The sequence below is a fragment of the Ips typographus genome, linkage group LG16 (genome assembly GCF_016097725.1).
Source record: "Ips typographus isolate SLU linkage group LG16, UJ_Ityp_2.0, whole genome shotgun sequence".
Taxonomy (NCBI): Eukaryota; Metazoa; Arthropoda; class Insecta; order Coleoptera; family Curculionidae; genus Ips; species Ips typographus.
In genome coordinates this window covers 3,874,433-4,018,611 of record NC_138437.1, presented here as the reverse complement: position 1 = coordinate 4,018,611, position 144,179 = coordinate 3,874,433, and the positions used below count along the sequence as shown (strand labels likewise).

The following is a 144,179-nucleotide window of genomic DNA, read 5'->3' as shown; positions in this document are numbered from 1 at the left end:
TTAACGACATTATTTGGAGGTTCCGAAAACAATGGTTTTGTGATGATAGGAGTAAATCGAACCTATAAATTTAATGAAGGTATATTTGATTTTTTGTATTTTTTATTGGCTTAATTGTCAGTCAAGTAAACTGACTGAATTTTGAATATTGTTAATTTTGGCAACAAATTTAAATATTTTCATTATGGCTAAATTAAATATGAAAAAAAATTGTAAACAAATAATATAAGTTGTATAAAGTAATATCACACTGATCCCGTAGGCCAACTACCAAGTAATCACACTATTAATAAAAATTAACGACCCTGTTTGGAGTGGTAAGTTGTTTGGTAAATTCGAGCCCATATATCAGGTGATGACTGCAAGACAATTCAATTCTTTATTCACTAATATTTTTTATTGCCTAAGTGGTTCCAACAAGTGATTAGATTGTCACGTACGCTTATGAAACCTTATTACAGCAGAACCAATATTCTATTTTTTTTTCTTAATAAAATTTAAGTTATTTAGTTGGTCTACTTTTCTGAGAAATTTTAAAAGGTAACTTTTTGCCAAATTGTTAAACAAAAATTTAAATAAAAGCTACACAGAATAGAGTTACTTATGCATTATGTTCACTTTTGGATTTTAATTGTTTTATTTAACAAAAATTCATTATGTGATATCCACAGGAAATTTTTTATGGGTTCACTCATTCCACTAAATCACAGAAACTTTATTTTTCTTCTTATTAAGATTCTCGTGATTTAAATTATTTTTATTATATTTGTAAGTGTCAATTATAGTTAACAAGACCTGTGGTTCTTTGAGAAAAGTTCAATCATCTGTATTTGCTTTTTCTTGATATTCTCTACCAAAACCTTAGAGAGATATTTTGTCCTTAAGGGTCTCAGAATAAAGAATATTGTTTAGGAATGTTTAGTGGACACAAAGTGTCTGAAGGTATGTCTACGTAAGGAATTTTTTGGGAATTTAATTTTACACAAAAACCTATAAAGGACATTTTGCCCTCATGGGCGTCAGAAGAAAGTTATTTTCCGAAAACTAAAACAAAATCTGTGAGTCTCTAAAAAACAATTTCAATCTTCTGTATTTTTTTTCTTGACACAATTCAGCAAAACTTTAAAGGAAAAAATTGTAGCTAGTTTAATTATCTACCAAAACATTAGAAAGGCATTATGTGCTTAAGGGCGTCAGAAGGGAGAATATTGCTTAGAAATGTTTAGGGAGCGCAAAATGTCTGCTTACGGAACTTTAATTTCCCGTAACTCGACCGGACATGATCAAATTCAGGGAAATGTTAAAAAACAAAAATTGTAGAAAACTTAATTTTCTACGAAAACCTTGGAAGAACAGTTTGCTTTCATAAGCGTTAGAAGGGCGTTATTTTACGAAAACTAAAACAAAATCTTCTGTATTTTCTTTTTTATGACAGAATTCAGCAAAACTCTAAAGGAAAAAAATTGTAGCTATTTTAATTATCTACCAAAACCTTAGAAAGACATTATGTGCTTAAGGGCGTCAGAAGGGAGAATATTGCTTAGAAATGTTTAGGGAGCGCAAAATGGTTGCTTACGGAACTTTAATTTCCCGTAACTCGACCGGACATGATCAAATTCAGGGAAATGTTAAAAAACAAAAATTGTAGAAAACTTAATTTTCTACGAAAACCTTGGAAGAACAGTTTGCTTTCATAAGCGTTAGAAGGGCGTTATTTTACGAAAACTAAAAAAAATCTTCTGTATTTTCTTTTTTATGACAAAATTCAGCAAAACTCTAAAGGGCAAAAATGTAGCTAGTCTAATTTTTCTACCAAAACCTCAGAAAGAAATTTAAAAATCTTAAAAGGCCTCAAAAAAGATAATTGCTAATTAATGTTTAGTGAGCGCAAAGTCTCTAAATGTCTACTTACAGAAATTCAAGCCCTCGTAACTCGGCCACTAGGCCAAATTCAGGAAAATGTTAAGGAACCAAAATTGTAGGAAATTTAATTTTCTACAAAAACTCTGAGAGTCATTTTGTCCTTAAGGGCCTCAGAAGGGAGTTATTTGCTACGGAACTCAAATCTCTCTATATTTTTTACTAAATATCTACCAGTATAAACAATAAAGTACTCGTATATGTATAACACAGTTTATCTTAAAATATGTTTGGTTCTGTCAATTTATCGATATCAAGAGAATATGTTTTATTTTTAACTATGCACATAAGTTTTTCTGCACAAACTGAAACTCTATTTATTATCATCATTTGCCAATAATTAATTATGTACATTATTTAATTTATTTTCCTGCACCTAGTTCATCGATTCGTGAGTAGTTGAATGAATTCGACTAGTGCTCTGACTGAAACACAAGAATACAGTCTTGTAATGTAGAAATAATTATCTGGTTTTTAAGGAAATATTCTATAAATAAAAAGAACAGCTGCTTAGTATTCTAAGGCCCTTCCGCTTCATGATTCAACTGAAAGCAAAAAAACATGTACGGCCCATCAGCATATTCGTCATGAATCACGTGTCACAAACAGTACGTGCATTCGATTTGACGTATTACAAGGGTAGGAGACAAAAATTGCGACCCCAAAATGAATCGCCCCGATGATTCATTCCAATTTTTGGGCTTTCGCAATTAGGGCGAATTCTATGAGAGGTATCGCGTCATTGAAACACTATCCACTTGAAAACAATGCAACGCTCGGTAGAAAGGAAGGAAAATTATAGTATTTTCCATTTATGAAATTTGTTTTCCTTGTGTCCAATGAATTGTAAACTGTATTGATTGATTCAAATCAATGAGACTTAATTTGTGGTGCCGCAGTACAAATACCAAACTGTCCTGCATTTAAAGCCAATTGTTTATTAAATTATTTTGTTTCTATACATATTTGGAAATTACTCCGTCATTCTTCCCTACTACAAAGCTACACTAAATATCAAATATTTGTGATATTAGGTACGGTAAAATTATTTGCAACATTGCATATGTTCACATAACTAATTATTAGCAACAATATTGGACAACAAACATTTATATTGGATTTGTTATTCAAAGATTAACAGAAGCAGGATGAGGACATTTTTGAAATATTAAGTTATTTAAAAATCATACAAATGTTGAGGAAGTTAAGAAATTTTATTGTTTCATTATTTACTGGTAAATACAGGGTGTTTCGCATATATTTAGCTAATAAAACAACTTTCGTGCTAATACTCGCATGACGATAACACCCTTCCAATATTTTTAACAGGGTTTATCAGAATTTGGGTCCCAGCGTTAATGTGCCGCGCTAATTATCAATTAAATTAAATAAGGGCTAAATTTATATCACGATTAAACCGAATTTGTCCACAATTCAACAATTAATTACTGACAACGAGTTTCATAAATTTCCTGTTATAATAATTAATTTTATAATATTATATACAATTTTCTAGTCCTAACCTATCTATAGACTATTACTTACAGTGAACCTTATAGAGTTTACACCAGTTGAAGTTTTCTTTGATGTCCTCCGCTTCCAACTTCCGATAAATTGCCTGGAGATTATTTTCGGCCGTTGGGTGTCAATTCAACCAGAAATGGCCTTGTTTGATTGATGTATACAGGATGTGTGCTCAGCACTGAAAAGACTGGCGATATTTACCGAAAGGCGAGACAACTGGGGATTACCTTTAGGGGTTTCAACAGTAGCTAAATTAAAAGGGAATTCCTTTTGTTTGCCCTTCAATTTAATAAAAAAGTTTTAGTGGCACTATGTAGGGAAATCCGCTTTATTTTTACCACCCTAATTAGTTTTGTATTTTAATATCTACCCTCGCATTATTTATTCCCCCAGTACATTATTCATTTCGCATGTGATTTAGTTCCCATAAGAGGTAGTACAAAATATACTAACTTTCTTAATTCTGACGAATTAAAATGCTACTAAAGGAGCTAACGCCAAAATTCTTACTAAAATCCAACAAACTTTTCTTAAAGGAGTTCAAGTACAAACTCCACCCTTTGCCTTAAATCGAAAGGGTCACATGCTTCACATATTCTGCTAGTAAATATGACGTTCTGTAACAAGCAAATAGTCTAATTGCAATTTGCTTGAAAGATATCATTTGACCGTCATGGCTGTCATTAATATGAAAAGTCATAAATCTGAATCACTACACTTTTTATGCACCCCCTGTATAGTAGGGGTACTGACGTGAACTGTGAAACAAGTGAGTTTTGCAGTTCCTTACGAACATTTTTGATCTCTTTCGAATTTTTCGTAACTTTCACCGTTTCTGAGTTATTTAGCAAAAACTGGTTTGATGCAACAAATTTTCAAATCAGTTGAAATTGTGATTTGAAATTTGAGCACCCTGTAACTCAGTTATTTTTGGGAGTTCAGGGAGGTTGTACCACTCAAATTAATCTTCTTGAGCTCCTTTTTCCAGTTGTGTTAAGCTAAAAATTCTATCTGAAAAATTGCGTACAGGGTGACCAAAAACAGTCAATCACCATAGTTTTGATGTATACTGGAAGCAAACTTACGGAGCTGAGTTAAGGAGTTGATTAGGAACATTTTTGGTCTCTTGCAAATTTTTCACAACTTTCACCGTTATTTAGCAAAAACTGGTTTGATGCCACAAATTTTCAAATCAGTTGAAATTGTGGTTTGCAATTTGAACACCAACTCAGTTATTTTTAGGAGTTCAGGATGGTTCAATCACTTAAAAGAACCGTTTTCAGCTCCTCTTTCCAGTGGTGCACAGTAAAAAATGCTATCTTAAAAATTGCGTACAGGGTGACGAAAATACTGAACTACCATACTTTTCATGCACACCCTGTATACTGGAAGCAAACACGCTCCTGCAAACTTACGGGTTTGGGTTATGGAGTTGATTAGGAACATTTTTGTAACTTTCACCGTTTTCAAGTTATTTAAAATACTGGATTAGTGCAACAAATATTTTAATCAGTTGAAATTGTGGTATAAAGTTTGAACCCGATTTAAAGGACAGTCAGGGACAAAATTGCTTGTAAAACCAACTTGGAGTAAAAAAATTATTGTTTTAAGCACATTTTTCTAATATTCATTAAATTTCCTATCCGATAACCTAAAAAAAACACTTAGTACAGTCAGGGAGAAAATCGGTGTCAAAGTTTGAACTGCCAGAAACACAGTTTGAAAGAACAGTAAGGGACAAAATCATCTGTAAAACCAACTTGGATTGAGAAAATTACTGTTTTAAGAACAATTTTGGACATTCCATTCAATTTCATATTCAATAACCTAAAAAAAACACTACAAAATTTGGACAGTCAAAGAGAAAAGCGGTGTTAAAATTTAAACTTCCAGAAACCCAGTATTTGTAATTTACCAGTGGTAATTTACCTGTCAAATTTTCCTGGTAAAGTAAAATTTTTAGGAATTCATGAATATTTAATAATTTGTAAGTAATAATTAGGTTGCAATCAGTTCATCCAAAATTTTATTGTTTTTTTGAATTTTTGTGGGATTTTCCGTATTAAGGCCTGGGTTCCGAGCTTATAAAGAGCCCCTGAAGAACATAAAAAAATATACAGGGTCTCCCTGAATTGGTGTCACACACTGTAAGGAGAAATAGTAAATCCAAAAATGTGATAAATAGTTTTCATAAACATACCTTCTTAAATGGCTTTTCTTCCAGATACAGGGTGTCAAAGTGGAAAAAATTATATAATTTTTTGTAAATATCTCCGAAATTCTTTGTCGCACTAAGAGCGGCTTTAGCAAGCATAGTTTCTTGGCAAACACAGTTTTTCAGTGTAAATTGATTGAATGATTGATTTTTGACAATGTATTTGCCCCTGGGATACTTTATAAACGTTTTCTAAAGCATTCAGAGTGTTTTACGTCAAAAAGTTTTTGAAGAAAATGACATTTTATGATAAAAACCGACTTTACTGTACTGCACTAATTTTTTATAAATTTATTATTTGAGTTTTTTAGAAAAAACGTTGTAGACACCCTGTATCACAAAAAAATGGCATTTAAGAGAGTTTATAAGAACTTTTTCTCATATTTTTGAATGTACTATCTCTCCTTACAGTTTGTAACAATAACTCAGGCACACCCTGTATAAAAAATTAAAAATTGAAATAGAAATAATCACATAACATTTGTAGGTAAATTTAATAGTTGAAAACAATCACGTGACCTACAGAATTTTTTCTTAATTGTAAAAAAGGTCACGTGACCTTAAAAACATCATTTTGATCTTAAATATGGTCACGTGACTGCAAAGAAGCCATTTTAACCGTAGGAAGAGTGAAGTGACTTTCAAAATTCCATTCAACACTTGAAAATAGTCACATAACTTTTGTAACTAAATTTGATAATTAAAAACAATCACAACGTTTTTTACGCCAACATGTTGCCCATAAATATATTCACGTGACTGCAAGAATACCATTTTTGCCTTGAAGAGATACAAAAGTCACAACAAGAATTACGTGATCTCCACGCTTCCATTTGACGATTGAAAATAGTCACGTGACATACAGAATTTTTTTTTTGTAGTAAAAATAATCACGTCACCTTCAGAGCAACATGGTCACGTGACTGCAAGCATGCTTTTTGAATCGTAAGAAAAAAATTGATATAGATACAGATGATACATACAACATATAGAATTACAGGAAAGTGTTTTTTGGGTAATTTTGCAAAAAAAAAAACAGGTGAAGCAGAAAGGAACAAGAATTATACTTTTTTTTCAGGAGTATTCAAAAATATAATAATAACCCTGTATATTTTATTTAAAATAAGCCAGCCTTTCAGGTAGACTGCAATGTACTTTTTTAGAGTGAACATTAATTAACTCATATAAAACATCTGTTTTCTCATCTTAAAGCAATAGATTTCCTTTCTATGTGTATCTAGTTCACTTTTCCGTCTTGTAAACTCATTTTCCCTTATATCGTCCGGACCAGAAATTCCAATAAGCTGCTCGTTTTCCAATATAAATTTTGTCCCAGCGGCCTGAAGTATGGCTTACACATAAAAACGTTTTGCCTCTATCTAAATTTACTATTTGATTCATTACCGCGCATAATAAACCGATGTTTCAAGGCTTATTTCGCTGTTAAGATGGAAATTTTATATTTTCTACCATATTTCAAACAAAAATGTTTTTTAGGTGGCTGAATGAAAAAAAGGTTGGTTTAAAGCAGTTCCAAAACATATTTTAATCAATCATTTTTTTATTAAGTACCAAGCTAGTTTATTACAATGTGTTACGAAATATACATACATTGAAAATCTTCTACTCAGCACTCACTCTGTGTCACAGTGTTAACCAAAATTTTCTTCTCTTTCTTTTTTCGCAAAGCTTTCATAACAGCACTACCTTGTAAATTCCTGATAAAATTATTCCCTTTGATTTCTTGTTTTTCTTCGATGAAATCATCCACGATGGGAATATTGTTATCTTCTTCAATAAATGGTTCTTCAACTTTGTGTCCAGATGTATCATTCATTACCGGTAATTGAATTGAACCGTCTTCTTCGTTAATTGTCTCAAGAACAAATTTAGCCCAAATTTTTCTTAGAAAGTTTGGAGAGAATGGAACATTTATTTTATCACAAGGTACAATGCATGGTTTTGGTGTATCATTGTGATAGATCTCTTTTTCTTTTTTGTCTTTGTCTTCCTCAAGAGGTTTGCAAGTGTCCATATATTCCAAAACTGTTACTTTGGCATCTTCTCGTTTTTTCTTCATTTCTTCTCTTTCCTTTTTGTATTTTTCCCTCCTGGATGGCAACATAGGGCGTTTCTTTGGAGGAGCTGGTTCTGGTGGTTGCTGTTTGGATTTTGCTATTTCTTCTTCAGCTTCTTCAAATAATTTTGAGATGATATATTTGCATCTTAGGCAAAGGCTTTCATCATCGTCTGGATAGAGCGCGTCGAGAACTTGTTCCAAAGTTATTGCACGTAGTTCTTCATGTGCTTTAGTAATTACCAGTAGGGTACGTTCAGGCAAAGCTTTCTTAGGTTTCTCAGGTTCCACTAGTTCAGCTTCAATTTCTGCTAAACCTTCAGCCAAATCTTCATCAAGATACTCACGAAGTTCATCTTTTTCTGCCATATTTCCTCTTAAATGTCCACAACCACACAAATTATTTTACCACACTATTCAGTTGAGTCTTTTCTCAGTGGATTGTTAAATGATTTTGACTTGTTGAAAACAATGCTGTGCAGATGGTTGATATAACGAAATTCCTAAAGTTTTGAGTCAACCATTGTCACTTGATTTTCTACCTTAATTACTTATTATTATATTATCAACTTAGTGTTTATCAACAATTTTCATAAATAACAATTGCACTGTATGTATAACGGAATTTTGCTCATATATTGCGATTTCGATTGTTCTAAAAATCAGTTAGTACACTAGTGAAATGAAAAATTATAAATGTGTGATGATTTTAACAGTACTAGTAATTGGTATTAACTAAGCACTTCCTGAAGAAAATTTTAAAAAAACTTACCTTTTGGAGCCACTGGAAACCGTCACAAACCTGAAAACCAAACTTTAACTTAGTTTCAAATACAATCAAAATATAAATTAATTAATAAACTATTTTAATTCAATTGGTGTATTTTTTTATCATTTTGGGACATTTTGTATAAATTGCAGAGCCTAAATTACGTTAAGTTTTTATTTTAGTTGCAAATTGAAACGTCCTCTGTGAACAAAATACCCAGTGCAGGGTTATTCTCTATAAATTACATTCTATTATACAATCATGGTTATTATTGCCTATAGAAAAAAGTTTTCAGTGAATTTCTTTCTAATATATTACAGTTCATTCAATCGTAGTTTACAGGGTGAAACCAAAACATTGGTTTAACACTGCAATATTACAGGGTTCCCTAAAAATGTCAAATTAGTTGAAATATTTAAATGTATCAGCATTTATTATTTTGTGTTGTTTATCTTCTGATTTTTTTTGTATAATGTTTTTTCTTGTAGTTTTGCAATTAGAGGCGTCTTTTGTGAACGAAACACCCAGTTTAGGAAGTTTCTCTATAAATTAGAAAATAACAATCTTTATGATTGTTATTATTGCTTGTAGAAAAAAGTTAGTTTACCTACACTCTTTTCACACTTTTTTTAAAATATTATAAAAAGATCAGTCACTCGCAGTTTACACGGTGAATTTTTTTTTATTCTGTACTTTATTACAGGGCTCTTAAATAGAGTTAAATTTTTAAGTTAATTAGTTGAAATATATGAATTTACCTTTATGGCAGGAAATATGAGTATTTCACTTTTAAAAACAATATAAAGGTACTAGAAATATATGAAAATGAGTTGTTTACAGAAAATGTTTATATATTAACCACCACTCTTTTTTGAACCACCCACTATGGTTTTTCCTAAACTTACTTTGTGCCTAACGTTTTACGTATTTCTCTAAATAAACTATACTTTCAGATTGACTCAATCTGTACAAGGTTTACTAACTAAAAAATAAAACATACATTTAAAGTTAAATACGTTTATTAAATATATATTTGATTAAAGATACAATAATTATCCTATGAATTTTGATATAGATTAATAGTACCGAAAAAAATCTTAAATTAAAATAAATATATACAGAGTGTTATATAATTAGGCAGCAAAAATTTAAGAAGTTATTCGTTCGGCTTATTTAAAGAATATTTTGTCCTATAATGTACATTTGAAAGTAACAGGGGTTTCAAAAATTATTATAAGACAAAATTTTCTTAAACTGTAGCACAAAACATCTTGAATTTTTGTCGCTTATTTATCAAACACGCTGTATAATAATTATCTAAAACTAAAATATAAATAATGTTCTGTAATTATGGTAAAATATTGTAACAAAGTATCTAAGGAATTTTAGAAAACGGCTTAAATAATAAGTTTTAATTTTTTGTATCAACTAAAACAAGAAAACTAGAAATGATACAAGTTCGAAACAAAAATTATATTAAACGATATGACCATAAGAAATACATAGAAAATATTTTTGTGATTCCAGCGTTGCCGCATCTACATGAAATCACCAACTATTTTTGTTCGACAACCCTTGTAAATGATATTATTTTTTAATTCGTTTGCTTAATCTAGACAATTTTTGTTCTGATAAGTTTCTCTTCAAATGTTGTCGTTTTTGAGATATTTACTATTAACCATTGAAATTTACAATATTTGGAAGGCTATAGCAGGCAAACGGTTGAAGATAGATAAAAACGGATTGCATGTTCTTATTTAACTTTTTTTAGATCTATGTTATGATGGTATTTAAAAAAGGGCTGATTTTTGGCAATTTTAAAAATACCATCATCGTAACATACATCACAAAAAAGTAGGGTAGGAACTTGTAAACTGTTTTCCCCTATCTTCAACCGTTTGCCTGCTATAACCTTCTAAATAAAAAAAAAATCAATGTTTAAGAGCTAATATCTCGAAAACTACACCATTTAGAGAGAAACTGATTAAAACAGAAATTGTCTGGACTAAAAAAATTCAAAATAACATCTAAATTGAACAAAAATCTGTTGTTGCCACAGATTTTATGTAGAACGTTGAAACCACAAAAATATTTTTTAGGTATATTTCTTATGCTTATATTACTTAATAAAATGTTTGTTTCATACCTGTGTCACTGTTAGTTTCCTAGATACAGCCAACGTCCTGTTTCAGTTGTTCACCCGGTATAACAGTTAAGCCCAAGAAATTTTGATATACTTGAAAAGCTAATTGAATGATATTTTATGACAATGACCGTCCTCTAAAATAACTCACTGTTAAACTATTTTAACATAATAACCGAACAACCCTGTATGCATAAGTTAATAATTTATTTTTGTTAGGAATATGGTTTCAAAAATTCTGGGCCAAAATGCAATAGTATTAAACTGCAAGTGAACTTATTAAGGTCCTAGCATCTTAATAAGTGCAATTTCAGTTTTAGTTAATACTTAATCAAGCTCTAAACTAAACTTTTATCAGCAGATATTCCCAACAAAAAAAAATACTTAGTCCATTAAATAAAAGTTAAGATAAATATAAATATGAAAAGTAAAAACGTCCTTGTTGGCCAGGATGTTGAAGCCTGAGACGTCTCAGCTGAAACAAAATACAATTGCTACAAATCTACTAAGAGTAAAAATTTCTATACTAAATTACCATTTAAATAGTCCATCCATAAGAATCTTCATGTCTACGGTGGTAGTCTTCTTCCAACATGAACAAGGCATTAGTTTCTTTTTCCTTTTTCTTCAATTCCTGCTTTTCTTCTTTGTCCATCCCAGGTTTCTCCTCCTCTTTAGCATCAGGCTTCTCCAAAGACTGCTTCCCTTCTGACAGCTTCTTTGCTGCATTAGTAAATGTTGGTTGGTAGTCAATGGCTTCTTTAGATAAAGGTCTGCGACGACGTGCATTCTCGTAAGAAAAGTAGCTATTGGATGAGCAGGCATCACTGAGGTTCTTCGGTTTAGCTCCTTGTTTCCTCCACTTGAGAGAATCCGGAGTTGAAGGAAGCTCATCTAGGATGTTGAAGCTGTCAAGTAGCACATCTTCCTCAACGGTATCAAAGCTTGCTTCGTATTCTTCTTCCCATTCTTCATCAATGCTGAAGAGTCTTCTTCTTTGTTCTTGCATCGGCTCAGCTCTACTTCTAAACGCGGTTACGTCAGGCTCATCGGTTTCTTTCTTTGATTTGCATTGGAACAAGTATTTAAAGATGTTAGAACACATTTTGATTTTTTTTTTCACAAGTTATTTAACAATTTCAAACAACAACTGCTAGTTCTCAAACTTGACCGAACTCAACGACAAAAACTACGCGAATGGCACACTGTCCAGGTACCGTATTTATTAATTTGCGATAAGGTTGGTTTCGGGAAAGACGTTATTGCTTGAAGACGCTAGAAACCATTCAGTAACTATCAACATTAAACATAATTAATAGATAAAAACCTGCACACTTGTTTCGATGCAAACGTTCTTAGCATTTTTATTTACCAAGCACCTTATTGAAATGAATTATTTGAAAATGCATTTAAGTTTTTGAAGGGTGGTTGAAACACCCTTATTTCCACATATAAATAAAGAATAACGCCTCTAGTCTCGTCTTATCGACTACACTTACATATGGTAAAAAAAGCAAAGTTTCTCATTTATTTAAAATTCTTTCCAAGATGGCACAATTACAATAAAAACCTTTTCCTCACCGGAATCCCTTTTCATTGTTGTCTTGTTAAGATTCTCTGAACGAGAATGTGAAACTGCGAACGCGTCAAACTCGAAGCGTTCAAGCGAAAAAACACCCACCCTCGTTTTATTTACATTTTCAAACAACCGTTAGTATTTTATACATATTCTGAGGTGCGTTATCTTAAAAAAAATTAGGGCTGGTTGGTTAAGGGAGTATTTAATTAGATTTCACTTCCTAAATCCCTCCGAATAATTTTCCTAAGTCCGGTCACCCTCATCTGAAACGACAATCACATTTTCAACTGCATCCCCAAAGCGGCTTCGCTTTATCATTTTACTTTCGCCAACTTAATGCAATTTGGGAATTCTTTGTAACAATAATGAAGGCATCTCTTTTGATCTTTCATTAAATATTGCCAATTTAGTTTCCTGTTTCGCTCAAGTATCGAATTTCAAAATGTTTGAGGTTGACGAACGATATTGCTGCTTGTTTTAATTTAATTATTGGTAGAAATAATATTTTGAAACCTAAGTTAAAATTTGTAATATTCTGACTTTCTAATATTATACCTAATTACCCGTTTTAACATTAAAAAAAAAACAAAATTTTACTTTAAGTCCAGTTTTGACTAACCTTTGGAGGGCTGAGATTGAACTCCAAAAAATAGTTTCTTCAGGACAGAGTTTACAGGAATAGTTTAGGATTTTTTCATTGATAAATTTAAAATTATGTTCCCACTTTAAAATGTTATAAATTTCTAAAAATTAAACTGCAATTTTTCCAAACAAAAAACAAAAAACAAAAAAAGTAACATTTTAATTTCCTAGATTAGATACACGATAATCCTAAATTGAATTATTATAGATTGAATACGTTGTAACAGTGTTATTTAAAAAATGTATTTGCATGAATTCTGACTACTAACAATAACTAAGGTAAACAGAAATTTAAAACTATTGGAAAAGTAATTTATTAAAAAAATAGTGAATACTGGATGGTTCCTAAATAGATGCATTTGTTATAACAAGCAAAACATGAATACTTTTTTTAATAAAGAAATCTTAGCTATTTGTTAAATTATTTTTGCACATTCTCTCCTAATAATTCAACTTTCGTACATAACGTTTAATAAAATATATAAGGTACCTAAATAATTTTTTAACGCTTGATTTCTGGAAAAAAATGTTAAAACTTCAAATTTTTTATAGTGTTTCAGTTCCAATAGCGTTTTGCATGTATTTTTTGTATCTGCTTAGGCTTTAAGGTACTTGCAAAAATAGGATTGCATCAAAATTAGTACAGAACCGGGTTTAGTTAACCACATGTTTAGTTTTTAGTTAAGTTTAACTGGTAAAACTAACTTACAAGCACTTTCGATTACAATTACATTATAAATCTGTTTATTAACTTTTAAAGCTTAATCTAGCTTATCACCACTGTTGGTTATATTAGTAAATTTCATTAGCTTACAAGTTTGTTTCAAGCAGATTTCAACCTTATCAACATGATTTTTAAATAAATTTTTAGATTCACAATTTGACGTATTGAATCACCTTGTGTTATGACAGTTTTGCAAATTATCAAATTTACTCTCCAATTTTAACAACTCTGTCTTTCCAATTTAATAACTTTTAAATATTTAACAGTGTCACTATAGGTACTGAATAGGGCGGTCAAAAACGAATTTTGAAAGCTCAATTTGACATATAAAATCACACTGAAACTGTCAAATTGCTTGAGGTATGAATAATTTATACAAATATGTTTTTATATTCAATATTATCAAGTTATTTGACAGTTTTAATATAGAAACTATACAGGGTGGGCAAAAAGGGACTGTGCCCTACAAATTGACATTTTGATTCACTCTGTAACTATCAAATTACTTGAGTTATAACAATTTTGCAAATTTTACACTCCAATTTGTAAACATTTGTCTGCGTGATTCAATCATTTCAAGTTATTTGACGGTCACTATAGATACTGTATAGGGTGGTCAAGAAAAAATATTTAAGAGCTACAAATTGACATATTAAACCACCCTGCAATGTCCCATTACTCGAGTTATGACAGTTCTGCAAACTGTCAAATTTACATTCCATTTTTTTTAAATCTGCTGTTGTTATTTAATAACTCCAAGTTATCTGACAGTTTCAGTTATATGACAGTTATTTATAATTAATATTATATTGTGAAACTATTTAAAATAAAATTTTGATGCACTGTTTTATTTAACTGACATGGTATGAATTTTTATTTGTCGATGGATAACCCATAAAATGGGTTTTCTACCGATATGCAGTATGGGGTAATTGTTTAAATAGCTAAATTTATAGCTTCATGGAGAGAATTGTGACAGTTGACACTTTAATGACAAACGATACTACATGTTAAATAGACTGTCAGAGATTTAAAATACTTCTTAATTACTTTGAATTGACTTTTCTCTGTTTAAAGGATAGTTAATAGCTTTATAGCTTACTGTGACAATTGACATTTTAATAACAGACTAGACTACATGTCACACAGGCTGTATTGTTTTGGACACAGTCAAAACCCCACTTATATTTTTTTATATTATTTGCCCCATTTTTTCTGCTTAGGTTAGGTTAGTGCTTTGTAAGTTGTGAATTTTACTGTGATGTTTTTAAATAATTTAAAAAAAGAGTAAAGGCGCCAATTACAATGGTAAATCCTGTTTAAAAAGTTACTATTTTTAAGGTAAATGCGACTTTAATAATATATTTTTTATAAATATCAAGAGTTATGTCAGTAAATTAGATAATAAAACAAGCTCGTCAAAAAGATCAAAAAACGTTGACATAGACCATAATTAAGAAAAAAATACTTAAATCCAAGATTTATGTGCAATTTTCCTAAGTACTTTCTAAAAGTTGGTGTAATCCTGGAATAGCTCTTAACATCCCACCATTTTTAATACTCCCATAGTTTACCACAAAATAAGCAACAAAAACAAAAACTATTGCAAAGTGCATTGAAGTATTTAAAAACTTGCAATATCCATTAATTAGAGAAGTAAAAGTATAATGATAGTAACATTGTTACTTGTTACTCCGTTAATTTATATTTACTCATACATTTTAATTCCACCATTGAAAGGTTGTTTTTTTTATCGTTAACCAACATTTTGCTATATGTTAACTCATACAGATATTTAGTTCCACCCCTGTATTCAGCATTCAGTGCAAACCACTGAATGCACATCGCGTATATCAGTATTTCAATTTCGGAATGGTTGTGCTATGTACACTTGGGGATTTCTTCTTGATGATTGATGTTTCCATGAGAAGTTTCAATGCTTTTAGAGCGTAGTATGGGACTTTGGAGAAATCTTAAAAAAATACTGTGAAATTCTGTAATAATAAATTGCTATAACATCGACGTCGTGCATATTGCGCTGTTCCACATGTTTGCATGGAAAGGGAACGTTTTTATGGAAATTAACGAGACATTTGCGAAAAGTGAATCGTGCGTATGGATCGTAAAAAGAAAATACGTAGATTTTTCACCAACAATTAAAATGTTTATGGATAAATTAAGCGCATTTTCATTTTAAATTAAGTTGTTGCCGATTTATTTACGAGGTAGATAAAATGCGTTTCCCCTGATGTTCACGCAACTTGAGTGAAAAATATTTAAATTCTGTATGCAAATCAACTTGACTGAAAATTTAAAATTTCATAGATAATAAAATATAGTAGTCTAATGTGTGCATTTGTGAACAGCTGTGGACTAATTGATCACGATTAATTCAATTTTCAAAACAATCGAATATTTTAAATTTTAATTGGAGTTAAATGTATTTTTCAGGCGGAAATGACTGTGATATTTAAACGGACAATGACGTGAAAAACAATAAAAAATTAAATAGGTCTTAAAGTAGGTATTATTCAGTCACCAGCAGATCAAGCAATATAATTTTATTTCCTAAATATAACTTTCAAAGGAATCTCAATCTCTGAGGTACATAAAATTGACAGCAATTTTTAAAGAAAATCCGTTTAAATTTTCCCTCACCTCGTTAGAGCACTTATTTGTACATTTATACAGACACATAAAAGAGACTTATCGCAAACTTTCCTGTTAACGTTTTATTACTTCCTTTTTATTTGTTGTTACGCATATATCAATAATAGTGCGAGATGCTTTTTATATGTCTTAAACACGAACCTTAACAATAAACTGTGAAGAATTTTTCCTTAGGGATTGTCTCGTATTTTTGTCTGCGATTGTCATACATTCCGCTTACTGAATTTTTTACTAATGTTTTCATTTAGTTTATGAGGGTGGCTTTTTTCTTATTGTTATGGTTTAAGAAGGAACGCTCGCCTTGAATTAAATATCTTATAAGTCTCTAGAGGTTAATAACGGACCTAAGAATAAGGGACGGGTCTAAAAAGAATGCCCAAGAAATATACACTTCAACCTTAGTACATTAATCATGTTTTTATTGTTTTATCAAGTATGAAAAACACTAACAAGTAGTTTAAATACTTCATTTTCATGCTAAAATAAATAATATGTAGTGATATATAATAAAATATGAAAAAATAATAGTATGAGTAACATAATACTGCTTAATATGATTAAATTTGATTACATAGTCAACTCTCTCCCTTAATCTTTCAAATTAATTTTCGTATATCCCATTCCCATAGTTGGAAGAAGTTCCTGGTTGCGGAAATTCCTTTTCTGTTTCCAGTTTAACCTTTTTAAACGAATAAGACTCGGTGGGTGTTGAACCAACTTCCAAATCTCGTTTAAGGGTGTTTGAATCTACAATTGGCGTTTCAATACTGGCTAACTCGTCAGAGACATCGTCACTGCTGATACTTGGCATGTTGTATGACATAAATTCTGAGTAGTCCCCGTCATATCCATTTAGATGACTCAGATCCATCTGAGAAGAATTATCAATAAAATATATCTCTTTGTCGAAATATTCATAAAGTTCTTCAATGATCCCTTCAGTGTTGACGCTGGCTGTATCGCTATCTTTATCATCCAGGACTGGTACTGTTTCTTCAAAATTTTTGTTAGGTGATTTTTCAAATTCTGCAACACTCTCAGCCAGTTCATTGTAAATTTCTTGTAGTTGCTTTGCTCTAGTGTTGTCACTGATCTCATACTTTTTATGACTTGTGGATGCTTCGGAGCTGGATTCCGTAACAAAATCTGAAGAAGGAGGTTCATCTGAAGAACTACTTTCTTGCATTTGGAAAGCTTCTCTTTTTTGTTCCATCATCAATGTCTTGGCGTCCACAATACTGTAGTCACGTGCTGGTCCACCGTAGTGGCAATAATCTCTTTTCTGTCTTAGAAGAGTTTTTCCACCCTGAAGAGCACCAATCTCAATTAGTCCGATTACTAATGTCTTCTCGTGAGTAAATCCTTGCGATAGTCTAGTACAACTGTACTTAAACTCGTAGTACTCTATCTTGCAACAGATACACTTTGTTTCAGGAACTGATTCTTGTACCCACTTGTCAAGTCGGAATGGAGACGTCATAGGTTTCTAAGTAGAAACAAACAATTTAAATTAATAATACTCAAAAATCAAACTCAAGCTCAAATTCACTCAATCACGCTATATGTGATTAGTATTGGTACTTACCACATAAATTATCAGCTCAACTTCTTGTAGCAGCAAAAAAGTTCAAAAATCACAATCAGACCGTGTTTTGCAACGTGCTGGGTCACTTTATACAGACTACCACCAAATTCACGATGCAGTTCACAGGTATGACGTATTAATGAACATTGATAAGCTAGTACAGACAATTGATTGGTCAGAGCTGAATAAAAAAAAATATCAGTAAACATTATCGTTTATTGTTTAGTAAGCATAGAGCGAGAACTGGATAAAATAAACACGAAATTGGGCACTATTGTCACTCGTACTTTTCAAAACATATACAAAAGCTGTCCATTTATATAGGTTTTTTGAGAAAATATTTAATTTTTGTGTATTTTCTGCAATCAGTATTCACTGATTGTGTGATATTGTTTCGATGATTTCAACACGAAAGCGTAACAAAATTTTATTGCCAATTTTCAAGGTTTTCAAGTTCTTTTATAACTGAGATATATCGAGTTGAACTTAAAAAGTACAAAATTTGAAAAAAAAATTCTAATATTTACAGAAGAATTTTGTATTTTCCAGTTAATTTTCAACACACCAATATCAAGCAAAACCTTGAAAATTCAGTAAATACAAGAATTTTGCTTCTACAAGAATGTATTAAGGCATTTTTTGCTCTCAGGGGCCTCCGTAAGCAGTTAGATATTCATGGTACCCGGCCAAGGAGGCTCTGGGGCTTTGTCAGGGCCACCGAACTGGAGGGGTACTAGCTTGTGATGGGTCACAATGGGCCCGGCTAGCGGCCTAAGTGTCTTATCCGAAGGGAGCCCATCTAACAATATTCATTCATTCATTCAAGCAGTTAGTCAAAAAATGACAGGGTGCACCAAACTGCACTGAGGGTAGTTCTTCCGTTATTTGAGGTGCTACAAAAAAGTATAAATAACGAAATTGTAGGAAATTTCATCCTCCTCAAGATTGTTAAGTATACATATTCAGTAATTGCTCTCAAGGGCATCCCTAAGTAGTTAAGAAGGCAAGAAGTGACAGGGTGACTTCATTTCGACTGAGGGTAGCTTCGTTATTTGAGGAGTTACAAAAAGTGTAAATAATTAAAATTGTACGAAATTTCATCCTTTACAAGATTGTGTTAAGATATTTTTGCTCTGAATTCACCAAACTGCATGTTTTTGAAACTGTTCTACCTCCATTTCGACTGAGGGTAGTTTTGTTATTTGAGGAGCTACAAGAAAGTGTAGATAATGAAAGTTTCAAGTCTTTTCAAAGATATAAAGGCAAATTTGGTATTTTCAAGGCTTTAAAAACCAATTTTGTGTTTTTAAGTAAATTCTTAATTGGCTTTTGTCAGGTTACCACATAAATTATTGAATTTTTACTTGTTTATGTTAACCCAGTACTTTTTATATGTCTATTAGACGCATGTATAACATAATACATAAAATTTCATAATGCAAAAGTGGGTCAACAAAATGTGCTAAAACTGTTGGTCAAAAATGATAAGATCCAAGTACCAAATCATATTTTACGTCAGTAATCGTCGTCATCGTTTTTTTAGTCTTACTGACTTTTAACTCCAAATAATAAATAAAATTTGAATAATAAGAACAACTGTATATCTTTTTCAACAGGTAAAATCACAGGCTAGCATATACATATGGATGTGACACAAAATTAAACGTCAACCCTTTAGTAAAAAACAAATTTTATTTTTATGTACAAAATTGTATAAAAATAAAAAATATCATCACAATCTATTAATAAATAAAAAATATTATCTACTAGCATCTGTAGTACTTGTTTATGCACTGTTTGCCATATTTAGGGATTAGTTGAGGAGGGCAGCACACTACTTTAACTACATCCTCGGATTCGTCTCGTTTGACTCTGAAGTAGTACTCTGGTTCACTAATCATTATGCGACCATCAGATAAACCCCGTTTTTCTGAAAAAATGCACAAAATAAAATTCAATAGTCAAAATGTGATAAGCAATGGTATTATTAACAAATTGAATATAACAGAAAAATTGTTTAAAAGTTATTACGAATGTTAATAGATTCACCAAAGTGTCTTAAAAATTAAGTATATGCATTTTCAACTTAATTAATTCGAAGCTAACTAAAGTGAAAAATTGTTGAGTTAGCTAACTTACTGAGAAGAAAATAAAGAGAAAAAAACAACTCAAATTCCATTATATTTAGAAATATACGTTTTTCCTTGAGAATCAGATTGACTATAATAATCAAAAGCTTTAAAAGGAAAAGTGTATGAGTACTGCAAATATTGTCATCCTTAATTTATAGTTATAATTATTTATACATACGTCTATGTTCGTACAGGCTAGGAACAGGAGTTTTCAATTCCTTACAGGATTCGCGCATCCGTTTTTTAATGTCAGCGAGACTGCATACGGGAATGTTTTCGGGAGTTGGCCTCCCAAAGGTGGTGTTCGGCAGGAACGTGGAAATCATGAAAACCGCGAGGATTGCTACAATCTAAAATGAACGTAAAAATCGTCATTTTTAAGACGATGAAGTCGACGTAATGGAAAAAGAACCTCCAATTTCCTTTAACGCCGCACAAAAAAATGATAGTTTGAGACTTTTTATCAAACAAAATTGAATATCGAAAGACGTTCCCCCAATTACAATAAGCCGATCGAGTTGGGGGTTTTCTCAATTTATTTTTCGCTATTTTCTCCAGACTCGCCGAATTGCGAAGATAGCGAAATAATGAAACTATTAACCTGCGGGAGAATCTTAAAAGCGCCATTTGAATGCCGTTATTGTTTCGATAATAAATGCTTTTCCAATGTTTTGTAGAGATTTTAGTAGGGTACTTGGGAAACTTTTCTTTGAGAATCATTAGTTTTACGAGTTTGCCAAAAGGAAAATTTACATAAACATTAACCTAGTCATAAGCTTTCTAGTGCGTTCTGGATATTTAGGTGGAGTGAGGATCACTATAACTTCATAGTAATACATTTTAGAGAAGAAATTTATATCCTAAATTTAAATGCTAAATAGTAATAAGGTGTCTGCTTTTTTGGGAATATATGTTGACTAGCTAGTCATAGTTATGTTATCAGAATATGTAATGTAACAAGAACCATGATTTAGAGACGACAAAATCGTAAAGGAATCTGATAATTATTCTGGTCCAACAGGTTTATTATAAACTTCTGGTAATGGTGCTTCTCAAAAATGTAACAAAATAAGTAGCACAAATTACCTATGCTAACCTTAACAGAGAAGTCTCCAGAACACTTTTCATAGGCAAAAGTGTCAATTGTCGTTTATACTAGGTGTACTTAAGACTTCCGCGCTATTTCTATTGTGGTATTAAATTTTTAAAAACCATTGATATTAAAAGAGAAAGTATCATACTATTTGTAGTATTTTTGAACCTATGGAACAAAATATTTTTCAAGAACAGGATACCTAAATTTATATACTAATTCTATTTAATCCTGATTAAGGAATTGTCAAATCAAGGATTACTCCAAGGCATTCTTCTACTAAAATTGGCTCGGTATATAAACTATGTTGGTTACATCATTGTGCACCTGCTATTTGAATAAGCGCATATTTTTTTGGTTTACCACGCTTTGATAAGGTCACCCACATTTTTGCGCTACTTCTAAACAATAACTACTTTGAGCGTGCCAATCTAAAAATACCAGTAAAAAAATTCAATTTGACTATTGCATGTTTTGAATTTTTTTTACATTTACGTGAGAAATTAGTTTAAAAAATTTAGAATGTTACCTAAAAATTACTTACGTGCTTTTCTTAACATTTCAAACTGCGTGGAATGTATCATAATATTTACCCAAATATTTTACTCTTTTTTTCAATTAGATCTATAAAATATATTGCATTAATTACAGCAAAGTATGAACTTTTTCTCTTAATAACATAATAATAGCTAGTCCATAATTTTTATTACATTAAAATACATATTACATAAAAAATCATACAATATACAAAATTTTGAATATAGTAAGATATAATGAGAAGGTGAACCTAGAAAGTAAGATTGAGCACAATTTTTGGTAGAAATCTTATTTTTTAAGTAGTTGTGCTCAAAATCACAATTTACAGGGTGTTTCATAATATATGCGCAGGACTTCAGAATAAGGTAGCTCGTAAAATATGAAAAAAGGTTTCTATTAACTTACCTTCTAAAATAATGCATTTTAGAACTAGCTAGTTTTTTGTAAATATTTTCAATGCTTTTTCTCGTACAGAAAACAGCTTTTGTAAGCATTTTCGACTCATAATAAGCATTTTGTGCATTTTTTCAGTAATAATTGCTGAAGGTTTTGAAAGGGTTGTGAGTGTTTTTTCTCCCCAATGTGTAGGTACGGTTACTGAGACTACGCAAAAAAGTAGTACTCCTGGTCTTATGCTGTAAACTTAATCGTTATCGAAAATCAACTTATATGTTGTAAAACATGGTCAATTTTTTGACATTTTGTAAAAAGTAATAGTAATTTGTATCTCTAAAATACACTAGACTTGCATTTTAGAGGGTAAGTTAATAGAAACTTTTTTCATATTATTGCTGCAGTCCTGCCCATATATTATGAAACACCCTGTATATTGCATTTTCTAAAAGTGTTTTGGAAAGCCACGAAAAATGTATAAAGAATTTAGAGAGTTGTGAGCAGGCTTAAAAAAATATACAGGGTATTTCAAACGTTTTTGTCACAAGATTGGAAGCTGCAAAGATAAAATTTTGAAATGTCACGTAAGGTTCCAGAACATTTGGAATACCCTGTATAGTAGTAGTATCTGTTGCTAACCACTAAAATTTGTTGAAGATTCTGCGTGGAGAACCCAAAACGTTATATCACGTAAACGTTACTTTTACAATATCTGTCTAATCATTGCAGTTACAGTAAAATATATTAAATATGAAATTTAATAAAAAATCAGAAAATGTAGGTAGTTCTATAAAAATATTTTTAAATCGTTTGTATAGATCGAATGTTTGTGAATTTGTGCATCTTTTTGCAGATTAATTGGGGTCGACAGACGTTTTACACACACTGTATAGATAATAAGTGCATGCGTATTTTTGAACTAATATATAAAGCAAATTATACAGAGTGTTTTAAAATAACTTGGTCAATCAAATTATCGTTGTTTAAATGCTAATTTTATTGCAAATTCGCATTTTACTAAAAGTTCTAGGTTTATTTGACTAATGTAATGTTTTGTATCGATATTCAATTGGGTTTTTTGTCTAGTCAGCTCAATCTAAAGTAAATAACAGGTTGAATGCAATTTGTTTTATTATATAAATTAAGTTGTTTTTTCTAACAAGCCTAATTTAAGTAAGTTGTAAATAAATTTGGATGGTATTATTGAAGGGTGTCTGGTTGAAATCAAAGTTAAGAAACGTTATACAAGTTTTAATATTTTGAGACACTCTATATAGAAAAAGTATGTAAAACTAAATTTAAAGTGAAGTGTTTTTAAATTTGTCTTCTAAAACTAAAAAAGAAGCTAAAAAAATCAAAACTAACGTATGGAAAATTAATAATAACGGTACAATCATTATAATCTTGAAACATTGGAAAGGCATGAGAGTTGCTCTATTTTATTAAACTTATTAATTTTTAAGCACATATTTATCAGTGCCAACTCTTTTAAATAATTACACAGAATGATCCAAAATATTATGCAAAATAAAACTTAAAACTTTTTTGCGGTAAAAATTATGGTCTAACAATGTTCTGCTAGTAAATACTTTACGAATTAATTGCAACTAGTTGGTAGATTTACCTACTGATCTGAAAACAAATTTTAAATCTGGACTTGCTGGTGAAAGATCATATGCAGCTTTCAAATTAAAACTTTTTTTCTTTATAATCAAATCTTTCATCAAGTTGTTGATACCAAAATATTGACTGAAAAATCCCCAAAAAACCAATCAATGATTTAATTTAAAAAAAAACTTACCCAAGGATTCATATTGAAACACTAGACACTATAACAACCAAACTAATATCAGAAAAAAATTTGCTGTGGTTTAAATACCCTAACCATGATGGAGAAATCATTCATCTGGGATGACTGATAAGAACCATACTGACCAGGTGCGACCAAATCTCGACTAATGCCGAGCAGCAAAAGATTTTTGAATTCCGCGCTAATGGTGGGTTTGCTTAGAAAATAAATGCATTATTTTTACTAGAACAGTGTTTGTTATGTCACGGTATTGCATGTGTAACAAAAATTGTTATTAGTCCAGTACGAAGACCTCTTGTAACCCTGAGCGAAGCACGTAAATATTTTTGTAGCTTTGAACGTGTTATGGACTGGAAAAGTTTATTAATTATTTACCTGTAATTAACAATAATAGTGTTATTTTTGTGAAAAAAAACTGAATGGCAAGAATTTAACATACACCAGAAAAAATTTTAAAAAAAGTATTGTAAACTATAAAAGGAAGTGGGATAGTAACCTACTTTACTTGATTGTTGAGTTTCTGTAGAAACTCAACTCAATACTCTACTATTTGAGTTACTTAACAGATGGCTCTGGTGCTACCTGTTTAGCTTTGAGGGAGTGAACATAAGATGTCGCTTATATAAGATTTATGTCTTAAACAAATTTTTAACTGACATAAAAGATTTATACATAAAAATGGTTTAGATTTCAATTGTTTTTTTTGGGTGCAGATTAAATTATCGGGCGTTTTGATAAAGTAAGGTTTAATCGAAATCTGAAAGTTACATAAAGCTCTGGGCGTAGGAGCCGAGTTCATCCTTCCAAAATCTTTAAGAAGATTTAAGTCAAATCCTCGATCCTTCAAGTATCCTAAAATGACGCGGTTCACCGATTATTGACAGCCAATTCCTCCCCGGCTGTTTCTTATAAAGCGATTGATTTCCCGTGTTCTAGGTTTGATTGATGTATCAGTATTTCCAGAATACTGAAACAAGGTATGCCAAACAGAAGATAATTTTTGTTCGTCTACCTTTTTCTTGATCGATTCTTTTTAAAGTAAATTGCTAGAATGCTCTGCTTCAAAAATAAGCAAACAAAACCCTTAATAATGTCGATTAATCCAATTACCCTGGCGGAAGAAGAGAAATCGCTGGAGTTTGTAGCTATAATTGAAACGTATTAAATTGAAACGCATTATCTGAGATAAGAGGGACAACATCAATGTTTTCCAAGCAATATACCCCGGCTGGAATTGTTGTTTCAAAGGCTCGACTGTGAACGCCACCAAGTCCGTATAGTTTCATTAAATCTCTTAGGTGGAACTACACTGGAGTTGCTAAAACTTTGCTATCAAGATAATTTTCCAAAAGTTATTTAAGTGTTTCATGCTCTGCAGGTTCACTTCCGTATAAGCTTGATATTAATTTAATTCAGACTTCTTTGTTCATTCGCATTATCTCTTCCACATACTCTACGACCACTCCTAGAAGAATATTTAACTGACCCTACGTGTATCTATCATACCATCCTGCAGGAATGCCTTTTATCCCGACCTAAGGCATAGTTTTCGAATGCCGCACACTCCACGGAATGTCATAATAGTATTCCACTCTAAAGGCTGTGTTTCTCTATGTCACGGTTTACTTTTACATCAGTTTAACATTCTCGCTATGTATTTATACGTTGCGTTTTATGTACCAAAGCCGGAATTCAGGAAATTTATCTTCAAAGGATGTCAGTAAGTTTATCTGTAATTATGTATTTAGTTATCTTACCTTAAAGTTACAGAGTAAAATTGTTTGAAAATCAAAACTTACATAGTTAATTTTAGAGTTTAAACTCTAGATTGGGGTTATCCTTGGTCTCAACTAGAAGAATACCACTCCAACGTACACTATTACCATGCTTCAAAACGTGATTTTCTTTCTTAGATGTAACTACTATTTGCTTTTCTTAAAACCTTTTCGTCATAAATGGTAAAGCAAATTCATTTAAAACGCTCTGGATCAATCCATTTTGCATCTGGATCGCTTTAAAAAGCTTCAAAAACCTATAATCTCAGAAAAATCGACCTAGAATTCCAGCAGGAAAATCATGTTTTAATTGAATTGGATAGATTACTGATTGACCTTTCAGTAATTTACGTGTTTTAATGAGGTTTAGTTGATGACTAAAAGCACACTTTGCAGTAAAAGATGTAAAAGTTTTGACCTTAAAAGTGCAGTCGATTGAATTTGAATGCAGAACTCTATTTTTACCAAAAGTTTACGATATTTCAGTGGGTTCTTGCATTACTATGGCTCATCCTGTAATTGTATTGAAAGTTCGGTAAGTAGTTAAAAAAATGTATTTGGATTTTTGGTATTGCCTAAAAAATCAAAGAATGTGGAAAACTGAGAAAATGAGAGGATTGTCATTACTATTTTAGACTGAATATAAAAACTTACTTGAACATTTGGTCACTAGAAACATCTTCTTCAGTTCGTTACACTTGTGTTACTTTAATAACTGACACGTAACGTAACTGTCAAGTATGCTGTACATAAATGTAAAGCATACGACAATTACGTTTATGGTGACCTGTGAGGTATCTGATTGTTTTAAGAATGGATTTAAATAATTTTTGGTTTATTATTTTTTTAAAATTGTACAAAAGCATAAATCCGTTACAAGTATTTTGTTTTTAATGATGTTAACATGTTTTTTTTTCTAATTATTTAATTTTACTTCTTACTTACTTTTTTATAGATTTTTTAATTACTTATTTAAGATTTCACACTTTTTACAACACAAGAAAGCTAAATGATAAATGCCAGAATAGCAGTCAAAAAACGTTAGTATGGTTCCTAATCTAACCTGACTTATTCGTTTTTATTTTAAGGTTGGATGCGCAATCAGTTCAAATTTAAATTTAAATAATAAAATTTTGTTTTACATTAGGAAAGTCGTTTCGTAAATAAATTCATCAATTTTAAAATTTAGGATTCTTACTTTAGCAACTAAATAACAATTCATGTTAATCTTTTTGTAAGTTGACTCTAAATATTCTCTTCAAACAAACCCAAAACTTCATACAGCCATTTACATAAATCAATAAATTCTGGGTAGACAAAAAATAACAAAACACTCAACCAGCTTTATTAAAACTTTCTTGTAAATTCATTTTAGAGTTAATTTAGTTACGGTCAATTTCATAAAACCAAGTAAAACTCCTTGAAACTTAAACGTGTCATTCTTAATAAATCTGCTAGTCATGTCACTTTTAGTTAAAGAGAGTTTTAATTAGATTTTGTAATTGTTCGTAACTTTTTTTTATTTTACAGACTTAAATAGATTAATGGGTTAGATTAATTGTTGTTGGGTTAGAATCATTTTTATTAAATACAAAAGGAATGTTCAGTTAGTCAATTTGCAGTGTCAATGTTGTCAAATGACAAGTTTTTTCAAACCTTTAAATTGAGAAATCAAGAAACTTCATAATTAACAGAAGGAAATAATTTTTAGCATTCGGACATAAATTAAAAATTATGTACAAATTTAGCTCCGCATTCAGCTAGACTGCATTTTCTTTTTCTTAGTATATTTAGGAACAATAAAAATTTAATTTGAACATATAATTAATATCATCAACCTAACCTAATCTAATTCAACTAAAATATGTTCAAGCGAACACTCTGTATATTATTATAATAGTTTTAAATAGTTAAACGGTTTTACGAGATATTGACATTTGGAAAATGACATTTTTAGAATAAAAAGAGTGTTTGTCAGTTTTACCAGTGGCAAAATATTTAATGGCGGTAGAAAAATCTCAGAAACACGTTTTATATCGAATACTGCAAGAAAACCTTTCTGACCCCTGATTTTTGCATCGTTTGAGCACAGTTTGACAGTTAAGATAGGCAGTCACGTGACCCACTTGGAGTAAGAAATTGACTGTTTTAAGCACATTTTTAGAATCCTTACTAAATTTCGTATGAATGACCACCTGAAAAAAACAATACAAAATTTGGCACTGTCAGGGAGAAAAGCAGTGTCAAATTTTGAACTGCCGAAAACACAGTTTGAAACGACAGTCAGGGACAAAATCACCTGTACCCTCTTGGAGTAAGAAATTCACTGTTTTATGCACATTTTTGGAATCCTCATTAAATTTTCTATCCGAGGGTCTGAAAAAACAGTACAAAATTTAGTACAGTCAAGGAAAAAAGCGTTGTCATAATTTAAACTGCCAGAAACACAGTTTGAAGGGACAGTCAGGACAAAATCGCCTGTAAAACCCACTTTTGTAGTATGAAAATTACTGTTTTAAGCACATTTTTGAAATTCTCATTAAATTTTCCATCTAATAGCATAAAAAACAGTACAAAATTTGATACAGTCAAGGAGAGATGCATTGTCAAAGTTTGAAATGCCAGAAACACAGTTTGAAAGGACAGTCAGAGACAAAATCGCCTGTAAAACCCTCTTGAAGTAAGAAATTTACTCTTTTAAGTACATTTTTGGAATCCTCATTAAATTTCCTACTTGATACCCTAAAAAAAACAGTAAAAATTTGGTACAATTAGATAAAGAAGCAGTGTCAAAGTTTGAAATGCCAGAAACACAGTTTGAAAGGACAGTCAGGACAAAATCGCCTGTAAAACCCACTTTTCAAGTATGAAAATTACTGTTTTAAGCACATTTTTGAAATTCCCATTAAATTTTCCATCTAATAGCATAAAAAACAGTACAAAATTTGATACAGTCAGGGAGAGATGCATTGTCAAAGTTTAAAAATGCCAGAAACACAGTTTGAAAGTACAGCCAACGACAAAATCGTTTTTAAAACCCTCTTGGAGTAATAAATTTACTGTTTTAAGCACATTTTTGGAATCCTCATTAAATTTCCTATCCGATGGCCTTAAAAAACAGTACAAAATTTGGTACAGTCAGGGAGAAAAGCAGTGACAAAATTTGAACTGCCAGAAACACAGTTTGAAAGGACAGTCAGGATAAAATCGCCTGTAGCCACTTGGAATAAGAAAATCACAGTAACTTTTTTTTGGAATCCTCATTAAATTTCCTATTCAATATTCTGAAGAAAACACTACAAAATAAAACATGTGGATTTGGCAATTCTGAGTATAAAAAATGTTTTCCAACCCACATAATGGTAATGTTTTTAAAAACGGTAGATTATGTACAAAAAAAAAACAGGACAATGGTAATAAAACCCCAAAAACGGTAGACCTGGCAACTTTGGTTACAAAATCCTTTAACAGAAAAGAATGGTACGCTACTGCTTTTTCATAAGAACAGACAAATCAATTCTAAGTTCCTCATTCAATTAAGGAAGAAAAAGGTTTCTTATTATTTTTTGGCACAGCGTTTCGTTTACGAGTAAAAAATAAAAAATCATGATAATATAATCTGAAACTCAATAATAAAATATCAAATCTGTTTATTATTAGAATAAAATTTTATTGAAAAAAACCCTGCGACACTGCTTGATTTTTATTTTTAAAAAATTTTTAAACTATAGAAAAATTAGGTGTAAAAAGATTGAAATATGTTATTCAAACTTTAACACACTGTACACATTTTTAATAAAGAAAAAAGCGAAATAACTTTAATACAAAACAATCTAAAATAACCAATCCTAAAAAAATGTAAACTTTAAATATTGCTATATCTCGTAATGCTAAATTCTTAGGAATTTATGTAGATGAATGCATTTCAAAAGAATTTTAAAAAAGTTAGTAATAGTTTAAAATCCAAAACATATTTATAGCACAGAAACAATCAAAACTTAGGTAAGAAGTTTATTCAGAAAGTTGTAGAGAAAAATTTTGAAAATTACGAATAATGACAACGTATGCGGTATATGTAAGGGTTTAGAGTGTTCTTTATCGTATTAATGTAAGGCAACAAAATGTACATAATACTAGAACTTTAGATTTAATGTACCCACAGTCAAAAGTGTATAAAAGAACAATTTTTGTATATAATAGTATTAATTAATGAAGTTAGGTGAACTTTTTGTGACGCCATTTTCACTATTTTGTGGACATTATTTGAAATAAAAACTATCTAATTATCGTAAACTTGCAAAAACTACATCAATTATACTAGATAAGTTGTAGGAACTTATTTTAATATACCAGCCTTTACATATTTTTGGAAAATGGCTTAATTTTTTTATTGATTTAATAAAGACTTATTAAATGACCTCTCCCTTTGGACCTTTAGACAAATGAAGGTCATAAATAATACCTAAGGTAACTAATCCGTAAATTTATAACAAAACAATTTGGCTCCAGTTTTATTGTCCTATTATAACTGATTAATCCCCTTTTGAGAATGTTTTAATTTGCATCTGTCGCAGAAGTTATGGCGCTAAATTAAACTCTATCGAGTTTTAAAGGCTTTCCGAGAAAGTCAATCTGGTATAAAGCGGGCCGCCGTCTTAAAGGGTTTTTGCTTAGCTAAATAACTTATATTTAATACAAGATATTTGTATTGCTTTAAGATCGTTTAATTACGATAGCAGAAAGTTTTTAATTAGAATAGAGATAAAAACATACGTTAGAGGTTTACCGTTTATGGAGTCTCGTGACTTAACATAGTAAGTAAAGCTAGGCCGACAGTTAGAAATGGTGGTCCGTTAATATACTCATCCGACAACTTACTGACATTCTAGCGGAAGGTTTAATTTAACTTACCTGACATTCGTTTTAACTTTGTAGAAGTATGTATTTGAGGGTGAAAGTGACATAGTGCAACTCTTTACTTAACAACCATGACAACTAGGTTGATAAATTGTTTTGCGTAAGGCAAAAGTAAACATGATACCCTAGAACAATAGAGAAAGAACTAAGTAGAATAGAGAGGTGTTTAAATGCACCAAAGAGGACTCAGAAACTGGAAATCCTACTTTTGTCGTATTTACTCGCTACGCCGAGTTTTCAATCAGGTCCTTTTGATGCCCACAAAATCAGGGACGTAACTACGCCATTTTGTATATCTCTTGGTTTTTTTTTGAATACAAAAGATATTATTAACAGCTGCAAAAACAATAGCTGTAAATGCTATTGATTACTTTGTTCGAAGCCGAGCCTTAAACTGTCACCCCAACATCACTCACACAGAAAAACACATTTAATTTTCTTTTTTTCTATTTAATACTTCTAAAGTTACTTAACATACTGAATATACATTAACCTATCCACGTGCACATAGTTTAGCCTTTTTGACTTCACGCATCCGTCGCACCACATCCATTTCATGATGAAGTTCCTGTGTTTTTAAGATCCAAATTCGAAACTGTATGCCAGTGATTTGTTGCTGTAACAATTCCTTCCATTCTTCATTCGGATTCCTATAGAAACCACACAAGCACTGAGCAATTCTATTTCAAAAATTAGAACAACATTTAATTACCTTTTAAGCATTATGTTTTCCTTTATACGGGCAAACTCATTAAGCTCATAGATGTCGAACTGCTCCAGAGATTCATAAAAACCCATGCAAAGATATTTGGTTCCCCTAAATTCGACGCAAAAATCACAATGGCAAATCTTCAAGTTCTCCATTAAAAATTATTTAAAACACACCGCGATTGTAGGATTAAATTGCTTAGAAGAGTGGCTAAATAAGACTGGGCATTGTTAAATGGTAGTAACGATATTTTATTGGTGTTTATGTTTGATTACGGCTACCTGGAAAAGTTATCGTATAGCAAAGTTACATTATTAAAATTGTTCAATCAAAACGATGTCATTAAAAAGATAACTACTAAGAAATACGAGTTTTTATTAGTTAGGATAAGACGGAATAAGGAGGGGGTAAATAAACTAGACAAAATAGTTTTTAATAGTACAATATATTATTATATTCAAATTAAATGTTTAACAAAATTTTATACTATTTAATACAGTTAATTTAAAAAAATAATCCATTTACATGCGGTAATTGAAAAAAAATGTTGACAATTTTTAGATAATGATAGCTTCATAATCTTCAAGCTTTTAAGGTGCAAATTTTTAATGATTACTAAAAATTATCTGGTTTTTACGTAAATTAGTTGAGGCACCTGTTTTTGTTAAGTGAGTTAAAAATTTGCACACTAGAAAAAGTTTAAAGAAAATAAAGCTAGTTTCTTATTAAATAAAAGCAAAATTTTAGGTTTTCCGGTAATGAATATAAAGAAATCCACCAAACTACTAAAGAAATTTAAAAAAATTTTTATACTATTTAATACAGTTAATTTAAAGAAATAATCCATTTACATGCGGTTATTGAAAAAAAAATTGACAATTTTTAGATAATGATAGCCCCACAATCTTCAAGCTTTTAAGGTGCAAATTTTTAATGATTACTAAAAATTATCTGGTTTTTGAGTAAAATATACAGAGATGGCATTTTAGAGAGTGCTGAAATTGATAGAGTAACGTAAATTAGTTGAGGCACCTGTTTTTGTTAAGTGAGTTAAAAATTTGCACACTAAAAAAAGTTTAAAGAAAATAAAGCTAGTTTCTTATTAAATAAAAGCAAAAAATGAATATAAAGAAATCCACCAAACTACTAAATAGTTTACTTTTTGGGCTTCCTCACTTTCTTCATTTCTTTATGGAGGATTTTGAGTCGACGCCCCCACAGTTGAAATGAAATGGCGGTAGACTCCTGACGTAAACGTGTCCATTCCTCAATGTTAGGCTTACTGGAATGAACAAAAAAATTACAAACTAATCTAAAAAAAAGTAAAATAACCAAAACTTACGCTATAACTTGAAGGGATTCCTTAAGTTTCACCCACTGGTCCAAGTCTTCCTTCTCAATTTTCTGGATTTGTTTATACACGTACTTGCTCACATTTGTAGTGCCTCTGTAGGATTTACAAATATCACACATACAACCCTTGAGACGATGCATGTTGATTTTGATTAAGTTATGAGTGGTTTTTGAGAAGTTATGAAAGCAAATGCTCCCGAACGCAAGTTTGACTACCTTTATAGGCAACAGAACAACGATTAAACATATCAAAGTATACAAAAAAAACAATACCGAAAGATTGCTTTATCAAGTTGGTAAGTCATTGTAGCTTCGAGCTTCAGGTATTTTTATAGCTTACTGATAATTATGACTTATACTTTGTAGGTATGAAAGTTAATTGATTTGGTATAGGTACTGTATTTTTTAATTAAATTTGAATTTTGAACTAAAGCTAAAACGTGATTTGTTCATGTGACTTTGTGAGTTTATAATATTAGTTTTGGGAGAGAGTTAATAAATGTTCGCTTTAATGTAAAAAAGTGAGGTTTTTTAAGATTCATCCTATCACCAACATGTTGGGTTTACAAAAATCCTTCTCTCAGCTACTTAATACAAATGTTTTATTTGAAGATTGAACTAGACAAGATTTACAAATATTTTGATAATGAGTGGTGAATTATGTTAAAATAATAAGCACAAAAACCAGGTATAAAGCGAAAAAACACAAATATAATATAAATCATCAGGGAACAGACATACGAAAATGCAATAAGCCATACAAATAATATTTCTTATTAAAACTCTTGAGGATGTAGAAATTTAGAAAAATAGTACAAGGAAAAAACAAGAAATGTCACATCTTAAGTGTATTACGTTGAAAGTGATAACATAAGCCTATTTCTCAGTCGAAATGCAGTTGGTTAAAAAAAATCAGTTTGGTCCCCTATTTGAATTTTAACTCCTTAGGGAGACCCTTAAGGGCAAAAACCCTAACATAATCTTGTAGAGGATGACATTTTCTACAAGTTTCCTTACTTACACTTTTTTGTAGCGCCTTAAATAACGGAGCTACGCTCAGTCAAAATGAAGTTTGTTTAAAAAAGTGTGAGCGTTTCAAATGTGAAAATATTATTAAAAGGGTCACGTGATCGTTTTTCAGTTTAAAGTCACGTGACTCTTTTTAAGATGTACATGGTCACCTGACTATTTTAAATCATCAAATTTAATTTTAAAGGTCACGTGACTCTAGTTTTTAACGTCAAAACAGACTCTGAAGGTCACGTGACTTTTTTAAATTAAAAATGGAATTCATAAGGTATTAAGTAGAAAATTTAGACCGGTGAATGAGTTAAATTCAGCATTGTTTGTTCAAACTAGTTTAGCGCAATTTGAAACGAATCTACTTGAGCAGCTCAATCAGTTCACAACATTCGTCCGCTCTTCTTTTGAAAATTTTAGGCAACTAGCCAGCACAATCATTTCAACGAATTAATGTTTGTGATTTCATATTTTTCACCAAAATTTGAAGGTGGTCCCACAAACATTTTTTATATTTTGTTACCATTATTAGTTTTAATGCTATGTTAGTCGCCCAATTATGTATAAGGAAGAGTGAGGTTAAGTTAAGGTAGAATGACAGTTTAGAGAAATTATGGATTTTAAAAAATGACGCGATGATGATTATGAAGAAGCTGAGTGAAAGTTTTATGGATTTATGATTTATCTGATTATATTCCTGACATCCTAAAACTTGTTTAATTTCTGCTAAGTGCCATCGGACCCTCTTTCTTTAATGTCATCTAGGACCTTACATACCTTAGATACGGCCCTGCATTCTTCCGCTCTTCTTTTCTGATGCTCATAGAATTTAATCATTCTTCGGTCAGTCTTCTTTCAAAATTTTTGGACAAATAGCCAGCTCAATCATTTCAAACCGTTTTTCTCCTCTTCTTTTTTCTTGCTGTGAGACCTTAATTCTTCTTTTAAATATGCTTGGCTTTTGAAATCCATCAGTCAGTCTTTTTGGGGAATTACCCAGCTCAATCAATTTAGCATATTCTTCCACTCTTCTTTTCCGAATTTATGAAACTTTAGGCAATTAGCCAACTCAATTATTTCTACACATTCTTTCGGTCTTTTTTTACGCTGGTAAAACTTAATTCTTTTTTAAAATATGTTTGACTGTTGAAATTAATTAATCAGTCATCCTTCAAAATTTCTGGGCAGTTAACAAGCTGAATCGTTTCAACCAATATTTCGCTTTTCTTTTTTCACGATGATAAAATAGGTTTGGCTTTTGAGACCAATCAGACAGCCTCTTTATAAAATTTTAGGCAATTAGCCAGATCAATCATTTCAACCCATTCTTCTCCTCTTTTATTTCCGTGTTGATATATCTTGAATCTTTTTTAAAATATGTTTAGCGTTAGAAACCTATCAGTCGTTTTCAAAAATTTTGAGCAATTAGCCAGCTCTATCACTTCAACTATTCTTCCGCTTTTCTTTTTTCACGCTGATATGACATAATTATTTTTCAAAATTTGTGTTGCTTTGGCAATCAATCAGTCAGTTTTCTTTATAAAATGCCAGCTCAACCATTTTAACATATTCTTTCGCTCTTCTTTCCATGACGTTAATAAAATGTAATTCTTCTGTAAAATAAGTTCGTCTTTTTAAATTATTATTATTTAGTCTTCTTTTTTCACGCTGATTAGAAAGCACAATTTGTAAAAATACTGTATTTGTGTGCTGTTCTATGTAATGGCATTGGAACAGCAATTTTGCAATAAAATATAAAATTTACAATCTACTCAGGAGCTGGAATGCTTATTTTAATGGCTGTCCGTAGACATATAAAGGAATTTTAAAAAATTAAGCCAAAATAACAATTAATTTAAGGTTAAATAAAGGAGTGGACCACAAAGGTTGCACATTCGTTGTTGTGGTTGACAGTCCAATCTGTCCAACAAGACATTTTTGAAAAGCTTCGTTTAATAGCTATCCATAGACATATGAAAGTTTTAAAAATGTATGTCAAATAAGCAAGTAATTTAAGATTTTACGAAGGAGTGCACCAAACATTTTCAAAATCTCTTCAGTTAACTTTTAAGTCCTCTAGCAGCCACACAGGCCAATCTATTAACTCAAGGGAAAATATTTTTGGAAAGCTTATTTCAGTAGCTATCCATAGACAAATAAAAGTTTTTAAGAATCATTCCAACTAAGCAAGCACTTTAAGATTGAAAGCAGGAGTGCACTAAAAATGGTCAAAATCTCTTCAGTTAACCTACTTAAATATAAAGTAAATCTAATTTCTACTTCAAATTTTCCAATTTTAGTTAATCAAAATTAGATTTTTTTAAGATACGTTTGTAACAGTGGGAAGGGTAAAATAAGGAGTACTGCATGATATGCTATTATGATAAAATGAGGTTTTATTTAGAGAGGAAAGAAGAGAAGGCCGATATCCAAAGATGGCTGTTTAGGGCTGATTAGATAGACAGATAGTAGTTTTTTAATTCACACATGTAACATTTGACCTCTGCAAAGGACAAACAATCCATTTGAAATCCCTTAAGGTCCTTAATCCTAGCGTATCCCTATGTCCGCGCCAATGGCATCCTCTGATCCTTACGCTAGACGTGAAATCCCAGAGTCCTACAGCTCTACTATCGTATAATAAAATGATTAGATCACTTCATTGAACAATAGGAATGACTTTCGGCTAATGTTTGTGCCTGGGATCGTTCCTGGCTCTAATTTGCCGGAGATTTAATGGAGCCGTGTATTTTTTTAGGGCTCTTAATTTAAATCGTAACCAGGGCCATTAAAGAAGCCAACCACATAAGGGTGAGGCAAGTTGACATTTTTGCGACGGATCTCACAAACTAAAGTGTTCCCTATTTTAAGCCGGTCTGTTTCTAACAAGAATAGATTTGGAGAAGGGCAAAGGGGTTGTTCTCTCCCCCTTTAACTTCTCGGGTGGGAATTGATCAAGAATTTGCTTTCACCACAATTTAAATTAAGTTATTTGCTAGATGAGACTAAATCTTTTAGAGTGAACTGCTAAAAAAAATCAAAATAATTTAAGATAATCGTAAAATATTCCTTGCAGGAAATTCGATTCTTCGTGTATAGAGCAATAAAGCTTTAATCGGAAAATATATTCAAGATTTTATAGCGCCAGGATAAGAACAGTGCTACGGCTAATGTGCAGATATCATAACTCTTTTATACCAGTGTCTATTCTATACAGTGTCAAATTAACTGCAGTTGGAACTCTTGGATATAACCAAACCTCTCTAAATAATTAATTATTTTGTCGATACTAGAAAGAAATATCCTCTCTTAACCTACCTATTTGTAATGTTTACGTTAGAGTAAAGTAGAACAGTTAATTAAACGAAGACGTAGAATCCCTGATCCAGGCAGTAAATTTTCATTGTTTCTTTTTTAGGATAAAAGATATCAGCGAATTTATATTGGTTAGAGGCCGAAGTGTTGTTTCCCAAGTAATGAGCTCGCCGTACTTAATAGACAACTTCGAGGCTGCAGTAAGTGATTGATGAAGTCCGTAAATGTAGACTTGGCACTGTATGCCTCCAGGCTAACAGTTTAGGGTTCAGCTTAAAAAGTAGTCTCATTTACGGAAAATAAGAGCTCAACAGGCAGCTGCAAAAAAGTAGGCTCCTTTGAGCCACCTGCTGACATTTAAAATGAATACTTAATACATTCGCGTTTAAATGGGCGGTGAAAAAAAAACTTAAAAAAAGCATTTTTTTGTCATAGAGCAATTTTTGGTTTCCCTGCAGTTTTTAGATAACGAGGTGGGACGATGGCCAACGTAACGGATTGAAAATATATGCAAATGAGTCTTTTAATCAATTTCACTCATAAATGAAGTGAAACCCACGATTTTAGCTTATAAAAGTGCACTTATTCAGGAAGATTTTGAATTGATCCATATGACTTGAAAATATCAATTCCTAAATTCATAATGAGCTCTTTTTTTAATTGCTCAAAAAATCATGTAAATAGAGCTACTTACAAGTGATGAAGTGATGTGTATGAACTGACACGATTCACTAGGGAAAAGTCATAATAAAATATGTGTTGAAGGTTTTGGTGTACTACTAATCTAAACAAAACATCAACAATGTGCCGTATGGTTCCGCGTTTGTCCTCTGAATGTTTTGTAAAGTAATTATATGATGTGAATTAATAAAACTAATAAAAATATTTCAAGAAATCTAAGGAATAAAATATCCTGAAACTCTAGTACAATATTTAAAATGTTTGTGTTCTTGTTTTATAAATTTTTATTTGTTTTAATACGTCTTTGTGATGGGTTTACTTTTAGAAAAATAAAGTTATTAGCACCCAGACACCCTGCATATTATTACATTTTTGAATACTCCTCAGTTCTGTTTCACGTATCATAATCTATATCTATATTTAAATGTTTTCTCTTCTTAAAGTTCAAATAGCATTCTTGAAATCACGTGACAAAAAAATGCGGCCTAAAAAAGGTCATATGATTGTTTTCAATGGTCAAATTTACCTACAACGGTCACGTGACAATATCTATTTTAATTTTTTTATTGAAATTTTTTTTTTGTGCATTTCCTGATTTTCCAGAATAAATTGCTGTAGTTTAGCGTGGTCCACTCTGTATAGCAAATTAATCACAACTCAGTGAGGCTGATAAACACTTTTCACTCTGGTTCAAAATCCCTACAACAGCAAAACAAAACAAAATTTTTTGCTTTTGATCATACAATGTACATTCCTCAAAACCTGCATATCTGCAATTATTCAACCTGCTATTATGTCACAGCTGATATCTGCCCAGAACCAACAGCCAGTACCATACATGAATCACTATTATCATTGTTGCGCGTTGGAGATAAATTTCGAATACATATTCAAAATGAGCAAAAAGCAGAGTTTTACGAATGCACAGCGTTATTGTTGTGGTACAAACTGAATTTGATTTTTTGCATAGCCACAAACAAGGTAAGGTAAATAGAAAACGATATTGAAAGCAAATAGCCAATAAAAATGCTGTTAGAAACTCAGTCTGGGAAATTGAATGGTTAACTAAGAGGTATTTCAAAACAGCACTAACCGCAGGAAATTTGAAAACCGATCGGATATTGTAAACGGAAGTTGTCGAGATTGATTTTACCAACCTGTAGTTGAACACGGGAAAAATATAAAATGTCCCATCGCGATATGTTTATACTTGAAATGTCCTTTTAACGATTTATTTTGTAGTTCTTCGTGTAAAATAACCAAACCCTCGGTTCTATGGATATAATCTGCTTGAAAGGAATATTGAATAATTTTACGCTTAGATATTATATCATTATATGATGTTTGTAAGTTAAAATTGAATAACAAAGTATATGATTGATGTAAAAGTAAACAAGTTGGACCCTATCCTTAGACCATTAGGAAGCAAAAGTAAATATGCATATACTGGGCTTGCGAAACATTACATGTAGCTTAGTTTAGTAACCTATATTCAAGCCCTTATGCTGAAATATGTTAGCAGATAAGCGATATTCTATGAGCTTATAGCTTCCATGTAAAATATAGTCGACTGGACAGAGCCTGTTATATTAAGGCGTACTTTTCTGCTTATTTGCTTTTCGATAGTAAATATGTTTTGTTCGCAGTAAATTGAATTAAAAATGTATGAAAGTAAAGATAAAATTAACATTGACAATCACGTATTTAACTAAGGGCTTAATATTGGGATATGATACTTTGGCCTAACCTAACCAAAACCGTGATTTTTGACAGTCAGGAACAAAATTGCTTGTCAAACCCACTAGAAGTGAAAAAATGACAGTTTTACGCAAATTTTTGGAATTCTCGTTAAATTTCCTATCCAATAACTTGAAAAAACACTACAAAATTTGATCAGTCAGCCAGAAAAGCGGTGTCAAAATTTGAATTGCCTAAAACACAATTTAAAAGGACAGTCAGGGACAAAATCGCCTGTAAAACTCACTTGAAATGAGAAAATGACAGTTTTAGGTACATTTTTGGAATCCTTATTAAATTTCCTATCCAATAACCTGAAACAACACTACAAAATTTGGAACAGTCAGTGAGAAAAGCGGTGTAAATGTTTGAACTGCTATAAACACAGTTTGAAAAGACAGTCAGGGACAAATTCGCCTGTAAAACCCATTTGGAGTAAGAAAATTACTGTTTTAATCACATTTTTAGAATCCTCATTAAATTTCCTATCTAATAACCTGAAAAAACACTATAAAATTTGGTACAGTCAGTCAGAAAAGCGGTGTCAAAGTTTGAATTGCCAAAAACACAAATTGAGAGGACAGTCAGGGACAAAATCGCCTGTAAAACTCACTTGAAATGAGAAAATGACAGTTTTAGGTACATTTTTGGAATCCTTATTAAATTTCCTATCCAATAACCTGAAACAATACTACAAAATTTGGTACAGTCAGTGAGAAAAGCGGTCAAAATTTGAACTGCTAGAAACATAGTTTGAAAAGACAGTCAGTGACAAATGCGCCTGTAAAACCCATTTGGAGTAAGAAAATTATTTTTTTAAGCACATTTTTGGAATCCTCATTAAATTCACTATCTAATAACCTGAAAAAACACTACGAAATTTGGTACAGTCAGGCAGAAAAGCGGTGTCAAAATTTGAATTGCCAAAAATACAATTTGAAAGGAGAGTCAGGGACAAAATCGGCTGTAAAACCCACTTGAAATGAGAAAATGACAGTTTTAAGCACATTTTTGGAATCCTGATTAAATTTTCTATCCAATAACCTGAAACAACACTAGAAAATTTGGAACAGTCAGTGAGAACAGCGGTGTAAATGTTTGAACTGCTAGAAACACCGTTTGAAAAGACAGTCAGGGACAAATGCGCCTTTAAAACCCATTTGGAGTAAGAAAATTACTGTTTTAATCAGATTTTTAGAATCCTCATTAAATTTCCTATATAATAACCTGAAAAACCCCTACAAACTTTGGTACAGTCAGACAGAAAAGCGGTGTCAAAGTTTGAATTGCCAAAAACACAATTTGAGAGGACAGTCAGGGACAAAATTGCCTGTAAAACTCACTTGAAATGAGAAAATTACAGTTTTAAGCACATTTTTGGAATCCTTATTAAATTTCCTATCCAATAACCTGAAAAACAAAACAAAATTTGGTACAGTCAGGGAGAAAAGCGGTGTCAAAATTTCAACTGCCAGCAACACAGTATTTGTAATTTATCAGTCACCGGCCCAATTTTCCTGGTAAAGTAAATATTTACTCTAATTTACTCGTCAAAGTTTAACTAGTTTGTCTGTGCTAGTATACACAGTTATTCAGTTCTAGTTATTCAGTATTACCACAATTTTTGTTTAAAAACGCCAAAAATTACCAAAGAGAAGTTTGTTTTGTTTTTTCAATAGACTCGTACTATATCATGAGCAATTAACACATTTTCAGGATGTGACTAAAATAATAAAGAAATAATACAAAAAAAAACAATTTACATAACGGAAATATTAAAATTATAAGAATTGAATGGTCGAGGCAAGCTTCAATTTAAAGCCCATACAAAATCCCAGTTGTGTTATTTCATGTACTTTGCGATATTCCTATCTATAATGACCAATTTAATGCTCCATTGTAATATGTGTCATTGTTCAAAGATAATATATACCATTGCTTGGTAGCCTGTAATTATTAAAAAATGAAAATTAAAATAGGTATACAGTTTTTTTAATTATTAAGATAAGTTTGTTTTCTAAATTAATCAATAATGAATTAGTAATAAAGCTTCTTGGGAACCTGGAATTTGAAGCTGTCTGTTACCTACATTTTTTAAAATTATGTTGAATTATCATTGCACGCACAGGAATCGTTTTTGCCATGCGTAGTTGGTTTGAAATTGTATGAGAGCGCGATCTATCACCGAATAACTGAACTTCTCATTTAACCTCCATTAATTGCGAAACTTAACCCCTTTCAACAGACTAGGTATTTGGCATTTTGATATTTAGTAAAACGTGGTATCGTCGTATCGTGGTAAAACCAACGCCCAACAAGAAACAAGATAAAAGATTCAAGAAAGTGTTATTGTTTGCTTACAAATTCAACGATAATAATTAGAAAAATGTCTGAATTCAGAAACCTGTAAGTATTTTTGTTGGTCAACAATGGATAGATGATTTCCAATATTTCTTTTCGATATTTTAGGACATTGAAGGATATAAAGAATTTCCCGTTACTCATCAGTAGGTTTTCTGTTGCAGATCTGCAGGAGATCGCTGAGTTTAAGACTAACTTGCTTAGCAATCCGTAAGTAGACACTTATTCATCAATCAATATTATCTATTGAATGTTAAGAACACAGGAATTACAAATCTAAGTACCATTTCATCTTTTATTTTTCAAGGAGAATATCACCTGAGATTTTGATTTTGATTTGAATTTTGATTTTATGGACAACCTAACCTATTTTGTTTCCAAGAAAACAAGTCTCAAAAATTTTAGTTTTTTCTTTTAACTGAAATTTACCGTTTTTCTTTATTTTTTAGGCACTGTAGAAATAGAAGGAGACATCAGTATGAGCTAAGTCTCGTATATTTTGCCATTTGGAAGAAAAACATGGGCCCTGTGTTCCAGGACATTGAAGCCAGAGGTGTTAATAAGGGAGAAGAAGGAGAAACTGAAAATATAGAGAAAATGGAGGAGTGTTAAATGGGAAAAATTAAGGTGGTTGTCTCGTGTAACATTTTTTGAAAAAATCTATAAAAAAAATTACAGCTCTGAATATTAAAGTTTGTAAACGTTTTTTCAGCCAATGCATCTAGATTCACTTTCATATCAGTATCTTAATGTGCTAGCAATAGAAAAATACTTTTTTTTTCAGAGCTATAACATTTCAAAGGGTGGGTTTTTTTGAAAAACGTTATATGAAACACCCAACTTAGTTTCAACCGATCACTAACCCATTTCTTCTAGTATTATCTACAGTCTGTATAATAAATAAGTGCATAACGTTGTATCACCTTTAAATATACAGGTTGATTTATAATAAGTTGAAATTACTTTTCCTTAAATCTGGATATGTTGCAGAATTTGTTTTATGTAAAATTGTGCACCATACCCAAATATGCCTTAACCCCAATTCTGCTACCCAAAAACTAAATAAATATTTGTTACTCCTTTCTATAATCAATTACTAAAGTAATCAAATTCCGAATCTAGTTTTAAATTTAACTGCTAAACATTCAAATTGCTTCTCCTATGTTGCTAACCAAGCACCATTTGGCGCAGGAAACGCCTTTGCCATGCGTCTCTAATTTGCCTTATAGTACCATCTATCCGCGAGTTACTTAAATATCTCGACATCTAGTGTCTTGAATGAACTGGCTGAAGTAGATTGCTGTTTATATTTCAGTTTTGTTTTCTTATGTTTGTGAGCAATAATTATTACATACTAAAACAAAATATTTATGTGGAATTTTGAAATTTACCTTGCGCACTATTAAGCGCAGGAAACGCTTTTGCCATGCGTTGTTATATTTCCTGACAGGGCCATCTAGCGTCGAGCTTTCTAACTGCCCATGTGATGACACTGATGACACTTGTTAGGAGCGACCATATTGTTGTTGTGTTACTTTGTTTACTTGTGAGTTTGCGCAAAAAGCGATCCTAAAATTTAAAATAATAATTATATAAATGGACCCGTAAGTATGTGTAATTGATAATAATTAATCAATATAAAGTCTTTTTCGGTATTCGAGGAGCGTCACATATTTGTCCGTAGAACTTCGAAATCAACTGATTCACTGTTCCCTTGAAGAACTTGAGGAGCTAGCTAAATTTAAACAGGAATTACTTCAAGACAAGTAAGTATCCACTTTAGTTTCACCTAGATAATCAAAATGTGAATGGAATTTGTAGCATACAAAATTCAAATCACAGTACTAGCTCTACAATGTTTTCCTTCAATATCAGTGAGGAATATCAACTTTTAGCGTAACACGTTCTTTTTTAGCAGAATAGTGCTGCCTGATCATCTCTCTATCAGAAATAGCAACCTCTATTGTAGGTTCTCATAGCTTTTGTAATGCATAAGATTGTCAGTATCTGCACTTTGTTAAGGATGTTTTTTGTAGTATCTTATCATGCCAAACAGTTGTAAATAATCCCCAGTCTAATGTAGTTCTTTGTTACATTTACTTTAAGATACCTGGACTCTAATTCTTGAAAGCAGGGAACGGAATTCTCAAAAGAAGTGTTGATAGAATATGATAGAAGAAGTTGACAATGGTGGGTTTCTGTCACATCCTACAGATTTTTCTATTGATAACTCTCCTCCCTTGTTTCAGGAATATGCACCCAGAAGTTTCAAATACAGATTTTAATTGGTATGTGTATTTTTCAGGAGATTGTGGAGGGCACGTCCAGTTGAGATGAAGGGAAAAGAACATGAGCTGAATGTCAGTAGTTATGAAATTTGGAAGAGGAAGTACCAGCTGGTATTAGTGGAAATGAAAGCCAAATTCACAAAAAACGAAGAAAGCAATTAAAATGTTATCGTGTTCATTCAGCTTCTGATTGTTTACATATTTTGTATAGGGTACTTCGTAATTATGCTAAAAGATTTTGATCATCTATTCTCCTACTCATTTTAGAGGGATTTCTGGAAAGTTTGTGATTTTATTGTTGGGACATTTTATTTTCATAGCCGTAATTGTAAAACGTCTTAAAAACTAAACCCATATAGCACTTTCCACCACTTTGAAAACCAAATATCACAACAATAAGCTCTTAAATTGAAAAATTATATTCAAGAAGGCTCCTTGTAAAATGACTGAGAGAAATGTTAACATATTTACTCAACACTCTGTTAATTTCATATATTTTGATGTGATTGTGCTATAATTTTTTGTAAATTGTAAGTAACTAATTTATATTGCCTTTTTAAAAATGTTAGATACTTCTTAGTATTGGTTAAGATTAGTACAACTTTCTAGATAGATTGTCTATGTAGATAGATGTTCTTGATAGATAGATTGTTGTTGGATTAGATTAAGGTATTTCTATAAAGAAAACTTGTCAGAGCTAACTTGGTTCGATTTTTGATCATTGTACCATTTAAGCTGTTACAATATATTAATATCATGTCTTTTTTTTAAATTTAATTAATGTTAATATCATGTCTGTTTAATTTAATAATTGTTACTTTTTTGAGTTTGTTAAGGTTAGTTGTTAAACCGGTGTTTCATATTAATATTAAACTTAATCCCAATGAGATTATCAAGTAGTTTTTTTATACTTCCTTTAAAAATCATTATTCGTAGTCACTAATAATTGTGTGAATATAAACAGCACAGTCTTATAGAACTTTTGGATTGTACAATTGAAATTACTTAAATGTTCCTTAAGTTTCTTTGTGTCGGAACTAGTTAGTTTTGTTAATTTTTTTTTCCTCTTTCTTATTATCCAGCAACGTTATAGAGAAGTTAAGTTAATAATTATAATCATTGAATTAAAAAGTAATATATTTAGAAATGTTTAGCAACTTTATTCTTTGATGCCACATTATTCAGGTCTGGTAATAAGCTGCTCAGCGCTTACCATGTCATTTTCTAGTTTAAAGAGAGAACATTTACATAAATAAAATCAAAAGGAAGTTCATATTTGCATCAAATTAATGATACTTACTAGGAGATTATTATGTTCAAAATACTGAAGTTGTGGCTTTATAAATATACTTCCATTTAACTTCAGCCTCTGAAAGGCTATGGAATCATCATCTATCCTCGAATTTGTTAGCATTGATATATATGTATAAAGATAGTAATAGGAAGGAAACAATTAATATCTTCATAAATTAATTTCAATAATAACAATTTTTCTATTTGGTTTTAATGAACTTTAATACCGTGCTGTGTGATACACCTAACAAACGTAAATTAGATTACATAATACGCTCTGTATATACATATATACATTGCAGCAATAAAGAATGCTTTCCTAGGTAAAAGTAATTACTTTAAAAACTTTAAATTTGGAAAAGATAAAACTAATCAGGTATGTAGGTACAGATCGATTTTGCGTAACAATGGGAAAATGTTAAAAAATTATGTATTGAGGTTATTCTTATAAACCATTCATAGTTAAGTTAATGAAAAACAACAACAAAAGTAAAGAAATTGGTTTTCTTGAAAAATTGAATTGCAAATTATGTTGGTTGCCTACCAAACGTACGAGTTTAGGTCCTACGCGCAAGAAACGTCTTCAGCATGCGTAGTAACACGTTACAGCTCATGTCATGCAGCGCCATCTGTGAATTTTTTTTGGAAGCTCTACAAGATCGTTTTTATCGACATTACGACATTTTGTTTTCAAACAAGCGTCCATTTTCCCGTGTTGATCACTTGTAATTTTGCTTTTCTTTTGGCGTCTCTCAAAACACCCGAATTTTGAGCCGATTACTGTGACTTACATTCCGAGAACCATGCCTACCCCGAAATACAAAATGTTTACGTACGTATACTTTGGCACGATAAGTTAGCTTGTTCCAACTTTTGCATTCCAGATACATGGCCAAAGTGTCTGATGAGTTTATATGCACCATGGTCTTCTTGGAGACTGAGGAGCTTGAAGAATGGGCAAGATTCAAGGCTGACATCCTTACCGATGAGTAAGTACCAATTTTATTGACCCTTAATCAGTTTGTTAGTCAAATCAGTTTGCCAGTCAGTGATATTTCTAAAACCTGGATTCCAATATGTCCGACAAGCATCATTTTGCTTGCTAAGAAGTATCATGAGATCAGAAATCTTGTCTTGTTTTGTTGCAAAACAAGACATTATATAAGTGTTTGTAGTTGCAATTTTCTTGTCTTGTTTTGCAATGGAATTCCAGCCAAGAATCGTACAACCCTACTAACTAAGAATAAGACCTACTATAAACTATAAAATGATGAAAACAACTAGAATTTTCTCTCTAATTGTATTACTTGTCTGTTTGGTTCAATATGCCATCTGTTGTTCTTCTTTCAGCATATTATGCTTTAGAATGCATGCACAGTTATTCTGAATGTTTGTAGTTTTTCAATTTAGAGGTGGTAAAAAGAGGAATAATTGCAATTTGCAGCCTAAATGTCTAGCCTTTCCAATCAAACTAATATAAGTAAACTAAAACAAGTCTAAATTGGAATAACCTGATGGTTTCCACAACGAATAGTTTTATAATATAAACTAGTCAGTTTTTGATAATTTTATTTATACAAATTCTTCTTGCAAATTGTCAAACTAGAGTAAACATTTTAGTGTAAAGCGAGAAGACGTTTAGTCTAATAAAATTGTTTTTCAAGATAATTGTCACTATAAAACACTTTAGTGCTTTTCAGTTTTAATTTTTCAGATATAGGCTTATAGGCAGGTACGGTAAGATGCATTTTAATTTTTCCTACTGTAAATATAATATACAGGGGCTATAAAAAACTAGGACAAACAGGAATACTGCATTTTCAAAACTCAAACCACCCCAAACAAAACTGTGTGGTAATAATCAAAGTAGGAAGTAGGCACAGAAAAAAATTTGAAACTTGGGACCCTGTGTATCAAAAAAGTGGCCCAAAATTTTGCTAAAATTAATTGCCTGAAATTGCCTCTTTCATTTTCTTTTCACACAAAAAAGTAAAAAAAAAACAAGAAAAATAAGCTGTGTTAAAGCAGTCTAACTGAAAATGTGTTTATTCAAATAATAAAAAATGTAACATCACAAATTACACAACTTATTTTAACTTAAATTATGTTTTCCAAATTTGTGACTAGTTTGAATTTATATAAAAAATGTATTTTGGCAAAAATAATTGTCACGTTAAAGGCATGATAAAAAATTTGTTTAATCACATAAAATTAAGTGAAAACTGCATAATTGCCCCCATTTGCAATCCTATTTTAAACCAAGTTTAAGCTAAGTTTGGCTTTGAATGTGATCTAAATCAGTCTAAATCACGTTTAACTTAAGCTTGGCTTAGGAAAGACCGTGCAATAAGCCCTTTCTTTTTACATGGAAATAAACCTCTGGTTGGTTGGTGGAATACAGCTTTAAAACTGTGGAAAAGTTGGAAACTAGGTATTATTTAGCATTTTGTTTGCTTTTTGGTAAAGCACCATTGGTTTAAAACTTGATGGTAAGAAGTTAATATTTGCAATTTAAATAAAGATCCATTAGTATTGTCTGGGTTTTATTTGTCCTTTATTGTGTCGACCTGTCCTTTTTTGCATAATGTCTGCAACCCATAAAGCATGGGAATTGTCGGAATATAGTAAGTATAGTAGTATAATAAGTTCTTGCTAATTAAGCCGTACATTTTTAGCTCTGAACATGTAAAATAATTTATAATTACACTACATACTACACATTTTTATTTTGAAAGGAAAAAAGTCTGTTTTTTTATATGAGACACCCTGTATGTTATTACGTCATTAGATTTTTTCTATCCGACGCTACAAAACAACCCTTTATGCCCTATAATTTCTGAGATATTTACAATTAAATTTTCACTGAAAAAACAATACATAATACACTTCTAGTTTCAATGGACAAAAAGTACATTTTTTCAAATGGGACACTCTGTATATTATTACGTCATTTTGTAGCCCCAATTTAGGGCTACTTAACTTATCAGTGCTGTACTAAAGGTTAATGGTTTCTGAGATATTTGAGGTTAAACATTCTGAAAAAGTTCGGTTGAAAGTTCCTTCATGGATTTGAAACCCAAAAAAATGGTATTTTATATGGGACACCCTGTATTATACGCCATAAGAGGTTATGTTGGTTTGTTTTCATTTTGTTGTCAATTTTTTAACTAGGTTTGTTCAAATAGGATATAAACTTTGCTTAAAATTAACAAAATTTTTAATTCAGTTATATCACAGCTTTTTAAATACGTTCATAATTCAAAAATAGCATTTCCAGAAATATGGCCTTAACAATAAAACATAAATTTATTTCAAATTTGTCGAAACGGGAATTTTCAAATTGCCCGCCAACTACAAAACGTACTTCATTTCCGTTTTTTAGGATGCGTAGTAGTCTTTCGCGTTTCTTTGACAGCGCCATCTAGCGTCGAGCTTGTAAATCTCGCCTAACAACGCTTTAGGTTATAATTCTCCATTTTGTTTTCACAGCAATTTGTTGCAAGTTTGTTGTTGCTCCCAATATTTTGCAATTTAAAGTCAATAATCAATCAAATCAAGTCAAATAACTGTGAGAACTGCTTCTAACGATGAGCTTGTACGTATTCTTGTGTGATTTAAATAATTTGTATTGTTCCAATTAATGTTTGTTGATGTTTTTAAGGTACCTAGACATAGCGTCTGTACCCTTTCTAAAAACAATGTATGCTTCTACCCTTCAAGAACTTGAATACTGGGCAGAGTTTAAACGAGAATTCCTAACAGATCCGTAAGTCGTCTTTAAATTTGATCACTGATTTTTATATATGTACCTACAAGGGCTGAAAGGCAGTCAAAATACATGATTTTTTACATATAAGGCTCCACGGAAACGTCCAAAAACCATAACCAATATGTTTCACCACATTCCAGATTAAAATTGATATTTTTTGAGCATCTAGATTGTATTTTTACTTTTTTTTGAATGTCACCGTGTAGAGGGTACGTTGTTTTCTTGATTTTGAACTCAAAAAGTACATAAGCAGGACACACTTTTGGTTGTTGGCTACCTAAAACCAACCAAACAATGCAAAATTCTTGTAATACATTTTTCATATAATTTCAATTTTGCTTTACATGGGTACAATTTGTCCAGAATGCTGCTTTATCACCAATGATTTGAGATTTTTGAACAATGTGTGTGTAATACTTGCTTAGAAAACATTAACAGCATCCTTTAACGTTTTTGTAGTAACCCATACATACTTGAGTAAAATAAATGTGAGACTCTTAAAACCATTTTTCAATTTTGGCAACCGAAATCAATATACAGGGTGCCAAATTTAAATTTTTAGCGTTGGGCTTTTAGTTATGAGCTGCATCAATCCCAAAATTTGAATCTTAATACAAATTTTAACTAGATGCTGTGGAAATGTAGTGAAACTAAGTCAAAAAGAAGTAATTTAAAGTTTGACAGTCTGTGTATCAAACAAAGTGGCCTAACTTGCTCATGTTTTAGCTAATAGAGTTGTCATATTTAAAATTTGGTTGATTTAGAATGATTCTTGGTTTTAGCTTTATCATTTTATTAGCAATGGATTTTGCACAGGCAGTTTTCTGATCATTACTAGGTTTTTAAATTATCTTAGGTTGTAATTTATGTTTTTCTCGAGGTTTTTCTTCAAAACTTAATGGAAATGAAACCAATGAAAATTTGATTGAGAAGGAGATGACAGTTTTAGTGTAATGGTTTTTTCCGTTACGTTTTGAGATGAAACCAAGCACACACATAAACTAGAAATTACAAGGCACTTCAGTAATAATGACTAAATTAAATAAATACAAATTAGGTCTACAAAAAAATATACGCAATGAATCTCTCTAATAAAAACGCTGTTAGTGACCTATTTTATAACTTTTGAAGTAGTGGTTTAATATCAAAATTCCTTACAATCAACATACTTTTTAAAACACAAAAACTAAATATTAATAAACATAAATTTATTTTCAGACGTTGGGACAACTACCCTGACGAGAAAATAAGAATGCAAGTGGAGCTTGACACTCTTGATTTCGAAATTTGGAAACGCAAAATGGTTCCGGTGCTGAAGAGCATCAGAGCCAAGGCAGTACCCGAATTAGACTTGTTCGCACTCCTGGGTTTGTAAACATGTTCCTCGTTTACTTAACCCTTTTTTGTCTACTATTGTTTGCTATAATATTTTTGTAAAAAATTTCAAACGTTTCGAAATTTGCATGTGAAATTAAACATGACAAGTTTCTTGTCATGTTCGATCATTTTTTGCACACATTTTGGATTAAAATTGTCATTGTTTATTACAGATGAAGTTTGAGAACTTGTCAAATATCGAAACGTTTAGAAAATTACTTGTGATGTTTAATCAATTAATGTGTGCACCTTGTCACTATATGTGCACTCAAATTGTTCGCAAGTAAATTACCATTTAGGTATTTGTTTTTACTTGTTTAATCTTTGTCTGCGCCTTGTTACTATATGTGCATTCAAATTTCCAGCAAGTAAATAAATTTTTGTTTATGTACTGAGTTTGTTTATTACTACTGAAGTTCAGAAGTCTACATTTAAACTTGTGTGGTATGTTAGACATAAGCGTATGATGTGGTCTAAAGGAAAACAATGTCTTTGATTTATGAAGTATGATTCAAATTAATTTTATATTGACGTCACGAGAATTCGTCTTTCACGAGCTTCATAGAACAAACAAGAGTTTCTATTTGGTTTCCTTAAGTGCCACAGGCCAAATGTAACCTAGCTTTGTCTCGGTTACTACGACCAATATTTGACTTTATACTGTTAAGTTTTCCAGTTAACCACAAACCATATTCTCTTTGTGTTTGCAAGATTCCCACACTGACCGATTCAATTGTCGCTTAGGGACCAATGATGCACGGGAATGAAAGTTCATCATACTAAAGCAGAACGTCACTTAAATTTTAATTAGATGACGAAAAAGATAAAACTAAAATAGAAAAGGCGCAGGCGGCAGTATTGATAAATTAGCTTCCCAGCAACTCATAAATCCTCTTGAGAGCGAAACTCTTAGAAAAACATTATGATAATTAGACTGATTTCGTCTTGTAATTATATACGTATATTATTTGAGTTACGAGGGTTATAGATTAATTATGTATTTTACTAATTTTGACAGTATTGCTTTTGTACAAGGTTTTCATAACTTGGAGGAGTATGATGGGCCAGTTATCTACGTGGTGGTTTTCTGATTGGTATGTGTGTGTGGCAAATTGACTGTTTTAGGAATGCTTTTGATTGTTCTTTTCGATAAACACTTAAGTGAAAGAAGCAACAGGATTTGAAAGGTCGGAAGGGGTCATAGAAAGCGCACGCTTGCCACCATTCGCACGCGACTGTGCGACGGGTTAAGCCGTTTTACAGGCACATTTCCAACCAGATTCGCGAACAGCGAAGTTCTACACAGTTCTCGCTAGAAACTCTTCTTCTCTCCTTCTCTCTGTCGTATCGGAAACACATTTTTGTCGGTTAACTTTTTGGTTTGTGGGTGCCGGACAATTCTGCCTCCAAAGTGGCCGGTAAGTTCCTTTTTCTTTTTTGGAAAGCTTTGCGAGTGGATCTATGCAGTTTCACAAAAGTTTTCCAAAGTTTTTCCTTTTGTTTGGATTTTTAAGAAAACTTTCAAGTTGAAGTAAAACTGCATAAGTCCTGGGAACATCATAAAACACGAGGAAGCGTGTATATTTATTCGTTGTATCAAGCACACGCCAAACCCGTTTTTTGCGGTATATTTCAGAGAGAGTTAGATCAGTTTTTAAACTTTTCCAGGCATCGCGCGCTATTTTAGCTTTCTCAGCTTTTTATAATTTATCTGTTCGAACGGTATTGCCACAATATACTATATTAATCTGTAAACTTGCTTAAGTTATACTAACTTTTGGCTCTATTGATTCAATAGTAATGTACTTAATTAAGTAAATAGCCTAAACTATGCAAAACCAACAATCGATATATATTGAAAACAGCTAAGCCGTATTAATATTAAGCCTGAAGTTAAATTTCAATTTGAACTTCGCTGGACTAGTCGATACAGCGGTCACATTTAATCTCTCAACCTTCGCAAAATGGCTGTAAGACAATTGGTTGAATAACAAACGACTAGAGATAATTGACCCAATCTTACTGCTTCTCGCCATATTAAATTACGCAAGTTCACTCTTTACACTACTTAGGAATTTACGCAAACCACGATTGCTCATTAGGTGCGGCTTAGCAATGCATAAGAGGATTTGGTTTGTGGTTTGCAACTCTTGAATAAAGAAGAATTTCATGTTAAAATTATCCTTGATAGAAAACTTATTTGGGTACACTTTGGAGTCATCATTAAAATGTCTCTTGAAAATGAAAAAGAGTCTGGTATAAGTAACGTATTTTTAGAGTGATTTTTCAAGTTGTCTTTAAGTACCAAAGCTCGTATACAGGGTGTTACAAATTCCAAGCATTAGCATTGCTATCTCAGACACTATAGTTTTGATAGAGCTTTAGTTAAATGGAGGCAAAGTTGCGCAATTTATTTTTATTGACAATAACCAAAAAAGTCAAATTTATATTTTATTTTTTTTTACTTTATGATTGATTATTCTGTAAAATCAATGGCACCTTCTGGAGGCACTTTTTATGCTCTTCAAGAAAATAGTTTTAGTTTTCGGCTCCGACGTTTCGTTTTTTAGATACCATCATCAACTTCAATTTTTCAAATACGGACCTAAAATTTTCATTTTGTTTTTAGTAGCTACAGACTTTCCTAAACTAATGATGTGTACACTTGTCAAAAAAATATACAGGGATTAAAGATACATGAGAAATTTTGTTTAGAAATATTAGAATGCAGGATAAGTTTGACAATAACAATGACAAGTTTGACAGTTGTTTTCCCTATTAAGGAAAATTTTCATTTAAGCATGAAGGTAAAATTTTCCGGTAAATTTCCATTTTTGGAATATACCGCTTTTATATCTCTGATTAAAATCTACGTAAAAAGCTCTGTAACAAGGAGTTTTCAAATTTTTGTTAACTTGACAGCTGAGATATCGCAAAGAATCGAATATGACCAAATTCCAAAAATCCTCTGTATATCCGGAACAAAAGAAGACAGATCAATTTTGATTAAACTCCAAAATACATGTACAGGGTGGCCACAAACGTGGCCACCCTGTACAATGTCTAAAAATTGTATTGGGTTTGTCCTTGTAATTTTTATTGCTCTGTTTTTTTCATCATGCTAACGGTTTTTACTATTTTTTTCTTCTTCTATTTAAGTAATGTTTTTTAGACATTTTTAGTTTCACCAAATTTGTCTTCACAACAAGTTGTGTGAACCCTAACTTACCAAGGAAAAGTTCATACTACCTTTGGCAATATTTTCTGGAAATTATTATACAGGATGGCCACATTATACTTAATACTGGAATTGAGGCGTATAAGACTTTTTGTCACTGCTAAAAAATCATGGAAATGCTATATGAACCCGAAACGAGAAGGATTATCTGGGCGCTTATTTTCACGGGTTTCGGGGAGATAAATTTAATTGCATTGTGAGAAAATAATAGCGAAAACAATTGTATTTTCATAAATCGGAGAAATAACCTATGATTTTCGAAGTTAAATGTCGTTTAGAGTTTAAGTGTTTTGTTTGTTTGCCACACTTTAGTGCAAGCAAAAGTGATTGAATATTTTGAAAAAAATATATGAATAACCCTACTTTTAACGTCAATTTGTTAAATCGAGTTATTGGATTTGGAAGATGCTAAAGAGGACGTCAATTAAGCCATTCAAAAGCAAAATATACCGCAAAGTATATTTTAATCGTCTGACAAAAATTTTTTATTAGAACTTTAATAATAGACATGCTGCCTCATATGTAAAAATAGGTATATAATAATAGTATTTAGATCTAAGTTCACAATAACAATATTAGGCATTGACAGAATGAATCACATAATAAACAAATAACAAACTGTCCAAATACACTTATGTAAAAAAACTTTCTACTGGTTTATAGTAAAGCTACTATATTTTATGTGAAGAGTCTAAAAATCTGTTAAAATCAAATTATTGAATCATATCTGTTTAAAAGGAAATCCGGAAATGCTTCAATTATTATTTTAAATGCTAGGCTGGGCACCGTAACTAACAATCTATCAAAAAATGAACGATGGCCGAAAACTGTTTTGGTCGGTTTGCGGACAAACAAACGGCTGAAAAATAGCGTCAAAAAGTATCCACTTTAATTCCCAATACCGCAAAATATTTTCGAAATTGACGAAATTCCCTTAATGATAGCGTGACGATTTTTTTATTGGTCTATGTGTTTACAACTGTCCAATTCGAGTAAATACATTTTGTCACGTTACAGTGTTGGTTGCAGAAAAGAGCAGTTATCCATGGAGTATTAACGCAATATAGGCTTCACAATAGTCGAGGGGGAATATCTAGTAAGTGTATATAAAAATTAAAATTTGCTCGAGACTATTTTACGCCCAATACATTTGTCCCGGTGGCTTTTAAAAGCATTATGTTTTAGCCATATAGAGTGTAAAATTTAATTACGAACAGAATAATTATGGTAAAACCGCGTATTGTAAGGGCTGTTATAATGCGTATGGCGTACATATAAAAAAATAAAACCAACGTATATCACCGGTATTAATTCTGAACGACGATTACAGAATGCATATGGAATTAACGCTCGGGTAAATCAAGAATGTGTTATCCTTAATTTGGCGTCGCAACAGCACAACAATTAAATTAAAATTTCGTGGCTGTAGCAAAACATAAGGAAATTCCTCGAATTCCGTATTATATCTCCATATAATCTAGAATTTTACGGAGATTTCCTTTTTAATTAGGTCGCCCGCAAAACACACTTTATAATGGCCATCATAATTTTGTAACCCGGTTCTTAACCACGTAAAAACATACACACACACAAATTACTTTTAAGCCGCAGATTTAGTGGAAGTTGCGAAAAAGAACAGTTTTGTTAAATCCGAGTAAACGGGCAATTATACTTATCGAATTCACGAAAAAAATTAAATAAAACCCCCAGGTTCTCATAAAGCGACTTTTCCGGAAAAATATTACGTTACGGCGGAAAGAAGGGCAATCAACATTAGCAGAAATAAAAACTCGTGAAACTTAATTTTTGGATTTCTCGGTCTTAATTTGAGCGAAAGCACTTCTTCGGTAAGAAAGATAAATTCTGTCTGACAAACTTTTCAACTTGCTAATCTTCAAGGAAAATAGTCTAACTTTCCTAAATTCGAGACTTTTTTCAGCACAGTCTGATGAGGTATGTCGATGTTATTTGGAAGTTCCTAGGATACATCAATAGAAGGAAAAGAGGCAAATTGAATCAGCCAAGAGGACTGCAGAGGCAGGTGATTAATCGGGCTAAAAATTACTCAGCAAAAATCCACGATTAAGAAACGCCGAACGAAGGTTATAAATCCAAATCGAAACCAAATGACATTAACCGTTGGAAAGTTACCTTGTTACGAAATAAACCATCTGTTTTATATTCGATTTGCCACAATTCCCCAAGTCTGATTTGGACATCGAGAATATAAATAGTAACTGACCGTGTTTCTCTTCCATTTACCTTTTATAGGGTTGGAGTAATATATAAAAAGGACGGAAACTACCTATATTAAACAGATTTACCCGGGCTACTTTGTTAACCAACAACCAGAAAACTGCATTAGGATTCACACGAAAATTCCACCGTTCGGTAATATCGTAGGTGTCCAAATTTAATCGATAAACGATTTAATATTAACTTTAGAGAGGTATGCAAGAGAACAAAGACTCCCTTTTAAGTCCTAGTTTAATTATCACAAAAGAGATACGTATAATTAAAACACGTTAAAAGCGGTTTTGCGATACTGCTTCATGTTGAACGCTCTTTCCTTAAAATATAATTTTGATATTATTACTTGGAAGGCTTATTATTATTTAGTACAGTCCTTGACGTTTTAAAAAGCCCAACAACTTAACGTTATTAGGTAGTCAGTAAATTATATTAATTAAAGTAGCAAAACCTGATACTTTACGAAGCAATTATGAAGTCAAATGGTTATTTAATACTTTAGCAATTCACATTTTGGCTTGTAGATATTCTGGAATTTCTTTCCTGGAAAGACCAATGATTAAAAAGTGCAGCTAAAGTAGCTTTTTGCCATAACAAATTAAGTACAACTCTAACAACTGCATTTGTAATGTTTTACTTTGTTTTGCCTAATATGCAATATATGGTGCAAGAAAGCAAAATAAATCTGTCCTTTATATAGTTTTAGGTTTCTAACGAGGGGTAGACCGCCGATAATTTTTTGTACACCAAAATGCCTTTTTGCATACAAAATACCTTGAAATGCCTTTAAAATACCTCATAATGCTTCTATTATTGCTCAAAATGCCTCAAAGTGCCTTGAAATACATCAAAATGCCTTTAAATTATTTAAACTGCCTTAGGATACCTTCAAATGTTTACACATTGGTGGCATTCTTAAATTTAGTTATAAGTCCCCTGGTATTGAGATAATGATAAATCTTGATGAAATACACCCATTCTTTATGGTCACGTGACAGTTTTTAGGTTGGATTAAGTAGCATGCATGCTTTTACAATTTGTACTTGACTTTTGACTATTGTCAAAAGGTCATAAGGATTAATGATTCTAAAAAATGATTTCCTCAGGTTACGTGACTGTTTTTCCAAATTTTAGAGACCCAAAAGCTTAAAATTTGATTTCTTAAAGGTCCCATGACAGTTGTTAGGTTAGGTTAGGCAACAACGTAAATATTTTACCAAATTTTTGACACTTGATTTGACCTTGTGCCGAAAGGTTCAAATTGATTTTCTAAGGTCAGGTGACTGTTTTTCCAAATTCTGAGAAACAAAAAATATTTTTTGTACGGGTTATATTTTGACGTTTGCACGAATTTTCTAACTGTCATAGTAACCAAGTTAGCACGTGTCAAATAAAGACACTTATCATTTAAAAGAAACAGTTGAAAAATTGGTAATTTAAATTTAGACAGTAGTAAAATTGTAAGAACTACGTCACGTGACTTGTTAGTTCAATTTTTTAGCTTGCAACACTGTAAAGGCCAGTTGACACCTGTCAAAAACAGTCACGTGACCTTAAAAATGTAGTTTAAATGTTGAAAAATTGGTAAGTTTTTATAATAATTTGTAATGAATATTGTTTCAACTCAATATCATGTAACAAAGATTTTACCATAATCATTACATGCGCCTATGCTGTTCTGTTCAATTTTCAGTCAATTTTGTTATACACTACATTTTGAAATATACAGGCAATGCCTCAAATTACTCTCAAATGTCTTCGTTCTAACCACACTATTTTGCATTTTTTTCTTTTTATAGTTAGAAGTATATAAGTACATAACATTTCTACTACTTAAATTAATAAGCTATGTAACAAAATTGTGACCATTTTTACTTGCCTCAAACGTCTGAAAGCGTTATTGGCTGTTTTCGTATTCCAAGGCACGGCTAAAAACTTGAGATATGTTTGTGAATGAATTGCATGGAAACTTTTCACTTTTCTTATAAATTTTATTGTTATAGTTACCCGAACTTTTGTTTGAAGAATTTACATAGGTTTTTGCGATGCTGTGTTAACATATTGTAAACGTTGATTCACAAGATATTTTCATAAATTTGCCCTAGAACTATTTTTTTTGGTATACCAATATTTCTTTCCAAGCAAATTTTAAACAAAATGACAAAAACAAAACAATTTTTAAAACTTGAATTAAACCAAATATGTAAATCTTCTGAACATAAAATGCAGGGCATAAAAAATACGAAAATTATATTAATAAAACCATAATTTATTAATTGTTTTGTCAAGAAAACTAATGTTAATAGGGCTATTTTTGCTAAATTGTTATGGTCCATTTTTGCTTGGTATTACTTCTAGTTCTTCTGACAAAACCCATTAGAACAGTAATTTATTTCAAGCAAATTTTAACCGAAATGACACGACATGACTGATCTTTTTCATTTAATTAACGATTTAAAAAAAAATTAATTAAATCAAATATGTGAACCTTCTGAACCTAACATGCAAGGCATGAAAAAATGTGAAAATTATCTTAAAATCATTCATAACTTCTTAATAGTTTTCCAAGAAAAATAATATTAATATGGTCTATTTTTGCTTGCTACTTCTGGGTCTTATGACAAAGCTCATTAGAACTCTTGACTTACTTCAAGCAAATTTCAACCAAAATAACATCTACCGTTTCTGTTGAAATACCTATATGCAAACCTTCTAAAGATAACATGGTGATGTATAAAAAACGTGAAAATTATCTTTAAAAAATATATTTCTTTTTTTCACTAGGTTTTCAGTTTTTAATGATTTTTACTGCTTCTAGTTCTTATGACAAAACTCATGAGAACAAAGACTTAATTTAAACAAATTTGACATCTGCTGTGTCTGTTTTAATTAGCGCTTTTTGATGATTTTTAGAGATATCATGAAGAGGCATCAAGAACGTAAAATTCCTTGTAAAATTATTTGGTCTATTCTAGCTTGCTACTGCTTCTAGTTTTTATGTCAAAACCCGTTAAAAGAGTTCCTTATTTCAAGCAAATTTCAACCAAAATAGCATCTGTTGTTTCTTTTAAGTAGTGCTTTTTCATAATTTTTAACACCTGAATAAAACCTTGTAGATCTTATCACAAAACCCGTTAAAACCGTGACTTATTTCAAGCAAATTTTAACCAAAATGACATCTCCTGATTCTGTTTTTAGTTATTTTTAAGATTTGAGAAAAGCCAAGTATGTAAAAAAAGTGCTTCATCAAATAAAATTAAAATAAAAAATAACTACGTTCGAATTTTTTAAACTACACTAACTTACCTCACATTATAATTGAATATTGGATTTGGTAACATATCCCACAAAGCACAAATAGGGTCACTGCACCAATAATTGACTGATTTTAACTTACAAAAAACAAGATTTTTTATAATTTAGCCCCTATTTTTTCTTTATTTCTACAGAGTGTAGGAAAAAACAAAAATTTTGCATTAATATATTTGTTATATATTTTATGGAAAAATTAGAATTTACAATTAGCTTTTTGACAGTGTAAAAAGTCAAAAAATTGTATGCTTACAGCACTTTTTAACACAGGTTTGTTCACAGCACGAAATGAATATCCCTTTTATTAGAATGGCATAATTCAATAGGTCCAGGTAGCACTTACATGTCATATACCTTATAGAACATGTCAGGCATATATCTTAAATATGAATGTGCTATATGGTTTGTAAGACTTTTAGGAGAAAAAAAAACAGAAAAGTAAATTAACATCCGATAAACTAATTAGAAATCGCTTCATTGCCTCGAAAATTCGATCTTGTAATATGCTAATGCTACGTGTTATTTCAGCCCGAATTTTACGATAAAAGGAAAATGATAATTAAGATAGGTTAAAAGCCGTTTCGTGAACCCGGTGCAGAGGGAAAATGTCTTCCTTCTCTCGAGAAAGACAAGACGTTATTAGTTGTATAGGTATCCAGTCATTGTGTCAAAGCCAATTTGGTTAAGCAAAGTTAATGTATTACAGGGGCTGCCTTAAAGCAAAAGCCATCTCGCGAAATACGATTAGTTCCAACCCAGGTGTAACTTTATGCATTTTATTAAGAAATTGTTCTAATAAGCCCTTTTTGATGTATCTACTTCAGTTTTGTACTCAAAAGTTCTTTAGTTTACAAATTGAAATATTTTATAAAGTGATTGAGCATAGGAGTTACGAAACAATACTGCGACTTACATAAACAAATCTTTCTTTAAGGTGCAGATTTCTATTTCTGTACACGAAACCAACTTATCTGTAGAACTTTCTATCTCTCTTAATTGTCTAACACAACCGGAAATATACTGCCAGCTCATACGTTTACTGAATTCAGATTATGCATTTAAGAGTAGGTGACCTGAATTATAATTTTTCTTTCTAAGTTGCAAGGTTAGTTAAAGAAGTTCCAGAGATTCTGAATTTGATGGTGCAAATGTGAAAATTCATGATGGTAAAACCATAAATGAATGATTTTGTTTATCCTTCCGGATGAATTAATTAGTTTAATAGGAAGTTGGGGGCTAATGTTTTAATTCCTTTTTATTTATTGTCGTTGGTAATAATAAACCAACCAGAAATTATGCTGTATTTATCGGACGACATTTAGGAAACTGTACTTTATCGATTCCAGCTTACTGCGGCTGATAAAGCTTTATAGACACTCGTGAATATGGAAACGTTTGAGTTGGCATAAAAAAGTTTCAAAAATAGTTTGAACAAATTGAACAAAAAAAAGTGTGTTTCTGCAGATAATAGTCCAACTATCGGGAATTACTTCGGTTTAATTGAATACAAACCAAGATGGAGGTTAACTTTTATTTAGAGAATCAAGAGAAATGATGCGCCATTTATACTTCTTGCTCTAGTTCTAAAGTTCAGGCCAAGAAACTGCTTTCAGATAGGGCACTCAAGCGGTAAGTTAGCGATTTTTTCCTTGTCAACGGGTTAGAAATGTTGGAGGACTTTTGGCTGAGTAACACAAATGGATTGGCTACAAACGCCGTTTTAATTATTGCTAAATCCTTTTTTTTACCTCATCCATTACAAAAACGTTGAATAGAAGGCAATTCGATAGTTTAAGAACAAACAAGATCTGTCAATTAGAACTCGACTAGTGAATTTCAGCTTGAGAAAAATAGAGATGACTGAACTAATTACAATTACTGAAGAACAAACATTTCTTAAATTCTTTGAGAATTCCGAACCAATTTATATCATTTACTCCACTTCTAAGGCACAGTCCAAGGATCTGCTTTCTGATAGGGCATTCATGCAGTAAGTTGGCGATTTCTTCCCTATCAATGAACACGAGAGGCTGCAACTTAACTTGTACGAGGCCAACTAAGTAATGCACTCGCTGAAGTCGTAGAAAGGGTACAATTATACAAAGTATTATAAGTTTTAAGCCGACGTTTAAAAAATATACCTTCACTTCGAGATATGTTAACTGGCATTATAATTAAAGCGGCCGTAAAACTTTGCGGCACGTTTCTTATGAATATTTATACAAAAACTCTATGTACCAATAAAGGGGGAATAAACTTGTACCAGTTTTAAATTAAAATGTGTTCGCCTTCATTTTTTTGAGGAATAATTGCTGGTTTAGTTTGTAAGCTGTTTGGTAAGTTCTGCCATAATAATTTCAGACAACTTTGTAACAAGTATGTAATAGCTGTTTAAATAGCAGTAGGTAAGTAATGTATGCAAAAGCATATTAACTGACGTTTTTATACTGAAAGATAATACTGTCAAAAAGGCGTACATAAACTGGTACATTCCAACATAACATTTTTACATTTTTGACATTTTGCAAGTATGCAAATTAAAAAGTATTTTAAAATACTTTTTTTATTATATTAGTATAATAAGTACTCTCTATTCAGTGACTTCTGACTGTTGCGTCACAATCACCAGCAAAAAACGTATGTCGTTAACTAAATGTGACATTGATTGATTGTCAAAATGACTATACAGGGTAATTCAAATTCGCCCCTAACCATTGGATCTCGGAAACTCTTTTTTCTGTTGATAATTCCCTTCCATCGTTTCAAGAATACGCACCCTGGTGCTAACCGTAGTGGCCGACTTGTATAAGTGACAATATTGGATTAATGTTGTTTGCAAGCCTTGTTTATTACAATCTGGCAACCGTGCTAAAATATATTATTAAAAAAAAATAGAGAAAAGTAAGCAAAGAGCTTTTTAGCTCATACCGTTGATTTCCTATGAAATTTTATCATACTTGTATATTTATGCATTCAAGTAAGGTAGTAGAAGAAAAAAAACACACTAGTAACTTCAAATATCGCAGAAACCGTAAAAATTTTGTATAGCAGTTGGACTACAAAATGACGTAAATATACAGGGTGTACCATTTAAAATAACGGATCTAAGCGAGTTTGAACGCAACGAAGACACTTTCAATGCAACTGTTTGGAGCATAATTTTTATTCTTAAAAAAAACTTAACACATGAAGTCTAACACTCTAATAACCGAAACCCAAACCAAAATTTGAGGGTAAGTGCGTAAGTAAGTTATTTTGAGTAAATAGTCATCACATTATATTCATATGACTTAAAGAACATTCTATCAAGAAAAGTAGGAAGCTTTACTGATCAATGGACTTATCTCTAATTTGCCTGAGATCAGTAAAGTAAATCAGTAGTACATTTTCTGTATACATGAATTGATTTTTCCAACCATCCTAACTATTTAGTATACAATTATACCTGCTTTACTCAGTTCATGGTTTATATGGAAATTTCAACATTGCAGCCATTTGCTAAAATTCGAAAATTTTATTTAATGTTTAGTTAATAATAATAATGTATTAAGCATATAATTGCTGGTCAAATGATTTATTTTACAAGTATATTCTTTTTATCTCACTCTAATTTTTCCTTATCTTCAAAGCTACGTACAACTGTCAAAATACTACTATCGACATCTGTTTTAAAGTCAAACAACCACTACTAAATATGTGTGTGTAATTTTTAAATAATTAAAATTACCTACCTTTCCAACTTTTTTTTTGTCCAATCTATTTTTCTTCAGAAATGGACGTATAATGATGTTCTTTGGAATACTGATTTTTATTCTGTCAATCTTTCAAAGTATGTCTTCAAAGAAACCCTTTTCTGGAAAAGTTGGATTATTATATTATCCCAATTACCTTTAATTTTACAGTGTTAAAATTTAATTATTCGAGCGTTTATTAAATGTTTTTGAATTAATAATCATGATTAGCGATATGTAACCGCAACACCTATTAATTAATAGGGAGCTTAAATTTGCAAATTAGTTCTTTTTAGCGGTTTGTGGTATTAAATAATCATTAAATGGAATATATTTGCAGAACAATGATTTGTTTGACACGAATAGGTACGTAATTTAGTAATTGTAGGTTTAAATTCTGGTGAAGATAGCAGTCAAATTACTGTCAAAACTTGAAATACAAGTCCATAAGAAAATTCATTATTAAGATGTTGGATCTCTTCTAAAGCAGGTTTTACACCGCACTTTGATGTCAAAAAAACTCATAAATTAAATTACATCTAACTTATTTGATCAAACTTGCTGTTTTGCGTGCTGCCAACAGTAAAAAAACAAAAAAAAATGAATAAAAATAATGTAAACGTAGCAGAAAGGATCAGCAGGGACCAAAATGGTTGTTGAATATGGCCGCCGTAAATTTCCGATTGGCACTGTCAAATCAGTATGAGTCCAGGTGTGGAATATTGATCTGAGATTTGCCTCAAATTTAGGTTAGGTTAGATTAGTTTCTTCTTTAAGTTAGAGCCACAAAAAATCTCTCAAAACAAAAGTGGCACCTAAGATGCTACGTCTTCTCAATATTACTGTACGGAGTAGAAGCCTGGACGCTGACAGAGACCACCACTAAAAAACTTGAAGCATTTGAGATGTGGTTGTGCCTGCATAACGAACAGGGAAGGGCTAAACAGAATGCAAAAAGAACAAGAAATCATGTATACCATCAGGCGCAGAAAACTCGAGTACCTGGGACATCATCATCATGAGAAATCCCTTCTACAATCCATAATGCAAGGGAAGCTCAAAGGAAAAAGAGGACCTGACAGAAGAAGAACCTCATGGCTGGAAGTTCAACCTCATGGCACCTTAGAACCTGGTTCGGAAAAACCTCATCCGAACTGTTTCGAGCCGCCACCAACAAAATTATAATTGCCAACATTCGAAACGGATAGGCACCCGAAGAAGAAAAAGTTTCTTCTTCAAATTATGAAGAAAGAAAAATACAAAGCAAAATTGGATCATCAAGGATGTTATATTTCTCGTTGTTGTATGTTACTTTCTTTACCAGTATTCACAATTAAATAAAAGAGAAGGTCGAAATACAGGACACCCACAATACAGGATAAATAGTCCCCCTAACTTTCAGAAAAAGTTCTGTTGGTGAGTTTTCCAAGTACATTTTCTTTAAGTTTTAGTTGATTTACAATAATATTTGGAATTTCTGTTGGATGTAGTCTAATAAGCAGCTGTGAAGTCCGATAAAAACAATTTTCATTAAAATGTCTTGACTTTCTTCTAATTGAGTTCAGTGAGCTTCGTATTTAGTACATTCAACAAATTCAGTTCAGCTTTCTCCTCTTTGTCCATTAGGACTAATATGGCGACTTTTGTCACCCGTCGCTAAATAGACAGAGTGTTACCTCCTGATACTCCTTCTTTTTACTCAATGATTATTTTACAATTGGAGACTACTTGAAAATTTCACGCACTTCTTTCATACCCTGTATAAGGCACTTAGTGCATTAAAGCAAAAGTTGTTTACATCAGTATCGAAAGGGCGAGATTTTAAAAATGACACTGCCCCGTTTGACGTGGCGAGCAGTTTATGTATAAGTACTTATTTCATAGACTTTATTTAAGAATCATCTCTAGTTTAGAAAACGTAAGTTTTCATAACCGAAAACCTACTTTAAGTAACAACTAATAGTAGTCAAAAGTCAAGAAAGAAATTTACTTAAATGACTCGATCAGGACGATTGTAACATCAAAGTATCAGAAATACATAAAAAGCACTAAATTTGCTTGGTTGATCAAGCTGTTTTTATTTACAGCTGTACACAAATATCAAAGAATGATGTATGTCAAATTACATTGTGCTACAAGAAGTTTATGAATTGAGGCATAAAATATGTGTCCAATTAAAAAATTACTTTGTTTAAATTTGAAAACCTGTAGCTGCTAAACAGTCAAATCCACCTATCTTTGAAAAGCTCATTTTATTAGCTATCCATTGACATATAAAAGTATTAGCCAAGTAAGCAAGTTATTTAGGATTAAATTCAAGAGTGCACCAAAATGTTAAAAATCTCTTTGAATTAAAACTTTTGTTGTAAAACCTACTTAAAAACCACTTTAAATACAAAAGATTTTAGGTATATTTCAATCTAAATATTTTGAACCACTCTCTTGTGTACGTACGGGTTTTCCGGCTAAAAGTTCGGAAAGTGCCCCTGCATTACCTTACAAAATGTGACATAACACCAGTAAATTTAACACCTTGACTGTCCCCATAAAGTACTTTTTCCGATTCCCAACATCGTCATTTTTTAAAACTTTGTAAAAAATTATTTCAGGACGCCCAGTGGGTCATATTTGAATCAAAACAGAAAACAAAGTGATGTGTAAAAGCGCCTATGCTTTTGAATCACATATGTCTCATGAACGTGTATGGAAATCTAATCTTGAATCACATGTGATGCATGGGACAGTCAACGTGTTAAAAGCCGAAGCAGGAGATGTAAAGCTCTGAAAACTAGAAAAAAATCCTAATAATTCACATTCTGTATATGAACACTTTATTATGGTATATTTTGACTTTCTAAATCCACGAAAAATCTGTCTTCCAGACGTTTATGACTAGTAAAAATTATAGTAAATTAATGGTCTTAAAGGATAATTAATCTAAGATGTTTAATATTAAACAGCATCACTATAAATTACGAGAATATGCATGCCCTATCTGGTTTAGTATAAGAATAGGGTAATACAGCAGGGATGCGTAAAGAAATGTAAGGAATATTGAGTGAATGTCTGAAAATGGATACGGTCGCATGGTCAAGCGTTCCAGTGGCTGTGCCCCCCACATGAATATGCATGCACTGACCACACACATATGCTAGTGATGTATTACCTACAAGCCCCCGTCATTTCCTGCCTGCTATAATCAATTATTTGCGTAGATGAACATGTAGCTTTGGCAACATTTATGAAAATCTGCCGTCAACAGATACACTAGCAAGCACGAGGGCTAACGACATGTGTTTTCTATATTCCCAATAAAACATATTGCCAAAATTGGTTTGATAGGTTTACAGATTGCCGTTCTCATTAGTACAATGTGATAGGCAGTTTAAAAAAATGGTGGGTAATTATAATATGATTAGCGGATTGCAGAGGATGAAATTACTGACTGAATGAGCATCACAATTTCGCTTCAAAAATGATCTGCTCTAAGTAAAGTAGAGTTAGTTATAATTACGGAGTTAATATTACCTACGATATTATTGGAACTATCACGCCCAGCTTGACTTAATTAAAAGTCTTAATTAATATATCCGTATTTTTAGACGACAAATTTTCAGGTTGAGAAAATTAATAAGGCGATATAACGTTCCAACGTCTCCATAATGAACTCTACTTATACAAATGAACTTCCTCCGGAAAACGCTCGCTTTGATTCGAAATTAATAGATTCTCTAAGAGGACATGCAATTTGAAAAGTTATGGGATTGGTTGACCAATAAAATCGTCTATAAACATCATATCCTTTCCAATATTGCCGCACTATTTGCTTGTTTGAACAATATCCTACTCGAAAGTATTTATGGACAAACTACCCGGCAGTCGCATTGAAATTTCTCCACTAAAAACAAAAATAAACTTCGATAACATTCGGGCAGTGTGCAGAATAGACTCCCTCGAGTCTATTACACTTTGAAAACAATACCTTTTTGAGGCATAGAACATGTATAATATTATATAAAGTTTGTTCCACATTGTACCCCTAAAACTGCTTAGCTTAATCATCAAAGTTTAGTCATGTGCATGCACGTTCTTTGAAATATTTCCGAAACACAAACGTTTCGACGGAAATTGGGCCTAATACCGAAAACGAAAGAAAAAATGTAATAAACGCTTAACAGAGACAACGAAATATGTTACTCATGAATATAATGGACAGAAAATAAATTCCAGACATAACTTCACCCGGCAAAAAAAGAAATTGGATACACAAATCAATGAAGAAACATCTTTGTTGCTTAAAATTTCGCTTTGTTCAAGCTTGTGACGAGCAACGGAATAGCCATTATAAAGGTATCATCCGTTAGATTTCTCTCTTGAATTTTAAAGAAAGATTAAGCAATTAATATGCTGATTATAGAGCTTCTTAATTTTAATTAAATTGGTACACGGAGCCCTTCACGCTTTAATATTTCATTAAGTTTTACCTTGCTGAACCGATAAGGCGGTTTAATGAATAAATAGCTTAAATTTTATATTTTGTTTCAGGACTTTTTCAAAATCCAATCAGCAAAACAAAAGGAAATTTGCACCAATTAGTATGCAATTTTTTTTGCAAATTAGGTTTCACGTCATTTATTTTGATCCACTTTGTCTTGTTTCTGTCTTATTATAATGTCAGCTTTTTCCACTTTGACTTTTGGAATAAAGTGTAATCCATTTTATTACTTCAAGAGAACATGGTTTGTTGTTGTAATTCAATATTCAATTTATATTTACTGTAAACATACAGAAAGAACACTGTTTTTATCCAAACATACACAAAGAACACTGTTTTTTAGTTTGATTTACTCAAAAAATGTAGTTGAATTACTCATTACTTTTGCAAAGTAGTTGAACCACTCAAAATTAATTCAACTTCTTACTGAACTTCTTTAAAATAATAATAATAATAAATGGGTGTTTGTATAAAAAAGCCTAATTTTTAAAAGAAATTTTAACTTTGTCATAAAGCAAAAAATAGTTTTAAACTTAATTAACTAGTTAACTTAGTTTTCTGAAAAACTAACCTAACTTAAATGTACCATATGTTTTTCAAGTTTTGCTACACATTGTAAAATGTTTGCATTAAATCATAAAAAGCATAAATTAAATCTTCAACGCAATGTTCAAACATTAGTTAGATTTTTAACTTTATTATTAACTCTAAGAGAATTAAATTTTAATGTTTATGTTACAGCTAAATTTAAAGTAAAATGTGGTTTTATGAACCAAACTTAACAAAGACAGGAGAAACTGAACTAAAATAAAACCTAACAAAAAGCTAAATCCACCGTTCCTAACCTAAGAAACAATAGTTTGAACCTAGTCTAAACTTAAGAGTAGTTAAATCAAAAATTAATTGAATTTCAACTACCGAACAAACTATATTTTCTTTGATATTAATATTTGTTTAATATTTTGAGACAGATCCACTAAATATGTGCGTTTTGAACAAAACTTATTAATTCCAAGTCAGGTGAAGCAAGCAAAAGTGAATAAATCCAAAACAAAAAATGTGAGACTGAGGAAAAAAGGTGAAAATCAAGGCATTAAAGGAAAATACATAATAGAGATTAAAAAATTAAGATTGAGACTCACTTATTGTTAATTAGTTTGCTTAAATAATCTATCTTGAAAATAGTAATGTTTAGCTACTTATTATTATATGCTAAATCAACTATAAAATTATTTTGAATACACTAAAAAATAATCTAAAAAAAAACTTATTTGTAATTTTTTTTACTGCACAAGTAATATATATTTTATTATTATTATTATTATTAATCAAAATGTTGATACTATTTATTTTTCTTTAAATATTTAAAACTTCAGCAAAAAGTGACAAATTCATTCCGATCAAGCAAAATTAAATAAATCAATTTATATATTTTTAAAAAATCTATACTTCAGTAATTATTATATACAATATTTATGGTGGTAGATGTAACAATTAACTCATTTTTGTTGTTGATAGTGAAAATACTGAAAACTTGTTGATAGTGTCATTCCCATTTCCGCAGCTCTAACCGTATCCGAGATATTCAACTTTTTTTTGGAAATTGCATGAACATTTTGACAATTCCGTGTCTCCGCCATTTTTGGGGTTTCATTGACTGCAAAAAGCTTAGAATGTTTGTCTTGAACTGCGCTTTCACCTCGTGCTAACCGCAATACGATTGAACATATACAGGGTGTTCAAAGAAGAAAAGAAAAAAGTAAAATTTTGAACTAACGCTTCGCAAGTCGAACCACGTTTACCCAGTTCTAAGTAGGTGTAACACCACGGGGTGCAGAAAGTTTAAACATTTTTGATGTTCTGTGAAATTACTTATGGTTTTGTGGTTTACGATGCAGGCAAGCGGAGATCGCCGAACGAATCCCGCAAAATAGTTTTATATGTTAATTAAGTTTAAAATTTGTAAGTAATGTAAAAGTTTGTGTAATGTGTTTTATACTTTTAAAAATAGAAAAAGTAACAACCTAGTGTATGCCTCCAAATGTGTCTTAGTATCACAAAAAAAAGAGCACATGGAATCAAAAATAACAGCTTGTCCTGATGAAGCAAAAATTAACTTTGCGAAACGTTGGCTTTACTGTGAAGTTTAATTTCAAGACATTGATGATCCAACTGCCGAAACTAACATCAGCCGTTCTGTGAAACAGCCGTTTGTGAGATATTCGATTTTTTACTTTTTTTTTTGTGAATTTGAGTCTCCGCCATTTTTGGGGTTTAAGTGACTGCAAGAAGCTTAAAATGTTGGTTTTCAACTGTTATTTTACTTTTGAACGCATACAGGAAAATCAAAAAATAAACAGAAAAACAGTTAAATTTAAAAAAATTGAAGTGAATTACGTAAGAGGTTTTTTAATTTTCTTTCTTAATGTATTGGCTGTAAACAGTTTTCTCTTTATTTGTCAGTTTCGGAAGTTTAATAAGGAGGATTTTTTCGGGTTTGGCCTGTTCGTAAGGAGAAGATAAATGCAATAAAGACGGTCTGGAGAAGTTCTCCTTTAAGTGTATTTAGAATATAAAGGCTCAGGTGCTGTGGCTGATTCGGAACGGCTCTCGGATCCGCACTCCCGCAGTCGATGCAGTGACACGGCATGCCTGTGATTGATCACCTCTATTTAGCCAAATCCTATTGCCATATCAGCTCGAATCTCATTATTATGTCAAGCCAAGATGCTACTTGAGTTAATGCATGAACAATAGGCATTCTGGCTTGGTTCGCCTGTTGCTATAATTTATTAATAGCCCAATAAAAGTTCGACTTCGACGACGCCTCGCGTAGCCCTTTTGAAACAATCCAGCTATATCCCCAGGAACGTACTTACAAAATTCCCGGCACCCTTCAATTCCTATTTTAACCCCAGCTAATAAATTTAATCAGAAATCGCTGCTTTACTTGGTCCGCCAAGTCTCCATCCCGAAACAATCCCAGTCCAGACAATAATCATCACAAATCTGAAATCCTGCAGGTTTCTACCCTAGAGGGAGTTCGATCCTGTGATAACAACCAGCTTTGTTTTTCAATGTTGGGGGGACTAATGTAGTGCAAGGGGTAATAAAGATTCAATGGTTCTTTTATATGCTCCGAGCTCCCCGATTTCTAAAGAGAGTGGGGCTTACCCACGTTCGAACTACTGAAAAAGATGCTTAACAGAGAATACGACTTTCTTTCCGACCACTTAAGCATAGCTAGTTTTACTAGAAAGGAAATGCCTCGCTGAATACATATCGGCCCTTTATTAACAGCTCGAATTCTTAATTCCCTGTAGGTGAGGATTAACTCGAAAATAATCAAGAAAAATTCTGTGTTCTACTAAAGGCTTACAACCGTAAATCCAAAACTGTGAAACAACCAAATTTGCATCTCTACATACATACATTCTCGATATGAACAATGAATAAAACTTCCTACACAATAGTCAGCCGGCAGAACTTGTAGTAACCAAAACTTGTTAAGGATAATTACCCTTTCTGCTTTAGTTGGAAGGGATCAACATAGTTTAAGTAGTTTAACGGTTGAATAGTTTTTATACACCAAGACCAGAATTGCCGTTCCAATCATTCACGTTTATTAAAATCAAAAATCCGCATTTGACCGGTAATATAAAAGGTCAAATCTTTTTAACAAACAAAACTTTTATTTTATGAGACTAACTTTATTTGCGAGATATTAGTTGCGCAATTTTCGCGACCGCGGACAATTTTAAAAAGGAAGAAGTGGTTCAAGAAGTTCAGAAAACTGAATTCGAGAACAAAAAGTTCAGCTTGCATTGTGATTTAAAGTTTGAACCTTCGACGTCTCGCATTTTATGAAAAGGTTTCATTCTTTTTTCTTTTTCAAATAGTGGTAATCATCTCTCAGTCGTTAATATACTTGAAACAGTACATAACAAAATTTGTTTTATATAGTGAAGAGTACAGGTTTTCCCAAATACATCGAGCAGTTCTTATTGCATAATATTTTTATGTACTAGCTTATTTCTATTTTTATGAAAATAGTTGAAACTGTTAAGGCAATTTTTATTGTCCCTATAGTAAAGCTGGATTTAAAGATTGACAAGACACAAGCAGAAGCATAACTTTTTTGTTATACTTATGCTATGTATTTGTGTTATTTTTATGGTAAAGAAGAATCCTTTCTAATTTAATCTTGAACTCTTTCTCATCATCTTTCTGTTATTGTTACATGGAGAGTAACAAAAATGCTTGTCAAGAAGCTATTCTTATGCTGTGCTTGGGTTGTGCTAATCTATGAGCCAGCTTAAGTGTATTAATTGAGTTAACTTAAAAGTTTAAATAATTATTTGTGATAATTCATATGTTACAAGAACTGTATTAAGACAATTAAATAAACCACCCTGTATAGTGTGCAAAAATGTAAAATTACAGTAATTGAGATATTTGCAATATTTTCTCACAATAGACAAACACATTTTTTTAATTTATGACTTACTAAGGATGGACTTAATCATCTATGAGACGCGCTCTAGATTCAGTTTAGAAAAAGGAATGATAAGCATAACTAAAATCTTATTAAAGTAATATTTGTGGTAAAAACATTGTGAAGAAAAGCTCAGTTTGAGAAAGGATATCAAAAAGTTATCCTAGTAACAAAAAAGCCTAATGTAGTTGTTGGTACTGCAATATTAATGCAAATTTCGATTATTTTACTAGGTTAGGTTAGTAGTAATAATGCTCTACCGATCTAATATACAGGGTGAGCCAAATTGGTAATACATGTATGAGGATTTTGTTTATCTTTAGAGTACAGGGTCGGTTAAATAGGGAATGTTTTGCATGGCAAACTTATACCCGATTTCCAAATAGGATTATTTTTCCCATTTTCTATTAAAACTAAGAAAATGTATAACACTGCATTTTACTTTCTAAAACACGTCAATGGCAGTTTTCAAATAAAGTCATTTGTAAAGCACATATTTACAAAGAATTTTTCAGAAAAGATGTATCGTCATTTGTTTTCGAGTATAATAACGATAAATATTATTAACGCCATTTTATTTTTTTACATAATTTGAAAGAGATTTCCTTTTCAACAATGTATTGATTGATACCATTGACACGTCCCTAACGTAAAAAAATGAGTTTTTTTTTTGTTATTTTAAGTATGCCTGGAATACTTTTCTAATAAAAAATCAAACATATTTAATTTCCTCACTGTCAAAGTAAAAAAAAAGTTTATTAAACAAAACACTATTATTAATTTATAATGATCCTTAACTACCTACAAGATTAAATAAAATTACTTAAAAAACTCTCAAAATGCAGTTCTAGTACATTTTTTTTAGAAAACAGGGAAAGATAATCCAATTTGAGAACCGGGTATGAGTTTGTCATAAAATTCTCTAAAACTTTCCCTATTTAACCGACTCTGTACCTCTAAACATGGCTCTCCCTGTAGTTTTATTATTGCAACGTTGCCGCTTTAATAATTTGCACCAAAAATTATTGCCAAAATTAAAGTGTAAGTGTAATTTGGCAAAAAGTATTACAGCTGTTTGTCACATGAAATACATTTTACAGCGAATTTGGTAGGAATTTAAAAAAAAACTCAACAAAAATAAGCCTCATAATAAAAATATAAATTGGTATCTTTTTTGGTTGAAAAACGTGCATGTTTGTGCTTTTGCATTAATTAATACTAATAATTACTAATCTGTGGTATTATTACTGAATTGTTATATATCACAAGGAAGAGAAGGAATACAAAAAAAATGGGAAGCTAAACATGAAAAATTGGTTATTTTTAAGAGAAAAGGGAAAGGGATGTCTAGACCTTTTAAACCAAGAGCTAGAAGTGAAGGAAAAATATAAATATGGTCAAAAGTAAATTATAATTGATTGATAACTAAGTAGTAATGCCTGGTTTATACTTCCAAATTAACAATTAAATTAAACTTACATTAGAGTTGAATTAATTTTAACTTAAAAGTTGACCAACTGTGAAAATTTATTTTTTCCTTCATTCTCTGTTTATGGCTCTTACTTCATACCTCCAATTTCTTTTCCAGCATTTTACCAACTAAAGAAAACATATTATCATCATACATTGTTTATTATTTTTAATTTTACAAATACATAATAATTTTATAGCTGAATTTCTTTCAAAAACTAAGTTTAGAATATGACAAGTAAGTCTCGTCTAGTATACACCGCATTAATTTATAGTTTAGTTATACATGTAATTTAAATTAAATCAAATTTATTTTTATAATTTGGAGGTAGAAACCGGGCTTAAGTTAGTTTACACACAGTTTTCCCTTTTCAAAGTATTTTTTATATTTGTAGCATTTTTTTTAAAGCCTGGAACTTATTACTTTATTTCTTGAGTAGTTAAGTAGGGCTTGTTCTTTTTGAAGAGAATTGAGAGCTGTTCGTAATTTACAGATTTTTAAACGAGCACAATAACTTTGATTTATTAAATTGATGATATTAATACTTCCAGTATAAAAAAACGTTTATTTTATTGAAATCCTAAAAAGAAGAGGTGTTACTTATCGGTATAAATAAGTCTTCGCTTTTCAATAAAGTGGAGTCATTAAACAAAGGTTGAGTGCCCTAAATCACCGCAGATAGATTTCTCCGAAAAAAATCCCCGGGCTTGCTTTTCTTTACCGTTACTTTTTTTTTATTTTATTTTGTCTCCTAACAGAAGTTCATTGTGAAAGGACGAGTGTGTACGGTCGGATTTGTAAAGAAATTAAAGTCTCTTTATCTTCTTTAATTAATTTCCTTTTTTAATCACATTAATTTTATTACCCGAAGTCTTGCGCACAATTTTATTCCCTTGTCTTTCATTTAATTAGCGTCAGTAAGTAGAGATAAGCTCCGGATGCTGTACATAAGGCGCGTGATCGGAGAACTATACATTTTCTACCCCTTTTTAATTTCCGGTTTTACTTTTAAATCAAAATGAGATAAGAAGCAAATAGTTTTAAATTGTGATTGGAAAATGCAAAACCAGACCCCCAAGGCGTAAAAAATTATGTGTTTAGTTGGCATTTTGGCTGAAATTCGTGTGATTAAAAGATGGTATTTGTTGAATGATGGCTATTTATCTGTGTCAGGCTGAAGGTTTAGAACTGGTTGCTTCTCGCGCCAGCCTTCCCTCGCCTGTCCGTTGTTATTTGAACGTCATTCATTCTATCCAATTGAATAAAAATATTTAGTCTGACAGGGGGCTCCAATTCACGACTCGGCTAGTATAAAATTTGTTTTTAATCTAACGACCAATTAAGATAACTTTTTACTGACAAAAGCCGCAAAATTAATTCTCAATACAACCTCTATCTGCATACTAACAGTATTTGCTCTGTCACATATGATTGCACTACCGTAGAATTAATATAAGATCGTCAGACTGATACCGCTCCAAATTAGCTATTACAAATTGAAGGTTATTGCTATTTAATTGATTACACTATCTCACATGCGATTCCCTATTGTAATAATCAATTGAAACGTACAGGGATCCTAGTTTCCATTCCTTCTCTACAGAAGAGAAATTAACGTAAAACACTTTCCCCATGCAATTAGTCTCTCTAGAAAAATGTACTCTAAACACACAGTTTTAGAGTATTATTAAAAATAAACGCTTATTCTCCTCATTACTTTGTATCCCGCGGCTTTTTGCTTAATACAATAGCTTTATGTATACTGGTTTGATATTTTAGCTCGCCGCTACTTTTTTCTATTTAAGGTTACATCACTGTTTTACCAGTACCACTTAAATTATTTGCCTCTAATATGAGCTCATAAAGTAATCTATAAAAGCATTTTTTTCAGGTGTTTACCAGAAATAACCTAACTTTTTTGAAATGTACTTTCATAGCCCTTACTAAACTATTTCCGAAATATGTAGAACTGACAATTGACCATTTTAGGTTAATTTTTCAAATTCAATATAAATATGAAAATGTTCCAAAAATATTGATTTATTATCATGTAATTTACAAAAATAGGTGAAATTGCACTCTGCCTTGTCTTCGAGTAATAAAACCACCCTGAAGAGTTACCATGGCAAAATTAACGATTACAATTAAAATTCCAAAGAATTGAATTTTGAAGACAACCTGAAGGATCTATATTTTTAGTAAAACATGCTGTTTTTAAAAAATAGCGATAATACGTGGTAACTAATTTTCATACAAATTTCAATCTGTTTCGAAATGCATAATAAAATTTTGTATGTTTAATGTTGAAAATCTCAGAAAGTTTCGGAAATCGATTTATCAAAAATATCAACTTTTTCTTCTGGTTTATTTTGTTTTGCAATTTTTATTCACATGCTCCGTTTTAAATATATCCGTTTAAAATATTTAAATATCTTAAATATATTAAATATTGATTATCTCTTTTGAACACCTTGTATAGGGTCTATACTAAAAATGTCTAGTAACTGAGTAACTTAGTGGCAAATACAGATTTGATTTAATTGATCGAGAACCACGTTAATAGTCCATAACTCAGTTATTTTCACAGTTACAGGGATGTTAAAATATGTTATTATTTTAACAAGTAGAGAAACAATTTCTCACAGATAAAACATTAAATTAAGTTTATTTAAGTATTCGTATAGTTGCTTTAAATTTCGTATATTTTAAGACTAATTCAAAAACCTAAATATGTCTTGTGAAAAGTACAGTTGACAAAACTGTGATTTTGAGTAGAAAAATATACACAGAACCTCAAAAGACTAATAGTCAAATGTATCAAGAAAGAAGGTTTTTACCAATAAAACCGAAATTTTCTGAAGTTTGACAAGAAAAATGCAAAACAAATTTGAGCATAACCTCTCGTGCATAGGTTCCACTGTGTCAAATTGAAGGAATTTTTGAAACATTTTTAAACATTTTATTTTACAATACTACAATGTACGAGTATACAACATTACCTTGGTAAACAGTCTCAAAAATCATTGTAATTTTAATAAAACTTTAGAAAATTCCTTTCTGAAACATTGTTTAACTAGTTTTTAAGTGGTTCTCTTCGTTTAAATATTGTTTCCTTAGATTTGATAACAAAAAATTGTGACAAAGTGTGTCGTGTTGTTCTCTAACTCTAACATTTCTCTGAGAGTAGCTCCGTTATTTGAGGAAATTTCATCCTCTACAAGATTGTATTAAAGTATTTTTATTTTTGCTTTCAGGGGCCTCCTTAAGCCATTAACAAGGCAAGAAATGACAAGAAGCACCAAACTGCATTTTTTGAAAATTGCTCTAACTTCATTTCCACTGAGGGTGGTCAGTATTCATCGATATTTTGATATTTTGATAAAAAATTATCGTATCAAAAGTGTAATTTTAAATCAACCAGTTACGCAGTTGCTGGCAAGTATTGTATAGTATCCTGGCGGCTTTTGGCTAACGGGAAAAACTTTGACTTTAATTCAGTACCAGTCCACTATAAATGTAAATTTTCCTGTAGTCATACGAACAAATGACACAGTCAAAGTCTCAAAATTATTAATTAATTCTTGTTCGTATTTAACGCAAAGTGGAAGGAAACTTAAAAGTTTGTTCGAACATGGTTACTTGTTATTTGAGTCAATATCTCGGGACGTTTTTGGACGTTTCTTAATAAACCTCCTGTGTCTGAAGAAATATCGATTTATCCGCAAAAATGGTTATAACAGTTCTTAATCTTGAATTAAGCTTTATATCTGTCATTATAATGCCCTGGTATGTTCAACATTAGATTTTACATAATTTGAGTACTTTTCAGGACTAGTCCCATGACTGATGAGACCTTTAAAGGTGTCCAGAAACAGTGTCTGAAACTTGCAGATTTTCATTTTTTGTACAAGTTTTTCCCATTTTTACTGTCCCTAATAATTTGGGATCTACATCAGAAGGATTAAAGCTGTTGCCATAGTTTAATTCAAGAGTGTTTACTGCAATGTCGTCTTTTTCAAATAAATCAATATTTCTTGAAATACACGACGTAAATTGGAAAACGCCCAAAAACGATATTGACCTAAACAATACTTGCTTATGATTCAACAAAATTAAAAAAAATATTTTGTTAATTGGGGACTACTTGAAAATATAACTTTTTTGCACCAAACTGTATAGTACAGTTATAGTGCATTAAAGTCAAAGTTTGTAGCATCAGTCAAAAGGCAATATATCCAACCCAATGACAGTTCAAAACCGTGATAATCTATTGCTTTGTTTTAAAAAGACAAAGTTTTAAAAATTAACAGCATACCTATGTAAAATTTTTTGTCATTTGACAATAATTGTCTCTTTTAGTAATATCCTCCATATCCACATAAATTTAAAATTGGGTTTTAATTCAGGGTATAAACATATTTAATAATGAAAGTTCAGCTCTATTTAATCATTATACAGACTTATATTTTATAGTTGTTGCCAATAAAGATTATCGTTCATGAAAACCTCCAACAAATAAACCATTAGGGAAAGTATGTCATTTATATGGAATATTAGAATTTTGACCATTACATTCACTTACCAACAAATACAAAAATTAAAGATAAAAATCAAGTTTTAGCATTTAGTGTAAAACTAATGACCAACATTGATTCCGTGATAATTCATAAAAACTTCCATCAAATAATCCTTGTGGATTCATTCCTTTGACAACAAAATTAAAGGGCTGTATTTAAAAATCTTAAGAGTGAAAAAGGTAATTGTCCAAGCACGGTTCCTGTTTCAGCCCGAAAGGGATTAGGTGGGAAGGTTTTGCGCCCCTACACTTCCGACACGCTGAGGAAAAACTGAACTTTTACTGTTAAAAATCCGAAACACTGGTCGAATATTCCCCCGATTTTATTTTTCGAAATCAATACTGTGTGTTGATGCACACAATGTCGATTTAAATCACAAACGGTTGGTTTTATCTCGATAGCGCTAGAAGTTAGAAATAGTTTTTTTCCTCTGGTTTAATTTAACAAAAGTCACTTGACATGTTATGATTTAGTTAATATTTCAAGATGTGATTCAATACTAATTTGATGCTTTTTATTGTAATTACTTCCTGGGAAAAGCTTTTTGTTGTTTTTCCCTCAAAGTTGACACCCATTTCAAAGTATCTTTTTTAAGCATTTTTGAATCTGTAGTGGGGAAACCGTTTGGGAAACATTCCTTATGTTGGAATGTTTAAAAGTAAAAAATTCTTATCGGGGGTAATACTATAAGAGCTTTAAAATTTCCGATAATTTTCATAATAGCCTTTGTAAGGAAAATATGCTAGAATGAAAACGGACATTAACTACATTAAATAAACCAATCGCATTATTACATTACAGTGACATTATTATGATTCCATGGCGACGTGAAATTATCAATGTAATTTTTCGCCAAAAAACTACTCAAATAATTGCCTTGTATTAATGTTATAATAGTGTTGAAGCAAGTCAAATAACCGAAGGCAGTGGATTAATTGAGCTAAATTGAGACGTCTTAGTTAATCTGGAACTTAGAGATTCTATGAAGTAAAGGAATAAAAATATTCTATATTAAATTATGTAATCTTAGCCATTTGAAGGTTCGTAGTAATAAAATAATCTTCCATAGAATTAAATTGTAGTTCTGGGATTGCTTGTAGAGTACTCTCTAAAAAAGGCATTAAAATTTCATAGCAATTCCTTAAAGTTCCTGTTGGATATCATTTATAATCGTTTCTTTATAGTCAGCCGCAAATCGGAAAAGTGGGTTTGTTATTTGACTGATTGATTGATTTTGTTTTATTACACTTTTCTCATTTCTTTCAGGCAAAGCATCTGCGGGGTTTACTTTTATGGGTTTTGCGTCAGACTCGAGACTTCCGCATTATATTAATTTCAGAAAGTGGATTTTTACTTTTTTTGAATGGAGTGACGTGTGCTAAGTTGGTCGGAAGTTGTAGAATTAAAAACGCAGTTTGAAAGTGCAACAGCGACAGCTTCCGAAATTTTCGGAGCGTGAATTATACAGTTACCTAAATAATTATTTCGGAGAAAGGAGAATTAATATCCATAGAGCTCTCATAGAGCACGTTTTAATTGTGCTACTAATTTTAGGAGCCACGCTCAATGGGTATTACCGAGGAAATACATTTATTTCATATGCATACGCGGACTGAAATTTCTTAAACAATGAAGCTGCTCTGCTTAGTAATTTCGCTTAGAATGTATCTCGGAATGGGGTCTTTCCTAGATTTTAAATTCGGAGTTTCACTCGGACGTATTGTTTTAGTGATAGGGGTTGGTTTCGGCCGTGTAAATATTGTGGAAAGTGAAGATAAAAGGGAACAAATTACTGATTAAACGGTGACAGTCATTAAGTCAAATTCACCCCTAAACGCAGATGGTTTTTGTCGGAGCACGTACTTTTTTAGTTCAAATAAAACTGGCCGAATTTAAACCGTCGCTTAAATAAATAGCGTGGCCTGCAAAATAGAACGATAAGTCGACGTGACAGTGGGCATATCGCGGTTTTGCGGTCACTTTAAAGCAAATTTCAAAATAAATATAAATGACCGTTTAGCGCTGAATATTAGTTCGAGGGAAGGCGAGACAGGCAGGAAGCAATTGCTGGGATCATTAATTTAAAAGCTACATATTGGGGTGTTTTTGTGGTGTAATGCTGACTGTTGTCTGGAGATGGCACTGAGATAGAACACGACACAACGAAAATGAATTGGTGCAAAAGAGAGGCTGACCGACAAGGCCCGACTGACAACCCTCTGTTTCTGGTCTGACGTTTGGGTTCATCGTTTATATACTTTTGGATGAAATATAATTAAAAGGATCGCCACTCGATTTTATTTCGCTTTTGAATTGTTCGCTGCTTCGCTTGCACAGAAATTACTCAAACAGTTTCACAGCCATTTCATATAAAATTGATATTAATCGCTTTCGTCTCAGGACCAGAATGCTCGATAAATATTTTACGATCCGCTAAAAGCACTTCAGATCATTTAGTAATTACCAAAGAGCCTGCATGACTTACATGCACACTCCTCCAAAAACCACACCAATTTGTTATCCCCATCATGTCAAAAAACACATCAGTAAGTTCATTTTTCACGAATAGCCAATTACAATAAAAAAGCTTTTACTGCATTCTCTTTCCAAGAAATACGACAATTTTGACAAATGCATTTGATATTCCATCTCAATGTCACATCATTACGGCAAACGCCGCACCGTTTAAATTAAATTAAGTCAAGGACTTGGGGTAATTTCCGAATAAAACTTGATTCACTGTAGGGCAATAGAGTTCTGTCAATCTATTCGAAGTGCCTTCATTCATTTGTAAATTTTGTGTCTCTATCTGACTCTTCAGATTTTCAGTTGGGAAGAGAATTTCAAGTAGAGTCTAATAGATCTGTTCCCAGAGAGAATCTTCAATTAGCCATCACAGAAATAGATACATCTATTGGCCACAAGTCACTTGCTTTTTGTCTGGGATAGAATGGAACAATTTTGAAAGGAAGTGTTTTGATACGATTCTTGAACTTGATTTTATTGGTTAGTACCACTTGATCCGCAGAATTGTTCTAAGAACCCCATGACAAACCTTGTGACCCCCTGATAAACAAATTTAACCTTAAATAAGGGTGTAAAATAATTCACGTTTTTAATGTCTTTTTAAAAAAATCCCCAATTTCATGTATTAAGAATTGTTGCTCTTGCATTTACAGCAGCAACACCAACTCCTCTATTTCTGCCTCTTCGTCATTTTTTAATGCATCCAAACTTGAATTTCTCTACACTTATTCTCTCTCAAGTGGATTGCAGGTAAGTAATTACAACGGCAATTTACTTCCTGTCTTAGTCTGCCCATGCACTGGCCAAGTGGTCAAATACTTGCCTATGAAGTTTATATTGGATTAAGTCCTGCTAACAGATAACTAATTAACCCACTTGCTCAATCAATGTAAACATGGCTTTACACTCCCCTTGAGATGTACTTATTTGCAGACTGTTTTCTCCTAATATAGTTACATTTATTAGAGATGTTATTAGTAGTAGTTTTTCTTATTTTTACTCTATAAACAACGTTTAAGAAGAAAGGCAAACAGTTGTAGATTTTTTTTATTATATTAAGTGGAGTCAGACAGTCATGTTGTATCCCAAAAGAATTTTTAACTAAGAAACAACATTCATTACCCCGACGATACCATGGTGATAGTAGATACTCTAGAAGAAAGCATCACAAAACTTAATAGACCAAACTACATACTATAACGATCAATATGGTCTTAGTATCTATTTATAAAAAACCAAATGTTAATCTGTATATCAACAGGACTCCATTAGAACGAGCAATGAAAAAAAGGACAATAAATAAAAGACGCATAGAGAAAGCGAGCTGTATTTGTTAACAAATCAAAATGAGAGAATACCAGGAGAAGTGGCAGTGACGACATTAACTGTGACAAAAAAGACAATTTCAAGAGCTACACAGTGATCAAAACTAGAACTCTGGAACTGTCAAAATAACCAAGTTATGAGGTATCAAACTGTTTTTAAAAAGAAATAGCTTCAAAAGCTTTAAGAGTAATAAGAAGCTCTTAGTAAAAAGTTTCCTTTCTTGCTTCTTGTGTTGATTTGACAGTTTAAAGACACCGAGAAGCCTTCAGGCTTTTATTTGACAATTCTCAGACAGCCTTAAGACTTCAGTTTGACATATGAAAGTTTCCTCTGTTTTTATTTTAACAAATTGAAGATAGCACAGAACTTCCTCTGTCTCCAGTAAAAGGTTCCTAAGCATTATTCTGACAATCTGTAGGCATTTAAAGTGCTGATTTGACAACTTCAGATCTTGAGGATGGTCTTTTGACAACTCGAAGAAAGTGCTTAAGACCCTAATTTTGACAATTCAAAGACCATTGAAAACGTCCTTTGGACTTACTTGACAAGTACAGACAGTTCAATTTAACAATTTCACCTTTGAAAATGCTTACAGTAATAATATAACAACTCAGAGTCTTAATTTCTTTAAGTCTTTATTCAAATAAAAAAAACTGTCATTAATCAAAACATTTCTAACAACAATTTGACAATTTCCATTTAGTAAAATGCTTGCAGTTTTAATATGACAATTCAGAGTCTTGAGGAAAGCTTCTATGGTTTACTTTTGCCTATTCAAGGACAGAAAGAAGCCTTCTGGTTATAATTTAACTACTGGAAAACAGTAATATGGAGCTTATCTCTTGAATCAAAGGCTTTTTAAAAAAAAAATGAGAAACTACCAATACAAACATCAAAAAATGTAAATCAAAAGTTCAGAAATATCGCAGGTGCACATTTCATGAAGACATATGACACTTTGTCACGTGACACGGATTTCTTTTCTGAATATGTTAATCAGATGACACATTGTCAAATTACGTACATGGAGTTATTTCTGAAAGTGCCCTGGGGCAGCCCTGAACCATCACGAATTTGTAAATAACGTACGTCAGTAACGTCAAATTTCTATTTCGTTCAATTCACATGTAATAGAAAAGGAACGACACTTCTAACGTCACTGCCACTAGCCTTGGGACAGACTTTATGTGTTATCCCGTATTACGGTATGATGTAGAATCTTGGACACTTTACAGAAGCCATCATTAGGAGACATTGAAATGTGGTTGTATAGGAAAATGTTCTGTTCAGAATACCATAAACAGCTCACACAACAAACATAAAAGTGTTCAGAAAAAGAAAAATTCACCATCAAGAAGAAGAAACTCGAATTTCTGTGGCATGTTATGAGAAGTAGACTTTATTTCTTCCCACTATAAACTATAATACAAAGTAATGGATAAAAGTGGATGCGAAAAACGATGAAACTCATGGCTGTGGAACTTCATTGCCAGTCATCATTGCCCATAAGATTCATTGGGTTGTAAGGCTATGACTATCATTTTACATTTCCATTTCAAGAATGGTTTTACCTTCATACTTATGTACCCTAACAGGTTTCCTTATACCATTAGAAAGAAATAAGCAGCCTAATTTCCCATTTGTTTCCCTCAAAAGAATCGTTGTAATAACATGGAAAACAAAGTGGTTTGCTTTTAATAGGTATCTTATAAATTCAAATATTTGGAATGGGAAATTTCAATGTAAGTATGGAAAAATAAAAAAAACTGAAGGTTTTTTAAATACTTTAGTTCCTTCGTTGCAAACAGATTATCAAAATAAATGGAAATGATTAGGAATGGTTCAATCAAAAAATTAATTTTGCAAGTAATCTAGTCGACGAATTCCAGAACATCGTAGCAAAATTTTCGCCTATTTGGACTTTTTTCAGTTTTTTTATCTTTGTCTGACGCACGCAATTATCAATGTTTCTCTGTCCGTTACTGAAATACTGAAACACGATTTCAAGTAATTTTCATTTAGCAATTAAGATGGTGTTAGAATATTGATATTAAAACGTATCTCCTTAATAATCCATGATGACTCCAATAATCCCTAATTTGAATGGGATCAGTATTAATAATTGATAATGAAGGAATTGATGTGAGGTTTTGCTAATATACACAACGTTTGATTCTGCTTGCCTATAACTTATACGTGGAATTGTTGTTGTATTAGTTCAAAGTAGCAAATGAAACCAAGTTAGAACGTAATTTTGCAATGCTAAGGAAGTTAATAATTTAGTCATAATTTGATCATGATGACCCAGTTTTAAGAGTTGGTGTGGATACGAAGTTTTCTTGACTCATTGAATTTTTTTTAAAATCATTTTTAGTTTAAGATTGGACAGAATAAAATAAAAATTATCTTTACAAAGTGCCAATTATTGAATGGTAGATCGTTTTATCAATGAGTTTAATATGCAGATGCCAATCAATGTGAAACTTTGTCGAAAAGATGAAATCGTATTTAATGTGATTAAGTGAAAAATAGGCCAAACTTCGCCGCATCACCTCCTGCAGTAAAACGCTTAACTGATAACAGAGAGAACAGAAATATTCGCGGAAATATTTAAAATAGGGCATTTAAAATGCTCTGGTTTCCGACGAATAAAGAAAGTGATAAGATTATGGCCTAAGGTAAAAGCTACTTAAATGCTCAGATTCACTCTTTCGGGATTTTAAAATTCTGCATTTGCAGTGGCGTAGATAAAACTAGATATGCAGCTGCACAATTATAGATTAATACGGTTGTATCAAGAAAACTGGAAGGAATAATCCAGTCAAATTACAGGCAGAGTTTTGGGAAAATTTATGGACATAATTTGCTGGAGACCTTTCAAGGAAATCTAACGATTTGTCACTGCCACATTTCTACTGCACTGTACCTTACCAATACCTATATTCCAGTGCTGCAGCTTACAATGACGAAATTGCAATTTTCAGTTCTCCTACGACGCCTTTATTGTTTACTGTCTTCGAGGCGTTTCTGGTTCACCCCGTGACGTATAAAGGAGAAGAAAAGCGAATATTTAAAAAAGTCAATTTAGAGGTGAAGAGCTTCTACAATTACTCCTCAATATGAACTGAAACATAGATGCAAAATTAACTAGATAAGAAGGGCAGGGTGCCAACCTGATAGACAGTTCATTGTAAGGGACGATCCTTAAGCGGTCTTTGTTAACCATTAATCATAGTATCAGGCTAATGGAGCCACAACGTAGCTTAATCGGCTCTGTCCACGGCTTTTGATATCTTAGAGCTGAAGTAGGTTACTAAAAAGGAATGGCCAGTTATGCATGTATTGCTAAATAGGGTTGAGCATCCTCAGGAATCCCTGGTAAGAAATTTGCTGTAAACTGTTTTTTTTTAGATACAAACTTTTCAATACAACCGCCGTGACTTTTCAGCTTTTGCTAGAAATCTCGGTCTCAGAGAATATCTGGACTAAAAGAAAATGATAATAATAGGCGCTCAAAAAGGAACTTCCTTTTGCTCGAGACTTCCACGTATAAGCTAAATTTTAAAATAGTCAGGGCAATAAATGCATTTAACACCTCCATTGATCTCAGTTTGACAGTTGTGAGAGGTGGTTAGACATACAAACCGTCCTTATATCCTCAGTCTAACGTGAAAACTGAGATAAAAATTATCTTCATGGAAGTATAAAGTTCATTTTACCGGTTTTAGTAATTTTTTAATAGAAGGCAAGGCAACAAGTGCACTGAACAATTCTATGGGTGTCTGTTTGACAGTTGTGATAATTGGTTTGACATACAAACACACCCTAAACCCCAGTCTACCGCCAAAATTATCTTCATGGAAGTATAAAGTGCATTTTATTGGTTTTAGTATTTTTTCAATAGAAGTCAAGGCAACAATAAGTGCACTGAACAACTCCATGGGTCTTTGTTTGACAGTTGTAAGAGGTGGCTAGACGTACAAACCCTCTCGAAATCCCCAGTCTGGCGTCAAAACTGTCAAAATTATATTCATGGAAGCATAAAGTGCATTTTACTGGTTTTAGTAATTTTACAATAGAAGTCAAAGCAATACGTGCACTTAACAACTCCATGGAATTCTATTTGATAGTTGTTATAGTTGATTATAGCTTCATGTATGTATAAAATGCACTATTTGGTTTAAGTAAATGTTGAAAAAAAAAGTTTGGTCAGTCAATACACTTAACTTTAACTTTAATTTCATGGGCATTTGTTTGATAATTTTGACAGCTGTCAAAACTACTTTCATGATGTTTTTCAATGGACGTTTAGGCAATAAGTGCATTCAATATCTCTATTCTTATCGATTTAACCGTTGTGACAACTGGTTAGACAAGACAAAGACATTTAGTATGTTGAAATGTTGACAAATCAATCGTAGTTAAATAAAATGGTTGGATAGTATTCAATCCGTTTTTTAAATTATGTTTGGCGTTTGGTTACCTTTCAAAATTTCTGGGCAATTAGCCAGTTCAAGGCATTCTTCTCATCTTTTCGTCTGACTTTAATAAAATTCAAATCTTCTTTAAAATATGTTTCGATTTTGGTCTTCTTTGAAAGTTTCTGCGCAATTAGCCAGCTCAGAACATTACTTCGTTCTTATTTTTCGACGTGTTATAGAAGTTCTAGTTAGTAACATGCATTTTGAATAGTAGCGCTTTGGCAAACTGAAAACGATGAAGGAAATATAACAAACGTATTTACTTCCTTTATTCATTATTAGAGAGTGCTGAAATTTGTCAGGATATTTCCATTATTGCTTCAAATCACACCACAGAAACTTTTCATAAGTTAAACTTCTCCAAGCATGTTCATTTGCTCTAAGTTATCTTACAGAAAGAAATCTACATCTTCATGCATTTAATGGCTCTATTACTAACTTTTTAATTGCCTGCAAAACTGAATTTGACATTGTTTAATGAATATTGGAAAATCATATAAGTATTTAGAATATTGATTCTGTTTCTGTTCTGTGTGTGTAAACTGTTTTTTTTTTAATACAAACTCACCGCCGTGACTTTAACTTTTGCTACAAATTTCGGTATCATAGAATATCTGAACTAAAAGAGAATGATAATAATAGGCGCCCAAAAAGGAACTTTCTTCTGCTCGAGAGTTTCTTTTTATAAATTTTAGATACTCTACAGGATAAGTAATTTAAACTACCTAAACTTTCAGTAAGAAAATAGGAAGCAAACCTTTTTTTTGTATACGACCTATCAGTATATTAACTTTCAATATCCAAAATTGATTTTGAATACCCTTCGACCCTTTCCCTCTTCATTATTTACATCTTTATTTTGATCAATAATTTTATCGGTTCTCCGCGAGCTTCTATTGTATGTGTCTATAACCATTATAAGTTATGGCCCTACGATATCATCGGCTTATTGTGTTCTTTCATTCCCTTGCAGTGAAATGCGTTCGACGAATTTAGGTTTATTTATTCGTACCCAACAACACATAGAGCTCAAAGGTTACACGGAATTTAATAGAGACAGAGGCAACAATTATGAGCTACGTGTAGCTCTACTATGTTGGACAATATTTGATTTGCTTGCGTTTCCGGGTCTATAAATCTGTTTCGCTCTTCCGTCAAAAACGAATATAGGATATACGAAAAGTGAAGGCTTTTAAAGGGCACGTAACTAGAAAATATTTTCCGGGATATCGTCTCTAGGTGTTACACAAAATCTCGTAACTTTTATTTTATTAAAATTTTTATCACGGAGCAGTCAAACTACGAAAATCCCAATTCTCGAAGGGACAAGGCCTGCCTTTTTACCGCGAAAAGTCGAAGAAATTTATTGGATTAACAGACAGGGACTATTTCACTTTACATTCGAAAGAAATTCAATATATACCATTTGCCTGACACATTTTCTATTTTCTTGACAATACAACCTCCATGAATGTTAAAATGAGAGAATAAGAAAAATGCGACAAAATCCATTAGATTTCATTTCTGTCTCGGCTTATAAAAATAACACTACGATAAACATACCAGCTTTCTAAAGCTTCATTCCATCGGACAGTAATTGTCCTATGTACGTGAGATTTTACTCTAAAAAATTAATCCGACACACTGAAAGACTGAAATTTTATGTCAGTCTATTTAAAGTCGTTCCGATTTTAAATTCTGCTAAATAGCTCCTTAACTATAACGTAAGTAGGTGGAAGCAAGTGTTCTTACTTACTAGCGATTATTTTGATAGGTTTTAAAGCTGCTTTTTATTTGAATTGTATTACTTCCAGCTAGAATACTGCAACAATTTATTTTTTTTCCATTTTAGCGTTCAAATACGATTAATAACACAATGTTAGAAAAACCTTATTAACTAAATTGGTTTTATACATATGGAACAAATTAAACGTTTTAATTCTGGTCTCCGCAAAAATAATTACCCTCCTGTAAAATCCCAGTTCTCGCTCATTTATTTATTGGAAATGTTAACTGATAATGAATAAACAAAAGTACACACTTGTTTCAGTTTTCATTAATTATTCGCTAAATTTACGCATTTGTGAATATAATTTCATTTAAATGTTTGCCCTATTATATTAGACCCAAGTTGAATAATTGAGACAAAAAGCAAATGTAAACACCTAATATATTCAGTAAATAATCGTCTGTGGGTTTTCAGTTTTATTGGGGTCAGGAACTTCTAAGATTACAGAAGCAAATGCTATCTCAGGATTTAGCGCTTCTCGTTCGTGATCCCAAAAAATTATATCAGGAATCCATCCATTTCGAAGCAGTAACCCCCACGCCACTCAGATTTAAAGCCCAAAAAACCTTTCAGTTTCGAATTCCTGAGTTATGAGATTCCGGATTTATATCAATATGTAAGGATATTATGATTTTTTACTTCGGAAACTGTTCGATTGCCGATAATGATTTTTTCCGGCATAATCTAGACCTTAATGTAAATGCAAGAGCTTTATGTTTACTAGAAGTAGCAGTTAACATCTTTTTTTGACAAGTGAATTAAAAAATTGTGACTTAAGAAGTAATCCCAAGCAAAAATGGACCTTTTGCCACATTCATCATTTTTCACTCAGTTTGTGACTTTCTTCACTTGGTCTATCACATTCAAAACCATTAAACACAAGTTGTGTACACAAAGGGAGGTAAAAAGAAGAACATTAAGAAACTATTCTGGAAAAACTTGAGTTTTTGGCTTAATTGACTTTATATCTGTCAATATCTGTTACGGCCTATAAAATTGAAAAAGTCATTAGTACAACGTGTTTTTATTACCAAATAGCTCTTTTTCGAACAACAAATTAAAAAAAATATTAATTTTTTACGAGAATTTTCACGTTTTTTTTGCCTCTGCATGATCGTTAAAAGGTTTATATATATGGGTTTTTCCAGGTCTTAAAAATCATCAAAAAGCACTGACTAAAACAGAAACAACAATGTCATTTTGGTTAAAATTTGCTTCAAATAAGTCACTGTTTCAACCGGTTTTGTCATAAAAACTCGGTGGTAGCAAGCAATAATAGGCTGATATTGATGGGTAGAATTTGACAGTTCTGACGTTTCGAACCTTTTTTAGCCTGTCGTATCTGTGGCAACACTGTCATAGTGCTTCCATCAATCTATAAAACTATAGAAACCTTCAGTCGATAGGCTGAAATTAGTATAAATTAAATGAATTGCATTTTATAGGTTCATGAGTAGGATTTTTGACTGTTCTGCCGTTTCAAACCTATTTTAGTCTGTATTACATGTGGCAACACTGTCAAAAGGCACCCATCGAGCTATGAAAGGATAGAAAACCTTCTTGACAGACTGGAAAAAAGTATAAATTAAATTAATTACCTTTTATAGCCTCATGGGTACAATTTTGACAGTTGTACCGGTTGAAACCTTCTTTATTCTCTCATATATGTGGCACCATTGTCAAAATGCATCCATAGAGCTATAAAATGATAGAAAACCTTCTTGACAAACTGGAAATGCGATAAAATAATGAAACTGCATTTTATAGCTTGACGGATAGAATTTTGACAAAGCTAAAGCTAAACTCGTTTATTTCAAACATACTGTATAGACATATTCTAGGGCCGTAGATAGCCAATAAATGGGACTATCACATGACAATAAGCGGATCGTGCTAAGCTTTACCGTTTGGGCGCTAGAGGGCGTCAAATTTGGTTATTTAATTTCGTATTTTTTTGTCAATATCTCGAAAACTGTCCAATTTACAAATTTAAAATTTTTATCATAAAAACGTGTCTTGACGGGACGCAACTTTTATTGTTATACATAATTGTCTTATAAAAAATAAAAACTGATTTGAATTTTTTCCTCTAGCAAATTTTTGAATAAACAAAAAAGGAAATTTGAAAATAATTAAACGAATTGCATTATAATGTGCCACGCTCTGAAAAGTACTTAAAAATGAACTTTCTTGGAAAATATCAGGATGCAAAAAAATTAAATTTTAACAAAATATCTCAAAAACCAAACTTTTCAAAATGTCACATTTAACCAATAATGTATGTCTAAACATTTTGAAAATCACTGTAGTAGTTCTTCTTATTCTGGATAAAAACTGAAACATTTGCAACCTAAAATGATATAATACAGTGCTTTGATTTAAAAAATTTGAATTTTTTGATATTAAAAACAGCTATCTACTAAAGGTATTGTGGTACCCTGTGGGGATGAATTGACAATAAACATGTGCCCCAGGTGGCAACAGGGGTGTTTCAATCAAAGGTTGTATATGTAAACGCAGAATGCGAAAAGCTTTGCGTAATTTAGATTTCGCATGGCATATCCCGGCAGTTATGTTCGGAGCTGCACATTAGGAACTTTCTAGTACACATTCTTAGTAATCTACGCAATATGAATACGAATGCGGAGGGTTTATTTAAAACAAAACGCCCTTAGAATTGCACTACCAGTAAATTTGAACAGAGTATCAGGAATTACGGTTATTTTATAGCTTTGCACTTCGTGGCAAATTTCATTTGCCTACTCATTGCAGCTGTTCCGTGACAAAATTAAGCGCGCCATTTTTATCAAGCTGCTGAAATACGCGATTTTGTAACTGATAAATATGATGTATATCTAACGAAGTTTCAGTTTGATTTCGAAGGTTTTTCGCTTTTTTTTACTCCATAATATCGGAAAAATACTGCCAACAAAATTTCATCTAGCGGTTTTTCGGTCTAAAACATTTTGATGTATTTCCAAACCTCCTCGTGACATTACTACGAAAGTAAGGCTAAATAAAATTTTCCGCGATTTTCAGAGAGCACTTGATCATCAAGTTATCACTGAATCTCTAAACCTGAATTAACTGCCTTTTTAGTCTTTTATCAGAACTATAACTCACTCTCTTGGCGTTTATGGGTTACAGAGCAAGAGCTGCGTATATAACAATTTGATCACCGAGATGATACGTAACATATTCTCCGGGAAGCGTATACCGTTGCCGCATAATATAATTTTCCGCAGCGCGCAAACTAGAAAAATTCCTCTACACGTTTATTTATATATTTAAAAACCTTCTAATATGCTTATAATATCGAATATCGATTTCTAGATGGTCTCAAATTTATATACTATATTTCTACACAATAAACTATTTGGGGGTTAATCAAAACTTCGCTGCCGGAACCACGTAAATAACTTCGGAAACAGCAAATTTTTCAGAACATTTCACGAGAAATTTAATAGTAAACCGCCGATGATCATAAACTTTCTGAAGGGTTTGCCAAATTTTATTTCATGTATCGTTAGTTTCTGTTTTGTCTTTAGTCAGCATTATAAAATTATTTTTATGAAAGTACTTGTGGTTTAGTTAATTTTACTTAATACAAAATTTATATTTCAGTGCTAACAGGTGGAAATCTTTTTTGGCTATAATTTGTTTCTTAATTTAACTCAACTGATATTACCAAATTAATGTTCAGGGTGGTTGCTTTACTTAATAGTACTACTTTACACCGTTATGAGTAGAGTTTTGACAGTTGACAGGTATCACTGCTTATTTGGGACGTAGTCTGGGTCTGTCATTTAAGTTCAAAAATGTCAAAATACTTTCATGGATGTATAAAACTGCAAAACAGTCTCTAAATTCAGCTCATTTCAGCTCTATGAATAGGGTTTTGGCAGTTACGTCACATTCTAAAAGAAAGGAATTTCTGACGGTCACGTGACTATTTTCAATGTCAAAATAAAGTCACGTGCCCATTTTTGGGATTAATCTGATTAATTAGTTACTTTAAAAAAATGTCAAAATATTATTTGAAGGGTCACTTGACCGTTTTTCTGAACTGATTTGATATTTGAATTCTGAACTAATATTTTCCAAGTCACGTGACTCTTTTTGAGGTGCAAATCGTTACGTGATTATTTTCAATCATCAAATTTAATTTTAAAGGTCACGTGATGGTTTTTTAGTTTAAACTGCTATTTTTAAAATCACGTAACTCTTTTTTAACGTCAAAACCGAATTCTGTAGGTCACATTACAGTTTTTCACTTTTAAACTGAGTTTTTACGTTCAGACTTATATTTTGAAAGTCGCGTGACTTTTTTCATCATCAAATTTATTTTTAATAGTCACCTGACCGTTTTTTAGATTTTGAACTAATACACGTGACTATTTTTAAGGTTAAAATAGCATCCTTAACGTCACATGACAATTTTTAATCCTCAAATTTAATTTTAAAGTTTACGTGATTCTTATAAGATTAAAAATGGAATTCATAATGTCACGTGACAGTTTAAAATGTCAAAATATTATTTTAGGAGTCACGTGATGGTTTTTTAGTTTAAATTGCTATTTTTAAAATCACGTAACTCTTTTTTAACGTCAAAACCGAATGCTGTAGGTCACATTACCTTCACTTTTAAACTGATAGTTTTTACGTTCAGACTTATATTTTGATAGTCGCGTGACTTTTTTTATTATCAAATTTATTTTTAACAGTCACCTGACCGTTTTTTAGATTTTGAACTAATACACGTGACTAATTTTAAGGTTAAAATAGCATCCTTAACGTCACATGACAATTTTTAATCCTCAAATTTAATTTTAAAGTTTACGTGATTCTTATAAGATTAAAAATGGAATTCATAATATCACGTGACAGTTTAAAATGGCAAAATGTTATTTGAAGGGTCATGTGACCCGTTACAGTGCAAATAGTAATGATTAATTAGTTAATTTGAGTGTCAAAATATTATTTGAAGGGTCACATGACCGTTTTTCTGAACTGATTTGATATTTGAATTCTGAACTGATATTTTCCAAGTCACGTGACTCTTTTTGAGGTGCAAATCGTTACGTGATTATTTTCAATCATCAAATTTAATTTAAAAGGTCACGTGACACTTTTTTTAACGTCAAAACGGATCCTGAAGGTTACGTGACCGTTTTAAATGTCAAAATATTATTTTAAGAGTCACGTGATGGTTTTTTAGTTTAAACTGCTATTTTTAAAATCACGTAACTCTTTTTTAACGTCAAAACCGAATTCTGTAGGACACATTACAGTTTTTCACTTTTAAACTGAGTTTTTACGTTCAGACTTATATTTTGATAGTCGCGTGACTTTTTTCATTATCAAATTTATTTTTAACAGTCACCTGACCGTTTTTTAGATTTTGAACTAATACACGTGATTATTTTTAAGGTTAAAATAGCATCCTTAACGTCACATGACAATTTTTAATCCTCAAATTTAATTTTAAAGTTCACGTGATTCTTTTAAGATTAAAAATGGAGTTTATAATGTCACGTGACAGTTTGAAATGTCAAAATATTATTTGAAGCGTTACGTGACCCGTTACAGTGCAAATAGTAATGATAAATCACCACATTTATTTTTAAAGGTGACATAACTGTTTTTCAGTTTAAATTAATATTTTTTAAAGTCACGTAACTCTTTTTACAGAGAAAAATGACTACGTGACAATTGTCACTCATCAATTTTTTTTAAAAAGGTCTAGGGAACTTTTTAACGTCAAAACGGAATTTTAAAAGTCATGCGACTGTTTTAAATGGTTAAATCGTATTTGAGAGGCCACGTAACCTTTTTTGAGTTTTAAACACTAAATCACGTGACCATTTTTAAGGTTAAAATAGCATCCTTATCGTTACTTGACAGTTTTTACGTTTAGACTGATATTTCTAAAGTCACGTGACACTTTTTAAGGTGCAAATGACTATTTTAAGATTTAAAAAAGAATTAATAATGTATTAAGTATATAATTTAGCACCCGGCAATGAATTAGTTAAATCCAGCACTGACTGGATCTTGTTTGTAATCCAATTGATATACTGGAAGGAACGTTTTGTTTGTTGGTTATCAGACCCTATAATCACTCTGATGAGCCATAATATGCCGAAACGCTTAGTGAATTGGCATTGATTACCAATAAACAAAACTTTCTATATTACTTTCACCTGATTTATAGTAACTTTCAGAATTTCTACTAAATTTTCTGGTATTTTCAAAGCTCATTTTTGTATCATTTGTAAACTATCAAAAAAAGTTGCAAATAAATCAAAGTTAGGAATCTCGGGCAAATCGAAAGAATGTTTTCTGGTATTTCCTAAGGAATAATCTCCAGAATAGGATATCAGGCGAAAAATGTGCAAGATAGGTAGCATCAAAAGCATAACTGGAATATCCGAAATATTATATCAAATAGCGTTTGTGTGATGTTATAAAACAACACCCACGCATAAACGTGTAATATCACTTTTAGAAGGCCTTTATATATTGTAAAAATGTTCAATTTAACGGATTTTGTTTCCTCAAAATGTCGTCTACAACGTTCGCATCAAACTAAAGTTGAGATTCGCGAACAAAAATGAAAAATACAAGCTCCGAATACGTGAGCAATATTTTACTGATAAATAGGACTGTATTCCTACGTTTCAAAAGTGCGAATATAAATATACCGGGCATTTATATTTATGGGTTACCGAGACAGTTTTTGGTCCGATATTTGTAGAGTTGCATATTTGAAAACTGCTTTCTTCATATTAAAACAGATTTTTTTTGCTTTACATTTCAGGAATGGTAAAAAGAGCTATATCATTCGTCGGGATCGAAGATGGCAGCCTTAAATAGACACCGTTCCCTTCAGCTCCCCGATATGACAGCGACGCAAGCATTCTTCCTTTTTTGCACTCTATTGCAGCCCATTTTAGCCCAAGGTAAATCTCATAAATGTTTCCTCTACATATTGAGAATGATTTCGTCTTGATATTGTCTTCGGGGTCCCAATAAAAAATCGAGCCGAATAAAGGCACCATGTTGAAATTATTACTCGTTGACCAAAAACTATGATCTGTTTTAATATACGGGACCCGGTCGTATTTTTTTTTCATGGGGAGTTTTATGCATTTAGGACATATTAAATTTTTATTAAAGAAGCTAGTTGTGTGCCTAAGGGCAATTAGCTGAGGTTTTTCTTAAAATTAAAGCGTGTCCACGTTCACCTCTAATAATATAACCCAACGAGCTGGCTTATATGAAGTTTATTAGATGAACGTTGTTTTAATCTATTGATTTAGTCGTGCGGAACTTCCTGCTAATACAGTTAGGTTAGGAGGCTTTCTGTCAATATTATCAAAGAGTTTGGTAATTAAATATCATATTTCTTAAGCTGAGGGTAATTGTCATAGAAGATATCTAATGTAATAGATCTCCTATTTCTACCCTCATACTACTACACAATGGAATTTTCGACAGAAATCTGTAAAAAGTGAATAATGGAAAGATAAGCTTTCTCGGCGGATTGTGATGAAAAGAATCCTTTGTCCAAAGCTGCTTACTTTCGATTATATTAAAAACATACAGATCAGATTTGATCCTTTCATTAATACATACGTTTTTCTTTTGTCGAGGATGATTTATTATGTTCAAATAATTTCTTACCGAAAAGCAACACTTGTTGAAATCGATACGAGACTCGGATTGTTAATCAAAAACCGTCGATCTTCGGAAAATAGGATTTAACGGAGCATCTTAAACTCTTAATATATAGAGGAAGTTCTCAAGTTACTTTAATCTCACTATAATAGTGGAATAAGTACATAAATTCATTTCTAAATAATTTGACAAGGGACAGATAAACTTTGAGATTATGTAAGTTTAATTTGTCTTTAGACGTTTTGGATTTAGTCCTCCTGCGGGCTTGAGGAAATTATTGAGGTTCTCTACAAAATAAATAAGCGGAATAGTTGGTTGCATCTCTCTTGATTAATAGTTCTTAAAAGAAAATTTTACTAGCTGTTGGTATATTAAATTTTAAAATGCCTTTAAAAATCTGGAATGCCGTTGTATGACATAATTAGTACAGGAAAGCGGGAACAGCCGAAACTATGAAACTTTTTTTTGCCGTATAAATCCCGTAAAATTTACTCAGGCTCTAGGGTAATATTTCAGGAATTTACTGTTGGCCCTGGAAAATATGTCATCAGACGCCGATATTTTATTAATATAAAGCGTTCCAAGCTTAATTAAATTTCATTTACTTAAATCGAAGACCCGTTAAAATAGTTGCGGCCGACTAATATATTGAAGACGGACTGCGAAGGGTCCAGTTCGACCGTTTAATATACTCCCGTCACATAATCATTCACTAGTATTTCAAAGGGTCAAATATCTGAGAGTGCAAATTAATACTAAACCTTGATAAATTCTACTGAAATTTGTGCTTTTTGGTGGTAGGGATACCAATTAATCAGCGGATGATGGTTTAGCAAAGAAATAAAAAAAAATAATAACAAGGGAAATAAAAAAAAACTTAAATACACAAATAAAAAAAAACGAAATACTTTTTGGCATTCGGACATAAATTCAAATTTTTAAGTAAAAGTTTTGTCACGCATTCAGCTGGACTCGAACTAACATCACCTCAAGGTAGAGGTTGTTAGTTCGAGTCCAGCTGAATGCTGAACAAATGTTTTATCCGCTTTGTAATATATGTTTGAATGCCAAAAATTATTTCCTATCATACAAAAATCACAAAAGCCGAAAAAACCAATGTCGGGCGTGAAATAATGAATTTATTACGATGATGTCATATAATGATATGGTTCATATTAGCAGTTTAATAGATAGAGATAGATAACTCAAAATAAATGACACAAAGTTAAATTTGGAAACTAACTTAAATTTCGTGTCTTTCGTAAAAATGTTATTTCATATTCATTTGTCGTTATTTTGTTGACTTTTTGGGCATAATGAATATTTTTATTAAATTTTACTAGAACATAATTGCCTTTTTCAGAAATTTCATTTTTAAATTGATCTTCAATGTCGGAATAATCAAAAGTCTCACTCACACTCACAGTCAGAATAATGATTATCTATGTCAGATTCAGATGAATCGCTTTGATATCTTTTGTTGATAGATTTAGTTTTTTTTTTCGCATTTCCGGCATTTGTTGCTGTGATTGTTTTTCTAACTTTTCTAAGTTAAATTCTATAAGAGCTTCATTTTCAGAGTTTTCAGTGATAACAGTGCTTTTTGACTTTGCTCTTGTTTTCTTGGTACTATTATTTTTCCTACTGCCAGCTTTAGGAAATCCTTATCTTTAATCTATATAAAATAACATTTACCTTAGTTCCAAAATGTCTAATTTCTATTAAAAATTTGATTTTAATAAATTTTCACCATAATTCAAGAATAATGCAGCAAATTCTAACTAAACTAGATACTAAAATTTACTTGTTTCTGTAAATTTTAGTTTTTTAGTTTATTGCACATCAGTGAAATCAGGACAAATTGTAGTACTAAAATAGAAACGTAGAAATGTTGCACTTCAAAAAGTTTAATTATTAAAAAATGTATTATTTAAGATAAATTTATTCTTTAAATAATTTCTATGTAGAAATTACAGAATTAACCAATAGTAGCGTGTGTTTGCACGGTTTCTATGGAAATTATCTTGTGTAAGTGAAAGTATTGACACTTAAAGGAATTAAAGTTGTCATGACAAAGTATGTCAATTACTTTAAATTAGCTCATCAATAATAAAAACATATTTTCTGTTATTTCCGCGAAATTGAAATTGAAAAAATTTACAACAAAATTTAACGAGCTCTGTATCTCCTGTTGCACCTTGTATATCTTGAGTTTCAGTAACCTGTTTAAGCATTAACTGAGTGGATTACTTACATACGCACTCGTAAATGGTTGGTTGGTGTTTTATTAAGCGAGGTAATTGGAGAGTTATCTATGAACACCACGCTAAGCAAGAACTGAAGCCGATCTAATTATATGAAATAGGAAGAGGAGATAGTGTTCATTTATCAATGCTAGTGTGAGAAACCGTAAGGGGATTTAAGAATTTTTATATTTCCCTCTCAAAGACACACACAATATTTCAGAATTTTATGAACGCCCTGCTTGGCGTTTTCCGGGGCTAATACATTAAAATCTGACACGAAATGGCATGCTTCAACGCTCACCCTACGCAAACAAGCATCAAGTAGCACCATTTCTGCTACGCTCGCAAAACTAAAATTTCTACCTCCTTATTTTCGTTATAACTTTCATGTATGTGTATGTTAATCTGTGAAGGGTCATAAACCAAGCTGTTTTTAAGGTATTATTAATAGAGTGTGCCAAGTGTCTCTATTATTTTTTCAGCTTTTAACATAATTCTCAAAGAATAGAGGCAGCACTCAACTCGAGAAGCTGAAAATCTGCAATGAATTTGGATCTCGCTCGTGGGGAAACCATAAGGGTTCGAGTAGCTCTAACCCGGTTTTACAATAATACAAAAGGCAAAGTACGCCTGTTCTGTTGACAATTTAAGACACGTCCTAAACGTAGGATAATTTGTCTCGCCTTATCATAAAAATAGCGTGCCTTTAAACCCCATAAAATGTCACTTTGTTAGAGCGGTTAAAAGTAAAAGAGAATTTAAATTCCACTGGCAGACGAAAAAACATTTGTCCACCGAGTTGGAAATCTTCAATAAATCAAAACTGAATAATTTTCCAGACAATTAAAAGGCAAAGCAAATTCGGTGAGAATTTTTGCATTTATATGCGGCAGCCCTCAAGCGTTCTGTCATTTTTGTAAACTAATAATTAAAAGTTGCAAAGTATCTTTTGTGAAACGCTTTGTGTATCGAGTTTTAAAAGTTTACAGATTCATAACAAAAAGCAGATTGTACAAAACCGGCTCCCGTATAATTAATCAAAGCAAAATTTTCATTAATTATAAAAAGTTTATTAGCTTCGAATTTATGTAATTAGGCTTAAGCCCAAACTTTTTGAAATAACCATTTCGCTCACAATTTTTTCATTTGTAGAGGTGGTTGTAGTGGGTTTTTTTTATCAACGGTTCTGCTTTATTTTAAGCCATCCTCAGGGCTCTAACATAACACATAATACTACAGACCTTTATAAAATATCGTAACTCTATATTATAACTCTATTTAAACGTTATATTATAGAGTTTTCATTTTAAGTTTGGATGAAAAATTTAACCTGTCTTATGAAGTAGACAGTAGCTTATCAGAAATTTAATGGTAGAGCAATCAAGAGAAACAAATCAACACAATTACTAATTTTATCTTTCGGAGCAGCAATAAACGTAGGAACGGCTCAATTTATAAACAACAACAATTGATACATTTCAGGAAAACAAAATTATTTATGAAACAAAACAATGTATTGTACTGTACAAATACACACAAAAAATTCAAAATAAATTTAATAAACTTGTTGAAAAACATAAAAACTCACACTCAATGACCAGTTGTCCAAATTTTTAAAAACAAATAATGGTATCTTTCTACCTGAGATAAATAAACAAAAGTCTATTAGTTTTGTGGGCTCCTACCTTTGTAACTTATCTAAGTGGATCTTTGAAATAATTGTCGATAACCCCTTTGTAAAAGACGATCATTATGTGAGAAACTCTTTCGAGTTTGCTTTAATCTTCCTTGATGTCGTTTCTGTTGGGGGTGGTAGCCCCCAACACGACAAGAAATGATAACAACTTTTTTAACTTCAACAACACCTACTAACAGTAGTATGGGCAGATATTGTACTTTTTGAACTTCAAAACAATTGCTTAAAAAAATTTAAGTTCCAAATCCCACTTTTTAAAAGATACGTGGATGATATTTTAACCGTAGTAATAAATACGTTAAAAAGTTTCCACCACAAATTTCAGTTTACAATTGAATTTAATTATGACAAATAATATGTTTTTGAGATGAGAAAAATGACAAATCTGAAAATATTATTATTTGGACAATACGTAATTTAATGACAATTGTCAAAAGAACTGTCATAAATCTCAGAAACACGTCGTTTCGAAAACTGTAAGAGAACTATGTTAAATTGTAATTCTTGCAAATTCTAGAAAAAATTTTGACATTAGTCACAGATGGTTTTTGGGGGATAGTTTAGCTAGGCAGTCACGTGACTACTATCAAAATAACTGTCATAAATCTCAGAAAATCCTTTTCTAAACCCTGACTAATTTTTGCAACTTTTGAGCACAGTTTGACAGTCAGGAAAGAAAAATGCTTGTCAAACTCACTTGGAGTGAGAGAATGACAGTTTTAAGCACATTTTTGGAATCCTAATTAAATTTCATATCTAATAACCTGAAAAACACTACAAAATTTGATACAGTCAGAAAGAAAAGCGGTGTCAAAGTTTGAACTGCCAAAAAGACAGTTTGAAAGGGCAGTCAGTGATAAAATCGCCCGTAAAACCCACTTGGAGTGAGAAAATGACCTTTCTATGCACATTTATAGAATCCTCATTAAATTTTTTATCCAGTAACGTGAAAAAACACTACAAAATTTGCTACAGTCAGGGAGAAAAGTAGTGTCAAAGTTTGAACTGCCAGAAACACAGTTCAAAAAGACAGCCAGGGACAAAATCGCTTGTAAAACCCACTTAGAGTGAGAAAATGACTGTTTTAAGCAGATTTTTGGAATGTTCATTAAATTTCCTATCTAATAAACTAAAAAGACATTACAAAATTTGGTACAGTCAGAAAGAAAAGCGGTGTCAAAGTTTGAACTGCCAGAAATACAGTTTGAAAGGACAGTCAGGAACAAAATTGCCTGTGAAACTCACTTGGAGTGAGAAAATCACCTTTCTATGCACATTTATAGAATCTTCATTAAATTTTCTAGCCAGTAACGTGAAAAAACACTACAAAATTTGGTACAGTCAGGGAGAAAAGTGGTGTCAAAGTTTGAACTGCCAGAAACACAGTTCAAAAAGACAGCCAGGGACAAAATCGCTTGTAAAACCCACTTAGAGTGAGAAAATGACTGTTTTAAGCAGATTTTTGGAATGTTCATTAAATTTTCTATCCAATAAACTAAAAAGACACTAAAAAATTTGGTACAGTCAGAAAGAAAAGCGGTATCAAAGTTTGAACTGCCAGAAATACAGTTTGAAAGGACAGTCAGTGATAAAATCGCCCGTAAAACCCACTTGGAGTGAGAAAATGACTGTTATAAGCACATTTTTGGAATTCTCATTAAATTTCCTATCTAATAAACTAAAAAGACACTACAAAATTTTGTACAGTCACGGAGAAAGGCTGTCCCAAAATTTGAACAGCCAGAAACACAGTTTGAAAGGACAGTCAGAATTGCCTGTAAAATCTACTTGGAGTGAGAAAATGACTTTCTAGCATACTTATGGAATTCTCATTAAATTTCCTGTCCAATAGACTGAAAAAACAGAACAAAATGTGGTACAGTCAGAAAGAAAAGCGGTGTCAAAGTTTGATCTGCCAGAAACACAGTTTGAAAAAACAGTCAGGGACAAAATCGCCTGTAAAACCCACTTAGAGTGAGAACATGACTGTTTTAAACACATTTTTGGAATCCTCATTAAATTTCCTATCCAATTACATGAAAATACCCTACAAAAATTGGTACAGTCAAGGAGCAAAGCGGTGACAAAGTTTGAACTGGCAGAAACACAGTATTTGTAATTTACCAGTAATGTAATTTACCCTTGGCTATGAGGAAACATTAAAAAAAAATAATTATCAGCCATATGATTGTTTAAATCAATAGCCAGATGGCGCAAATCTTAAATCTTCGCTCTTTTCTTAATTGTAGCTATTTTTCTATAAAGACATACAAAAAATTGACAACGGAAATACCAATTCTTGGTAAAATTGTTCTTTTTTGTTTCATGTCTTTAACCATGTTCGTAATTTGCTTTTTTTAGTCCCAATAATATAGTTTCAGTTTTACATGTTTTGTTTCTTTCTTCTTATTCCAGTTTTATAAAGAGAAAAACCTTTAAATTTACATTGTCTGGAGTGTTTAGCACTTATCTTTATTGTCACGTCCTGGGGATGGCTTAAATCAAAGCCGAAACATAGGCATAATAAGGAAACAGTTGTTTCTGTTATTTCACCTAATGACCGAAAATACACAATCCTTTAAAACATTTTTACTTAATGCATACTTTTTTATCAGACATCCCTATCTAGAACTGATACTCGGGAATAATTTCTCTTGAACCTAAATAGGTCACCTTAAAATCGAAAGGATCATTTATAAGGAATTAGGCTAGACTTAGAATGATATGGCGGCCACTGCCTTTAATAATCGTTGGATAGTTGAGACCGTCTCCATAGCTGTGGTCTCGACCAAAGCTCTGGCTAATCCTAGATTAGCGATGTTGGCGTAACTACAATACTAATTTGTTGATTCTGCTACAACGACGTTGAGTTATTGCTGGAAGCTCCCACATATGCCAGTAATGCATAGTTAACAATATTGAGCATTGAATCAGTCTAGTGTCGAGAAATACGGCTCCCATGTTTGCTGAGCTATGTTTTACAGTATTTTGTTTAAACGCCACCGATGTCCACTTTATTTATGACTCTGTTCAAGTCGCTTAATGAGATTATCGATTATTTATTTGCCTTAGTTCACTTCAGGTTTGAACACTGATAAAAATTGCCCGGTTTAACAACCACCAGTTAACAGATAATGGAATAACGTTACCCAATCAATATGAATAAAAATTAAAAATTGATTGTTGCTTTTGTAATTGTTGGAAAACACTGGTTTTGCATTTAAAGTTATTTATTTGTTCTTTAATGTTCGTCCATCGTCATAGGCGCTAAATTGATTTTCAATTGTCTGTCTCTATTTGTATTATTATCAATTTAATCACAATGGAAACAAATTGCTTTTTTTATAAAACCGTCAATTTTTATTATTTTGTGAGGGAAATTCTCAATTTTCATTAGTCGTTACTTAATGTCACGTATTTTGTATTGTTTGCAGTGTTATTGTTTGATAATGTGTTTTTTATCTAATAGTACACTTATCTGGATATTCTTAATGAAATCACGTATCAACAAAAAGGATTTAAAGCCTAAAGATTCAAAGTTAAACAGGTTCATCTAGAAACACTTTTTGATATTTATGGGTAATAAACATTAAGCTACTGTTAGTGTTTTTTTATCATGCATTAGCGTATAAAATTGAAGGCATCTGAAAAATTATGCAAAAAAAATGTACAGATCAGCTTTTCTTAAGAAATTACATGTGCTACTGTTCAAAATGGTGGACAAGCATGCCAAATTCCATCTGAGTATACATATAAAACATTTTTTGTTTGGGGCACATATTCATGCTCAACTATAGTAACTTTAACTTTTACTCTTTATGTACTTTCCACCTCTTAAGTATTCTACAACCGACGATTAACTTTTACAGTTGTTAAGTTCTAAGGCTGTTCCAAAGTGGCCAAAGCTTAAAGGCCAAAGAGTGGAATTTTTGATATTAACAACAAATGTTCCTGTGTCGAGTCAATGTTACTTTTAAATTAAAAATTCAAATGTGATGTATACAGGATGAGTCTGGGAAACGACTCTTCTAAACAAGAAGGTTTTATTTTCAAAAATCTTTCATGTAAAAATTTTAATACATATGCAACATTAACAGTTGCATCCAATTGTGTTCCATTCTTCGTATATCGTCTACCCATCGCGTCGGTGGTCTGCCCTGACTTCTTCACGGTCCTTCTTCTAGTCTTTTGGTTCATCTATCATCGTTGAGTCTTGCTAAATGGCCTGCAACATTGAGATTTGCTCTATGATACCCTCTATCCCCGTTCTTCTTCAAATTTCCATGTTCTTTACGTGGTCTGTATGCTTAATTCCTAATATTGATCTTAACATTTTTCTCTGTGATATCCTTAGCTATTGTTGCTTTTAGTAAGCGTTAGTGTTTCTCATTCGTATGTTATAACTGGAAACACACATTCAGTATACCTTTCTCGTAAAGCTCATAGGGATTTCTCTATTACATACGTTCTTCAATTTGCCATATGCAGCACAGCCTAAAACAATTATTTTTTGTATCTTTGGTGTCTGATTGTCATTGTCTCTAGTGATTTTCACTTCGTGACCAAGCTATAGATATTGTGTAACTTCAGCTATGATATTGTTTTCTAATTTCCCAAACAACACAACGAAGTCCAATGGACATCCATATGAAGTCCTTCTATGGAAATCATTAACATCCATTGGATGTCCATTTAGGTCCAGATGAAGTTCATTGGACGTCCAATGGACTATACATTTTCCAATGCCAAAGGACGTTGGTAGTCCGTTATCGTATGTGGATTCCGGTATAGTCATCCATTCCGTCATTAGCCCCTAAATTGATGGTTTCTTGACGTTGTGACAAAATCTTCTTTGGCATCATCAGAGTTATCCACTCTCTTGATTTTTTTTTGAGAGAGTTTTCCGAAACGTTAGGAAACCATTACTCTTCATCAGGGACGGATCAATACAACCTGGATCAAAAATAGTGCATTGAACGTCATGCATACTATGAACAGCTACGCACTAACTAGTCTTTCATCATACAGATTCACAAATGTTATTTTCAAACAATTTTCAATAGGGAAGATGTTTTTATTAGTGCTTCTGTTATTGTTTTATTTAGATCATTGATGTCTGCTGTCTCTGTGCTTTCTAGTGCTGTTGTTACATCTTTTCGAACTTTGTTGGGTTCTGAATCCTGCCTTTTCCTTTCGGTTTTGGTTTTTTCATCATTCGCGCCTTTTCCTTCTTTACGTTTATATTTACTAAAGCTCTCACCATCCTGTGATCACTGCCGATAGATAGTTGGTTCAGCACTATGAAGTTGCTGACAATTCTGATGTGTTAAGGCATCTTTGAAATAAATGTCTCCAGGGATATTTCGCGGTCCTGGGGCTCTCCCATTTTTTAATGTTTTACACACTTCCTTAACCTCTGTTATGGTTATTCTTATCGAGGATCCGTGTATGACTATGTTTGGGTTTTTGTTTCTGTCATCTTTAAATTGTGGTCTATATCTTCAGTAAGCATCCTTTCAAAGTACTGATTCCATTCTTCGGGGATATTGGTGAGATTACTTCCTTTGTCCGTTCTGTTTTCATGTTACTCAGGTGTCCCCAGCTTCATGTCCTTTCCCATTGACCATTCTGCTTTTCGCTTAACCTTCTTCGTACTCTCGCTTGTGCTTCTTTGTATCTCAGTTTGTCGTCTATGTTTTTTGAGCTTAGATATTTGTGGTATTTTTTCCGTTTTTTTTCAATTTCGTATTCGATCTCGTCATCCCACCAATATGGTTTTCGGTGTTTTCCGCTCTTCTTTTGATGACCTAGCACCTCCTCTGCGGCAGAATGTATACATGTCTTAATATATTTGTATTCTTCTTCGATGTTAGTGAATTCTATCTGCTGTATCTTCTGGTCCAGTCGGGTGTTATATAATATTTGTGTTAAATCTTGGTGGTGTTTCCTCTTTTGTTGTTTCTTCTTCTCGGTGGATATTGCCTAGTTTTTCTTTTGGTTTAGTCATTGCCGTTATTCTTCCTTTCACTAGGTAGTGGTCACTTCCACATGATGCACCTCTTTGTACCCTTATCTCAAGGAATTTTAATGTTTGAATCCATGTATAGGTATTTATATATTTCTCGGTGTTGGAACTGGTCGTTCAGTATTAGGCGTCTTCCATTATCGTTAACAGTTTCATTAACAGACTTGATCTTGATTTTCCTTTTTTCCTGTTCTACAGTTTCCTATTTCCTCAAAAAATGAGTCTTTATTATGAACTGATTCGTCATCATTTACATCATATATCCCCAATATTGTAGTATTCCTTCCCAATATTTTCAGATTCATCCTTCTCATTATTTCATTTATCGGTTGCCATGTGGTGATGTATTTTCGCCACTTTCTGTGTACCACGATGGATACCCCCTGTTCCGCTCTGCATTCCTTCGCTCTGCAACGTGAAACAAATTGTGTTTAATAGATATTTGAGTGTAATTGTTTCCCCAAAATTTGATTTAAATTAAGTTAAATGAAAGTTTTAACAAACAAACTCTAAAACACAATAGCGTAAAGCAGTAAATCGTCTTTCTTGGAAAGCATTTTATAGTGAACTGGTTCGATATTGAGCGAACTGGTTGTGTAGCTAATTGGTTGTTTAAAAACAAAAGGGTTGAACTTTAAATACAATCTGTTTTGATTAAAGAGGTAAAAAAGTTGAAACCTGGTTTATAAAATCAATTTCGGGACGAAGACTGGAGATTTTCGCGAGTTTTATACATATGCATCGAACAATAAAACTGTGTTTCACAGCCTCGAAGAAGTTAACTCGATTCGGTTCGCCCGAACAGCGGTTTTGATTGTACATTTTAGTGCCCTTTATTTGTTTAATTCCGCAGTTAGATATTTGTCTAGCGATTCGAGTTAATTCAAAAACAGCTATTATCTGAGCTTTGTAGCTTCTGCGCCGAACGTTGAAGTTTAATGATGCGAAACAATGACATAGTTTTCGTTTATTAAGATCCGTTACACCGCTTGTTCAAAAGGGGTTACTAAATTTCCGTGAGTGTCTTAATCCGACACTAAATTGAGTCGGGATTTAGTTTCGGCTACTGACTGAAATATCGTTTTGCTGTCCCCCCTTCATCATTACCTACCTTGACTTAGGTCGTCTAAATAACGTTATCAAATTTGTTGCAGAAGCGATCAATATACACGGAATGTTTATTTCGATAAATATACTACTAGACTTATTTGGCGCACGTTGAGCTTGACAAATTGTTAGTCGTGTACGCGGGAAATGGAATTCTTGTTGAGAAAGTGATTTCATATCGAAGCCACTTCCTTTTCCAATTTTCCCTTAATTGGTGGGTCGATTAAAAAATTCCCTTCTTGAACTAGTATTGTCACCTGGATAGGTTAAACGGTCAAATTCCTAGCACCCAAAAAATGCACAATTATCGTAAACGGGCGAGAAATTCGCAAATTTAATCAAATAGCGCTCCCGCTAAGTGTAACCCATCTCCACTAACCAAATTAAAATTCTCCACTGTGCACTAAAGGCAACTTTACATTGCAGCCGACCTTTCTTTATTCTAGATCTAGCTTAGTTCCCTTCAAGGGCCGGGATGTTTAAACTTCATAAAAGCATATTCTGTTTTTCGTTTCGTTCTTTAAATATTCTTTGTGTTTTTTAAGCCAGCACGCTTTAACCACTACAAAGGCTGAAAGAGTGTTTGGGAGTTTACTGAGTTGGTATTTTGAACGACATTCAAATCCACAACAGGTGGAATTTAGTTGTTGTATACAACAATAATTGTTTAAACGCATTAGTCTGAACAATTATTAATTCGTTACTAATACGATTGCGTAGATGCCAATAATGCGGTAAATTATCGAAATGCATCGTAAATTGTGGCAGTGGAAAAGTAACCTTTAATTCGTTAAATATAGTCTGACTGGGGAATTATTTTCGCCCCAGAAGAGAATTTGTTGAAATAGAACGTAAACTAAGAAATTTCGGGATTTCTATTAATTCAGCTTAGAATTACACAGAAGTTTGTGCAAGATTTTCATCTTGAGCAACACTGACTTCGGTTATCTTATTTTGTCTCGCTTTAAATTAAGTTTACTCCTTAGTTACACCATTGCTTTTGTTGTCTAGACGTGTTTACTTATATCACATGACATAATCGCAGACAATCCTTAGTTAGAAGTTACGGTTATATTAATAATCCACCACCCTACAACAGTTTGATCATTAAACAAAGTATAGTCAAGCCAAACCACCGTGTAATTTGTCTGTTATTCTTGGCAATTAATAAATTTGCGAATTGCTGTATCATCGAACTTTCCACTGTCAGTGATAAACGATCTGCTAAAAACAATTATTTGCCCCGGCTGATTTTTTCCTGTATACTACGGAAATCTGATTTGGAGTTTCCGCGATGACTTTACATTCTGGTTAAACTATAACATTATACGAGTAAACCCGGACTGGTTCGTAATGTAACTATACTTTTCTTAAGCGAAATTTAACTGGTTATGTGTCCGTATTTTCGACAAAGTTGTAATTCCCAAAACGACCTCTCGTCTCCCAAACATCTATAAATGCCAGGTTTAAAATTATAATCCTGGCGATAAAACAAGTCGAGCCCAAAATCAGGCCCTTGCAGTTAGCTTTTAATTTCCTCTTTAGTGGGGAATTAAGCCGCTTAATAAATAAATATGTTTATTCGGATAAGTGTTAGGTCGGTTAACTTTTTAAAAGCTCCCACTTCGTTCCTCGATAGATGCAAATCACCGAATGCTGATCAGTAACCTAACATCAAATTTCAGCTAGTTTTCTAAGTGTATTAATATATGACCTAATTGTCACCATTTACTGATTTTTTAGTCGAAAGAAATTACATATGAAAAATGGTTCTCCAAAGGTTTTTTTAAATTTTAACGAGCCATATCGAATTTATTAGCAATTGAAGTTTAATCGCAAGTTTCAGTCTAAGTAATTAAGTGTGGTGTAACGTCACGAGGCACGTTTCAGTTCGTTCAGTGATTGCGGTGTTGTCCTACTGAGTATTGCTTGTCTTATTTTTTTGTTGGTTGATACGTAATGAAACGATTTAGGACATATTTGCCATTAAACAAAGACATGTTTTTCATATAAAATATGTAGATATATCAAATTTTAAACCTAGCCTAATACAAAATTTCTTTAAAAATAAAATACTAGTATTTTGGTTCAAACAAAGATCATTTCGTGATTTATTATAGTCAAACATGTCTCTTGCAATTTCAACTTTTGCAACTGTCTAACTTTAATTTAAAAAAAATTCAAAATTTAAACTACATTTTCAAAGTCACGTGACTTTGTCAGGTGTCGACTAGCCTTTACAATGTTACAAGCAAAAAAATTGGATTATCAAAGTCACCTGACATGTCTCTTACAATTTCAACTTTTACACCTGCCTAAATTTAATTTACCATATTTTTAACGTTCAAAGTAAATTTTACCAGTCACGTGTCTGATTTTGTCAGGTGTCAACTAGCCTTGACAGTGATACAAGCCTAGAATTGCATTATCATCAGAACGTGACGTGTATTTTGCTATTTCAGCTTACAATTATCTAAATTTGATTTAAAAAATGTTGACAGATCAAAATATTTTTTAAGGTCACGTGACTGTTTTGACAGGTGTCAACTGGGAGTGACTTTACAGTGTTGCTAGGTCAAAAATTAAATTATCGAAGTCACCTGACATGTCTCTTACAATTTCAACTTTTACAACTGCCCAAATCTAATTTACCATATTTTTAACGTTTAAAATACATTTTACCAGTCACGTGTCTGATTTTGTCAGGTGTCGACTAGCATTTACAATGTTACAAGCTTAAAAATTAGATTATCATAGTCACCTGATATGTCTCTTTTCAACTTTTACAACGGCCTAAATTTAATTTACCATATTTTTAACGTTTAAAGTACATTTTACAAGTCACGTGACTGATTTTGACAGCTGTTAACTAGCCTTTACTGTGTTGTAAGTTCAGAATTGCATTATTAAAGAATGATCATGTGACAACTGTCAGATGAGGCACTCTTTGTGAAAATAAATTTTATCTAAACTGTAACTCTGAACCATAACTCGCACTGGATAAGTTTTGTATTGCGATTCATTTAGGTACACCCTGTATGTGTTGTTTTAAGGTATTCTAGTCAGTGACACTACCTTGCTTATTACTCTTACTTTGACAGTTACTGGATGAATCTTTCATTAGTACACAGGAAGATTATTATTTTTTGACCAACCTGTATAGTGTCTTTACTACTGATTATGGTGTTAATAGTCTCTCCGGAGTATAGTTTCTGGAATTGACAACTAGTAAAACATAGGGCAATTTCTACATACCATTAATTTATTATCTTCTCAATTACACTATTGCATTTTACACAGGGAGATAAATGATAGTTTATCTAAAATATTTTCAAAATAGTTATACAGGAAAAAAATACTAGAACTCGCTTGTTTTAAATGAAACATCATGAAAACCGTTTCTTTATCTATTTCATGTATTTTTAGGATTTACATAAATGTAGATCGATGCCAGTGATAATAATTAATAAAAAGATAATTTTTTCTTTCTTTTTATCCATAAAGCCTTTGAACTTTTTTGTACTGCTTCATAGAAAACTCATTTTTACCGTAAATTTTTGCACTTTAACGTTTTCGGACCCTAATCGTTGAGAAATTTAATTCCCGATTTGACTTTGACGTTAACGTTTGTTGGACTAAATAATTTTCTTTCTCAGATCTGTTCCTTTTTAATTCCCCCTCGTTCGTTATTTCTTTTTTTTATACTATCATTGATTTGCAAATTTGCTGTCAGCACTTTTTTAAACAGTCTACACGTTGATGATTAGTACACTTTCAACCAAAAATAAATTTAGTACAATTTTCCTCTTGATTAATGACAGAAGTACAAAAAAACAAAACTTTTAGAGTGATAAGGGACGTGAGTTTTCTAATAATGTAACCATTTGGTAAATGGAACCCTGTGAGTAGTTTAACTTTGGAGTTATGAATTTACGACTTCGTAGTCAGAATCACACACTGCAATATTATAATAGAGGAAAATCGTGACTGAACTCGCCTATTAAGGTAATTAGCTAGAATTGTTTAGTGCGTTAGCTGTAGTTCAAGCGTGGCATAATATAAGAGCTCTTCTTTATACTCTAAGTGGAAATTAGCAGTAACAGGTCATGATGCCATATTTAATGCGTATCATGACTGCATCCGCTTCATCAATTACAAGCATTACAGTCAACTAATATCGTAATTTGCTGTCGGCGAAACAGCATATGGAACGTGTGTAAATAGAACTAGAATAATATTTGTTCCTCAAATACTCTCTTGCGCTATAAAGGCTAAATCTATTGTATTCAGATTTATCATAATCTACTGTATTCCATATATAGTAAATCAAGCTAAACTTTTACATTACGTAAGCAGTAAAAACTGATTTTCAAAATTAATTTTGTCTACAGGTTTTTCAGCCGGTACAGAAGCGATCCTAAACTTACGCACACATTTAAACTGTTTCCTCTGAAACTCAAAATTGTTCGATGGGGCTGTGAAAAGTTTTATAATAAAACCAATATAATTAACATTTTCCTAACTTGGCGGCCATCACATCTATTATAAATGGATTTTAATAATAGAGTGAAAAGTTTGCAAAACGACCCTTTAACCTCTACCGTGTAGTCGAAAAGCTTTTAATTATTTTATTTACTCTTCCTAACCTCTTTAATTACAGGTTCTAACTTTATATGAACACTCGTACTACTTGTAATTAGTTTATCCACTATTGAAAGTTATATAATCTACTTATTTACTTAAGTTTGAAAAGTAAATATAATAGTTTTATTTAATCTAGTTTGTGGAAAATCACGAGTTGCTAATAATTTCTCGTTAGTGTAGATTAGATTTAAATAACGTTACTTGACCTGAAGCTATGGAAGTAGGCTATTAAAGCCTATAAAAGGTAAAAGACCCTGTTTTACCATTCTAGTTGGGTAAAATGGTGATTGAATATAAATAAAAAAGATATAAAATATTTCTTTCCCTGGCTTATTATTACATTTGATCTTTATTTTCCTTTTTCACTCATTATGGTTTCATTTACTACTAAGTTCAGTTTCCCCTTGTTATTATGCTAATGGTTCAGTACAGATGCTTTACCTCTTTGTTTGTATTGCAAGACAAGACAAGAATTGACCAAGCTAGACCAAATTTCTTGATTACATATACAGGGTGATTCTAAAGTTGGTGCTTTCCTTTCACCTGCGAATAGGGCTTCAAAAAATAAGGTTTTTTCCTTTGACGATTTTTCGAAATATGAACAATAACGAAGATACAGGGTGTCAAAGTTTTACAAATTATAATATATTTTGGGAATAGCCGGTGGTTCAAATAAGCTTCATTTGAGGTATGAAAATGTCACTTTTACTCCCTAGGAAGTGAAAGTAGTTTTCCTCCATATAGTTTTTTTCCACAGTATTTAAATGCTGTTTTTTTTCATAAAACATAACATTACTAAGAGTAAAATGCTTTTTGCACCCTCGAACTTTGAAAGAGCAAAAGTTGGACTTTCTTTCCTTGTTGCGCAAATAACTATTGTTTCAAGTCAGGGTTAATATAGATTTAGGAAACCACTGACAAGTTACGTTAGGTTTTTTAAATTATTGCAGACTAGTTGTGGAACCACTTTGTATCAAACAGTTTTTGAGGTTCCTATGTTTTTTTGGGAAAAAAGGCAATTTTGTGATAAAATAAAGTTAATCTTATCTTGTCTAATATCTAACACAAACGGTAAAAGAAAGTTTGTCAACAAAAAATACAAATCCCCATTTATTAGGTCATATTTCCTTGCACCAGTCGTGAATAAGGAAGTTCGATATATTTACAATATAAAAGCCCTGAATAGTAAATACGTTTTCCGTTCCTTGGGAACGAATTTAACTAGCAAACTTCGAAATTTAATCAAATAAAAGAAACTTTGAAAAATGATTTAACATTCATTTAAAATTGTACTTTCTGGGTCGCGAAAGTTAAAAGAGCTGCCGGATCTGGGAAACGAGATGGAAAAAATATTTAGTAGAGTAACACTATAATAGACCAGTGTGTAATCTATCTGCTTAGCGGCAAAGCCTCTTTTAGTTTTGCGTTCTGTGACAATGCAGGATTTATCTTTTTAAACTTGTTTAAATATGTTTTTTAAAAAAGAGGGTTTGCACGTAAATGGTTGGCATGTGCAATAAACATTCCTTTTATGAAGTTAATCATCAAAGGTAACGAAGGTAAAAAAACTTATTTGGAATGTTTCAAGAGACTACCGCAGGGGAGCTGGAATTTCCATGCGGTAATATAAACTCACGTGTAAGGCATTTAAGCAACGCACCATAGCAAATTTGTCGTTTAACATGTGCACCGGCATAACTTTAAGCCTGGTTCGAAACATGGCATTTTACCAGTTAACACTTAATTGATAACATTTATACTGTAGCTTTGGTGAGATTGGTACAGCTTTAGCTTTAACCAGATTTTCCCTAACCAACCTATCGATATTCGAGTTTAGTTTCGAACGAATATAATATGAAAATGAACTATTTTTGGGATTAAATACATGAATTATTAGTGGAACAAGTTGGAATTGCTGGTGTTGATGAACGCATACAAATATTCCCTTTATTTTTGGTTTTAGGTGTATTTGGTGTTAACGCGATAATTATATTGATTTTCTAGTGCAGAATTAACATACCTTAAGATGTTGGACTAAGTTCATATCTTTTTCATGGACCACGTACACATCGTATAAAACTCGATCCAATTCTTGATTCAATCTTGTCTATAACCTATGGTATCGAATTTATTATTCAATCCGATCTGGGAATCATCATTCCTATAAATTAGGTGAGTGAGTGAGTGAGTGAGTGTGTGACGCGGGGGGCTCCAATGCTGTCCCAGTATGCGCATAAGCGCTTAAGAGAAGGCAGGACAGCTCATAAGGACATGTCCCGAAGTTTCTTCATCTTCTAAGCTTCTCCTACATTCGAGATCCTCAGCAACACCCATCAAAGACTAATGTCGTCTAAGGTGACAATGACCGGTCAATAAGCCTGTTACCGTTCTTAAATTTCTTCTGTCGGAAATTATTTATCTTTATAAATTATTATCTGAAAAGCCGTTTGACCTACGAGACTAAAACTTTGTAAGCTTATTATTGGCTCTAATGGAAAGTTGAAACGCCTGAGAAGAGTCTATTAGGGGTGAATCGTTATTATATACAATTCATTATTAGAGTTGTCAATTTAAAAGTTTTCTCTTCGTTTTTTATGGAATATTTATTGGTAAAGAGTTCATGTCCCACTTTGATTGTCTCTAGCCACCTTGTATAGTTTTATTCATAAGGTTGCTTTAAAAATTATGTAACAGATAATATTGGATGTACACCCAACTGAAAAAGCTGCTGTCATAACTTAATTCGAGCTTGAGCACTGTAATGTTGTCTTTTTCGGATAAATCAATATTTCTTGTGACATGGGACGCTAATTGGAAAACACTCAAAAAGTCCCGAGATATTAACCTAAATAACACTTCCTTGTTAAAACAAAAACCAAAACAAATTATTGGTCAATTGGGGACTACTTGAAAATTTCACTTTTTTGCACGCACTTCTTTCACACCCTGTATAAGGCAGTTAGAGTGCATTAAAGCAAAAGTTTTTCAAGTCAGTAAAAAGCCAATTAACCAAGCCCATTGACAGTCCAAACCGCATTAAAATATGTTGATTCCAAAAGACCCCTCATGTCCCTGGGCAACAGCATTGGCTGTCCCAGTATGCGCGTAAGAGAAGGCAGGACAGCTCATAAGGACATGTCCCGAAGTTTCTTCATCTTCTAAGCTTCTCCTACATTCGGGATCCTCAGCAACACCCATCAAAGACTAATATCGTCTAAGGTGACAATGACCGGTCAATAAGCTTGTCACTGTTCTTAAATTGCTTCTGTCGAGTCTCAGTAGTTGTTTAGTTTTCATAGCACTTAACCAAATCTGTATTTCTAACGGTTTTCAAGATTCCCATAGTGGTATTCCTTATTTTGGACACACTCTATTAATAACCTGTTTCATAATTAATGATTAGAAGTCAATATTTTAAACAAAAACGCCTAAATACTCACAATTTTCGACTGCAATAACCAAATATCTTCAATGTAAAAAATAAGCTAAATGTGATCTTTGCTATTAACTGAACTCGATTTTTAAATTTTCTTGATTAGCATATACAAGGTGGGATCATTCAAGACTAAACCAGAAGTAAAAAGCACATTTTTTCCATTTAAAAGATTTGAGAATTGAAATACAAAAAAAGTTATCCGGGCTTTTGTATTTCAGTTTTGACCGGTCGTGAAAGCCTTCATAGTCTGATTTGAGAATTGTTGTCATTTCAGACCGAATTGGTTGGAAAAATAGGATTGGACTGAATTACTCTATCGGATCAAATTTTTGAATCTTACGTGTATACATCGATCATTTTCAAATGGATAGAGCTTTATCCGATTCAAGAATCCGATCGAAAGTTAAGATGTGTACGTGGTCATGGATATTCCGAGTTTTGGAGGTATCGGAGGTTCATCAGCTTGAGAGAACAGATTTTCATGAAACTCTAGCGACGATATTCATGTATCTAGAATTATATGTTATAGCTCTAAACTTTCTTGCCACTGACAGCTTCCAGCGTAGAGAGAAACAACGGATAATTCAAATCTTTCGCGTGTGTAGGAAACTTCCAACTTAACGTGTTTCGAGTTATCTCAACTTGGCGGAACTAAAAAAAAACCGTCCAGATTTATGTAACATTTCATACGACTAGGTGCGAAGGGAAACAATAGTCGAAGAGAACAATCGTGTCCTTTCTACGCGTACGTGTGGTTAAAATTAAACCGCAAACCTATCTGTCTTTCCAAACACTCATCACACCCTCATATTCGACACCCTTCATTCGCCTTTGCACGTCATTCAAAGCACGACGCGTCATTTTTGGTACAATAAATCTGGAAATCATTCGACTGAAGGGTTCGTGAAAAGCACCAGTTATGTCCCGTTAAAAGTTCGATATGCCACAACAAAATTCCAAATGCGCTATTTTGTAATTGCGAAAATTCGGCCCGTTTATCTGTCCCTACTTTTCAAAACACTGGTTACGCGCCTTTTATTTGTTCCGTAATTAAAAACTGACTACGTTTCCTGTGTAACTGTTATAAGAATTGTTTGATTTCTCTACTGTCAAACATTACAAACACTCTCTATGGGCATAAAGATGGCCACGTCGGCACAATGGGCGGCTTTTGTAACGTCGAAACAAATAAACTGAGGATCCCTATTCGCAATTGACAAAATTCGGAATAGTTGTGTTTTCGCGATAACAGTATTCGTCGTTTGACCTTTTTGAGAGGGTCGTGATTTTTGGAAGTATTTTCCAGACACAAATCATTTCTTAAGATTTTGTTAAGCTAAAAAAGCTATACAGGAAAACAGTGAGAAAATGAATACTACATCCACAAGAAAATTTAAAACGTCAACCGGGACAGTGATTTTTTTTGGGTAATTTTTAAATTAAAAAACGAATCAACAGATTTTAATGGGGTTTGGACTGTCATTTTTACTGACTTAAAAAACGTTTGCTTTAATGCACTCTAACTGCCTTATACAGGGTGTGAAAGAAGTGCGTGCAAAAAAGTGAAATTTTCAAATAGTCCCCAATTGACCAATAATTTGTTTGGGCGTTTTTGAGTGTTTTCCAATTAGCGTCCCATGTCACAAAAAATATTGATTTATCCGAAAAAGACCACATTACAGTGCTCAAGCTCGAATTAAGTTATGGCAGCAGCTTTTTCAGTTGGGTGTACATCCAATATTATCTGTTACATAATTTTTAAAGCAACCCCATGAATAAAACTATACAGGGTATAGTAATAAATATTCCATAAAAAAAGAAGAGAAAACTTTTAAATTGACAACTGTGATAATGAATTGTATATAATAACGATTCACCCCTAATAGACCCTTCTCAGGCGTTTCAACTTTCCATTAGAGCCAATAATAAGCTTACAAAGTTTTAGTCTCGTAGGTCAAACGGCTTTTGAGATAATAATTTCCTCCCAAAATTGTTGAGGTATTCGTAGATTTTTAACTCAACTTATGGTATATAATACTTTGTAAGCTCATTTTTAAAATGCATTTTTTAATTAAGTGCTTTTTAAAAGTTAAAGTTCAGTATTTGTTTTCAAATATCTTTTGTTAACTTGTACTTACATTGACAATCTTATATTACTTGTATTACATTCATTTACCAAATATTTGATTTAATTTTTTGCTGTGAACTAAAAGCACTTTCTTCATACTTTAAGAGAAGTGGAAACTTGTTATTATTACAACTCAGCTGCCTAAACAGATACCCTGTCATCGATCGCTCTTCTCATTCCTTTTAACCCTTATACTTTCTCTGTCCCAGTTTGGCACTGAAGACGAAACTAATCATACTGGGCCAAATTTATTATCAATTGTTTCAGTTTCGCTACATAAGAATTCTCCTTAATCCAGTTGCGGATCTTGGAACGACCTAATTTTTCGGAGCTTCTATTAAAACTTGTTGACAGTTATAATAAATGTATCATATCGAAAAATATTTCCCATTTTTTATCCGTTCATTTACACAGAAGCGCTGAACAATATTTGAATTTTTATTAATAATAAATATCAGCCGCACTCAACGTATGCATAAATTATTATCGAGTTTTTAATGAATACATTTTTCATGTTGGAAATTTTAATATTTGCACTTTTAGGAACAAACTACAGTGTCACTCTCTCTGTGTGCCCCTGTTATTTGACTCTAATGCTCCATTCACTCGTTTAGATTTAGTTTTATAGGTGAGGATTTGCAATTGGATTCTATTACCGGGTAGTTAAAAAAAAAACACAGAAGAGATGGTTACATGAAGTTATAGCTTGAATCGTTTGGCCGCTAGAGGGCTTCAAAATTGAACAATGTTAATTGTTCAATTTTCATGCACTGCTTCGTTTGAACCTCAATAACTCCCTTATAACTGACACCTATTTAACTGACAAGAAATCGACTTTTATATGGCGATGGATAGCTATGAAATGGACTTTCTAAAATATTCAGACACTTTATCTTCTAGGTTTGATGGTTTCTCCGCTAGAGTTAATTTCTGTTCAATTTTCATTTACTGTTTTGGTTAAAACTGAATAACTCCCTTATTTTATTGGAAAAGTATGGACTTTTATATGTCGATGGATAGCCAATAAAATCGCCTTTCTAAAGATATGATTATATATGATGATAGCTTGAACAGTATGTAAATTCAATATGGCCATTCAAAATAAAATAAAAATGAATTTATACTTCTTTTCGACTATTTAAGGTTCAGGAAATCCATTGTAACTGTCAGTTTGAAGTTAACTTTCACTGAATCAAAGAAAATCCAAAATGGCAGATATCGTTTTTTTAACCGGTCTTAACATCAATCTCAATCTCAATTTGATCAACAATAACTCGGTGATTTGAAGAGTTAGAAACCTGTGGCCCCAAATACCCTTTTTTGACTTCCCTGTATAGTGCCAAAAAAGTTTCCAAGAAAACAGTACAAAATGGCACCAAGTGACATTGACAGTAAATTTCTAGAACTTGATCCACTTTGATCAACAATAACTCAGTTATTTCAAGAGCTACAGGGTGGTACTTCTTAAGGATTTGTATCTTCTTTTGGTGCTTAAAACAAAATGGCGCTAAGAGTGACATTGACAATAAATTCCAAGCTACAGGGTGGTTCTTCTTAAGGATTTGTATCTTCTTTTGGTGCTTAAAACAAAATGGCGCTAAGAGTGACATTGAAAATAAATTCCAAGAACTTGATCCAATTTGATCATCGATAACTCGGTTATTTGAAGGACTACAGGGTGTTTTTGTTAAACGATTTGTATCTTCTTTTGAGTACCTTGTATAGTGCAAAAAAGTTTCTCAGGAAAACTGTGCTAAAAACAAAACTGCGTTCAAAGTGTCAGTGGCTGAAACTTTCTACAACTTGATCCAGTTTGATCAACAATAATTAGGTTATCTGGAAAACTACAGGGTGGTTTTTTTACCGATCTAAAGCCTATTTTTACCACCCTGTACAGTTCAAAAAAGTTTCCCAGAAAGCTAAGAGCTAAGAACTGAATGGCCTTAAAAGTGACTTTGACAACTAACTTTTGATTAACTTTGATCAACGATAACTCGATTATTTGAAGAGCTACAGAGTGGTTCTTTTTACCGATTTGTAGCTCCAAGTATCCTTATTTGACCACCCTGTATAGTGCCCAAAAAGTTTCCCAAGAAAGGGTGCTTAAAACAAAATGGCGCTAAAAGTGACATTGATAGTAAATTTCTAGAACTTGATCCAATTTGATCAACGATAACTCGATTATTTGAAGGGCTACAGAGTGTTTTTTTTTACCGATTTGTATCTTCTTTTGGCGACCTTGTATAGTGCCAAAAAATGTTATCGGGAAAACTGTGCTAAAAAATTGCATTCAAAGTGTCAGTGGCAGAAAATGTCTACAACTTGATCCACTTTGATCAACAATATCTAGGTTATCTGAATAGCTACAGTATGGTTGTTTTTACCGATCTGAAGCCTGTTTTTACCACCCTGTACAGTCCAAAAAAGCACTCTTTTCTGGGAAAAAACTTCTAATTTGAAGAACGTTAACTCGGTTATTTTAAAGTCCACAGGGTGGTTCTTTTTACCGATTTGTAGCCCCTGTAGGGCTACCAGGCTGTTTTGGACTTTTTTGAATAACTTTTAAGGCTCATTTTCTCTAAGGTTAATTTAGCAGGTTATGGGATGCTTTAGGCTAACTACTCGATTCATCTAATTTTTCTTCTTCTTTTTAAGTTATTTAGTGAGTTTTGCAGGCCATTTTAGTCTGTTTTTGATCATTAATACCATTTTTAGGTAATTAGAGACGTTTTGTATAATTAACGCTTGTTAAAAGCTTTTCAGTTTTTTTTTAAGTAGTTTTGGGTCTATGTTAGTTAATTTTGTGTATGCTGTGAAAAGTAATCTGATCTGGTCTATTAGTGGGTATTTTTTACAATGTTGATAAACTAAAAATAAAATAATACGGGTTTGTCTTTTAATAAAAACGAAGTGTACATCCTTTCTAACTGCATAGACTTGCCAACCAGAGATAAGTAAAGAAGAAGCGAACTAAAGATATTCGAGGGTATAATCTGCTGAAAGCGAGCAGGAACGTGTCCTGTATACAAAACAGCAGTTGGGCCAACATAAGAATTTAAATAGTCGAAATGTCACACTCTCGAAAATGAGACTGATTTACATTGGAATGTTGCTTATTAAATATTTAGGCGAATTCAGGTGGCGGGTTGTGGACATTTAAATGCGACTCTTGCATTCCTCCATTATCTAAAAGTACGGACCAAACAAACTGTTTGGATATTTAGGTGCGGAAGTTAATGCGAGGTGTACCTTTTGAACAGGGGTTTTTGTAAATAACGCCACTGCATACTACCCGAGTGTATTACAGGCTACGATGAGATCAGAAAAGGGTCCGTGAAAAGATAGAGATCACGTTCCATTTGTGTAACGACGAAAATAAAAAGATACCCGTGTTTACGCAAGGATGTTAAGAGAAATTATAAAATACCTTCAAATACTGGAATACTACATTCCGGCGGTAATTTTAATTAAAATTTCGAGGTAAAAGCAGCCCCTTTGCAGTTATCTTTTTGCTTTGTTACAGGTCAAATGCCAGAACCCGAGCCAGAATTTCTGGCTCCCTTGGAAAATCATACAGTCACTCAAGGCAGGGATATCGTCTTTACTTGCGTTGTCAACCACTTGTCGTCTTACAAGGTAAATATTTAATACACTTGAGAAAACCGCTTTAAGCCTACACGTAACTGTTTATTTTGGTAAAACGGATCTGTAAATGCCTTTGCTTAAAATTTCACTCTTCTTATTATTTTATCCGGACGCGCGGCGCTGGGTAAATTTAAACAACTCCTTTTCTTGATGCTTCATTCAAAAATAATAGAATCTAGTTAAAGACGGTTCCATTCGAAGACGATAATCGAACAATATTTGGACAAAGAAAAATATGAATTTACCCGAGCAAAGCCTAACTATTTCAAGAATTTTCGAATAACTGCAAAAACTAACGGGTTCGCGTAATATGAAGTCTTTGTGACGAAGTTATTTTTCCAATATACGTCGATATCTCCAATTTCTCACGCTCTTGAAATTTACCGAAAGAAAAGTATAAAATGATTTTATCAAAGATGCCGCCGAGATCACCGATAGCACCTATATATAAGCCTTGATTGCATTGTGGCTTTGCCGGAGGTAACACAAAGATGTCCAATCAGCCTGCACCAAACACTTATTGGATTCGACTTTTTGCAAACGAACTTTCTTGTAAATAAAATCACGCGAAAAACCAATTGTGCTTATTCTTCCAAATCAATCTCTATTATCGATATCTCTTTCTTTTCACATTTTTACAAACAAAATTATCGAGTTATATCAGAATTTGTGCTGCAGCAATTTACATTTTTATTGCTGTTTGTTCTGTTATTGCTGTTTTACATTTTCTGATAAAACTGTCAAATGACATCATCAATGTTCATTGAATGATCAATGATCAGTCATCTACAGACCCTCTTCCAGATTTCCTTTTCCACCTCCTCTCTCCAGCTTCTGTTCTTCCTCGTTTTTGGTTTCCTTGGGAATTCCAGGTTAGTACTTTTTTTCGAATTCTGTGTTCTGGCATTCTTTGGACGTGCCCATACCATATTAGCTGTTTAGTTATAATGTCGTGTTGTATTCCCATTTCTTGCCGCTCTTCTCCAAAAGTCCATTTCTCTTGCTTTTAACTTTCTTATTGTTTTTTTCTTTTATCGGACACACTTTCGGTTAATATTGTCAAATTAAAATCCTAAAAAAATAATAAAGTAAGAATTTTTTGACGTGATTATTGTACTAAATGAGGTCCAATCTTATAACTTTTTTGTAAACTTATATTACGAAAAAATTACATTTTCAGCTTTTGGTCACTTTTCTTTATTATCTCATGTTTAAGTTATGACAAATAATATGTTTTTGAGATGAGAAAAATGACGCAATTCTGAAGATAGTATTATTTAAACAATTTGTCATTTACCGGTAATTTATAGACAATTGTCAAAATAACTGTCATAAATCTCAAAAACACGTCTTGTTTCGAAAGCTGTAAGCAAACTGTGTTAAATTGTAATTCTTCCAAATTTTAGAAAAATTTTTACAGTTTTGACATTAGTCACAGATATCACGTAGTTTTTGGAAGATAATTTAGGCAGTCACGTGACCATTGTCAAAATAACTGTCATAAATCTCAGAAACACGTTTTGTATCGAATACTGCAAGAAAACTTTTCTAAACCCTGATTTTTGAAACTTTTGAGCACAGTATGACAGTCAGCAGCAAAATTGTTTGTTAAACCCGCTTGGAGTGAGAAAAGGACAGTTTTAAGCACCTTTTTGAAATCCTCATTACATTTTCTATCCAGTAACCTAAAAAACACAACCAAATTTGGTAGAGTCAGCGAGAAAAACGGTGTCAAAATTTGAACTGCCAGAAACACAGTTTGAAAGGACAATCAGGGGCAAAATCCCCTGTAAAACCTACTTGCAGTGAGAAAATGACAGTGTTAAGCACCTTTTTGAAATCCTCATTAAATTTCCTATCCAGTAACCTAAAAAACACAACCAAATTTGGTAGAGTCAGCGGGAAAAACGGTGTCAAAATTTGAACTGCCAGAAACACAGTTTGAAAGGACAATCAGGGGCAAAATCCCCTGTAAAACCTACTTGCAGTGAGAAAATGACAGTTTTAAGCACCTTTTTGAAATCCTCATTAAATTTCCTATCCAGTAACCTAAAAAACACAACCAAATTTGGTAGAGTCAGCGAGAAAAACGGTGTCAAAATTTGAACTGCCAGAAACACAGTTTGAAAGGACAATCAGGGGCAAAATCCCCTGTAAAACCTACTTGCAGTGAGAAAATGACAGTTTTAAGCACCTTTTTGAAATCCTCATTAAATTTCCTATCCAGTAACCTAAAAAACACAACCAAATTTGGTAGAGTCAACGAGAAAAACGGTGTCAAAATTTGAACTGCCAGAAACACAGTTTGAAAGGACAATCAGGGGCAAAATCGCCTGTAAAACCAACTTGCAGTGAAAAAATGATAATTTTAAGCACATTTTTGAAATCCTCATTAAATTTCCTATTCCATATCTTAAAAAAACTTAACAAAACTTGGTACAGTCAGGAAAGAAAGGCGGTGTCAAAGTTTGAACTGAGAAATACAGTTTGAAAGGACAGTCAGGGACAAAATCGCATGTAAAATCCACTAGGAGTGAGAAAGTGACTGTTTTAGCCACATTTTTGGAATCCTCATTAAATTTCCTATTCAATAACTTACAAAAACATTACAAAACTTGGTAGAGTCAGCGAGAAAAACGATAACAAAATTTGAACTGCCAGAAACACAGTTTGAAAGAACAATCAGGGGCAAAATCCTACACTAAAAATTTAAAATTTTACATAAAATGGTAAATCTTAATAAATGGTTTGGGTAACCCTGTATATGCAGTTAAAAGTTGAAATAAGCAAGTATTGAATTCATCAAGTGGAGGGTTTTGGGCATATTTTTCATCACATGTCATTTCAGAACCAATGAAAAATGGTTTATAAGTTCTATAGCAGTGAAGAAGCATTATTAAATCATTAAAGTTAAAGTCAAAATCGTGTTTTACAGTTTGACTTAGCAAGTTTAAAGGCCGCTTTTTGACTTTATAATTATTTAGTACGTACATTGTGAAATTTTCGCCTGTAACTTATATAGTATTAGAGAAACTCCCAGGCCAGAAACCTTTATTATCTTCTTTGAGCAGGTTTGAATAAGGCTGTTCCTACCCGACAGAATACAGTTAAAAAAATAATATTGTAGATTTCCGTCTTGTGAGAGAACCATGACAATAAAGTTAAAAGATCTAAACTTATTGGATCAACCTTCATTTTCCTTTTCTTATTTCCATCATTATAGCACGCTTTCAACTATGTTCTTACCAAAATTACCTTTGCTGATTAACAAGCATTTTCTTTACCCAGATTGAGTGCCGAACCATTTCAAGTAACTTCAGTGACAGAGCAATAAACTTCAATTATTTCCCCCAGAAGGGCAGATTCCATTATGCATGGTTGGTTTATTTCCTTAAAGTTTCCTCTAAAACCGACAATTACAGATAAGGTAACCATTATTGAAAATATTGTCTAAATTTGATTCAGTTCATGGGATTAAATTACTCATTATTTGGCTAAAAACACTGTGGTTGGAAGGTTGGGTTGCGGGGTCAAAACCAACCGTCAGTAGGTAATTTTCAAAGGAATAAATTAATCGGAATAATTATTCCACGTGGGTAACATTATACAGAAAGACAAAAACAGTTTTGCATCATCTGCAGTACTGGGAAATAAAGAGAATAAACCTATAGAATATTCGTGAGAATTGAAAACGGCTTTAAAAGCGGGAAAGTTTTAATTAAATCATTTATTAAAATTTAATGAAACAGACTTAGCGGAATTGTTTCTGGGTCTCCGGAGACCAAAATATTTTACCGCACGCCTAGTTCACATGTGCTGTTAATCACTTGTCTTCTCTCCGAGTAAATCTACCACGATATATCTTACGCACTGGGATGGATATAAATTTAATAATATACAGGGCCGTGTGTAATGGTCTTGATAAATTAGGGATGTCTTCCGACTTACCTGAATAGCTGGAAATCCGTTTAAATTCGGAACCGTTTGAATTATCCCTAACTTCCACTTTCTGCCCTTTGTAAGTTTAAGTTTATTTCGAAAGATAAACAGCGAAAGCGCTTTAGATAAATCGTTAAATATTTGAAAGTCTGTCGAAGCGTGCAAACTTGGATTACCTTCTGATTGCCTTTTCTGGTGTGGTTACAGGTGGCTTGGATAAAATCAGACTCAAAGGCAATATTAGCAATTCACACGCACATGGTCTCTCAAAATCCTAGACTGGATGTGACTCACAATGGCCATAATACTTGGAAACTTAACGTGCACAACGTCCTGAAAAGCGACGCTGGAACATACATGTGCCAAATTAATACCGATCCCATGAAAAGTCAGGTAAGTTTTTCTCGTTTCGTTTCAAAACTCATATAAATGTGGAAACTTTATCAAAAGCAAACCAACGCAATATCTGAATATCTAGCACTTGTGGACCAAAATTTAATTACGAATTTTGGTATGTAATGAAACTCGCGCCGTACAGTTTTATTCACATTTCGTTGTTTCAAATGCTTCAAATATTTTTGCTCTGATTCCGAAAGAGCTTAATTTTTGCGGTTGCGTACTTTACAAAGCCTCAAATTTAATAAATTCCTCAAACCAATTTTTTTTGGAAACATTTTAAGCGTGTTTTAGGTAAACAAAGTCTTGGAATTTCTTATTGGTATGGGAGAGTTGTTGTTTGTCTTGTATTTCAACATTTACAATAAATCGGTGTAAATCCGATTGAATGAACACTTTTTCTCAAATACATTAACTTTCTTCCTCATTTGCATTTTAGAGAGTAGTGTCTGTTTCTTATAAACACAAACACAAGCATTCTTGGTTATAGTTCTAAAAGATTCATCTTTATCAAATACCTGATAATAGTAAATACTACAACAATAAAAAAATTTCTTGGCAATGTTGAAAATAGTTTATTTACAAAATTATACCCTAATTACGGTTTTACATTTAATTCGTTTAGAAAACGTCAGAATAAACACTCCAAACACTATTTTTCTATTCTCCATAACTTTCTTAACATTATTGTAAATTCGAGAAATTGAAACAAACACACAACATTGAAAAACATTTAAGTTACAATATCAGATACTTTAACACTTCTCTATAAAACTATTATTTCAAAGTTTAGCTCAGTGTATTTTGAAAACCAAGTCTTTTTAAATATTGTTTTACACTGCCAAATATTACTATTATTTTTGACGTTTTATACAGATAGTTTACTTAAACAGGACAGAAACAAGAGACACCCGGTAAATGTTAAAAACAAAAATTTCTCAATAACTTAAACCTGCTGTAGCTACAGTTTTTATGCAAAACTTATTGACAAAAGTATGTTTCTGATACATATATTTCAATCTGTAAAATTACATTTGTCTTTAAAATTACTTCTGCTACTTCTAAAAAACACGCAAATACTTATAATTGAAATGTTTCCAATACAAATTAAAAATAAATAAATATAAGTAACAAAACACTAATAGGAAAAAACAGCAAACATTTTTTTTTGCTTTGTACAGAATGTTAAATATTTATTACCGAAGTGTTTCTGCGATTTCCATTGAAAAGAATTACAACTGAATGAATAAGGATTTAAAAATGCTAAAATGTATTCTTTTTTTTTTTGCTCTGTTTAATGGCGTTACCAACTAGGGTATTCTGCCAGCTCGATACGAAAGAGGCTCAGATAGTCGGGCTTGTGCCCCTGAGCCCCAGATAGCTACTAAAAGTTCTAAATAATCGCTTAAAGGCACGATCCGAGCAAAAGATGTAGTCCTTCCTCGTGGAAACTATAACCGTCACTGTCACATCCACGTGGTCTTCTCCTAGGTTTTCACCCTTTCCGCCCTTTGGAAGTGCACCGCACAAGACAATCCCCCGTAGACTTTTAGGAATCGACTTTTCCACCCAGAGCTCCCACCATCTCCACTCGACCGGCTGCGGAGTTCGGTCGTCAACTTCAAATTTCTCAGAACACCGTTTCAAGAAACGTGGTTTCTTAGCGACACAAAATGGCGCCCACGAAACAGACGTGCGGTACGTTTCAAGTTGAAAATCGAACTGAAATGTATTCTTTCTCAATTTGGCAACGTTGATATTTATATATCTTTTCAAGAAAGAAGGTATTAAAATTGCGTCACCCTAACCCCATTTCACAGCAGGCACGTTGTCGAATTTGCATTGTCAAAACTCAAAACCTTCTTCTATTGTTAAATGTTTAAATAATTCTTTTTTAAGTTAATTTGGATGAGATTCGTTATGTTGATTACTTTCCTCTTTTCTGAATGTCAATATGTTGGTCATTGTCTGTTTGCTTCTTGTCTTTATTGCACTCCAGTGTTGCCATCTCTGGGGAAATCGAAACACATTTGGATATTTGGAAAACACTTTTAAATTTTGTTTGAAATCTGGGTATACTAATACAATGATCCATTTAACTTGTTAATTAAAGCAACAAACATTTTGTTGTTTTTGTTTCATTTGTCTTTATACAGAATGAGAGAAAAAAAAATGACAAGTCGGTGGATCTGTCAAATACTACTCCACGAATCTATAAAACTACAAAATTTAAAAGCAATACAATCAGTGAAAATCATATTAATATTTAAAATTATAATTTTATATTTTCATGAGTTGTGTTGTGACAAATTTCGTTTGTCACAACAGTGGTAACTGTGAAATACAAGTCCATGAAGATATCAAACTATAAAACATTGCTTAATGCATGCATGGTTTCATGCTTGTTTACAGGTTTATTAATACAATTTTGACAGTTATGACATACAAGTTCATGTTTGGGACCGAATTTAATCTCTTACAAAAGTGTCAACTGGCAAAACTGGATTCATGAAGTTATTAAACTTAGACAATCACTTGAAAAGCGTTTAAATTAGTTAAACTATGATAAATACACTCTAAGTCTTGATAGATAACACGTCCATTTTGGACATATTCAAACCTGTCACAATGTTCAGCTGTCAAATACCACTCCAAAAAACTACAAAATCTACTCAAAAGCACTGTTATATTTAATACAGTTGTAAATCATATTAAATGTTTGTTTCAGCAGCTACAAGTAGAAATTGGACTGGAATTGAAGTGTATCTGTTTATTTTGAGCATACTTTATTCTTCTCGTCTAACTTGGAAATTATCAAAATCTTTTTATGGAGCTATAAAATAACAAAACTTTCTTAAACCTAGTACAATCTGTTAAAATTCACATTATGTAAATGTTTTTCAGTGCTCCATGAGCAGGATTTTTGACACATATGACGTGAAGCTCTTTTCTTTAAAGCTAGTTCTATGTCAACTGCTAAATATCACTCTATGTCATTTCAAGTATAAAAAAATTGAATTAAAACAAAACTCAAAAAATCTGGAAAATTTCAACGAAATGTGACAACTTTTTTAAAACGCTTTTGGGGAAATTATACCATTTAAGGGTCGACAATACTGTTGTCAGAAACAATGTTGCCAATTATCAAGAACATCTATGTGACTTCACATGTAAAGGACGTTAGTAAATTCCAATTAACTTTTTCAGATGGGTATCCTCAACGTGGTAATACCTCCTGATATCCTTCCTGACAACGAATCCTCTGAAGGTTCTGGAGTGGCAAAAGAAGGAGGAACCATTCGGTTGAGGTGCAAAGCAGTGGGAGTGCCAGATCCTACAGTGAGTTGGAAAAGACAAGACGGGAGAAACATTGTTTTGAGGCACGAAGGAGGAAGAGAAAAGGGTGAGTTTATAAAATCGATTTGTGTGGCATTTTATGGAGTAAACCTCTATTTAAATATATAAAGACTATTCGTGTGAAGACATATACGTTGGTTGGCTATAAAACGGAGAGCAAGTAAGTGCAAAATAGTGTTGTTAAAGCGCGATCCCATAACCTTTTGCTTAGTTTAGGATCCTAAGCCAGAGCCATATTTTTGGCAGTATTCGAAGCAAAGTCCTATTTTATTACTATTACTCGCCATGGAAAATCCGTATAAACTTCGATATTAATTTGAAGAAAACCATTGTTTATTGAAGCAGCTCGCCGGAATCTTAAAAAATATTCCTCCCCCTTTATTGACAACAGAATCGAAACGAGTGAACCTTAAATTTATATAAAAGGAGAGCGTAGTGTTCTGAGGAATTTTAATAAAGAGATATTTTAAAAATTAAATTCTTACAGTCTTTTGAAGAATTAGCGTCTGTGAATTATAAAGTTTTATCCGATCGTTACAACCACGATGTAAACAAGTCACTTTCACAAATCCATCTCGATAGATTTTGCGGGAAGAATACATTTTATAAGCGAGACAGACAAATCTGGCTCATTTAAATTTCAAATGGCCTATTACCCGGTAGAATAGAAAAGATGATCCAGGTGCATTTAGATTTTGAAATGCCTGTGAAAATATGAGCTTTTAATCAAAGACGTCTGACACAAGTACGGTTTTTACTATAATTTTAGGATGAAATATTCTCTCGAAAGTAGAATTGAATGAAAATCATTTGCTGATATATTCTTCCATGAATATGACTAGGAATCGCAAATTTTGTCTGTCTTTAAAATTACTAGGAGCAGTATTTTCAAGACAAAATTTGTTTAGGAAAAACATAAATACTACGACCCACTTTTTTAAATTGAAATAAGTAGTATTTGTAAAGACATATAAGGAAAATCATAAAAACATCCTTCTGGCACAAGAAAAGTCCATTACCAGAAAATGTATGAAACAAAATTTATATTTTGATATTCAAATCTAAAACAGTAAACTTTCCTGGAAATTATTTTACCATTCGCTTTAATGAAAATCCTTTAAGATTTCTGTGTAAGTAATAAAAGTTTTGTTCGAAACTAAACTAGTAGCCTTCGAAACTGGGAAAGCGCTATATGTATTGCCGGGCTGGCGGGCGAATTTTCCCTTTTTTAAGGGTTTAATGGTTAACTTCATTGAAAATTGAAAATTACACCAGACGATTTAGAAATCTTAGCTTCCTTGGGCACCAAACTTTTTAATAAATACCTGAAGATTTTCTTATTATTATGACTCTACAAGTAACAGTTAAATCCTTGACAACTTTGAAAGTTTAAGTGACAAACAGTCAAGACTACGCAGTTTCTTAGTTGAGCAATAAATATTCAGTGTTTCATTCAGTTCAGTGTTGTTGTTTTTTTGTTTTGATTTTTGAGATATTTTTAAAAAAGTGGATTTTCTGTTTTTACATTTTATTTTTTTATGACGTTAATAATATTGGACTTAGACCAAAACTAATGATACTTCTCCACAGCAACTTATAAAGCTTCTTATTGAAATTATAAGTTTCTGATTTCTACGTTTTGTACAAACACATTTTTGTAACTCTAAACATACAAAGCTTAATTAGTTCTGGTTACTGTAAGAGCATTTGCAAAATTTCTTGAATATTTTTAAAATGTGATCATAATTATAGATGACCCAAGGTAATTTTGTCCAGAAAGAATTTACGCAAAATGGTAAATTATATAAAATTTTCTTTTACAAAATGTTCTCAGAATTTTGATTATTTATTCTTAATTAAATTCTCAGTAATTTACCAAGAATATTTCACATAAACTTGTCTAACTAATTGTCTCAAGAAGCTTTGATTCGTTTGGTTGGAAAAACGTGGACCACTTTGACGAACTGAACTAGCTATGACGTTTAATGACAAGCTTATAGTCACCTGACGGCTGTCAAATCTCATTTAACAGTGCCGGGAAATTGTAAAATGTCATATAGTCGCGTCTCTTTGATGAATCAATCTGCTGCTTGTTGTTTGTAACTTTTTCGAATTAATTTTGGAGTTGTGACGTTAAATGACAGTTGAAGACGTTTAGTTTGGCTGTTATGACACTTAATAGCACCTTACAGCGTTACAGTCAGGTGACACTTATTACAACTATTAAATCTCTTTCAGCAGTGAGATGAAACTATGAATAGCAAAAGAGTTGTACTTTGTATTTACACCTCAATAGAACTTCAAATTTAAAATTTGTGAGACAAAGTGACACTTTAATATGTTTTTTATACGTCACCGGACAGCTGTCAACTGTCAAAACATTCAACGCTAGAACAAACTGGAATAAGCAGATTGCATTTCTTGGATCGCATTGCAAGTTGTATTTACAGCTTCATGGAGTTAAATTTAACAATTGTGACATTTACAGACAGTTTGATGTTTTTTACGTCACCTGACAGCTGTCAAAAATCCCAGCTGTGTCAATCACGCTACGTATTTATAGTTCTATGAATGGAAATTCGACAGTTGTGAGATTATGTGACGTAGGTATCAAAGTGTTTTTTAACGTTAGAACCGAAAAATTTGACTCCATGGAGCTGTAAATAGAACTTACAGTGCAATTCCTCAAAGAAACACATCTATTTGGTGTTTTATACTTTCAGGTCATTGTTTAGTGACTTTTCACAGTTATGACAGCTGTCACGTGACCCAAGCAAAGTATTAAAGTATTTCTTAATGTCCAATTGTCAACTTTGAACTGATGGAGCTGTACACCACTTACAGAGCAATTCCTCCAAAAAAAACTTCTGTTAGGCGTTTGATACTTTCAGGTCCCTGTTGAGTGAGTTTTGCCAGTTATAATAGCTGTCACGTGACGCAAGCAATATGCGAAACTATTTTTTTACCTTTGAAATTGTCAAATTTGACTCAATGGAGCCGTAAACACAATTTGCAGTGCAATTTTTCAAAAAAACACTTATATATGGCATTTTATACTTTTAGGTCACTGGGGAGTGAGTTTTGACAGTTATTACAGCTGTCACGTGACCCAAGCAAATTATTAAAGTATTTCTTAACGTTTCAATTGTCAAATTTGACTCCATGGAGCTGTAAACACCACACAGTGCAATTCTTCAAAGAAAAACTACTATTTGCTACTATTTGGCGTTTTTTTCTTTCAGGTCACCAGTGAGTGAGTTTTGACAGTTATGATAGCTGTCACGTGACGCAAGCAATATGCGAAAAACATTTTTTACCTTCGAAAATGTCAAATTTGTCTCACTGGAGCTGTAAACACAACTTACAATGCAATTTTTGAAAGAAACACTTGTATATGGCATTTTAATCTTTTAGGTCACTGGTGAGTGAGTTTTGACAGTTATTACAGCTGTCACGTGACCCAAGCAAATTATTAAAGTATTTCTTAACTTCCCAATAGACAAACTTGACTGTATGGAGCTTTAAGTTTAAGACATTTTGTAGTTTAAGGTCACTGATGGTGAATGGACAATTATGACAGCTGTCACGTGACGTAACGAAAATATAAGTGTTCTTAAACCTCAGAACTGTCAAATTTGGCACATGGAGCTGTATAGACTACTTACAGTGTGGTTCGTCCAAGAAATACATCTTGGAATTTTATAATTTCCAAATAGTCCAAACTTGTGGATGTACATTTATTAGACTTTTCCATCGTTCTCTTAAAGTCTCCTAAAATTCTTTAAAATCTCATTAGATCCAGAAAAACATTTCTAAGAATTTTTTGTTCATAAAAAAAATGACAAAATTTGAAGAGAAAAGAAATATGTTGAGTTTCAGTAACGAAATCGAAAAATGGTATCAGTTATTAGGGTCAAGGGTGGTCGATCAAAAAAATCCGTTGTTGCCACTGATTTCATGTGGATATGGCAACGCTGGAATTACAAAAGTGCCCAAGTGGCCCTTTTGGTGATACAACTTTTTTTTTGTCGTAAGTCATATGGATAGTTTCCCAAATACAATACCTGGCATTCTTAGTTGGCCACCCGGTAGGTTAAGTCATTTACTACAATTTATGAAAAAAAAAGCCAGAACAACTAAAAAAAGACGTTAATTCATTACTGAAACTGACAGGTGGATTCTGCCAATAATTTTTATTAAAACTGTTCTAGTCCGTACTTATAAATTGTTCTTGTCTGCAGTACTTTTTAGGGAAAAAAAACTCCTCTAAACTCACTTAAAAGTTATGCACCAGCAAAGTTTTTGGACTTTCCTAACATTTCTATGTGCGTCCAGACTTACAATAACTTATCGTTCAGGTTCTGTACGAACTCATGCGAGTAAAAAATAAAAGTAAAACGTAGCAGGCGTATTAAATGTTGCAAAAGGCTGTTTTAACGAAAGCGTACGGTCGCCCAAGTTTTACGTCCAAAAGGTTATTAGAAATGATTGTTTGGCAGTCCGAGGGTGCACGTTTCATCAAATAGAACAAGCATTGCGACTGGCATTTATATCCAACAGCACTTGAAAGCCAACTAAACATTTGTCTTTATTCTTCCAATTGAATGAATCGTGGTCGCGAAAGCCCTACAGGGCCCCCAATCGAGTAGCTGTTTTCGAAAAGAATTATTCGTTTTGTTTACACTAGAAAAATTTAATATTACGTCATTTTGCTTTTTAATGAGAGCGAATTTTTTGTTCCAGTATTGATAACAAAGTGGTGACAAAATAAAACATCATTAAATAATCTGCATGGCACAAAGAATCATATTTAAACTGTGGAATTGCCAGCTTTCGGAAATTTATACCCGTTAAAAAGCGTATTAACACCGTTTTTATGTACTGCATCCAGTTTATATCATCGGAAATATAATAGTAGGGATTTGTGTGGTTTTAGGATTTTTTATGTTTGGAATTGGTTTCAGTTGTCAAAAGTTTTGACGGAGAGGTGCTGACTTTAACTAATGTTCAAAGAACCGACATGGGAGTTTACTTGTGCATAGCGAAGAATGGTGTTCCACCTTTAGTGAGCAAACGATTTGAGGTGATAGTACACTGTAAGTATCAGTCCACAAAGTTTTAAGCTACATGAACTTTCCATCTAAATTATATTTTGTTGGCTGTACCCCCAAAGAGGATACCAAAATCCAGTTATCTCTAAATTTACTTTAATTTAATCCTGTCTCCGAAGCATGGACTGGAGAAACCATCAGTTTTTCAGTTTGCTATTCAGAACACAAAGTAAATTCAATTTTTGTTCAGAATAAAGTCGACCGACACCCCAGCTAACGTCCGGGTTTATTTCGATTCCAATATTTTTTATCTCTATAATTGTGTTGGAGCTTAAAGAATGTTTTAAATTTTACACTTGTTTTTGTTGCAAAAAAGTGGATGAAATTTTTACCTATCTGTGGTTTATGTTCTGTCACCCCTATGGTTGTTGAACAGCGGTAAATGTTGCGGAAAATTAAGTCGTATAGGATAGCTTTTATTTATTTCCTATAAAAGCTTTATCATTGTCCATAAAGAAACGCATAATGAAAAACCTTGAGGGGGGAAAGTGACACATTAAATTATTATCCCGAGTATGTGACCTTTTTAAAACAAGTCTCGTGTAAGTTTTACGACTCTAATAACCTATTTAATATTTCAGTCCACCCTCTTATAAGCGTTACGAACCAACTCTTGGCTTCGCCGATTGCCCGAGACGTCGTAATGCAGTGCGAGGTTCAAGCATCCCCAAAAGCTATGAACCATTGGTCGCGGATCAACGGTAAGCACTTTTCCCTTGAGTCGAGCTTAACCGACACGAACTCATATATATTACGCTATCCGGACCAGTCCGATACCCACATTTCAAATTACTGGCCTCACGTTCTTCTTTCTTTTTTGAAACAAAAACTTTTTATTTTTAATACTCGTGCATCCAAATATAAAAAAAGTTTCCATGATAATTACTTAAACCAAGGCTAAATTATGAAATATTTCACCGTTTGTTTAAGGAAAGATGTGCTTAAAACCTGTTTAACTTGCTAAAATTCCAATATAACCATCTCGTTTTTTACTCAGTGGTGTAACTATACCAACGCAAGACTGCAGTGTGGGAGAGCCTGGCAATAATTTGTAATTTTCCTTTACCGTATTCTTTTTCTTTAGGTATAAATAATTTGTTTTCACTGCATCCAAACCACTTTCTAACGTCCTTCAGTCATGAGTTTCGTCTCCTTTTTATGGATCTCTTTCCTCGGATTTTCTCTGCATTGTTGGAATATCTCTCCTTATGCATATGTCTCATCACTTCCACGTTGGTTACTCTCTGCACCCAGAAAATACGCAGTATCTTCCAGTATAGCCTCAGTTCCAACATTTCCATCAGTTCGTCTTGTTCGTCTGACTAAAATTGCTCCTGTTTGTCTGCCTTTCATTCTGTTTCTGTTGTTGTTGTCAGTAGGTTGTCCTTCCATCTTTTTTTTTGGTTTTCCTGTTGGTCTTTTGCTGTAATGTTTATTATTTTTGTAGATGTTAGCTAATCTGTCAGGTCATGACCATCAACACCATGACTATCAGTCTCTTTTCCTTGCTTTTACCCATTTGTTGATGCTCTGGATGTTACATTGCTCCCGTATGTTCTTACTTGTTTGTCTGTCCCTAAGTGTTATTCTCTTTATTGTTCTTAGAGTCTTCATTTCTACGCTACTCATTTTGTCTGTTTCGTTCTTTTTGTGGATTGAGTTCATGTTGTAGGCTTTCGCCGTGAAGTTGTCTTCGTTGTCCGCCACCAGTAGTGCGTCGTCCGCATAGCATACTATATTGACTTTGTTAGGTCCCATTCTATATCCTTCTCGCTTCTTCACTTCGTCCATTATTTCCATTATTTCGTTGAACAGTGAAGGGCTGGGCGAGTCTCTTTACCGTATCCCTCCATTTAGGAGTATAGGTTTGGCATCTCCCTTTGGCGTTCCTTTCAGTCAATTCCCTTCAGAGTCTATGCCTCCATCCCATAGCTTACTACAGATAGCACATAGCATTTAGCTGAAGATCCCGACAGCAGGAAAGTCTCTTCATTCTTACAAATGTTTCTGGCTTGTCCTATTCCGATTCAAACTTCTTGGGAGCTATCAATATTTTCATTAATGGTTATGCCTAAGTATTTGTATTCTTTTATTCTTTCAATAGGGCGATCTCACGAAATTCTTGGGGAAGTTTTTGCTTGTTCAGTGATAGTCTATCATCATCATCTTTGTCTCAATCCGGTTCTGTCAGCTGTTCTGCTCATCTATTTCACTCTCTCTACTGTCTGTATATCGTCCTTCCACCTAGTCTTCCTGGGTTTCTACTGCATCCTCTTGAATTGACCATCTATTGTCCACCGTTTCCATTTGAATCTTGCTCTTGCTTTTAGCGAGTCTTTGTGGCGTTGAGCAGCATTGCAGCAAGAGCATTTTCCGTTCTACAAAGTCATCCACGTTCGAGTCATCCACGTTTCAAACAAATTTTTATTAGGTTAATCTTGCTATTATTTTAATAAATTGGAAATTGGAACACAAGAAAAAAATCTTAAAGAACGTATATTTGAAGCAAAATCAAAACAAATCGTGAGAACCTGCCTCTTCATACAAAATAGGAATTTGTGAATAATTTTTATTACCATCCTACGTGATATTTACGCACAAGGGATTCTAAATTTGTTATTTACCGACTGTCCTGTCTTTTTGTTATAACCAACATCCTGGACTAAACAAATTTCATCACAAATGAGGCAAAAAATAATACTTCGACTGATAAGTACTTGAGCTTTTGATTGAACGGTGGAATTAATAATTAGTATTGAATCCCAGGCTTGCCTGAAAATTAATATACATATCTCAGATTGAATCCAAAACCGTAATTCAGTTTTGCGTGACTTCAAAGTGGCGTAATAACCTAGAGCTACGTTGTTTTACTTTAACAATTAAGACTTCCTCGCGGGGGCTCACTTATTAATTTCAGTCTGACGCCCGTAAAATCGAACAGTGTCTTTCTTACAGTTTTAACTAAAATTTCTTGTACCTCAGGGATTAAAAATTTTTCCTGTCAATATTTGAAAAATAGCTTTACTTGGCTGCAGCTGCAACTTCGTGGATATGAAAAGTGATTATGAAATATTACCTTTTTCGAGAGCGCCAAAGACACCATTTACAGACGTTTTTCTTTAAGGAGCTTAACATCATGTGGACAGAAATTCTCTATTTTTGCTTTTATCGTCCGACTATTTGCCCAGCATGGTTCGACACTACGAGTTATTATTAATTTTTGCGCTTGTACTTTTTTAGTGTGTAACTTTATTTCCACTTTTCTAGGAGAAAAGATTATACCCAGTGAGAAATATATTATGGAGGAGGTGCCGAAAAATGAATATTCACTACAAATGAACCTGAGAATACGGAACATTGAACGAAAGGATATTGGTGGGTACACATGTACCTCATCAAATGCCTTAGGAAAAGCCGAAGGCACTGTTAGATTACAAGGTAAGTTCAAAAATTCCAAACATTATTGTCTAGTATGTTTTTATTCAAGTGAAACGTCATGAAAGTTTTGTTTCTACAATTGGAGAATCATGTTTCCCACTTCAAACATGTCTACAGACTCATCTAATCTGAGAATTTAATTATAATAAAGGGTTATTCTCTGTAATTAAATATAATACCCTGTATATTACGACATATTTGAAAAAAATTTTTTTTATGATTTCAAAAATATACGATATTTCATTGAACTGTTAATAAGGTATTAAAAAACACACACAAACAATTTCACAGTTACTATGATTACGAAATGGTTAACACTACCAAAGCATAACAATATTGTGTGATAATTGTCATTTTATTAATTATGGCATCAAAATATTATATAGCGACAAAGTTATAAATATTTATGTCCTGTTTTGTAAATGTTAACAAAAAATAGTTAATAATATATGGAATGTTCCAATGTTTCAAAGTTAGTTTACGTTAATTGGTATGTTTTTGATCCACCCTGCACATATAAGTAAAATGTTATTGAAGCAAGCACCTTGCCATGTCCATAAACTTTTTTCAGTTGAACTAAGACACCCTGTGTATAAAAAATGTTTCATTTTGTTAACATTTTAATAAAATATATCATACAATTAACAGCTAACCTGTATTGACAACATTTTCTTCTTTTCTATGGTCGATGTTAAAACCCATCATGGAGCTATAAAGTGTAATTTGTAAGAATATTTTTATTGAACTTTTTTGTGCTACAGAAATGCACTTACCATATAAATAAATAAATAAAAAAAACACGTTACGCAGTATAATGTACAGGGTGGTTACTTTTCGTTGGTTTTATGTGGTACAGAGCAAACGGTAATAGAAAAAAAGTAAGATAGATGTGACGAGATCGATTTTTTGAGATCAGAATTGGGCTATCGTCATTTGTTTCGGATATACAGAGGATTTTTGGAAAATTTGAGATTTTTGGTCTTGAAAAGAGAGAGCATTTCTTAAACCTAAGAAATCTATTATTCTCATCTTTGTTGCTCAAATAAATTGTCTGAAGAAACAAAAACCCTTTAAAAATACTATTATAATTACTACTTAAATTTAGGAAATGCGCTTTCTCTCTAACACATTGTTTCTTATGGAGAAAACCGTTTCTTTTATTAATATTTTAGAAAATAGTAGAGATAAGTATATAAAACTATATATCACTGGAATCAGTTTGAAAAAAGCTAACCAATCAATTAATAATATATAGGGTGTTTTATAAGAAAAAAAAGTGACTTACATTAGTATCCGTTTTCAGGGTTTTTGTTAACTTAAATGACAGCTGAGATATCGCAATGAATCGAATATGGCCACTTTCCAAAAATCCTCTGTATATTAGAAACAAATGATGACCGCTCAATCTCTTACCGTTTGCTCACTCTGTACCCCGTAAAACCAACAAAAAATGCCCACCCTGTACATTGTAGATATGCTTTTTCAGTTTTTTACTTGTTTTGTTTTTTGACTTTTAAGACCTAAAATTATATCCTCAAACCTAATGAAAAATTAATACAAACTAATACTTTAGATGTTAAACTTCAGTACAGAACATACAGATTATTACATTATTCATTATCTATATTTATTTCTGTTGTTGATAACATTATTTGTAGGTTTCAAGAGAAAAAAACCGGGTGAAGGCCCATCTCTATTCAAAACAGTGATTTGACAGCTGTCACATAAAGCGCATCAGTCAAAATCACAATCAAAATTGTCAAACGTATCATATTCACAAAATGCATCGATCTGTCATTAAAATGTCACTGTGACGCTCGATTAATACGAAAGGGAGCAAAAAAGTCATAATTCTGGAAATAGACCTGTCAAACTTCAATTACACCTGTCAAAAAATTATTTAGTTATTTCAATTAACAGCTAATCTGCTTTGATAAGATTTACTTCATAGTTCTATGGTCAATTGTGACGCAATTTCCTAAACAAAATATCATTTTCTGGTTGTCAATGTGAAAATTCACACCAATGGAGATATAAAATGCATTATAATGACTTTGCTACCACTGAATGTCTGACAGCTGTGGCATTTGTTTTTATAGTATGACAGTTGACGTATATGCATGCAAGTTTCAAAAGTTATTTCATGGAGATATAAAGTATAGTTTGTGCTACCACTCAATCATATTCACAAAATGCATCGATCTGTCATTAAAATGCCACTGTGACTTTCGACCAATACGAAAGGGCGCAAAAAAGTAATGATTCTTAAAATAGACCTGTCAAAACATTATTTAGTTAGGTTAGATTAAGTTGACTACTACTAGAGAACCAAAGACATAAATAATTTTTTTACTATTTTTTATTAAAAATGTCAATATTTTGGAAACGTTACAGATTTTGTTTCGTCAATGACACAATCTAGGCAACGTTGTCAAATTATTAATTAATCACTAGAAATGTAAAACTTGAGACTTGGAAATCAATGGAAGTGCTATTGTCAACCCTGTACACTACTACTGAAATTTTAAAACTATTGAAACTATGCTATGCATCTGATAATGATATACTTTTAAACACACAAATGGAGGTAATAAAATATAATTTTAAGCAATTAGTTTTGTTTTCAGAAATTCAGTTGCCTCTAGAAACAACAACAACGACCACAACCCCAAGGTACACCGCAACAAAGCCGCACAAGCCACCGGTAAAACCCACGAAAGGAAAGACTGGCAAGCCAAGAAGGAAAGATAACGACAATAGAAAAGATGAGGAAAAAGGGCCATTGAACCAATTCTATCCTGAATTGAAACAATTGACGCCGGTTGCTTCGGTTCCAACTACGACCACGCAGGAACCTTCGGTGATTTTTCAACAGCGAAACAACGCCGCACATTTATCTGTTTATATTTTTATTGGATGTGTTTTTACAAGTCTGGTGATCTTAGACAATAGTTTATAAAAATGAAATATCTTGCTAAAATTGTACATATTTGCATTATATCCTTCTGCAGTTTTAACGCTGTGGAAGAGTTTTTTTAAAAGACGTTAAGGGCAAGTACTGCAAAAATTTGCTCGGACTTTCAGAGGTCCAAAATAAGCAGAGGGGTGGATTTTAATAAATAATTTCATGAAGATATTATTAAATATTCGATCCTCTCGTTTCATGCTCAAGTCGATAATTTCTCTCCTGAAGATCTATCGGGATAAAACAAGGGTTTCCGTAATTTATGGCATAAATGGCCCTTAGTTACGAACCTGCATACGCGGCTTGAGTTAGATTTGTTAATGGAGTTTTCCTACAGCAATTCTAAGTTTAAGTGCGTTTTGTTGTAGGTGTGATTTTTGTCATTGACAGTACTTGCTCGTGGCGTTTTAGAGAGTGTCACTTTGCTCAGATAGGAATATTTTTCGTTATCGAGTGACAGCTCAGTATATATTCAAAAAAATCAGAGAGAATTTTTCTGTATACACTAGTTTTTATAAGAGGTTTGCCCTCTTATTAACATCAGTACAGGGTACAACACTTATCAGTTTGTTTCTATATAGGTTGAATTTTTACGAGAGATAATACTTAGGAATCTTAAAATATAAGTACTGAAATTCCTAGATCCTAGACAATAATCAAAACAACCACAATTTTTGTAAACTTATCTACAATTTTTTTTAAGCATTGCGGTAATTTTATGTCACATTTCATATCTCATCTATATCATCTGATGTGGCAGAAAACTAACGGAAACGCTGTTACAACGATTTTGGAATTTGAAGCAACCCTTTAGCTGTGCTTGAACCAAAATAGCAGCTCTAATAGGCAATACAGGTGACAATAACACAAGTAGAAAAATGTATATACACAATTTTCGGTTTTTACATTATAATGACAATAAATTTTACAGAACCTTTTATGTCGCAAGTGCTCTTTTCATTTTTACAATCTAAATATTTACGCAAGATGCCAAACATATTTGCGACATCTTATACTAGTTGAAATTCGAAATGATTATTAAAAACCCAAAACATCTTTTCTAGGTAGTAGCAAATTGGTTAGCTTTAGTTCGTAGTTATAAATCGTAAAATGTCTTCCGAATGAACATTAAACACTGTATTTGTGATTTCTTAGTATTAATTTTCAGTAATCTAAGTATCAATAGCTGCTAAGTCTGCTATTGTATTTATCAGGATTTTCGCTTATTCCCTTAAATCACTATTAGAAATATTGTCATGTTGTCATTATCTACAGATGCAATAAACAACTAATCTGAAATGAATGACTTTTCCAAACATATAGGTGGATGAATCATGTCCCACCTTCTTCAATCTATATCAAGGTACACAATGGAAAAAATAATATTTAATACAAGTTTATTTTCACGTATTGTAGTCAACCAGTTCAATCTTGAACGTATCAGGCAAATCTATAATCTGTCAAATGTCAGCTGTACAACTGTATTAAATTGTCAATTTAAGTGACCAGTTTTGTAAGCCATTAATGGAAGAAAATATATCTGGCTTAATACAGTTGAAATTTGGCAGTTATTTTTTGAAATATCAAGAATTCTACTTATCTAAATAAATAATTATGTTTTGAGATGGCGGTAGATTTTCTAGAATAACTATTATCCTAATATACAATCATACATTGTTTATCTAGGTTAGTCACTAAGATAAATAACTGTTATGGAATTTGTTATGTATTAAATTGATGTATATTATCGAAAACATATTATTATAAATATATCTTTACCTCAATGAATTGTACGTTAAATGACAATAATTCAATAAAATATTTGTATAAATTAATTTAAACTTGAGTTTTAATTTTAATCCTCAAGTTGTATATAACCATCAGACAAGGTTGTTTTTTGTTAAGATTATACAATTAACAAAACACGAAAAATGTGTAAGTTAAATAGGTAAATGATCTGATGAGTCAATCATAATTTGTCTTGACAGGTGAAGGCTATAATATATCTTTAAATAAGTACTCTAAATGGTACTGTCTGCATGTTAATTTCAAAGGTCTAAAATATTGATAGAAAAGAGAAGAAGTTTAATAAAATTTGCTCTTTACTAGCGCCATCTGTGCTAAAAAGGTGAACGCAGTTTTATCGATGCCCTGCTGCAAGAAACCAACCCTTAGAGTTTAAGGTGTTATCTCGGTGACACATAGATGTCTCTAAATAACCCTAAAATGCTATATTTCCCATTCAATTGTGAAAATATGATGTGTTTGAACACTCGTCAATTTACTATTAACTGGTACTAAAACATATTAGGTAACTCTGTATCATAATCAAAACAACGTTCACAATTATTATTGTAAAATTCCCTGCCCTAATCACTGTACATACTGAAGGGTCGTTAGTTTACTTTGAATTTGTTTTTTTTCTTTTATAACTTCTGTTTACGTTATTATATTGCCAATAATGATAAATACAATGCTCTCTTCCATTGCTTGTCTGACTATAAAAATATTAAGTATATCTTGTAATAAAACCCAGTAATTGTATGTTATGTCATTTTGTGTCTGTTTTTATAACGGATATAAATACAAATTTATGTCACTGTACCGTGTTTTGCTCAACACAAGAGCAGTCAAATTTTTCATAATTTTTTTTAACAGCAGAAATGTATTCACAGCTGACAGATATTATTGTGAATTATCCAGTTTTCATATAGGAAAAATAAGAGGCATCTCATATGTCCTCTAACATTTTCATTATAGTATAATATTTATTGTGTTCTTTTCTTAAATTTGTTGTTAACATTGTACCGCGTGAGTAAGGTTTTTGGAATCAATTGTTCTTATATTGCAATCACTACTAATTTAATGACAAACACATCTACAATCGAATTTATAAAGACCTAAATGAGGAAAAATTCCGGATGGTTGTTGGATTGTTCCGGTAAACGGTTTTACAATCTCCACATAAAATATTGGTAAACACTGACTAGGTTATCCTGATTAATGAATCAGCTGAATTTCGGTGAATTGTATTGGTCCCGGGTGATATTTAATTGGTTTAACCTGTGGTTACTACTTTCGAAAAGCAATAAAGTAAAGTAGCTCTGATTTATTTGAGGCTAAGTAATTGGTTTGACTCACTATGTATTGCTGTACTATACTAAATCTGATATACTCGTAGTAATAAAAAGTATTAATTTCGCAGATTTTCAAACAAGGCTTTAAGAAACCAGGGAAGTACCTTGATTTGAAAAGCATGTTTTTGAGAAGAAATGCTCCGCATGATTTGTATGCAAGCAAATACTTTAAAACGAACAAGCAAAACTTTTTAATTAAGTCTCTAATTGTGGGAAGGAAGAAAAGTTGCCTAATCATGACCTTAATAAAATGATTTTTAGAAAACATATTTTCTTATTCGGTGTTTTTCTGTAGTTAATTTGAGTCTAGGTCAAAACTAAGGACTCTTCTCTGCAGCCCTTCTAATTCTCTTTAAACTGGCTTTGTCACTTTTTAATTCCGATATTTTGTTTTTGAAGAACCTACATCAAGTTAATTTAAAAAAAATAAAAATTTTAAAATCAACCTTCGGGTTAATATTCGAAAAATTCTCTCTTATTTGGGAGCCACACACTGAAAAGTACCTAAAAATGCCAAAAATTACTATTATCTCAAAAATGGTACCAGTTAGCATCATTTTGACACCGTATTTGAGTTTCTGAGGTCAAAATTAGCCTATACCAGGTATCTCATAGAGATAGTACTAATATGGTGCTTTACAAGGTACCATAATCTGAAACTGCAATAAACAGGAATTTTTACATAATTTTGGTACACTTTACCATAAAATTGCTAATAACTCGCTTATTTCAAACATTCAGCAGTAACACATCATAGAACCGTAAATAGCCAATGAATTGAACTATCACGTGACGCTGAGCGAGCGCGGCTAAGTTGTCTCGTTTGGCTACTAGAGGGCGTCAAACTTGATTACTTTTTTTCGATCATTTTTCGAAATATCTCGAAAACGGTTTGAGTTAGCACTGTGCAATTTTTACCATGTATGCCCCTCAAAGTGACACAACTTTGACTGACTGACGACTTTAAAAAATAAAACACTAAAAATGTGACGTAAGGATTCATTGATTAAAATGCCAATTTTTAAGGTTGTCATGTTTTGAAAACTGTCAAAAATTCTCTAATTTTTAGGTCAGTGACAAAATGGCGGCAATTACAGCAAAACGGACACCAGATTCGTGTTGTCCATGTC

General features: G+C 32.2%; 5 protein-coding genes and 2 long non-coding RNA genes across 9 annotated transcripts; 3 read left to right on the top strand and 4 right to left on the bottom strand.

Annotated features, from left to right (window-relative positions):
* Window positions 1-9,506: 9,506 nt before the first annotated feature.
* LOC145738783 (uncharacterized) lies at window positions 9,507-11,868 on the bottom strand. Its single transcript, XM_081993834.1, has 2 exons — window positions 11,184-11,868; window positions 9,507-11,123 (listed from the first exon to the last, which is right to left on the bottom strand). Exon 1 carries the CDS (start codon window positions 11,751-11,753, stop codon window positions 11,187-11,189), a length of 567 nt encoding a protein of 188 aa, XP_081849960.1. The 5' UTR covers window positions 11,754-11,868; the 3' UTR covers window positions 9,507-11,123; window positions 11,184-11,186.
* A 4,792-nt stretch (window positions 11,869-16,660) lies between these two features.
* Window positions 16,661-17,948, bottom strand: LOC145738987 (uncharacterized). The gene is made up of 2 exons (XM_081994226.1): window positions 17,849-17,948; window positions 16,661-17,749 (listed from the first exon to the last, which is right to left on the bottom strand). The coding sequence occupies exon 2, from the start codon at window positions 17,741-17,743 to the stop codon at window positions 16,865-16,867; it is 879 nt and encodes a 292-aa protein (XP_081850352.1). The 5' UTR covers window positions 17,744-17,749; window positions 17,849-17,948; the 3' UTR covers window positions 16,661-16,864.
* Window positions 17,949-19,521: 1,573 nt separating this feature from the next.
* On the bottom strand, window positions 19,522-23,971 carry LOC145739060 (uncharacterized). The gene is made up of 3 exons (XM_081994377.1): window positions 23,805-23,971; window positions 20,159-20,330; window positions 19,522-19,778 (listed from the first exon to the last, which is right to left on the bottom strand). Exons 1-3 carry the CDS (start codon window positions 23,814-23,816, stop codon window positions 19,615-19,617), a joined length of 348 nt encoding a protein of 115 aa, XP_081850503.1. The 5' UTR covers window positions 23,817-23,971; the 3' UTR covers window positions 19,522-19,614.
* Window positions 23,972-30,969: 6,998 nt separating this feature from the next.
* LOC145738845 (uncharacterized) lies at window positions 30,970-32,858 on the bottom strand. 2 transcript variants are annotated; one of them, XM_081993944.1, is made up of 3 exons: window positions 32,557-32,858; window positions 31,218-32,496; window positions 30,970-31,155 (listed from the first exon to the last, which is right to left on the bottom strand). In XM_081993944.1, the coding sequence occupies exons 2-3, from the start codon at window positions 31,367-31,369 to the stop codon at window positions 30,999-31,001; spliced, it is 309 nt and encodes a 102-aa protein (XP_081850070.1). In that variant the 5' UTR covers window positions 31,370-32,496; window positions 32,557-32,858; the 3' UTR covers window positions 30,970-30,998. The 2 variants fall into 2 exon arrangements, with proteins under 2 accessions (XP_081850070.1, XP_081850071.1); XM_081993945.1 differs by lacking the exon at window positions 30,970-31,155 and having other exon boundaries at window positions 31,641-32,496; window positions 32,557-32,805.
* An 8,695-nt stretch (window positions 32,859-41,553) lies between these two features.
* Window positions 41,554-42,641, top strand: LOC145739023 (uncharacterized). Its single transcript, XR_014180892.1, has 3 exons — window positions 41,554-41,726; window positions 41,790-41,891; window positions 42,131-42,641. It is a non-coding gene; the product is annotated as an uncharacterized LOC145739023 (long non-coding RNA).
* Window positions 42,642-45,936: 3,295 nt separating this feature from the next.
* On the top strand, window positions 45,937-50,799 carry LOC145738871 (uncharacterized). 2 transcript variants are annotated; one of them, XR_014180879.1, is made up of 3 exons: window positions 45,937-46,094; window positions 46,147-46,251; window positions 50,250-50,799. It is a non-coding gene; the product is annotated as an uncharacterized LOC145738871 (long non-coding RNA). The 2 variants fall into 2 exon arrangements; XR_014180880.1 differs by lacking the exons at window positions 45,937-46,094; window positions 46,147-46,251 and adding exons at window positions 48,725-48,857; window positions 48,924-49,028.
* An 887-nt stretch (window positions 50,800-51,686) lies between these two features.
* LOC145738858 (lachesin-like) lies at window positions 51,687-141,741 on the top strand. The gene is made up of 9 exons (XM_081993980.1): window positions 51,687-51,826; window positions 94,920-95,061; window positions 120,585-120,697; window positions 124,853-125,038; window positions 128,249-128,444; window positions 133,363-133,494; window positions 134,091-134,210; window positions 136,777-136,947; window positions 139,575-141,741. The coding sequence occupies exons 2-9, from the start codon at window positions 94,959-94,961 to the stop codon at window positions 139,904-139,906; spliced, it is 1,353 nt and encodes a 450-aa protein (XP_081850106.1). The 5' UTR covers window positions 51,687-51,826; window positions 94,920-94,958; the 3' UTR covers window positions 139,907-141,741.
* Window positions 141,742-144,179: the final 2,438 nt, after the last annotated feature.

What these genes read in the sequence shown, in the direction of transcription:
- LOC145738783 (XM_081993834.1), bottom strand. Translation starts at nt 11,753, where the DNA reads ATGTGTTCTAACATCTTTAAATACTTGTTCCAATGCAAATCAAAGAAA.
- LOC145738987 (XM_081994226.1), bottom strand. Translation starts at nt 17,743, where the DNA reads ATGACGTCTCCATTCCGACTTGACAAGTGGGTACAAGAATCAGTTCCT.
- LOC145739060 (XM_081994377.1), bottom strand. An exon ending in TAGCCTGTACGAACATAGAC is followed by an intron (nt 19,779 to 20,158) that starts GTATGTATAAAT and finishes GCATTTTTTCAG; the next exon opens with AAAAACGGGGTTTATCTGAT.
- LOC145738845 (XM_081993944.1), bottom strand. Translation starts at nt 31,369, where the DNA reads ATGGAGAACTTGAAGATTTGCCATTGTGATTTTTGCGTCGAATTTAGG. An exon ending in GAAAACATAATGCTTAAAAG is followed by an intron (nt 31,156 to 31,217) that starts GTAATTAAATGT and finishes TGGTTTCTATAG; the next exon opens with GAATCCGAATGAAGAATGGA.
- LOC145738858 (XM_081993980.1), top strand. Translation starts at nt 94,959, where the DNA reads ATGGCAGCCTTAAATAGACACCGTTCCCTTCAGCTCCCCGATATGACA. An exon ending in CCGATCCCATGAAAAGTCAG is followed by an intron (nt 125,039 to 128,248) that starts GTAAGTTTTTCT and finishes TAACTTTTTCAG; the next exon opens with ATGGGTATCCTCAACGTGGT. An exon ending in ATTTGAGGTGATAGTACACT is followed by an intron (nt 133,495 to 134,090) that starts GTAAGTATCAGT and finishes TTAATATTTCAG; the next exon opens with TCCACCCTCTTATAAGCGTT.